The 129469-nt window shown below is 36.1% G+C and overlaps 4 protein-coding genes and 1 long non-coding RNA gene across 7 annotated transcripts; 1 reads left to right on the top strand and 4 right to left on the bottom strand.

Moving 5' to 3' along the window:
• Nucleotides 1-11556: 11556 nt before the first annotated feature.
• Nucleotides 11557-17620, bottom strand: LOC129281478 (uncharacterized). Its single transcript, XR_010296484.1, has 3 exons — nucleotides 17564-17620; nucleotides 13330-14677; nucleotides 11557-11605 (listed from the first exon to the last, which is right to left on the bottom strand). It is a non-coding gene; the product is annotated as an uncharacterized LOC129281478 (long non-coding RNA).
• Nucleotides 17621-28411: 10791 nt separating this feature from the next.
• LOC135153079 (probable serine/threonine-protein kinase samkC) lies at nucleotides 28412-28825 on the bottom strand. The gene has a single exon (XM_064113458.1). It carries the CDS (start codon nucleotides 28823-28825, stop codon nucleotides 28412-28414), a length of 414 nt encoding a protein of 137 aa, XP_063969528.1.
• Nucleotides 28826-33314: 4489 nt separating this feature from the next.
• Nucleotides 33315-65657, bottom strand: LOC129281479 (glutamate dehydrogenase, mitochondrial-like). Of its 2 annotated transcripts, none has more exons than XM_064113283.1 (12): nucleotides 65347-65648; nucleotides 59371-59495; nucleotides 58577-58718; nucleotides 57514-57714; nucleotides 55890-56029; nucleotides 55223-55357; nucleotides 54667-54804; nucleotides 52134-52271; nucleotides 51326-51406; nucleotides 50229-50352; nucleotides 49023-49177; nucleotides 33315-35890 (listed from the first exon to the last, which is right to left on the bottom strand). In XM_064113283.1, the coding sequence occupies exons 1-12, from the start codon at nucleotides 65480-65482 to the stop codon at nucleotides 35771-35773; spliced, it is 1635 nt and encodes a 544-aa protein (XP_063969353.1). In that variant the 5' UTR covers nucleotides 65483-65648; the 3' UTR covers nucleotides 33315-35770. The 2 variants fall into 2 exon arrangements, with proteins under 2 accessions (XP_063969353.1, XP_063969354.1); XM_064113284.1 differs by lacking the exon at nucleotides 33315-35890 and adding an exon at nucleotides 39489-41118 and having other exon boundaries at nucleotides 65347-65657.
• A 3770-nt stretch (nucleotides 65658-69427) lies between these two features.
• On the top strand, nucleotides 69428-103325 carry LOC129281936 (microsomal triglyceride transfer protein large subunit-like). 2 transcript variants are annotated; one of them, XM_064113603.1, is made up of 18 exons: nucleotides 69467-69578; nucleotides 75194-75290; nucleotides 83062-83258; nucleotides 83971-84201; nucleotides 85266-85534; nucleotides 87296-87446; nucleotides 87748-87908; nucleotides 88551-88719; nucleotides 89484-89600; nucleotides 90631-90843; nucleotides 91357-91571; nucleotides 92747-92844; nucleotides 93955-94076; nucleotides 95049-95279; nucleotides 97021-97145; nucleotides 97740-97910; nucleotides 98314-98536; nucleotides 99674-103325. In XM_064113603.1, exons 2-17 carry the CDS (start codon nucleotides 75239-75241, stop codon nucleotides 98486-98488), a joined length of 2697 nt encoding a protein of 898 aa, XP_063969673.1. In that variant the 5' UTR covers nucleotides 69467-69578; nucleotides 75194-75238; the 3' UTR covers nucleotides 98489-98536; nucleotides 99674-103325. The 2 variants fall into 2 exon arrangements, with proteins under 2 accessions (XP_063969672.1, XP_063969673.1); XM_064113602.1 differs by having other exon boundaries at nucleotides 69428-69578; nucleotides 98314-103325.
• Nucleotides 103326-104281: 956 nt separating this feature from the next.
• Nucleotides 104282-118948, bottom strand: LOC129282302 (isovaleryl-CoA dehydrogenase, mitochondrial-like). The gene is made up of 11 exons (XM_064112887.1): nucleotides 118686-118948; nucleotides 113997-114086; nucleotides 113482-113533; nucleotides 111807-111976; nucleotides 111192-111285; nucleotides 109838-109971; nucleotides 109303-109399; nucleotides 108727-108820; nucleotides 107493-107574; nucleotides 106600-106777; nucleotides 104282-106316 (listed from the first exon to the last, which is right to left on the bottom strand). The coding sequence occupies exons 1-11, from the start codon at nucleotides 118863-118865 to the stop codon at nucleotides 106174-106176; spliced, it is 1314 nt and encodes a 437-aa protein (XP_063968957.1). The 5' UTR covers nucleotides 118866-118948; the 3' UTR covers nucleotides 104282-106173.
• Between the last annotated feature and the right edge of the window lie 10521 nt (nucleotides 118949-129469).

Genomic DNA, 129469 nt, shown 5'->3' with positions numbered 1-129469 from the left:
ATAAAGAGCATCATACTGTACCATATTCCATAGAAACTGCTATTATAACACCACGCAAGGATCAAATTCATGCAATCACGCAAGCTAGTCTCATTCACACACAGAAATAAGTATGATTAGAAGAACGGTTCTAAAATCTATTTCTAGTACTTGTCTGCATTCATACCTGAGGAAATTACTACCGGTAATAAGATTTGATTTGTTTTTCAATTAAATATCAACAAATTTTATTGACCATTAAAAACAGCATTAAACCAACAACAAAAAACACACATACCGGTATACAAAATACAAAAAAAATATTTTTTAATCAAATGCAAGTTACAAGCTACATATACATATTTTTTCATAATGGAAAATTAGACAAAATTGTATCAAGACTGAAAATTGTTGTTTATATGTATATTTGCAGCAAAGGCAAGAATTTGACTGACGTCCAAATTCCGCAACAGCAAAACACCTATTGGGAAAATTTGTGGAATCCACAGGCTTAAAGGTCAAGTCCACCTCAGAAAAATGTTGATTTGAATCAATAGAGAAAAATCAGACGAGCACAATGCTGAAAATTTCATCAAAATCGGATGTAAAATAAGAAAGTTATGACATTTCAAAGTTTCGCCTATTTTTAACAAAATAGTTATATGAACGAGCCAGTTACATCCAAATGAGAGAGTCGATGATGTCACTCACTCACTATTTCTTTTGTTTTTTATTGTTTAAATTATACAATATTTCAATTTTACAAATTTGACGATTAAGACCTCCTTGCCTAAACCACAAAATGTTAAAATAATGGAATTCCACGTGTTCAGGGAGGAATGAAACTTCATTTCACATGACAATGACAAGAAAATCAAAATATTTCATATTTCATATAATAAAATACAAAAGAAATAGTGAGTGAGTGATGTCATCAGTTCCCTCATTTGCATACCGTCCGAGATGTGCATATAACTGTTTTGTGAAATGAAGCGAAACTTTAAAATGTCATAGCTTTCTCATTTTACATCCGATTTTGATGAAATTTTCAGTGTTATGCTTGTTGAATTTTTCTCTTTTTATTAAAATCAAGTTTTTGTTGGGGTGGACTTGTCCTTTTAATACAAAGGTATCACAGCCCATGCAGGATGCAATATATTCAATGATTCCTATGTACAGTGTGTTGTATTAAGAGAGTTTATAATAAAAATTTGAGTGCAATCCATAAAATAGCATTGTTGCGATCTGACAGCATTTACACATGATCACAATAAATATATTGATATTTTTTCCTACATTCCCACTTTGATACCAACTTGAAAGCAATTAACACTTTATTTCACTGAACCCCTGAATTAATCCAGACATCTGCCCTCTGAATCTCAGATGCCACTTTAACGAAAGCTCTTACTGCCAATTGATGTTCATTTTCTGGCAGCTTTGCGAAAGCTCTCTCCTAATCTGCGCCAAAAAGAATTATTCAGTAGGTCGATAGGTTCATAACCTCATATTTCTCTTTGCTACTAAATTTTGCAAACCAGTCAAACTTTCAAAACACTATATGGTAGGTGTAACGATTTCCATCAGCCTGCCCTCTCCTCCCTTCCCTCCTGTTCAAACACTCTCATTCTCTTAGACATTGCGTCCCACAAAAAACAAAACTAAGATTTAGTGATGATTTATCATAACCTAATCACAAGTACAATATAAAGACAAATGACCTATCATTGTAAAGTTTAGAGACTCCCCTTTCATCTGGTACAATATAGAAGACTTATCATTCATGCCTGAGTGAGTTAAAACTTGAAGAAAGGATACCAAAAAGTAATTTGGTAGGGGGAGTGGGTATCTGAATTTCAAAAATAAAATAACATGCCTAAAAAGTTCCATGTTTGCTCTTTAATCTCAATTACCTCAATTACAGAACATATAAGTTCTGTTCCTTTGAATTAATGCTTGTATTTCCATAATTTCATTAAACAAATGTATTTTCACCGTTTTCCCACTGAAGCTATCGTACTGTTTAAGAGTTTATGCATGGCTGATCCTCTACAAAATGGAAATCAAGCAAAAGCAGGCCTGTATAAAATTAAAACCTCTTCATATTATGAAATTATTGAATTCAAGTCTTATATCAAATAAACATAACTTTTTTTTTATTTCTTGACCATTTTCTGCAATTGAGGTATTAAATTGATGAGCAGATATTGAACTTTTCTGAAAATATGATTTTCTTTTTGAAACCTGGATACTACCTGCCAAGTGATTTTTTGCATCCTTTCTTCCAATTTTTTTTGTTCACTCATGCCTGCATGAGGAATAATGTAAATTAATTCAGATGAAAGAGGAGACTCTTTTTATGGCTTTACAATGATAGGTCATTTGTCTACTGTATTGGTGATTAAATTGTGATTTAGTTGTGATTAAGTTATGATAAATCATTGATAAATCTCGGTTTTGTTTTTTCATGGATCCTACTATAGTATGATCCATGGCTTTTTGTGGGATGCACTCTATACATGTACACATATGGTAGAGGTGTTTAATCGCTCAGTGGAAAGTCTCCTGACTTTGAACTACAAGGCCCGGGGTTCAAATTCCACAACATCACTCGCATCCTTTGGCGAGGCATTTATCTGCATTTTCCACTCACCACCCAGGTGCAGTAAATGGGTAGCCAGTAGGAAGGAATTCCTTGAATGCTCCCGCGTCCAATTAGGGTAGCCGTGCTAAAGCCGGGGTAATAGTATGCAGCACGTAAAAGCATTTTTATTATTAAAGCACTATATAAATGTTGCATATACATGTACATTGTACATGAAGGCCTATATCTTTCTTTCCCCATATCTGTTTTTGAAATATATCATGTTGGGAGAATGCATGATGAACAGAATGGTCATTTGAATGAATATATTTCAAAGAACAGAAGTATAAAACAATTCTTTGAGAATTTGTGAAATGTAAATGCATTTACCACAGAAATTGAAACCACTACCCTCGCCCTCCCACTTAAACTATAAAGCATTCAAGCTGATAGAACATTTACATTTTCATAACAATACAATATACATAACTCAAGAGCATTTCACTAGACAGCTTCAAGTTTCTCAAAAGATGATTGCCAGCTGAAATAAAAGAGTATAAACATCATAATTTGTTGCTTTATTTTTAATTTGTATTTTGTACATATATTTAATGTTATATAAAATCTGATATTCACAAGTCGCACACCTTTAACAATTATGATTGGGTCACGAATGTTTGCATAAAATGTCTTTTTTCCTATCACTTTTTTTTTTTTTTTCTTTTTTTTTCTTTTTTTTTTTCCGGTAATTTAGTTGATAGGCAGAAAACTGAGCGCTTAGAAACACCTGTATTAAGCGCCCTACAAATGTTATAATTATTATTATTATTATTAACATGGAATGGGATGAAAATTTCAGGATGCATTTCATTGTGTACATGTAGTATGCATGTACACGTTGCTTTATATCTAGAGTTCTAACTTCAAAGTACTATAAATAAACCATGAATTGGGCAACATCACAAAGAATCAATTAGAAATTAATGAATAAGTGAGAGCATCAATTTTCTCATTTGCATATGTACATGTATGTGTATATAACTGTTTTGTGAAAAATAAGCGAAAACTTTAAAATGTCATAACTTTCTTGTTCTACATGTACAGTACTTCCGATTCTGATGAAATTTTCAGTGTTATGCATGTTGGATATTTTCTCTTTTAATGTTGGGGACTTGGGGTGGACTTGTCCTTTCAAAATTGAATTTATTATTGAAATGTTATTGTTACTTAGGCCGTGTTTATGCTTCCACTCTCAGGCCAGAATCAGCGTTTCCATACGTGATTAGTCCAAAACACGGTTGCGTCCATGCTTACTTTCATTTAAACGCTGTTTCAAAACGCCGATCGTAAACTCTCAAAAAGGTGCGTTTGTAAACGTCGTTTGACCAGAATCAGGCTTTCTGGGGAAGTATAAACAGAACCTCGATCGTAAACGTGTTTAAATGACGTCATTTGGTACATGCTTCTGGTGAGATGAAAATCCGCGGGCAAATACAGTCGCATTGCTCCATGGTCGCATGTTACCTCCACGGAATTACCTCTCATCTCCCTCGTTTTGCATGTGTAGTACTATTACTAGTATTACTCTTCCAATTTGTCATCACGATGAACGTTCAGGGATTTACCCAAAAAAAACCCGGAACATGAGTTATAATGAGGAGACATCGCCAGATGCCCTAGTAGCATAAACAAATTGATATTTTATTATGTTGTATACTTATTATTCTTTATTTTTTCTTACAATTATCCTCACCATGGTGGAAATTATATGGCTATATCAAGAAGCTCCATGCAATGACTAAAATATCAGAAATTGTTCGATGTTTATATAACAGTCGACGTACTTTCCCCATAACAACACTCGGAAAAAAAACTTTCGAAAAAGGGCGAGCCCAATTTGACCTCGCTTTCCTGCTCAACGAAAATTACGATGCGAAGCCAGCTGGAGATCGTGATTTCGCCTCTGAAAAGTTAAGCATAAACAGCACTCCCAGAACCACGTTTACGATCGGCGTTTTGAATCGGCGTTTGAAAACGCTGATTCTGTCCTCGCAATGGAAGCATAAACACACCCTTAGAGAAATAGTCCAATACCATCCAGATTATCAAACATTTATTAAACCTTTTAATGGGCTCTTTCAATCTCCAAGGACAATATATATGTACAATCAGTTGTTTTTAATGACAGCACAGGTGAAAGTGAGACTGAAATCAAAACCTTTATGGAGTGGTAGAGAAAGAAAGTAATCAAACACCTAAAACCACAACTGACTTTATTCATTGAAGAAAAGTTGACATGAGATCCAAGGACGGATTAATCTCTTTAGGTGGTGCTGCACCATCCCGAGTTTGCTCAATCTCGAGATTTTAGCCCGATCGGCCCACTTCGCGATTAATCTCGAGATTCAAGAAACCCCGTCTGCACCATCGCAAGACAGCGATTCCTGCTCGAGCGAGGCAACAAACCCGATATTTCGAGCATGCGCACTTTCGGATCTTGGAGTTTCAACGGCCCGCGCTTTTGAATAACTTCCCGCGATATGCAAGCAATGTACTCCTTTCACTAGCACTTTCGCCGAATTCGACCGGTGTTATGCAACAATCCTCTCAGCTCAGCGAGTAAAGAAGTGATGTATTCTTCGTTAAATATGATGGCGGAGTAGGAGGCAACGACAGAGAGAGAGAGAGAGGGAGAGAAGGAGGAAAGAAATGCTATTTGCTCACATTTTGCGAAGGAATAAGAAAACACTGCTGTCAGTGTTGTTATTGAATATGACCATCGTCGATGAGCGCCTCCCCCTTCGGTCTGGTCTCTCCCAAAATCCATTCACTGGTGGGACACCATCGTTGCTTATTAGGCAATTGATGAACGCTATTCGCATGTATAAAGTTGACTTTCGCACGTGTTTATGTTTTGACCAAGGCGGAAGTGGAACGTGAATTGCATTATGGACTGACGTCATGAATAAATTACCCCGAGTCCAATCTCGAGTGCGTCTGCACCGACGAATTAGCGGGATAATTCGTAAAATAGCGCGCTATTTTGCAAATAAACCCGAGTTGACTTGGGATTGCAATCTCGAGATTAATCCTACGAACTAGCGCGATAATTGCGTCTCCACCGCCAACTATCTCGAGATTTTTCAGATCGGGATAATTTGCCGGATCAGAAATAGCGCGCTAATTTGAAAACTCGGGATGGTGCAGACGGCCCTTTTGACACAGTTTGTGCACTATTGGTGGGGGTTTTTTGTCAAACAAATTGGAACTCAACTTCGTACTGCTAAAATCGGAACTGAGTATAGGACAGTTTATTGGCAAGTATTATATTGGGTCCATTTTGAAAGCCAGTCCATGAGAGAGCCCCCCCCCCGAACTGTGAAACGTTGTAACCCAATGAAAGCGAATTGGAACAACCACCATCTATTAAAAACGGGCGATGTGTGATCCCCCCTCAAGTTGCCTTTGCACATATCTTGAGATATATAAATAAATTTAGATAGCCCATGTAGCCTCCTACATGTTAAAAGTGCATCTCCATAATTTATATAAATTTCAACATTTTCTTCATATCTCCATAATCTAAATATTTTTTCTGATTGAGACGGCATGGCGGTTCAAAACTTCAAATACAGCGGAAAATTTGAAAGGTTACACTGATGCAAACGAGCCTACAGTATATCTCCCCATCGGTAATTATGCATCAATGTCATTTTGTCATCTTATGTGATAAGATGAACATCAGTGCATGACCTCACATCGAAGGAAAATTATTTCTTTGCTTTGTCCTTGGGCTAGTTCATACAATGAACGCAACATGTCCATGTATGTTTCATGTTCTCACTTTGAAATGCCTTTTCAAGAAAAGCACATGAATTCATATCATTTTGGGCTCAAGATTGATTGCTAATTATTAAAGTCTACAATACATTATTATTCAATTCTTAATTTTCTTTTGGAAAGTCAGATTGGTCATGTGGATGATGTTCTGCAGATGGTTAACAAGAAATCCACTGCATTAAACATGATTGATAGCCCTGTATTCAAGCAATATTTTACGGCTTCCTCCCCCCAAAAAGAAAAAATAATAATAATAAAAATTAAAGTTCCACAACCAAGAACAAGACAATGAGAACAGAAAAAAGGTCAAATCTGAAATCACTTTTAAAATACTAAATCAATATACATGTTGATCTATATCATAAAAGTAGGTTTTTATTTTACAAAGGTCAAATTTTCTGCTAAAAGTGCATTTAGCTAGCTCACAGATTTTTTTTTTGTCCCAACATTTTTGGCTCATAAGGAAACTGCCAGCAAACAAGATTACACTACACATTATGAAAATATTCCTTAATTGATGTTTTATATTTGTGCCTTGTGCAAATGTTACTTTAACATGTTTAAAGAGTTCAAAAACTAAAATCAATCAAATCATTTTTTCCAATTCAATTCAATCATGCTTGGTTTATTTCATATAAAAAAACACTGCATGCCTCGCCTGTAGCCAATAGGCTGAAGTTGGCATGCAGTTCAATATACATGTAAAGTCAGTTATGGCTAAAAGCAACATTTACCATTTACATATAATTTGTAGCTTTAACACAAGTGTGACTGAGTAGATTTAATGCCTATCTAATCCTGTTTAATCCACATGACTCACACTATTTTCACAAATGCAGGCTTTCCACGTGTGAAGTATGCTACATTTAGTCATTTCTGTACAATGTATCCAACTAGAACACGAGTCAACTCAGATTGGTTCTAAAAAGAGTTTTAGGGTGAATTTCGGTAGGCAAAATATACAAGATCATCTTTGAAAAATATCATCCTAATTATATCTGGGACCGGTATAGCTGTGGATTATTTGACCCCTTGGAAACGCCAGGCTTGTTGCCCCTTCCTGCTCCCCTTATCACATCTGACAGGGAACGATCTCCAGAGTGAGATGTTAATTCAATATCTGAACCAGCGCGACCCGTTCACACTGCCTGTATAGGCCTACTGTAATATTTGGCAGGGATTTTTCTAATGTATTTGTCTGTAAATTGTGGCAGTATGAACAGGTTTCCAGGTATTACACTACAGTCAGGGGAGGTCCTGCAAAATTTAACATGAACTTGCACAACACAGTAGGCTGGGTTGGATCTCACAAGAATGGATCAATATTTATGCAATCCTGTAAAAATGCCCACATGTACACTGTAAAAAAATATTGGGTAAAATTTTACCACCATGAGGGTAATTATGTGTCCAACCAATTTAGGGCCCTATTTTACCCAATGCGGGGAGCATATTGTCCAGCAAGGTTAAAAAATAAGCAGCAATTACTTTAGAATGGACAAAATTTTCATCACACTGGTAAAAAAAATGCCCCAAAGAAATGCCCTACATGTATGTTTGTTGGACACATACACGTATTTACCCTCATGGAGCACTTTTACCCAATATTTTAGAGTGAATGCAAGGAGTAACTCTGCTCTCTCGAGCACAGTGCATTGTCAGTTTGGGATACGATAGATAGATCTGCAAAAAGCTCAAAATTGATTTTTCACCAAAATTGATTGATACGACGGTTCGGATGAACGCCGACGAATTATGAAAGAGTATGAACACGACATTGTATAGATAATTTCTATTTTGATGTACATTGAACAAAAATTTTGTTTATTTTTAATGAATTATTCTAATCAATAAAGTCATGTGATCTTTACTTACGCCTGTCCGGCATGCTTTGCGCACACCTTATATTACATGCAACTGTAAATTTCATTGGCCACACTAAGGGGGGGGGGCCACATTGACGAGTAGATACCATGCGCGACCCAAAAAACACGTAAAAAGGATGTCTTTTTCAAGATAGGGCACGTTACGTACGTAACGTGATAAGGGTGTCAAAAACACAAAAATAATGAAAAAAGGGTATCTATTTCGCTAAGAAAGCTACTTGTTTAGGGTCAAATTTGCGGGGATGATAAAACAAAATTAAAATGCATGTTTTGTAAAGGATGTCCTTTTTGCCCCAACACTACGTGTTTAGAGTCCGATTTGCTTCAGGTGTGGAAGGTGGGGCCGTACTAAACCAAAAGGTGTGTAAAGGTAAAAACCGACGACCGACGGACCCGTGACATATTAACAATAAAACATCGCTGTACTTGTTTAGGGGTTCATTTCAGGGAGTACTTGCCAAGAGTATCGTTTTGTTTCCAATACTTGTTAAGGGTAGGGTTTCACACGCCCATACTTGTTAAGGGGTGCATTTTCAGAATATGGAAAATACGTGTTTAGGGTGCTTTTCGAGACCCCATGGTCGCGCATGGTATCCACTCGTCAATGGAAGTGGCCCCCCAGGGTGGCCACTGCAATTTTTGCGATTGATTGCATCTTTCGTGTTTGCAGGCTCTCACCTTTACCTTTAAATTCAATCAGCCAAGGTGCTTTCACTTTTATTTTTAGTTTTTCACATTTTTTTTTTACACTGCACTGTCTCTGACGAAAGGACAGCATTTCCATAATGAAAGCAATTTCCCAAATTCTGGAACATCCAGATTTTTTCTGGCTAATTTTCACAGAAATTCAGGATATTGGAGAGAGGTCACAGTATACTCTGACAGAAAATTAATTTGTTAAGGGGTTTAAATTTCACTTTGGCTTTAACAATGTTTTTAAAAAAAATTTTCATTTGATATACCCCCCCCCCCCCCCACTGCCTCATTCGCTCACATAATTTGAAATTAGAAACTTACAATAATTTGGGTAACAATCAAACTGTGAGGTTTTTCTTTTTTTGGGTAATACAAATACTTTGCAATGAAATTGGCAATTTTAAAGAAAAGGAAATTTGTTCTAAAATATGCATGTATAGTATACATGTACAATAAAGATTTCAAATAATGAAAACTGTCCATGGTGAACCTCCTAAAAATAAGCCGTATGTACCTCTAAGACTTTTTTGTTTGTTTGATTGATTCAGTTAAAATGTCAAAATAGTGTATACAGGTCTTTTTGTATAGTTTGATACACCAATTTCTTTTTCAAGCTTTCATTATCAATTATTTCTCTTTTGTATCAATTAGAATTTATCCTTTATATTTTATGTGCAGATTTTAGGTATTGAGGATGATAAAATTCTATGAGGGGTAATTTGAAAAGAATGAATAAGCTCTCACTAATTCACATCAAATTGGAACAGCCCTGAATTGGAACATGAGCATATCACCAACTCACAAACAGGATATTGGTTATGCACGTGTACAATGTACACGTTCCTTCTTTTTCATCATCACTTTCTGCATTTAAAGGCCAGGTCCACCCCAAACAAAAAAAATGATTTTCTAATCACATTTCTTAACTTTATATAAGTGCAATAGGGACATGCGTAAATATGTTTGTGCTATAAAAGAAAGAAAAAAAAAAGAAGTAATCTTTTTTTTACCCAACAACCACATGTACCATGGGCGGAAATCCCAGGGGGGACAGGACGCTTCCCCCCTACCAAAAATAGTAGGGGGGACACAATAGCAAATGTCCCCCCTACTATTTTTGGTCTTTTATGATGGAGGAAAAAAAATCACTTTACAATCGAAATAATACATGTATTTTGGACTAAATGACCTTTATACATATTTGGTGAAAACTTTTCTTTTTTTTCTTTTTTGCCTGTGAAATTTTTTTGGGTTGAAATTAACTAACATTTTGATTTCCGCCCATGACATCATGTACCATACATGTACATAAATTTCAGTACAGTACTTCAACTCTTGAAATTTCAATAGTATGTCAATCATACTATTTAAAAGCACCATAATGGGCAAATATAAACCATTATCAGTATACACAGTATAATGTCAAGTAGGCCTGTATCAGTAGGTGCAAAGTACAGAGTATATTTGTTTTCTGTGTATTGTCAATATTGGCCTTCTTCAATCATCTGTGCATGTCTGTGTCACTGTACATGTACGTCTGTGTCATTACTGCGATAATGTACATGTACGTGTGTAGGTTTTAAAGTTCAAGTTTTTTAAATAAAAAAAAACTTGCTATTGTGCAAGATCACACACGCTGACCGCATTGGCGTACACTGTCAACTCTGAAACCTCGTCAGAGGGGGCGAAATCTATAAATGTAAACTATTAAATGTCAAATTATCTTCAACTCTCCACCACAGCCTTTATCATTATTGGTATCAGTACTATTGGTCTGTTATTATTATTATCATTATTATTATTATTATTATCATCATTATTGTTATCATCAATATCATTATGTTATTGGTACATGTACATGTGTTGTCTTGTAGTATTGTGAATAGTTTTTAGTGATCGTTTTTATTTGTTTGTTATTACGTTGACGGTTGATCATGCTGTGCAATCAATAAAACACTTTAAAAATAACATGATGCTCAAACTTCCCTCTTCATCTTTACCATGGAGGCCCTAGAGTGAAACCTTGTGGTATTCTTATATTGTACTAATGACAGGAAAATATATTAAAACAAACTGTGTTTATAAACTTTCTTAGATTATAATGTAAACAAATCCATGTAAACCTACATGTACCCTGGATGCACTTGATCTGTAATCATTATCAATCTGAAAATATTCATATATGTATTTATCAATGAGAACTTCCCCTTCCATTTCTGCTGGGGCAGACTCAATTAGCATTGCTTTTATAGTCCAGCCATGTATTAAATAGATATGTTTTGTTGTTGTTGCATTGTTGTGCATTATATCTTGTAATTATCAGATTTTCTCTTTGTTTGTAAAAACGTACAAGCAAAGTCTGTGGTATTTGGGCTCAGTACAGTGTATCCTTTCTAGATTATTATATTTTCCTAGGTCATATCCTTTGCCTGAGGAGTAGTGAAAGATTGGTTAAAAAGCCTGACTAACATCTGAGCTGGGTTGGGCTACCGTAGCATTATAAAAACTGTACATGTACATGTAGTAGGAAAGTTCCCTTTGTTTAAAAGTTGTTAACTTGCTTCTTTACACTGTACATGTACATGTACAAATCAATGAAAAACAAATCAATATCAATTTACTGCAGGGTTGGGGAGGGGTGATTTTCAAGAAAGTTCTGTTCTTTTTTTTTTTGTGGGTGTGATTACAAGTGCTGTATATTCACAGAATGCATAATAAGTTTTGGACAATTGTTTCCCTGCACTGTAATGTTCAGTATAAAACCTCAGATGTACAACATGTACATGTAGGACTGAATGTAAAATGGTACCAGAATGAACATGACAACATGTTATACCCCAATGTCTGCACTTAAAAGATACTCAATTTCATGTAAAAACAAAAAGATCAAGTAACATTACAAACACGGAAATGGGGTAGAAAGGGAAAGAGGTGGGTGGGGACGAGAAGGACTAAAATAACTCAAGAATAGGATGACACTTACATGTACCATGCCATGCAAATCTTCAACTGAAAAACATTTAACATGGACCATTTTCATTCATTTGCATTTTCTAACATAATTTGTGCAAATGAGCATTCATACAATTTTTTTTAACTCCAGGGGTAATTCCCACAAACAAAATTCTGTCTTTCCTTTGGCAAGGTTGTTAAATTTTAGAATAAGTTTGCAAGAACTGCAACCAAGTCCATTGATCATGTGTGCCCATGGCCCATACACATGTACAATATTGATTAAAGGAGAATGAAACCCTTGAAACCAGCTGAATCCATATCAAAGAGAAAAATCAAAGAAACATATTGTTGAAAGTTTGAGGAAGATTGAATGAATAATAAGAAAGTTATGAGCATTTGAATATTGAGATCACTAATGCCATGTAGATCCTCCCATTGGCAATGTGACCAAGATCTGTGATGTCACACACGTACAACTCCCTCATTACTTAAAGGGGAATCCAACCCAAATAAAAACTTGTTTTTATAAGGAAAAGAAAAATCAGACAAGTTGATAGGTGAAAGTTTGAACAATATTGGACAAACAACAAGAAAGTTATGAATTTTTAAAACTTGTAAATATTGGTAATCACTATACCTATGGAGACTTCAAATTGGCCGCATATGGGATGTCATAGTGATGTAAGGCAAGGACTACTCTTCCATGTACTCCAATACATATTATGGCTAAAATGTCATTTTATCCAAAAGTTTTATTTCAAATTATATTTTTCTTTCATGAGGACATAAAACAATATACTACATGGGTTATATTTGGATTACTGCCCCTGGGGAATGGGTACTTAGGAGAAAACCACAAATCCCTGATAATAAAGTACATGGCCTATGGGAAAGTTGTCCTTGCCCCTTGTCATAATTTACTTACCCAGTTGCCAATTTGAAATCTACATAGTATTAGTGATCTCAATTTTAAAGCAGCTATAACTTTTGTATTGCTTGTCCGATTTCTGCCAAAGTTTCACCATTCTGTTTCATTTATTTTTCTCCTTCCCCACACAGCATTTTATGGCCAAGGCTGGATTCCCCTTTAAGTACTTATTTCACTTATATTCTCACTTTTATAGAGTCTATCACAAGGTGAGGTGTTCTCTTTATGAGAGGACAAGTACAGAGGTTTCACAACATGATATCATTGATGAATCGTTTGTCATATAATTAGAATGAGCAAAAAGAGATGTTTTGGGGTATATTTTCAGTGTCCAAAAGGGGAGAGTTGTTCATCTGTGACATCATAGATCTTGGTCGCATTGCCAATTGGAGGATCTCCATAGCATTAGTGATCTCGACATTCAAATGCTCATAACTCTTCTATTGCTAGTCCTATTTTACTCAAACTTTTGTTGATCTTATTCTTTGATTTTTCTGCTTTCACAAAAGCGAACTTGCTCCAAGAGTTTCATTCTCCTTTAATAATAAATAATAATTGGCATTTTTATAGCGCCATCTATCTAGAAATAATCATTTCAGAGGTGCATTATTATTAATATTGTCACCCCAGCTTTATCTCGAGCTGCCTTCCACTTCCAGCGCTCAGGGTATTAAAGGAACTGATCCAACTGGGTACCCATTCCACTGAGTGCAGCACAATGTGGGTAAATTTCTTGCTGAAAGAAAACATGCCACGGCTGGGATTCTAACCCATGTCCCTCTGATTGAAAGACAAGAGTCATAACCGCTACACCACGACACCCCCAGAACTGACAGCCCCTGAAAAAATACAATCCTTTCAACTTGAGAAGATGTCAAGTATGAATGTGAAAACAAGTGCACGATATCCTATGTGTAGATTTTGATAGGACAGTACATGTAGGATAATCACATTAACATCTGACGGGTGAAGATCCCCAACATTTTTTACCATCTTAAGATATGGCGAGACAACTCGATCAATGCATTATGAGCGTCAAGGCACACTGAAGGGTCCAGAGTTGTGAAAAATCTCATGACGACATAATAATTGTCATAATGTCAGGACGTGTGTCATACAAACATCTGAGCCCTGTGTTGATTGTAGGGCTGTTTTCTATGACTGATTGCATTGCTTTATTGTGTGTGATCAATCGTAATAAGCAGTCCCAAAATTAATCACTATGCTTTATTAAGATACAGTGCTTTATCAATGGGAGAGTGCCATAATCCCTCAAAACAACAAAAGCAATCACGTCATATGATTTTCCTTGCAACTCTGGGCAGAGTAATTTGCACTAGCCTGTCTAAATTTTCCCATTATTTTTTTGTACTGAATTCGATTCGGCTTTGCTGCTTGTTGCCTAGCAACAATAGAAAAGTCCCTTGCCTCTATGGAGGCAATCACACTTTAGATTTCGTCATGTCGGTGCAGGTAGACCCTTAGCATCACACTTTCGCGCACCCTATCAGTGCAGGAACGCCCTTGCGCAATGCCTTTATGCATGCAACTATAAAAGGGTGTTTCTGCACACATACAATGCGCGAAAGTATGGTGCTAAGGGCGTTCCTGCAGCAACATGACAATTTATTCATGTTTGAACTCAACATATTTTTTTCTTACCGTTTTTAGAAGGCAAATATTTTCTCTGAGTGCACCTATGCAACCAAACGTTGCCATGAAGAAGATGATGACACCGACAAGGGCAAACCATAATACAGGATCCAGGTACCATGATGTGACAAATGTGCCTACATTACCAAAGAATCCCTGTATTATAAAACAAAATACAACAGAGCATATTAAAGGTTTATTTCTATGATCCAAACATTTAGCAGCATACATGTAATGATAATAATAATAATTATAACATTTGTAAAGCGCTTAATACATCTACATGTAAATGTAGGTGATTCTAAGCACTCGAATTTCTGACAATCAACTATATACACTACCAGGAGAAAATAAAAATGTAATTTTTTTTTTCAAATATGTATACTGTATTTGGTAATATGGTGGTGATAATTGCTTAGAAAGCATGAATGCTTGTAAGGAAGCAACCAGAAGATCGACAGCTTAAGGTCCTCTCCGAGGGACCTGGTAATGAGGAATAGGCTAATGCCTTTACCAAAGGGTACAAGTGCACCAAGTGGGAATCGAACCCGGGTCACCGGAATCCAAAACCCCCGCTTTACCGACTGAGTTATCGCACCTCATCCTCTTCCCTACTCACCCTCTCTCTTACCCTCCTCTCTTCTTCTTTCTTCTTCTCCTCACTCTCCTCCTTCTTCTCCCCACTCTCCTCATCCCCACTCTCCTCCTTCTTCTCCCCACTCTCCTCCTTCTTCTCCCCACTCTCCTCCTTCTTCTCCTCACTCTCCTCCTTCTCCCCGCACTCCTTCTTCTCCCCATCTCCTCCTTCTCCCCACTCTCCTCCTTCTCCTAACTCTCCTTCTTCTCCCTACTCTCCTCCTTCTTCTCCCCACTCTCCTCCTTCTTCTCCCCATTCTCCTCCCCCACTCCCCTCCTTCTCCCCACTTTCCTCCTTCTTCTCCCAACTCTCCTCCTTCTCCCCACTCTTCTCCCTCTTCTGCCCACTCTCCTCCTTCTTCTCCCCACTCTCCTCCTCCTTCTCCCCACTCTCCTCCCTCTTCTCCACACTCTCCTCCTTCTCCTCACTCTCCTCCCCACTTTCATCCTTCTTTTCCCCACTCTCCTCCTTCTTCTCCCCACTCTCCTCCTTCTTCTTCCCACTCTCCTCCTTCTTCTACCCACTCTCCTCCTTCTTCTACCCACTCTCCTCCTTCTCCCCACTCTCCTCCTCCTTCTCCCCACTCTCCTCCTTCTCCCCACTTTCCTCCTTCTTCTCCCCACTCTCCTCCTCCTTCTCCCCACTCTTCTCCCTCTTCTCCCCACTCTCCTCCTTCTCCCCACTTTCCTCCTTCTTCTCCCCACTCTCCTCCTCCTTCTCCCCACTCTTCTCCCTCTTCTCCCCACTCTCCTCCTTCTCACTCTCCTTCTCCCCACTTTCCTCCTTCTTCTCCCCACTCTCCTCCTTCTTCTCCCCACTCTCCTCCTTCTACCCACTCATCCTTCTCCCCACTCTCCTCCTACCCACTTTCCTCCTTCTTCCCCCACTCTCCTCCTTCTACTCCCCACTCTCCTCCTTCTCTCCACTTTCCTCCTTCTTCTCCCCACTCTCTTCCTTCTTCTCCCCACTCTCTTCCTTCTTCTCCCCACTCTCCTCCTTCTCCCCACTATCCTCCTTCTCCCCACTCTCCTCCTTCTCCCCACTCTTCTCCCTCTTCTCCCCACTTTCCTCCTTCTCCCCACTTTCCTCCTTCTTCTCCCCACTCTCCTCATTCTTCTCCCCACTCTCCTCCTTCTCTCCACTTTCCTCCTCCTTCTCCCCACTCTCTTCCTTCTTCTCCCCACTCTCCTCCTTTTTCTCCCCACTCTCCTCCTTCTCCCTCTTCTCCCCACTTTCCTCCTTCTCCCCACTTTCCTCCTTCTTCTCCCCACTCTCCTCCTTCTACCCACTCTCCTTCTTCTACCCACTCTCCTCCTCCCCACTCTCCTCCTTCTCCCCACTCTTCTTCTCCCCACTCTCCTTCTTCTACCCACTGTGACTCTCCTCCTTCTTTTCCCCACTCTCCTCCTTCTTCTCCCTACTCTCTTCCTTCTCCTCACTCTCCTCCTCCCCACTTTCCTCCATCTCCCCACTCTCCTCCTTCTCCCCACTCTCCTCCTTCTTCTACCCACTCTCCTCCTTCTCCCCACTTTCCTCCTTCTCCCCACTCTCCTACTTCTCCCCACTCTCCTCCTTCTACCCACTCTCCTCCTTCTCCCCGCACTCCTTCTTCTCCCCATCTCCTCCTTCTTCTCCCCACTCTCCTCCTTCTTCTCCCCTATCTCATTTTGTTTACAATTAAGTGATTCTACAAATTTGAAATTTTATTTATCATGCTCTTGAATTGCATGTAGACCATTTCCTACAGGTAGTATGCTGTGCAAACCCTTTAGGGTCTGAATGTGCAGCCTATGATGCCTCGTGTACTGAAGGCCCTCTCGCTCACAACAAGTTTTCAATGTGCTGGTCTTTGGGTGGAGACCCACTTGCTTGCTGATCAAAGTTTCAATCAGGGTCTGTACCTGCAGACCAACCTTTTCCTGGTTCTGAGGTTTTTTAAAGCAAAATGAACACCATCTCTTGCCATTCTGGTACACTGGTAAGCATTCCTCTTGGTTTATTTCCTCTAAGTACTGCATGTATTCCCGCCAACATATCTATTAACATTGCCAAAGTTACTCTAGCTGCTACAGTGTAGCATATTTTGTACACTGCCACATGCGTTTTACCATTTCTTTATTAAAAGTTTTTCGTTCATTTTCAATAAATGAACAGTACATATATATACGTTTTGTCACCATTCTTGATAAAAATGTTGTTTGCACAGCATGTTTCTGATCATCAAAAAGGAAAAACTGTTCTAATCTACATGTGTAGGTACATGTAATGGCTCCAATGATTTATTATAGGCCTAAATTGATTTTCAAAAATAGACCTACACCATGTGTACATGCATAATCATTGACATGTAATGTTATTTTTACTATAACATTATTTAAATAATATTTCAAGCTAAAAGAACCTACCTTATCTAGCCATGCCCATACTCCGATTGCTATAAGCCCAACACCAGCAAGCTAAAGAGGAGAAAACACAAAGAATTTCAATTTGAGAGAGCTGTAATGTACACATGAGCTTACAATAAAAACACATAAATTTCTCAAAGTAACAATACATATATTAAAATAACATTGTGTAACAAGTAGTAAATGATTATCACGAAAATGATGACCAAAGCCAATGAAAATATCAATAATAATAAAAACAACAAATTTAATAAATAACCTCAGAATAAAATATAGGAAAAATAAAGAGCAAGGAGGAGGGGTGAGAAAAAATAAAAATAACTTATGTGGGCATACATTTAATCAAGCTGTAAGCCTATACATTCATACATGTAGGTGTACATGCACATTTACAAGGGGGTGTCTGAAGTAATGATAAAGTATAACTTAAAGCAAGGGATAATTGTTTTAAACAATACATAATTGTTTTAAACAATACATAATTGTTTTAAACAATTTATACATAATTTTGTGACATATTCTAAACTTATACATGTACAATTGTACAACATGTACATTACTACACTGAAGAAGTTGAACCCTGATGAAAATAATTTCATATTTCACCCTTTTCCCTTTCATTTTTCTTTTGTGTGTGTGTGTGTTTCTCCCCCCCCCCCCCTTGGTCATGCAACTTTCAGGGGAAAATGTCCCCCATCCCCCCCCCCCCCCCTTCTATATGCCAATGTGTACGTGCATACAGTACATGTAGGTCCTACATGTACAAAAGAAAAAGAGATTTGTCATGTGTAGGCCTACTCTTCAAATTCTGAAAGTTCATTTCAAACCAGTTTGTAAACTGAAACATTGAATCAAAGGGCATTAGTCATCATCATCACCACAATAGTCTCTATACAGATTGGTAAATGTGAGAGACATACAGCTTCCCTGTGCGTGATAAATGAGCATAATCAAACAATGCAGGGCGTGTGCTGTGTATAGGAAGTTGAGGTTAGTAAACAATCTCAATTTCAAAGTATATTTTTACTCTAGGTCCATATGCACATGGATGTACTTATATGTTGCTGTGTGTAAACAAATATCAAAACTGAACATACTGTACATACATGTACATGTAGAGTAAATATGCATAAAGGCTATGTACATGTAATGTACAGTACAGTACACTGTACATGTACATTGTAGGCCTATACATGTACATTTCATGGGATCATACATTGTATCCATGGAGATGCATGTACATGTACATATTTCCATGATGGATTTCATCTAATAGAAGATTCTAAGAGTAGCTATGTAAAGCCGGAGAAATAATATGAAGCGCTTAGAAACATACAGGTATTAAAGTGCTATGTTTCATATTTTTCTTGTTAATGTTTTCATTTAGGGCTACACTGTCAACCAGACTCGACCTACTGTATACATGTACATGAATGTGTCCTGTACACGTTTATTTGAGTTGGCTCCCACACTCCTCAACCCACGATTGTTACTGCACATACAGCATTACAGGTCCATTACAGTGTACAGTGTCAGTGTAGGCGGATATTACTGACGAAAACAAAATGCATATCCTGACACAGCCCATTAACCCGAAGGTTTGAGCCATTCCTGGAAGGTGATGAGGGATATTCATCAAAACAGGATTTCAATCATATCATCATTCAGAGGAAAAACACATCCCACAACATAACCCAGATCAATTTCATAATGGAGGAGTAGTGCTTCCAGCATTTTGCATTTAAAGCACAGATACAATACATGTATGATTTAGTAGCCTACAGTTATGTACAATGTACAGAATTAATGAATTCTCCACCCCTTGTGCATATATGTAGCCTGCATGTATAATTTCATCAGAATCAAAGGCCTTTGTGTTTATAACACATAAATGTGTACACTGTAGGCTGTACAATCATTAATTCAATTGAATTCCCATGCCAACCACACAGTAGGCTACATGTACAATGTACAGTACATGTATTATTCAATTCAAATAAAAATGACCCCCCCCCCCCCCCCCCCCCGGCACTATACCTAGCCTTTACCTGCAATGTATGTACATGTAGGCCTACATCATCATTTTTTTTTTTTTTTATTAAAAAAATTTCTCTCCATTACATTTGAACATCATGATTCCATTTATATCTCTGTATGTACAGTATACAAGTATACACGTACATGTAGGACCTACATTTTTGTACATGTACACGTATGAGTACATTCATGTACAATGTACAGATGGTGAATTGATATTGTACAATGTACTGTCTGATAGCTTAGATTTGTCGGGCAGTCTCCATCTGTTGCCACTATTAAATTATTCCATTCTTCTTTAATATGAATGATCATTCTCTTGCACAGATATACTGTACATGTACTGTAAAGCCATATGGATGCTGTACATTGTACATGACTGTAGTACATTGTACATGACTGTAACTAGTATTTTAACAAAATGCAGAAATTAAAAATGAATGCCATAGCAGTCTTTCAAATAACGAATACTGCACCATGTACACTGTAATTTCTGTACTGCATGTATTGTGAGGCCATTAGAGACAGATTCATTATTGTACCTGTACTTAGGCCCTTTAATATCAGAGAAAGAATCAATCATGTCAATAATATTGGACCTTATGGCATGACACTTTTGTCTAGAACTAGAAGAAAGTCATTGTACATGAATAGAATATTGATTACCATGAACAAACAATAAATCACCTTCACCTTATACAGCTGTTACCAACATTTCCAACGATGCATTAATTACATGTACATGTACATGAATATGTCCAGTGCATGTACAGTATGATGTAGGCATGCATAGTAGTTCTTTATTCCGACTTCCAAATTCACCCTAAAAACACTTGAATGCAGGAATGTAGTTTGTCTTTTCACTTTACTTCTGACACTGCTTCTCAGCCCAATATCAAATTGTTATTATCATTGGTCCTGTACTACTAATTTTTGCTATTTTAAAGCCAATTACTTTTAAATGATTAACCAAAACTTCCCACTTTTCACATTCAAGTCCAACAATGTACAAATGTAATGCTCTATCCCAATATGAATAATGCATGATTTTTAATTCATTTTCTGATGCAACATGTATGTGTGCAACTCCTTTTAATAAACAGTACACTGTATGTAAATTTTTCACTGAAACTGAAAGCAATTTTACCCTTGAGTGTTGAGTTATTTCAATTTTAATATGGAATGCGTAACACATGACAGGGGATGCTTGCATGTGCCATCACAAAAATAAAACTTTACAAAGATTCCATGAATATAAACATTCAAATTCTTTAAAAAATTATCATAAAACCTCTAACTGCCACACCCCTTCCCCATCCACTCATCTCTATCAATTTCCCTGGGTCTAACCAAATTTTGCCCATGTTGTATGAAAAACACAAATTCATGTTCCCTTTCTCCCTCAGAAACTTGGAAAAAGAAACAAGATAAAAAAGACAAGTAGAACGCCTGCCCTGTTGTATCATTTTTTTTTTTTTTAAAGAGAATATTTCATAACAGGAAGTCAATGGAATATTTACTGTTTCGATAGGATGCTCAATTATTTCCTAATACACAGTTCCTGTTTGAACAATAACAATTTTTGTCAGTTTATTCTGGAATTCCTGTAATAACAATATACATTACAATATAAAAAACTACAAAAACAGTTAACAATTTAATGTACACATTCTATTTTGTTATTTTGCTGTTCACGAATAAATGCATAAAAATGCAAATTCTTACAAAGGCTAGAATTCAATAAGTGGGGGTCGCAGGACTACACATGTATGACATAAAATATAGTGATAGCCAAATGCTTTGGTCTGGGATGATACATGTACATGTAATTGACTACAGTTCACATTAATTGCTTTCAAATAAAAGCTAATTTCTTGATTAGTAATTAATCCTATAAATTTTATTACATTTAAAAAGCTGCATTTACATGTACATGTAAAGTATGTTGTTTAATGTTTTATCAAACCACATGACATTTACATTGTAAGTTTAACCTGTACTTTTACATGTACATGCAGAAACACAATACAGCACAATAATTAACTAACATCTTAACCCTTATACTGAACTGATTCAACTGAATGGAAACAACGTTCTCGCCAGGTTCAGTTTCACGGTTGTCGGAGCGAAGCTCCGACGTGCCGCGCAGCGGCCTCGATGCGTGCGAAGCACGCATAGGGGGGTGGGTGCGGGAGGGGGGATGTGCCCCCCTCCCTTGCGAAGCGCGGTTAGCTTTTGACATTATCCGTATCGAAGAGCTTATATTGCAGCTAAATGCATCACATTAACCACTTTGCTGCGGCGGATAAATGATTTTTTTCGGCGGCTTCGGCATTGAATTCTATCAGCTAATTACACACAGGTCACAGCGCAATGTTGAACTGACAAACGAGCCGAGATTCTCGGCGAGTGGCGAGAGTTCGTGCCCCAACGTCTACCGAGCCTTGCCGTGGAATCCTGACCATGTGGCCGTCTATTCGATTGCGTTGGTGGAATATTTGTCAATTATTAAAATTGTAGGCTTATTACTGTTCCATGTCTCGTAATCTGCATCAATGAAGAATTAAAAAGTTATTCCTTGTTTGTAACCTTGTCCGTATTAGATGTAGATTTATCTCTCTAGTACTAAGTTAGTAGTAGCCCCTTTCCTTGCAAACCGCACAAGAACCCTGCCGTTATCGTCAAAGACTTAGTGATAATCCTTCGATCGATCAAAAGGCGCAGCTAGCGCACAGGCGAAGGCTTCAAGATCTTTTTCATTAGCTATTATTTTGCGTCTTTCGATTCAACTTTACAGTTGGATTGGACGCAGTTAATTTATAACAAATGGAATAATTATATGTATTACGAAATCGCATTTTAATGATATCACTCGTTATTAAAAGAAAATGGGAAATTCAAGAATCTACACCTTTGGTTTTCATGTTAAAACTGAGGAAGAAAGACTGAAAGAGAGTGAGAGCAAGAGAGACACTGAAAGGTCCGAACTTGATTAAAATGAGATCAACTTGATACTCACTCTGTCATGGGTCTTTCATAATCACAAAACACGATGCATACTCATTTATTTTATGGGAAAGACTTACTGAATCGTATTTTTTGTCAAACATCTAGGTCTAACTTTTAACAAGAATACAAATCACAATTTGAGAAAAAGTAACGACTAAATATGACCATAAATAGGTCTATGATATGACATAATCATGATCGAATACACCTCTCTTTTCCAAGTACCGCTGTTCATTCTGTGTGTCCTAAAAAGGCACTGACTGACAATAAATCCCTTATTCCCAAGGGCCTCATGAGCTTGACCACAGCCAAGGATTTTCACTGCGTAATCATGATTCGGATCATTCATACCGTGTTTACACTTAATCGGCAATTGGTTCTGAACCAAATGCCGATGCAGAATCGGCATTTGGATTGCGTTTACACGTTGTTACAGCTCGCGGTTCAGAACCGCGAGCCGATGCAAAAACCTGAAATTATACGCATACCTACAATATACGTCATAATAAAGACAACGCTGGATCAGTGCGCTTACAATTACGTCACAATGGTAAAGTAATTGAAATGCGCACAAATTGCCGGTGCAGAATCGGCTTTCTGTTTACACGTAGTAAAAAAGCCGATTCTGCATCGGCTCGCGGTTCAGAACCTACTACTTTGGTGGTGCAAATTGCCGGTTCTGAACCGCGAGCCGATTCAAGTTGCTCGCGTTTACACGCTATGAAAAAGCCGATGCTGAATCGGCTCGCGGTTCAGAACCGCGAGCCGATTCAAATGCCGATTAAGTGTAAACACGGTATCAATTAAGTAGGGCACGCGCCTTTGTTTACAAAACATGCCAAACATGATGCTTGTCTGCAAGTCTGCATATTCAGACTCTATTTTGCTTTGAATTTTCTCTAAATCCGCGATTACAAGTTTTCTCAGGTTCTCATCTTTGAATCGAATCATTAGCGATATGTTGATTTAGATATACAAGTAAATTCAATATTACAGTTACAGGTTATTGGTTAACAGTACAGTGCAGCCGAATTGAAGATTAAAATTAAAGCAATTGCAAGTGTGCGTTATAGAGAAAGACTAATCACCAATTGAACGTGGTTACCAACCAAGGAAAGAAGAAGTGGTCCGATTTCTCCCCACGTGGACATCGTGGCAAATCCACATTCATGGCGAGTCTGCCCTTAGTTACGATGCCGGTGGCGCATGGATGGTCAGTACCTATTCATACTTATTATCATCAACGGACCCATTTATCCCTATTTATTGACATGTTCATGATGTGATTCTATTTTGTATTTCTATTTTGTGGTAGTGCGGTATTTCTCATCGAAATCATCTTCAGGATTATATTACCGACCAAGGCAATGTATTTCATCGAACGAGCGAATTTCGAGAAATTGCATTCTAACAACATTCCCTATTATGCGCGGGAATATGTCCTTAGAGAAGGGTAGGGGTTGCCTTCTGATTTTCCGAGTGAAAATTGGGAAGGAGGGAGAAAGAGAAAGAATTGTAAGAAAAGTAGGAAAAACAGGAGAGGTTCGGGCGGGTCGTATTATTCTGATATCTCTATAATTCACAAAATACATTACAGAAAATCACATTGTCTTACGGCTATTGCCCCCTCCGCATTTCAAGTCAAATATCCTGGCACTCAATGCTCCTGCCCTGCCCCATTGAATTTCAATCAGAATATGGCAAAAACGGGAATTTATCTTTTTTTTCTCAGAGTGATAAAACGGCTTATTATTGATTTTGTATTTGTTGTTTTTTTAACTGCAACTTTCGAGGATTTAATATTAACCAAGAACGACTGGTTTAATAATAGTGTCCATCTGAAAACTAGATAAAGACTCAAGCATTGTTTTTGGCAGATGATGACATATCCCCACTTGTTCTTATGTATTTTATTAAGGCGGCAATTGCCCTCACGAATACAATTTTTGAGCGAAGAGGAGAGAGGCCACTGCCGCCAAACACGAAGTCTCGTTAGAAAAAAAAGAAAAGGGGGAGAGACGGAGAGATATCCGCTCTGGGCGATATGCATGCAGCGCATGCTACACAGTACAGTCATGACAGTGGGCCTTTCGAGCGAGTTGCACGCACGCTAAATAGTAAGGGCACTGATCGAGCGAAAAGCCAGTGAATGGAGAGAAGACGGAATTTAGGAGGGTTCTCTGCTCGAAACCGAAGCAGACTCAGTGGCGAGGCTCAAATTTCTGACAAGTATGTCTTAAAAACAAAACTTTCATGATGAATCTCGTTCATTTCAAAACTTAGTAATGACAATATCTAGCGTGTTTCACGGTTGTCGGTCAGGGTTGTCGGGGACATTCACGGTTGTCGGCCAAGGCTCACAAAACTTTCACGGTTGTCGGCGGCCGACAAAGGTGACGCGTGTTGGCGAGAACGTTGAATGGAAATATGCACTGTCAGCATGTAGTCATCTCCCAAATTGTAAAGCTTGGTTTGAAACAATTCGGAATCACTACAGTGTGCTCAATATTGATTTTCAAATTTAAACAGCAACATGAATCATGATTGAAAACTACCGTAAAAAACACAGAAGACAAACACGATCAGCGGTGCACTGTTCAGTGTTGAAAATATAAAGCTGATTATTTGTTGATCGTCTTTAAATATGGGAGTTTGATGATCGTGATTGATGGTTAACCATAAAAGGGAATCTACATGTACAAGTACATGAACATTGTATTTAAAACCAAACAGAATTTTTGTTAAAGAAAAAAATCAGTGGAGCAGATATATTAAAGTGAAATTTGAACAAAATCAGACTAATATTACTTTATTTACTTAAAGGGATGGTCGGGGCTGAAAATATTTATATCTTAATACATAGAGTAGAATTCACTGAGCAAAATGCCGAAAATTTCATCAAAATCGGATAACAAATAATAAAGTTATTGAAGTTTAAAGTATAGAAATATTTTGTGAAAACAGTCGTCATGAATATTCATTAGGTGGGCTGATGATGTCACATCTCCACTTTCCGTTTTCTTATGTTATTACATAAAATCATAATTTTTTCATTATTTCATACTTGTGTGAATAATATGTCTCCCTTATAATGAAATAAGTTGCAGCAATAAATATCTAATGCACTATTTCAGTTGTCAATCCAATTTTTCTAGTTCTTGGAGGAAAAAATTTGAATAAACCTAATTTCATATAATAAAATACAAGAGAACAAGTGGAGATGTGACATCATCAGCCCACCTAATGAATATTCATGACGACTGTTTTCACAAAATATTGCTAAACTTTAAAATTCAATAACTTTGTTATTTGTTATCAAATTTTGATGAAATTTTTGGCATTTTGCTCAGTGAATTCTACTCTATTTATTACGCTATGTACATACTTTAAGCCCGGACCACCTCTTTAAGGAATGCCGCCCACTGGCACTTTCATAGCCCTCGCCTGCATTATGCAATCATAAGAGTTGACTTTGTAACAATGAAAAAAAATCAAAATTTTTCTCATTTTCATTGCCCCCTTGATGTACAGTGCGTCTCAGAAAAAAACAAAACTGAGATTCAGTGTAAATTTTATTTTCTGCTATCTTGATCATAAGTTTGCTTCATGAAATGTAGATGACAGAAAGATACATGTATGCTTCTCTTCTTTCATTTGAAGCCCATCTTAACGTTTATACATGTGATGAATTCATGACTGACTTTAATAGAACAATGGAAAGTGGTGAATACCAAATTTCATTTGCACATTAAGTGAATTGTGATCTTTAGTTAGTTTTTCTGGTTTTAATGCTGTCTATTCAGTAAAAAAGTTCATAACTTTAATATCCATCTTTTCTTCTTTTTCTTCTTTCATATGAGACATCATGTGATGATAACAAGCTCCTCCAACTGACAATGTTATTGTTGATTTTATATTTTTCATGAAAAATCAAAGCATACATGTATGTATTCCCCTTTTCTCTCTTTCTTCCCCTTTTTCTTTCTTCCTTCACTTTATCTTTTTAAATTTTTTTTTTTTCTTCCTTCTTTTTCTTTCTTTCTTTCTTTATTTTATTCATTCTTTCTTTTCTACCTTTTTTCTTTTTTTGTCTTTCTTTCATTCTTCTTTTTACCAGTATATTTTTTTTTATTCTTTTCCCCTTCTTTGCCTTTTATTTGCCCTTTTCATTCTTTATTTCTTTAGTCTTTTGGTGTTTTTTCTTTCCCCTTTTCTCTCTTCTTTCTTTCCTTTTCTTTCTTTCATTTTCCCCTTTTCTTTCTTCCTTCACTTTATCTTTTTAATTTTTTTTTTAATTTTTTTTTTTTCTAGATCTAGTTTAAACACTCCTAGTTCAATGGTTAAACTGCCAATATAGACTTTAAAGTGCATTTTGATTGTTAATATCTACATGTAGATCTAATTGTTTATAGGTAGGCCTAGATCTACTTCATAAAGTACCAAGGTTAGATTGCACAATTTCTTAAAGGGATGGTCCAGGCTGAAAATATTTATATCTCAATAAATAGAGTAAAATTCACAGAGCAAAATGATCAAAATCGGATAACAAATAACAAAGTTATTGAATTTTAAAGATTTGCATTATTCCGGTGAAACAGTTCTAGGCATGTCTTTATGAATATTTATTACATGTAGGTGGGCTGATGATGTCATATCCCGGCTTAGTACTTGTTCTTTTGTATTTTATTATATGAAATTAGGTTTATTCAAAATTTTTCTACCAAGAACTTAAACAATTAGATTGACAACTGATTATTAAAGTACATTAGTTATTTATTGCCGCAAATTATATTGGAGACACATCATTTACACATGTATGAGGAAATGAAACATTTATGATTTCATATAATAACTTAAGAAAAGGAAAGTGGTGATGTGACATCATCAGCCCACCTAATAATGAATATTCATGATGATGTGCATATAGGCCTAGACCCTGTTTTCACAAAATATTATTGATAAACTTTAAATAGGGTGTCTGGAGAAAAAAATTATTTTTCTTTTTTCAAGAAAATATCACATTTTCTTTGTGAATTTGGATAGAAATGACCTTCAGACTGACAGAAATGTAACATTTTTTTTAAATCCAATTATTGGCTGCAAAAAAGAAGAATGAAATTAGGTCAATTTTCAGCTTTTCTCTGCCATAGACTGTGTAGTTAAGAAATGGACACACACAAATCCAAATTTTTAGCTTCCGAGAGCTGTTATAAATTTATTATTAATGCCAAAAACTTGTCCAGAAAGAGTCCAATAGGATTTTTTATGCTCTTTCTGATGGTATGATTTTTATAAATATTTGGAAACCAGATCACAATGAAAAATTGCGACAAAGTGAAAAAAATTGTACAAAACAGAAATTTCATTTTCCCATAGAAAATGCAATCTCAACACACACACACAAATAAGGGTTTGCAATCTATCTCTAAATCCTTATTTCAAATAGGGCCTAATCCTATTATAAACTTGTCCTTACTGTCAAAAGAAGCCCCTGAATTTTCTCTTTCCATACATGCCAAACACAAGTTAATAATCAATTCAGATCACATTTTTCTAGCAGCTTGAATTTCTCGAAAATATGTGCCATATTTCCCCCTAATTCAGCCTGTTTTATGCTGACACTTTTCAGTGTGGCTTCAGACACCCTACTTTAAAATTCAATAACTTAGCTATTTCTTAATATCCGATTTTGATGAAATTTTCAGCATTTTGCTCTGTGAATTTTACTCTATTCATTTATATATAAATATTTTCAGCCTGGACCATCCTTTAATCAGAGTTAATCTTACTTGGAATATCAAATTAAGAAACAAAAATACTCACCCAAAATATAAAATTTGCGAAGAACAGTGAATATTTTGTGCACAGACTAATTTCCGATGGTGCACTGGGTTGTCGTTGCATTTTCGGCCTGGCCTGCTGTTGCTGCTGCTGTTGTTGAAGAAGTTGTTGTTGTTGCTGCTGTTGCTTTTTCTTCTTTTGCATCCTACTCCTGTTTGGTTGTGGCTGTGGCACTCCAGAGTTTCTCTGAGGCTGAGTGGAAGGCTGTGGTGAAATCGGTGGAGCATTTGCGGCTGCCTGAGGAGGAGGAGCACTGTACGCGTTCGGGTAGTCAGCGGCGTACCCTCCACCGCCGGGTCCCGGTGAATAATAAGCCTGATCTGAAGGTGGCGGATTTGTGCTGTAAGGCGGTGGGTTTCCGTAATATTCACCCATGATGAAGAGATAAAAATACACAGAATCCGAAAATGTTAATTGATAAAATCAGATTTGCCCTTCTAAATCACCAGGAAACGATCGTATTTCCCCTAAAAATTCTCTCGAGATACGGCGCTGGATTAGCCGTCGAAACGTAGAATTATTCCGGAATCAACATTGTATTGTCAAAATGTCAGTCAGTGCCGAAAGACCGAAGTTAAGTCGGTGCGCTGGAGCTTTATGTTTGACAAGAAATATCCGTAGAAAGTGTATTCCTGTGTCACACAGATTTTCAGAGATCTCAACAGAAAACATCAATGATGTCAGGATTTAACGTAAACCTGTATATTTTATGACTGAAAATGAGTCACTGATAGCAATTTCGTTGAGCAGCAGCAATTGACGCATATCATACGGCCGGCCGGTAGTGGATGTGCTAGGTACGGCTAGTTATCGTACCCCGCGCTAGCGCTGCACACTTCAAGTGTACTTAATATTCGCATGCCAAAGCTTGATGGGAGATACCGGTACCAGTACATGTTTTATCGACGAGGAAATTGTTTTTAATAGCCTATCCAAAAATTATTTTTCTTTGCACTGACCATGGACCTAGGTCCATGCATTGACTAAATAGATATCGTATAAAGCGAAAAGTTATTATTATCACCTGATCTTATCTGGCATGATGAATTTTAAAAAGACTGATTATACAAGTAAAATGTATACATGAAACCATCACGGTCTTGCCATCAAGGTAAAATATTAAAGTAGATTGATGATAAGATAATAGCTAAGAGCCAGTAATTTGTTATAAAGAACAAAAATTAAAGAGAGAGAGAGAGATGCAACATAATGAAAAGTCGTTTATTCAGTATGTATATGCTATACCTTTTTCTTCCTTTAACTGTTTCTTGAATTGAAAAAAAAACTCGTTTCTTACAGTAACCTAACCTGAACTTCCCAAATAAGTGAAGCAAGAAAAATGCATGGCCGATGGCGCATCTCCATACACGAACTCTCTCAAGGGCCTCCATCAACAGCCCCCCCCCCGCCACATGCATGCACCCCCTTACTCAACTGGTGTTTCCCCCTTCCAGACCTGTCATTATATGATCAAGATGGTCTTTCAGAATTGACACTTGTGCCGATCATCAATTAACCATTCCAACTTTATAGTTTTGCAGACTAGCGTATATAGGCCTATAATTGCCCCTTATTAATAGGTCCCACTAATTGATGCCTATATATGCCCCAGCCCGCAATACGTCTCTCACGAATGTTTATGTAACCCAAGTTTAGCACTGTTTTTCGCTTTTAATTTATTTTACTTCTCTTGAAGTTATTTTTTAAGTAATATAATTTCCTCTTTTTCTTTTCGGGGGAGTGTGGAGTATTATCATGGCAGAATATAACATTATTGTGTATTGCCCATAAAAAGTATACAAAAATGAGTCTAGAATAATAGACAATGCAAACTTTTACATCCTGGTACATGACGTCATCGGGGCAGAGGCGAACTCAACTTGTATTCGATTTCAGGCACGCCCATTTAAAAAAAAAAAAAAAAAAAAAAAAAAAAAACCGGTAGAGGTTTCATGAGCCGTGTTCCGTGTACTTATTACTTTCAAGCAACAAATAATTTGCAAGTATTTCATTGGCTTTTAACATAAGTCAACGGAAAACACTAACCTATTGATTTCATGAATATGCCACCCTGGTCCCGTGTGGCGCACAATGAGCCAGAAGAAAGAGGGTGCACAACACGGCATTTGGGGTCAAACTTCCCTTCTTAAATAATGATTTAAAATAACAACAACATTAAAGTGAAATTTTTATCAAGGATGCATACACAATTAATATTAGAAATGTTGGGCATGAATAATGAACATGCGTTTAAACATTTTGCGTGAGCTGATGATACCTAACTTTTTTCGTGATGTTTGTATTCATGGTATTGGGTTGGTAGGCCTATATGGGGTTGAAATTCCAAATATAGCTTCAATATAATGCATTTTAAAATGTGTTCCTCTTAACATGGAAATTGAAAGAGTTACTTTATTTGGTGTCTCACGAAAAAAAATTATCTATCTTAAATAATGAAACAAATTTATAAGTAAAAGAATAAGTTTATAAGAAAATTCAGTTCCCTCATACTACCCATAAACTTGGATTAAAAAAAAACTAAACCCGGGACTCAGACTGGATTAAATTCTCAGATGCTTGCTCGATGTTTCCTATTTATTCAAATTGATAAAATTATGTGAAGTTATAATCAATCTCGTCGGTCGGTTTAGTGAAAAATCACTATTGCTCAACATAATTTTACCGCATTATACAACATATAAAAAATGGGTGATATTCTTAGAATTATAGGCCCATGAACCCCATACGTTTTTTCATCGTTTTTTCAGTTTTTTAACCAACATTTAAATATTAAACCTTCGCTAACCAAATGGATTGGCTGAAATTTCTCTCTAAAAGTCAAAACCAATGATGCCTATAGTTTCTGCAGCACCAAAGATTGTTGGTCCGACATTGCAACAAGAATCTGTTACCCTGGCCCAAGAGCCCAATGTACATGGTAACTTGTTAAAGTATGGATATAATTTGGATGGTAACTTCAACATGGCGCTCAATGCAGACCAACTAGTTTCCATGGTAGTAAAATGGAGAATTATTAATATATTTTTGTTGAAGTAAAAGCCATTTATGAAGCGGTTTCCAGATTGATTAACATGAGATCTAAAGTACAATGTACAAGAAGCCAAAAATAAAATTGGAAACAAACCAACATACCTTGAAATAGAGACTCAAAGAATATTATAGGCCAGTTATACAATGTGCGACTCGTCACTGGCGTTCATGGTATATACACCATTTTGACCAATCTAACTGCGTTTTCTATATAATATTTTGTTATCAACAACTCTGAATTGTTGTTCACGAGTCCTCATTTTGTTCTCTCATATCAAGCTTGATTGCACACTTTGAATAGCAATTTCATTATTTTTTAACAAAATAATTGAGGCGGAACTAGTCAAAATTAATAAAGTGCAATACAAAATACAATGATTATTTACAAAGACAGGGGCGGGACCAGTGTATTTAGATGGAGAAGGGGGGGGGGGCTGCAGGCCTTTTATTTTAAATTTCAGACTATTACAAGGGTAATGCTCTATCCAACAAGCCTTTTTTAATGCGCCCCTTTTTCTTTTCCCTTTTGTTCCACTTTTTTTATAAAAAACTCACATATTTTCTTTTTTTAGCGCGAGTGCGAAGAAAAGAGGCACTATCAATTTCGAACCAAGGGCATTTTTTCCTATGGGGAATGGGGGGGGGGGGGCAAGTGCCCCCTGCCCCTGCTTGCAAAATAATACTTCTCAATTGAACGTGACAAAAATATTAATGAATTATTTCATCCCTCCCACATGGGCCTACTCCTATTACCTCTTATTCATTCTAACACTATATCTAGCATCTCCTTTAGCCCCCCCTTAATTGAGGGGTGGGGGTGTATTTCCAAAATCAAATTTTCTATCTTCTCCTCTCATTCAAATCCTCCCCCCACATGTGACCTTTCTTCTTTCGCATCACTTTATATTCCCTACTTCAAATTTTCTTTTAACCTTGCTTGTTCTTCTTCCCCTCTTCTCATTTTTTTCTCTCTCGAAACCAACCATTGTCTCATATCATTGTGTCTGAATTGTTCTATTCCCCTCCAATCTCTTCTCATGTACTCCTTCCCCAGTCTCTTATACTTCCAGCATCAATATCCCATTCCATCTAGTTTTCTCCTGTGAGGTTTCATACAGTCACATCAGGAACATGACTCTACTTAAAAAAAAAAAACTTCATAATTAGGTCCCAAATCATCTGACAATTATTTCACTCATTCACATACACCTGTATCTCCGTGGTGTCAAATTTGACTATGAATTGTATCAGCTGGGAGTCAACCACGCCCTGAGTCAAAGTGACTAACTTTCTGCATAATTCTGACTCACAAATTGCATTATTCTCAGATGATGCCACATCATTCAGAGTTAAATTAATTCAAAATCTGAGTCACTTGAACACAAATGCAATTGACTCCCAGCTGACCCCATTCAGAGTCAAATTTGACCCATTTAAATAAAATAGTGTGTACTCGAACCAAGTGAATCAAAAGCAACAATGAGAGGTTCACAGACAAACCTGAGCCAAGTAGGGTTGTTAAAGCCACTGGCGGATCCAGGGGGGGGGGGACCTTTGAGAGGCACAATTAAAATTTGTAATGTAAAAATGCTGCTAAAACAGAAGTGTGCCCCCCCCCCCCCGGCCCTTTGAAAGTGAAGATTTTTTTTTTTTTTTCTTTTGCTTGTCAAATTTTTCCTCGGAAAATGTGCCCCCCTTCGAAAAATCCTGGATCCGCCCCTGGTTAAAGCCGACATTGGCTTTAAAACTTCAATCCTGCATGCATGATAAGTATCTTATCTCATCACAATAATATCAAATAAGACAACAATCATCTTTTTATCATTTTTAATAGGTATTTCCATCATATCTTAACACACACACACACTAGTGCACGTTTCATTACCAAAGAACATGTTACTATGAGGGCAGCATTTTGTTACTGACAAAAAAGGGAAATTGATGCAAAGAGTTAGGCAAACTTGAGGGTGTTTCAAAAAGCTGTTGTAAACTTCTGAACAACTTTATGAATGACCTGTCTCATTCCTGTGACAAAATAAGGATCATCTTATAAAAATTCTGTGAATGGTAATAAACATAAAATACACAAAAAAAATAAATCTAAGCAGCTCAAAACAAACCAATCAAGATAAAATAGTTCAAATATTATAAACTATATATTTCATTGACATATGCTAAAAGTATACTAAATTGAATTTTATCTATAAGTATATAAGCAACTGAGGAATAGCAGATCAGGTTTTATGTACTATTCAGTTAAGAAAATAAATATGCTGGTAAATGAAAGAGAAACTTGGAACTTATAGATATTTTCTTCTTAGAACAAAAGGAAAAAGGCAAAGCAACAGGTTTAAAGTTTCAAAATCCTTTGATAGAACTCTGGATATTGTGAACACAAAAGAATAAACTAAGGACCTTGTTTATTGTCTACCAATACTACCACTGGTCTAAAATGTATATAAATAGGCCTGCTGTATGCATTTGCCATGCACATATACCCTAAGTCTATATAAAGGAAAACAATATTAGATTAGAATCTGTGTGCATGTATACACAGAAACAATCCCAAAATAGGGGTTAAAACAACTGAATTCTGTAATGTTTTCATAAGCTTTTGTCAAGCAACTATCCAGTTCATGCAGTAGGCATTGGATTGACCTGCTGACCACATTCTATAATTTCTATAAACTTTTGTCTAATAACCGCCCAGTTCCAGGATGTAATGTGTTAACCTGCTGACTAAACTCTATAACTTAATGTAAGCTTTTGTCCAATAACCACTTAGTTCCAGGAGATAATGTGTTAACCTGTTGACTACTAAATTCTGTGATGCTCATAGGCTTTGTACAGAGATCACTCAGTTCCAGAAGAAAATAGGTTAACCACTCTGCTGAAGGTGTTGGTAGGCATGATATTAAATACATGTATGCAATATGATACAGGTTCATATTGCACACAACTTCACATCTTTAAACAATAAAAATTGTACATACAGAAATACCCTAATCCCTTCTTGCTAAATTTTGCTAAAAGTAATTAAGCAGTAGTACATGTCTTTCAACTTTTACGTCATGAAGAACATTAATTCAATCATGAAAACAAAAATAATTAGGAAGAAACCTTTGTATATATTCACTTCAATTCAATTCAATTCAATTGTATTATTCAAATCATACAATAAATCTTTTTCCCCATAAAAGACATTAATCTTATGCGGATGACACAAACTCAAACTAAATAAGACACAAGTTAAAAGTTATATTCTTTGGGGTAGTTTTGTACTGTTTGTAAAGGCTGCTTCACACACAATACACACATTACAGAGGCGATAATATTATAATTCAAAACAAATACTGCAATATTTTTCATACTCCATATAACAAAAGAAAAGCAATATTGGAAATAGAGATTCAGTTTCTTTTTTATTGCTTCTTTCAAGGGTTCAAATCATATATTCTGTGTGCACCGTTCCACCACATTAATTGTTGTAGTAATATTTCATTTTAGCTGATAAACCACACATCATCAATACATTATTTGGATTATTCATGTTCCATGATGATATTGTATACAACCATTAAGATTACTTGGTAACAGAGTTATGTAATTGCATTTTTATTTTTATCTTGTCTCTGTTATTCTTTTCATTTTTTAAAAATATTTATTTAATATTCTAATCACTTTTTACACCATACATAGCAATACACTCTGACAGGTAGAATTAGGAAACAATGACGTTCTCACCGTCTCCCAGAAATCAAATCTACTAATTTCCCAAAAATTATGACAGCTCACACAGCTGCTCATGTATCTTGGAAGTTAATATTTCATCAAGCTAAGGTATTAAGTTATGAATATAATACAGCACCAAATAACCTACCATACAATATTAAAAACACATTATATTTATTATGCAATAACATTAAACAAATCTTCCTTCACAATTGTATACTTTAAATAGTGAAATGAAAAGATTTTCGAACTCACTGCATTGTGTATCAAGGATATATGGTATTTCAACTAATTTAGACTATGATTACTCCTTAAAACATTGTTACAATTTCATAATATATTTAGGTATTTTAGGCAATGCCAGTTTATGTAAAAGGAGAGAACGACTAGATAGTGGGCTGTTGTTGATGTTGTAAAGTGAAAGATAACTCGATGGCAAAATTTTTCAATACATGGCCGTTTAAACTATGATTACTCCTTTGACATTATTACTATTTAATAATATATTTATGGTTTGAGGTTTCGTGAGGGACGAGTTTATGTAAAGGAAAGACCGGCTTGATAATGGGTAGTGAAGATCTTCTCAATGGATGAAACATAGGCAGCCGTTCGGATGTCGAGACCAAGGTTGTATGTCATCGCTGCCCTCATGATTTGCTGCACAGAAAAGAGAATAAGAAGAAATACAAAATGTTAGGATGCAATCCACAACCTAAAACAAATACAGGTAATTTTGTCAAATTCAAATCTTTTGGGCCCCTGGAAATCTGTTCTACTTGGGAGAAAATTAAATTGGAAGAGGTTTACAACACGGTTGTCATAATTTGGTATTAAAAAAATTGACTTGGATGAATTTTACCTGGTCCCCCATAAAGGTACATGGTTCAAATCTGTAGTAAACTCTGGGAAGTGGCTGCCAGTCTTACAAAGAGTTACGATCGATCAAATCAACCATAATTACATGGAAAGCAAGCAATATGAACATCTAAAATGAATGTTTGTTCAAAATATTTTCTATCATACACTGTATATTCATACATTCATAATTTTCTTTAAAATAGTGTACTTCTCTTTGTTTTCAAAGGGCTTTGTGCAGATTTCCTGTAGAAAAACAGTATGACATCAATGGATTTCCATCCAGTTGGGGATGATCGGATCGATCGTTACTATATTAAAGATGGGGACCTTTTATACTAAAATAATCCATTTTAGTGCCATGCTTTCATGATCATGAATACTGTACTATCATACTAAAATTTCAAGACTGAGATTTCTTGTAGGAGGGCACAAATTATCAAAATAATTGTTACGGAGTGTAGTCTAGTGGTTACAGCATTGGACTCATAATCCCAAGGTTGTGAGTTCAAATCCCCGCTCTGCCATTGTCTCCACTTTAATAAAAAAGACCTGAAAGTACTCTATGTCCGGCTGAAAATATTTATATCTTAATACATAGAGTAGAATCCACTGAGCAAAATGCCGAAAATTTCATCAAAATCGGATAACAAATAATAAAGTTATTGAAGTTTTAAGTTAAGCAATATTTTGTGAAAACAGTCGTCATGAATATTCATTAGGTGGGCTGATGTCACATCCCCACTTTCCGTTTTATGTTATTACATAAAATCATAATTTTTTCATTATTTCATACTTGTGTGAATAATGTCTCCCTTATATAATGAAATAAGTTGCAGCAATAAATATCTAATGCACTAAATCAGTTGTCAATCCAATTTTTCTAGTTCTTGGAGGAAAAATTTGAATAAACCTAATTTCATATAATAAAATACAAAAGAACAAGTGGAGATGTGACATCATCAGCCCACCTAATGAATATTCATGATGACTGTTTTCACAAAATATTGCTAAATTTTAAAATTCCATTACTTTGTTATTTGTTATCTGATTTTGATGAAATTGTTTGCATTTTGCTCAGTGAATACTACTACTCTATTTATTAATTTATAGATACTTTCGGCCCGGACCATCCCTTTAAATAAGGTAAAATTTTTAACAATGAATTGATTATATACCAGCTTGGCGTTTACCAGCAAGAAGCTGTCATGCAGAGTTCCTACGGGAGTTACCATAAACAGAAACAGAGTTGTGTTATATGTGGCTACGCGGATGGCACCGTATGGAAAGGTTTAAAGGTAAATGCTAGTTTTGGTAACGATATCAAAATGAGTTCGTACAGAATCCAATGAAATGACCACAAAAGTGTCTGTTTGTATAAATAAAACGCATGTGCCAAAGGATTCTGGAAGAAATTGTGTAATTGCTGAGAAATCAGCAATTAAGCACAGGATTCAGGTAGAGCGTCGGGCCCGACGCTCAAAGCAATAATTATACACAGTCCCACGTGCGCTTATCTGTGTTGGGGAAGTTCAGTCTGAACATTTTTTAGCGTAGATTTCAAGATTTCACAAAGTTCAGTTTATGTAACTGTACCAGATCTAGATCCTCGATGATATACTGACGATTAAGCCTGGTTTTACAGACTTTCTCATGAAATCAGTGTTTACTGCAACTACTGGAATATCTCTTTAAGAGTAGTCTGCAGGCAAAGACCCTTGTTTTCGCAATTCGCACAGTGCATAATGCAGAGTCTGAACATGGAGGTAGGAAAGAAACTTTGCCTCCTCCCTGGTCTGAGGTAGTGAGACTATATATTCCTATGGCTGACAGAGAGAGAGAGCTTGACATCTAGTCTTCACTCAAGACATTGGTATATAGGCTAAAGTGTCGAATAGGAGTCTGTGCTTGATAACTAGTGCAAGAGTGAGACCGTCCATGAATTTTAAGTCATAAAAAGAGAAGGAAAAGAAAAAAAATATATATATAAAAAAAAAAAAAAAATGAAATCCAATAGAAAGGAAAATGAGGATACAAAAGGGACGACTACAGTACGTCACAGAATTGTAATTATAATTCCAACATATCTTAATTGACTAAAATATGAAATAACATTGGTATTTTCTCAACCTAAAAATACCCTGGCATTGCCGCTATTTGGCTAAGCTTGTGATTACTGATTATACACTTTGATGATGGGCCAATGGGTTAACAATAAATATTTATAATTACAAAGAAAAAAAAAGAATGGCCCCTCAGAAATGACCTAAAGCCATCAGTCCTCTGGTTGCTTACTACAAGCATTCATACTTTACTTAAATTACAGTAAAGTAAAATAGCACCAGCACTAGAATAGTCCAAGGAGTATTCAGAATTCACAGGTAACAATAAAAAAATCATTTACACACATTTTTTTTCTTTGTAAATCTTTTATTTCTATGATCATTAATAGTCATGATAAGATTTGTTTCTATGCCTCCAGCCAAATGGTTTTCAAAAGTATGAAACATAAATAAAACATAAAATCTACATGCCCTTTAACCACATTGATAAAATATTTCATGATTGTGAATACACTCACCAGGAAAAACATTTCATATTGCCTTCTATTTCATTCTAATCCACACAAGAATATACTTTTGTATAGAATCCTTTCAAAATACATACATAAATAAACATAGATTTATATTATTGATAATTTTGAAGACATTATGCAGTTGTTTTGGTTCGATACAAGACGCAAGACATATTACAGCATGATCGGATATTCTAGGCATTTGTACACTTTTAAAAATAGACAGCAAATATTCAGATACACATTATCTAAATATAATCTAATTCTGCAATATTATAATAGGCTCAAGAGCAATCAGCAAAAAGTAATTTTTTTTAGTGAATGAAACTAAAACTATTTAATTAAATCTTGCATGTATTTCATGGTGCAGCAGATCTCAACATTGGTAAACATTCTTTGCAGCATATATGGAAAAAGTGGAATTTTCTTTTTCCACTGGCAAAACAAGAATATCAAAGTTGTTAAAAGCATGTACTTTCAATTCTTACTGGAAAGTGAAAATTAGGCATGTCATTTAATTAAACCCCCGGGAAAAAAATTCTGAACTACAAATAATTAAAAAAAATCTAGCATGATTTGCACTGGTAAGACCGTATTTTTTTGTATGAAAAGCAGTAACAAGTTTACTTTCAATCCTTTGTAGATATACGAAGAATATAATCATAGTTTCTTCATTTAATATCCATTTTTCTTTTGATAGCATTGTACTGTCAGTCTGTCAACGTACAATTTAATCAAATTACTAACAATTGTATATTCATTATTGTCATTGACATTCTATCACACTTCCATACAGGGATGCTTAAATCACAGAACTAATGGTCATAACTATTTTTTAGTATAATTTCCCATTTAATACCCATTTGACATTTTATATAGGCACATTTCTTTATAAGTAGTCGGTGAAAATAGGCTAATACATAGAAATCAAAGTTGCAGATTTGGGCTAAAATTCATTACAGCAATCTCATAGGGTAAGTATAGGAACATGTCAGCTTTAGCACACACACAAAAACGGGGTTACAACAAAGAAGAAAATAACACTCCTACAAATAGGAATACAATTAAAAGCAAATGCAATATTGGTATACTTTTATGCAATTTGTGCTGCTTGGCTAGGTGGATTAAATACATCCGATGTTAACAATTTTTTTTTTCCTCACCGATTTCAGGCTAAGGTAATAGGAATCCCATCCGAAACACCTCTATAATATTATTTGAATATACTCATTGCATTCCCTCTTTAGGGCCTTGTGTTACAAAGAGTTGCAAATGATTCATATCAAATTCAAATTGTGATCGATCTTAAATTCCTAAATCGTAATTTGAGATTGATTTTAACCTATTACAACTCTGTGAGACTGGTCCCATACAAGATAATCATTAAATACATTATAAGAGAAAGTACAGAATAATTTGACATTATACTGAGCAATATTCACAAACTTGAAATACAAAGTGAGACTTCAATTATTCAACACCTAATTTTAATAGTAAATTGGTAATTAATATTCATGATAGCACTATACATTATAATTTCCCAAATATCAAAATAACTACTGAAATACACAAGCATTTAAAGTATGCCAAGCCTTCATACAAGAACAACAACAAAATACCTGAAGAAATCCATATTATTATCAAGCTAGGGTAGATATGATGTAGAAAACCATGATAATTTGCCTTTTTTATTTCACAGATTTTCAATTTCCAGTATCGAAATGAGATTAGACTCTTTTAACCAGTGCTCTGTGATCTGCATTCTCTACAGTATATCAAGTAACATGCTAGTGCTCTGTCTAATGCTTTGTGTCTAAATACAGTTAATAAATAAACCACATAAAGCAGCCTGGAAGTAAGTACTTTTTCACAAAATACATCTCTGAGATTAATTTGACAGGCCATGTTGAGTGTTAGAGTGTTAATAACCCCCCCCCCAAAAAAAAAAAAACAAGGGAGCAGAAGAATAAAATCATAATATATGTATAAGAATCGAAATAAAACAAAAAATAAAAAGCATTTAAAAAAATCAAATGAAATGAATAAATACATTAATTAATAAACAAATGAAATAAATAAAAAAATAAAATGAATGAACAAAGAAAAAAGAAATAACTAAAGCAGGAGAAAAAATATCTTAAAAGTAGCACCTAGATATCGTTCCAATGTATTAAGTGTTATAATAAAGCGAAATATTATCATTGTTTTGAGAAAAACTCCATGGTATAACTGTGGCTCAAGCTCAGATTCCAGTATACTTCACAAACTAGGGTATTTCAAGAAATTAAAACAAGCTCCAGGCAACGGTCAAATTGATGTAAAAGGTCAAAGTTTCTCAGTTAAAGGTCAGGCCGGCATCGTGGTATGTAAGGAAGATCTTCTCGATTGAGTTGACGTAAGCCGCCGTCCTGATGTCGAGACCAAGGTTGTACTTCATTGCCGTCCTCATTAGTTGCTGAAAGATAGAACATAAAATATATGATAATTCTGAAGAATTTAATCAGTGTAAAATTTAACCCGTTACATTCTGGTATCCTAAATATAATGGTTATAATAACAGGGATTTATATCATGCCATCTCAGAAATGTCAATTCCAAAGCGCACTATTACACGTACATGTATTATTACCCTGGCTTATTAGCTTGAGCTGCCGTTTCCAGCGCTAAGCATTCAAAGAGTTAATCCTGCCGGGTACCCATTCACCACACCTGGGTCGAGTGCAGCACAACATTGAGCAATTTCTTGCTGAAGAAAATTACACGATGGCTGGGATTTGAACCCACAACCCTCTCTTTAAAATTCTGGAGACTGATCCACTTGGTCACAGCGCTCCACATATAAAGTAGAAAATTAATAGAAATCCAATGGTGACATGATATATTTTTTAAACATAAGCCAAAGCTTTGATGATTTTGATTTTTTTTTTAAACCGGCTTTTGATAAACCCAATCACATTTAGTCAAAGCCAGTGGTTGTATTACTTTAAGGGGTTTACTCATCACAACTTTTCCTTTTTCTTTTTTAATTCACTTCATATTACTCTCATTACATCCCAACTATTTTCTTATTATGGTATTTAAAAAGTTTATAAGAATGCATGTAAATAATGAGGTTTAAAAATCACTGCAAAAATGAAAATATGAAAACATTCTTGCATTCATTGTAGTGGTTATACATGTATGGATGTCACTGATCATAAAATGATAAAATATCAAACATATTTAAGGAATAAACACACACAAAAAACAGTAAATAAAAAACCTCCAACAATTCATGAACTGCTATATGCATAATGAAAACACAGCATGTTTGAATAAAGCAAGTACATACAAATACTAGCAGAGCAAAATAGCACCAGCAAGTTTGAACATATCAACTTGGCTTTAAAAACAGTTAACAATTAAAGAGAAAAAGGCGAAGAGGAGAAAAGGGTTAAAATAGAGATTCATAAGACAGTGTTTGAAAAAAACTTTTACAAAAAGGTTGAGATCAGCAAAATATTACCTTGAAGGCTTGAATGTGCAAAAAAATCAGCTAAAATATTCACCAGTTATTTGAAAAAAATGTTGCTGGTATGTTTGTATTTTCTCAATGATGTCAACGCACAATACACAAAAATATGTACAAGTATGTGTAAATGCAACATATTTGGAATCAAATATACTCTACAATACATCATATACATGTACATCAACTTTAATGACCAATTATAAATCAAATGAAAAAAAAATCACTAAATGTAAGAAATTCAAACAAGTGCTCAGTTACTACATTGCACTCAACTCTTAAATAGCAATGTCATTCTTTGTCATCGTACACATCTTTAGTGGAGGTCCCTGATGATTGAGTTTTGAATGATGTAAATAGTTTTGGTGGTGCAGATTCTATGGCCAGTCCAGATTGATAATTCCCTCTTTGATAAAGAATTTACTGTACACCAAAATGGAAAGGCAATTTCTGACTAAAAAGCAATCACCCTTCCCATACCATGATAAATTGCATGAATAAAAAATAGACTGACTACCAGTTTGAGAAAATTTAGATTAAAATTAAGAAAATAGCAGTTGATTTCAAGTTTGATATTGAAAGGTGGAGGTGTGAAGTAGAAATTAGCACCATGCTTAACACCAAATGAGAGTGAAGCTAAGACTGAAATCACTCAGTGTTGAGCTATCCCTGATGGTGATATTTTAAATTTGGTGTTGAAAAATCCTATTGGTTGGTGTTAAGTCTATATTGGCATCATCCTTAACACCAAAATGAGACTGGTGCTATTAAAGATCAATGTCACTCAGTGTTAGGCTGTCACCGATGTAATGTTTAAGTCTGATGTTTAATGTTGAAAGTTGGTGTAAAGTCCAAATTAGCACCAGCCATAACACCAAATTAGAAATGAGGCTGGTGCTAGGACTGATGTCACTCAGTGTTTTTTAAGTTTAGTGTTTAATGTTGCAAGTTGAATGGATTTATGTCCAAACTAGCAACAGACATGACACCGACTTCGAAAATACACTAAATTGTAGGGTGGTGTTAAGATTGACATTATTCATTGTTGAGCTACACGTATCACTATGTGATTGGTATCTACATGTATTTTAATAAACCCACATTTGGTACCAGTTGGAGCTCCAGGTTTAGCCAAATTAACACTTTCAACACGAACACCAAACTTGAAGTCACCCAATGGTGAATATCTGTACAGTTTTTTCTCTGACACCTCTACAACACTAAAGACATGAAAATGCACAATGGTCGTAATTAAGATCTACGATGCCCCCGAAATCACCCAAAATCATAAGGATAATATAATCTTATATCCCCATTTTCTGGATAATATTCTATGAAAGCTAAAATGCTGCATGGATTTATTTTGCATATATGAATAATGATATTGCCATATTAAAGAAATTTATTTTCACTTTCTCAAACTCTATGTACAACACAAATTCATTGATTTGTAAATTCATAATGAACTAGCAAATGATAATAATGAAATCTGAAAATGAATTTAGCATAGTGATATATATGCATTTCAAGGTTGAATATAAAAAAAAAAATCTCTAAAATGAAAGCAACTTTTATGAAAAATGGCTAAAATGATGCTATGAAATATATTAAATGGGATACCAATGTTCATAACAGAAAAGTATTTCTTATATTCTTACTGTCATTCTTTTGTGATATTATATGGAAATATATCCCATTATTTGAAGCTGGATTTTAAATCAACAAAAGCTTTCTCATCTCCCCAATACAAAAATCCACATCAACTCAACATCAAACTGCACCAAATACTTATAAATTGATTATAGAATTTAACACAGTGTACACGAAAAAAACCTGAGATACCACCTTGCTTTTATTTACATATACATGTACTTCTAAAATGTTTATTACATGTAGATATAAATGAAACTAAAAAAAAGTGTTGCTTGGTTTAGGCTAGACTTGTTTTAAGATAATTACCTATTTTCATTACAACTTTGTTTTATTCTTTAGGATTTGTATCTCGATCGATAATCGATAATCGATGTATTTTTATCATACATACAGCTTTGTGTCAATATCTAGTTATCCAATCAAAAGAGCTCTAATAAGGCTAACTCACCTCCTCCCCCCCCCCCCCAAAAAAAAAGTATGTCCCTGCTTCTAACTAGAAAAGTTAGGGCTCAGAATAAAATCAATGGAAAAGATTTTCATCTGAGCTTGTGATATCTTCATTCTGTACATGTATTTCCTTAGGGGGAGATACAACAACTACAATTACATTCTTACGATTCAAATAAAAAGCTGGAACATAAATATGTCTCATATTAAGTTCAAAAGGTGTACAGCAGATAATAGTCAAGAATACATGAAATAGGTAGAAACTTGCAATGCACATTGTAAACAGCGATAAAATATGCATGTATGAAGTTAGATATGGGCACAAGACATGGTGATAAAACTAAAATTCAAGAAACCAACATAAAAACTTTGATATATATCAAAAAACTTTATCAAAGCATAAGATTATTGTCATGTTAATTACTTTTTTACCTATTGTAATGATACATTGTACTGGAATGACTAGCCACTTACATTGTCTTTGTCAGTAACTTTATTAATGAAAAAAAAAATTCAAATCCTTATAGATATTCTGTAGTTTAAAGATTGGATGATTTTACCCAACTGAATCAATCTTAAGAAATTTGGGCATAATCGGATAAAAACTGTTTAAGGCAGTATTAATACCAGTAGTCCCTATTTCTTGGCGTTTCATATTTTTAAACAATTCTAATGTTATTTGTTCTTAGTCCCATATATGTATAGATGTACAATTGTTAAATATGAATGCATGGATACTTGCTCTGGTTTATGAAAACAAGGGTTAAATGGAAAAGGAAAATCAAAACGAAAGAGATGAACTAAAACATAGTGAGATGGAAAAAGAATTTTAAAAATGATAAAACACTCCCAAAAGAGGTTGACAACCAAAATGAAAGAATATTCAAACAATTTGAAAAAAAACTGCATCAATGAAATGAAATGTTAGTGGAAAAACAGATATGATGATTATTCATGTATGTTGCTTGTGGTTTGATTTATAATAAAAACAAATTTGATCTAGTGCTTACCCACTGTCTTTGAGCTTGCGTGGAATAACAATTTGTACGCTCCGCTTTGAGATGACCGTTTTCTGCTGAATTTGATGACTTTTCCCTGGCGAACCCTCCTTGATATTTCCGTACCCTTCCCCCAACCCCCTTGGAACACGAGAAGCCGGGCGAGTGCGCAAGTTCCAACCCAATCTTTTTCCTTGTTTGTTTGTTGAAATGTATGTTTTTGGTGTAACTAAGCAATGTGGCCGGAAAATGTCACTGGTACTCCATTCTGATTCCCGTGAAAAGAAAACTCTTTATTTGCTCAAGAATCATGTATGAGGTGAACGAAAACTGCTCTTTTCTTGATATAAACACTATATTTTTAAGAATAGTCAGCTAACATTAAAGAAAAAAAAGAGTAATTGCAGCAAACATTAATTTCATGAGAAAGCTTTTAAAATCAAGGTTAATTACCACCATATTATCATAGATCTAGATCTGGTACATTGAAATCAACTCATGTTTGTGAAGTAATGAAATCTTAGCTGAAAACCAATAATTCTGATGGTAACTAACACAAAAAAGCATATGTGGGACAGTGCATTAATATTGCTTGGAAAAATGCCAGACATTTCACGGAATTCCGTGCTTATTTTGCTCATTTCTCAGCAATCACACATTTTTTCCAGAGCCTGTTGGCACATATTTATTATTCATACATATACAAACACTTGGGTGGTCATTTTATTGGATTCTATTCGAACACATGTTGAGAATGTTACGACAACTGGTATTTATACTTAAAGTTCAAATCAGCTGTTTTATGTATATCACCTAGAGAGGGAGGGATTGGATAAGTATACTTTAAGGGCATTCGTACATATAATCTACCCCCCCGGGGTTTAGTACGGCCCCGGCCCATGCACCTCCCACACCTCGCGCAAATCGGACTCTAAACACGTAATATTGACTGTTGGGGCAAAAAGTACATCCCTTATAAAACATTTTAGTATTTTTATACCCTCGCAAATTTGACCCTAAACACGTAGCTTTCCTAGCGAAATAGATACCCTTTTTTCATTATTTTAGTGTTTTTGACACCCTTATTACGTTACATACATGTACGTAACTTGCCCTATCTTGAAAAAGACATCCTTTTTACGTGTTTTTTTTGTCGTGCATGGTATCCACTCGTCAATGCAAGTGCCCCCACCCCCTTTTGTCATGTTTTATGTGAAACAAGCATACCAGTCAATATGCTCAATTTGAATATAACAAGAATATGAATTGATAGATCTACATGTAGTTTGCAACAATAAGTGTGGGCTTTGAAGGTTATGTAACACTTTGCACCTGCATTTCATTTTTACAAAGTGGTAATAAATAATTGCATGAATCTGGGTAAAATTGAATTATGAATTGGTTGTTACATATACATAACATATGTACAATTTGTATTTTTGGTAGATAAATTTACACCTAACAACTTCAGACTTCTGTTGACATTTCAAGTCTTTAACAAAAGAAATCATTTTATGAATAAAAAATAATGAAAAAAACACACACATGATTAAAGAAATATACTAACACAATTTTAAAAAAGAACGTAGAGTTCACATAATTATCGAAATGTACATTTACATGTAGAGTCTATGTAATACCATTGCTCCTGAATGGGGATAGTTTTAGACACCAACAATCTCCTTGCTAATGATCATTTTGCAACAAGCTTCTATGCTATTCGGTATTATTATTTAAAGGAATATCACAAATCTTACAGGGTGCCAAGTGTGTGATGTTTTTTAAACTAATCAAATTCAGGTGACATACCAACAAATTTGAAAAAAAAAACACTTAAAAATGATGTTAAATGATGAAAGAGTTAAAGAATAGGAGAGAGGGGGAGAGAAAATGCATATATGGGATTTACAGAGACAGAAAGAAAGAAAAAGTAGTATGGATTACACACTATAACACAAGTTACTTGAAGCTCGTTCACTCTGCTTTTTTTTCAACTTTGATTAGCCCTCAACACAACACCAACACAAAGTAAATACCACAAGCTGAAGCAACCACAAACTCACCACCAAATATATTGAATAGCTTTAGATAAAAGAATTAGTAGCTATTTTTTCCTCTCCTTCTTAATTTTTTTTTCTTGTGGGGGGGGGGGGGTCTGGGTGGTGCCACAGAAGATTCTGGTAATTTTATTCTTCTGCCAGCCTTTATTAGCCCCCTCCTTCCATTCCTACCAAAAAATTGCATATCCCTGCGGAAAATGCTACTGAAATTTTCAAGGTATGCCCAATGGCAGTACTGTGACAGTAAACAGACAAAGGACAGACATAGAATAGAGTACAGTACATTAGAAAGAAACACATGAAAGTGAACAAAATCGTTGAGGTACATTAACTCACAAACTATAAAAGAGTGAAAAAAAAAACTTCTTTTGGAAAAGATTTCCTTGTATTGAGGATATCAAATCCTTGATGAAGACTAAATAAAAACCCACAAACCTTAGCACGGTAACATTTATCAATGGGCTAAGTAATAAAATATCATTGGAAGTGGATCCCATTGAAATAATTGATTGCAAGTGCACAGGTTACCTGGCATTTATTTATTTATTTTGCAAGATGCTTCATTTAACTTTTGACAGGTAAATGACTATTTCTTCTGACCAGGTGGGTGTTTCATAAAGCTATCTGTAGGTTATGATTGACTTAGTATGGCATGATAGCTTAGTCGGCAGAGTGGGGGTTTCAGATAAAGGTGACCCTGGTTTGATTCCCGCTTGGTGCGCTACTGCCCTTTGGTAAGGCATTAATCCTCATTACCAGGTCCCTCAGAGAGGACCTTAGGCCGTTGGTCCTCTGGTTGCTTACTTACAAGCATCCATGCTTTCTTAGTAATCAGGTAAGAAAATGACCAACTTTTACCATTTTATAGCATGACTAGTGACCCTTTCGTATAATCAATGAGCTACCCCCTTGTAGCTGACTTAGCATCCAAGAACATGTTCCAATCGTGTGTAAAGTCATACATAACTTTACGAACAGCTTTATGAAACACCCAACAGTCATGGTTTCTGGGTTAGGATTGAATAGCAAAGATCCAGATCATGATATGAAACATATAAGAAACACCATTTCACTTGTGCATTAGAATGATGACATACACTTGTTACATTTGAAACAGTCCTGGGAGCCATTTTGTAAAGCTGTTCGTAAGTGAAGAGTGACTTTAAGAACGACTGGTGAGCCTTTCTTACACGCTAAACCATCGCCAATGAACATATTGGTGTATACCATTTTCCACAAGAAAGGATCACCAGTCGTTCTTAAAGTCACTCTTAACTTACAAACAGCTTTGTGAAACGTACCCCAGCAGTAAATGCCCTAGGCTATACATCAGGCATGTAAGGACTGTTCCGGACAAACCTTGTGCATGTTATTCTTACTAACCCCCTTGATGATGGGTATAATGTGGATGTTACCAATCCCATTTTGTTTTTGTTTTGCATAAGTTTAAACCAAGATGACCAATGCATGGCTCTGCCATTCATAAGACCATACAATCCTTTTACTTCTTTCAATATCAATAGATGAAACCCTTCATCGCACTTCATGGTACCGAGGGCTCTCTTCACTTACCCTTGCAGACCTCTCCCGCCCTTTTGCTTAGATACCATCCCCCCCTCCTCATATCCCTCAAACATTCCCTATCCTTTCCCTCCATGGCACTCATGCACAGAAGAGGGCGCTCTTCACTTACCCTAGCAGACCTCTCCATGGTGTATGAAAGACCACTGTGGACGATGTCCTTCTCGCTGGCGCCAGCAATGCGATCCTTGTATTGATCTGAAGGGGTGATGGGGATGCCGCTACCATGGCGACCAAACTTCCTTTCCAAGCTCTCCTGTACACTCTCTGCAGGAGGTTTTTTTTTGGAAAAGAAAGAGAAATTTGTTTTTATAATGCACACTTACTAATTTTATTCAAGCAACATTCAGTTTGATATATCCATATGTACACGATGGTGACATTTGTAATGGAAACATTTAAAAGAGTCTTGAATGTGATAGAAAATATATACTGACTCTAAACATCACATAAATCACTGAACCCCCATGCAATCATTCTAAATCAATCTATTGAAGAACCATAAAAGCCAATCTTATTTGTAACTTTCACAAGGCATGATACCTGAATGATACCCGACCACCAGACGAAAACGATTCTGTTTCGATTCCCAATTACCTTTTGAACTGACCCAGTAGTAAGGTACAGGGGCGAATTTTTTTTTTTTTTTGGGGGGGGAGGTTTCAGCCCCTTTGTATTTCTCTAAGGCCAATCACACTCAGAAGGGCAGATTTTGAGAAGAAACTAATTTAAAAAAGACAGATTTTCACAACAGATTTGGTTCTGAAGGGTGTTTCATCAATCTATTTGACAGATATCCATGGTATACATGGTGGTTTTCAATTAGTCTAATGCCAATTCGTCCAATTACAAACTTGTCTACTATCATTTGGGATATCATTAATTTCGTCCACTATCCACATGGTCTAATTGCCATTTGGTACACATACCATTTGGTCCATATACCATTTGGTCTAATCGGACTGAGTGTTAATTGGGTGACAAGAATTAAAATGGGTATTAGACCAACTGGTTATGAGACGAAATGGTCATAGACGAACTGGTGATGGACGGAATAGCAAATGAAGGTAGACCATGTGATGAGTGGATGAGTAGGCAATAGACGAATTGGCAGTTTAAATCCATGGTTTTGATTGGCGCAAATGCCTGACTGGTACTCCAGCTGTCAGATAATAATTATTTTTCAGTATCAACAAACTTTCATGGCATGGTTACTGGATCTGACCATGTTTAATACAGAATTTTGACAAATTGGTTGAGAAAGAGAGAGAGAGAAAGAGGGAGAAAAGACGGATCAAATAACAATGATTTTACGCACGAAGGAGGTGTGTGTTGGAATCTCTCTCGTATTTGAAGGTTAGACGACCGTAGCTAACATGGTTGAGGTTCTTGAGCCATTCAAAGTATGATACGGTCACACCACCGGCATTGATGAACATGTCCTATGAAAAGAAAGCAAGGCAGAGTAATACACGATAATTCATACACAATTTTCATATCGTAGGGTGGATTTCATTTATCATGAACGAGGAAATTTGTGGAATTTATTTCACATTACGTATGGGCGGCGGTTGCTCGCATATGATGTCACAAAGTAAAAAGTTTTTTAAAATTCAGTTCTCTATTCTTCTTTGATGGATTTTCATTGATAAAACCTTCGCAAATATATTTCTTAAAACTTATGATCGGGGTGAACTTCCCCTTTTAAAAAATCAATAGATTATGACATCCATGAATCATCCATCTGAAGAAAATTTTCTAATTACAGAATCATGAATAAAAATGGATCTGAATTATATTCTGAACTTAACTTGGAATATTCAACACTTATCTAACAAAAAATTATGAAGTTAATTAACCATTGTAGTATTGTAGTGTCCCATTATGTTAATGCTTATACATATCAGTATCCATTTTCTATTCATTCCATGTTTGTATGGATGAAATTTAACAGAACCAAAAACTGCCAAACACTTACCCTTTGAAAAGACACTGCTATACAAGCCATTTCATAATAAAAATTTGCAAATGAGCAGATAAAAGTCATTAGCTATCACTGGAATAGTGCTGTTTAAGTCACTGATATAAGCGTAATGATTCATGCAATTGGAAATATATGCTTGTTATCCCATAGAAGAAATAACAAAAAAGAATTCAGTCTGGTATTTGGGCATGGGTCAAATGATAGCCAATAAGCTCAAAGTGGACAATGCAAGCTTTCCCAATTGTAAATTAATGTAACCCAAGTCATAATACATTTAACTGAGTAACTAATCCATTGAAAAAAAACACCCAAATAACGAAAGATCGTTTGTGAAAAGTTGCTCTAAAGCTAATTACAAAATGTCATATCATCTGCATATCTCACTCCCTAATACTTGGTCTCATAAGATAAGTATGACCTGTACTACTCACCGGTATAACTAAGACTTTCTTTTCCAAAAGGATTTTATCTGCAGCAGGGGTAGTAGGGCCATTGGCACCCTCGGCAATGATCTGAAGAAAAAAACAAACACAAAATAATGGTCAAAACCGGGGTGGGTGGGGGGGGGGGGGAGGGGTTTCTAAAATTTCAACAACACATCATTCTGTTATGTTTATGTTATGTTAATGTTTTCTTTCGTATATTTGTTTGTTTTGATGATGATCCTTCAATGTCAGGATGTTATATCAATAAACTTTTGAATTTGAATTTCATTCTCGCTGTATCCTATCTTCCAACATTGAATCCAGGGCCACATATATCAATGCCTCTATTATAGTTGGTTCTTTAAAAACAAGTTCAAGATACGGAACTATCAGAACAATATTAATTTTCAATGAATCCAAATTAAGTTCAACATTTCAAGATACCATATTTTTCCACAGATACCACAGGTTAACGTTATACCACTCATATATATTTTTATTCAGTAAGAAATTCCATATCACTCAAGACAGGTGCTTCATTTCAGTACTTGATATAAGAATGGTCGACTGCCTGCTTAATGGTGTCCTGTATTTGCTCCTACACAAACCGACTCATATACGGTTGGAGATGTAATACAGGCTTCGGTTCGAATACGGTAAGGATATTAAAGTTCCACGCAGGTATAATGTGCAGATTTTTCATGGAAGGGGTTGTAAATGAAGCAAATGGAAAGGAATCCTGTGCTTACTGGAACCACGGTCCCTGAACAAAACTTAATGAAAGTACATGAGTAATGAATGTGTTATTAAATACCTTGGCCTTGATGTCCCTGGCATTGTCAGCTGTGATCTGTTTCTCTCCCGCGCAAGGTACCAGGATGTCACACTGTTCCGTCAGGAGGTTCCCTTCATAGGGCTCTGCTCCAGGAAAGCCTACGATGGTACCATGCTCCTGAATATCATCACAAAGCATAAACAACAGATGAAGATGAGAATAAAAGTACGACTAATAATACAACAATATTCATTTCCTTATAGTGCATGTCACATACCATTTAACGTCTCTATTTGCTCAAGGGGACTTGGATATTATTACCATGGCATTACCCTGGCAGGCTGGTTGCAGCACACCAGCATTTAAAGTTATACATTTCTGCCAGGTATCCATTTACCTCACCGTTGCATAAAAGTAACCATTACGGTAACTTTGCTATCCAATGGTAACTTGCATGGAATCCTTGACTTAGATTGGCTGTTACCATGGGTATATACAATAAACAACCAAAAAATTACTTTTTTTCTTTCCAGGGCTCTTTTTGGAGAAACTTAAAAATTTTCCAGGGCTACTTTTTCATTTTCCAGGGCTCTTTTTCCACTTTCCAGGGCTACAATTTCTGGAGCTATTTCGCGGCTTTTTTGCGTTTGTGTGTGTGTGTGTGTGTGGGTGTGTGTGTGTGCCACATTGAAGGGATGCTGGTCAGCAGTGCAGGGCTGCTCTGCTGCAGGCTCTGCTTTAACAAGATGTACTGTACATGCGGTGCGTTCAACGCCAGCGGGCATGTATATTTTGCTTATTACATGACGTCATCCAGCCACTGCCGAGAGCCAATTTATGAATGAAAATATAGTAAGCATGCGCAGTGCAAGCCTTCCATAGCCCCACACAGTATTCCACCAAAACAAGTGTGCAATACTCTATCACCTCGTACCAAAATCGACCTAGAATTTCACTTTCCTACAATTTATATGAATTATGAAAGGTATTCTCGGAGGATCTATTTTCTCACCGATACCGAACAGGTAAGCGAATTTCGATTACTTCTTGATTTTCGGTCAAAATCTTACGAATTAGCGTTGATATAGCATCGTGTTCGTTAGAGTTTGTAGAGTCTATCGCAACGTGTACAAAGTCAATTGATTTCCGGGTTTCGGAGCGTCGCGTGAATATGCATGAAATTGCCGAGTCTCGATAATTTTCGATCGATACTGGAGCGATCCGATCACGAACCAAGACCATTTCCCGCGTAGACAATGTGACCGGATATTGTTATCGCTATCGATACTTTCGCACGCAGTCCGAAGGAATTATTTTGGCGACCACGTAGTCATGACGTGATCTGCGCGACTGGCCAATCAGCGGTCTCCGATTCGCTGAGCCGAGACGGTCTATTCGTTGTACACAGTCTATGGACAATTTGCCACTGTGAAATATACAGTGTTGACGGGGGCGATTATGAGTTTTGCAGTCGCCCTCGTGTGAATGTTTTTAGCCCTTTTCCGGGGCTCTTTTTGGACTTTCCGGGGCGAATTCGCCCGCCGCCCCCGTGTAATTTTTTGGTTGACAATAAATAGTACCATTGGATGGCAAAGTTACCATAATATTAACTATTATGCAATGAGGCAATAGGTCATAAATGAATTGTTAATGAGTGAGAAAGCTATTAAACCTGGAATGCATTGATGAGTTGTTATCGGGGGTGTTTCCAACTTTATATTCATGTGCACCAAATTAGATTCTCTATCTTTTTTGCAAGCATGGCAAATATGATGAAGGCCTGCTGCCCTGCTGTATTAAATATGATTTCACACAGGGTTTTCACAGTGTGAATACATTAGTTCACAAGGCTTTTTTTTCATACTATGTCTTCATAGCATGATCTGACCAACGCGGTTGTGCAAGATACATGTACATGTATGCCGGATATACAGTAACTGGGAATTTAAGCGTGATATAAGTCATAATAACTATTTATGAAACATGACCTATGACTTTTATCCACACTGGCAGTGTATATTTCACAGATATTGCCTACCTAGAGGATGAATATCAAAATTTCATTTCCAAAATGGAGTTATAATGTTCCCAAGGGATTATATTTTGCCTGGAGTATGTAGTGCTGATAGAACATATTCTAAAGAGGGGAAAATATAGATTTGGAGTGGAGATGAAACGTTATTTATCAAAAGGATAGACCTGGCAATATATGCTATGCACTTAGGCTTTATGATAAACTCACAATCCTTGATGCACCTACATCTATCTCATGATAGAAATACACAGCTAGCTTATGCTTAATAATGCAGTCTTAACGTACACACTTGCACATACATGTACATCATGCAAACCACCTGATTACACAGCTTATAAGTAGCTAGCAATGTCACCTCAGTGAATATAATGCCGTCGTTTACAATACTACATAGTTATAGTCACTGAGATGGCATCAAAACCTAGAATAAAACAAATGTGATCCTTGCAGCTATGATCACAAGATGGCGTATTGATCTATCACTGATTTGAATCTACATAACCTATTTAATATCAAAGGGTAATGACTAATTCTCACCAGCTTGTAGTCTTCAAGTTCCTTCGGATGGATGCCATTGGGGTTATAGATGCTACCGTCTATCTCCATCACTCCTACGCACCGAGCTCCATATCTATGAAGATATCTGGTGGAATGAAGACCCACATTACCGAAACCCTGGGGAGGAGGGGGGGGGGGGGGAAGGAACACAAGAAGAAAAATATTGAAGGGAAAATGACTGAAAACAATTAAGGTGATGTGATGATGAGAACCAAGCCAAGCACGCTTCCTCAAAGGACCTAAGAAAAGTCCCCAGTTATTGGTGGTTCAGAAAACTTTAACGGATTCAGGAAGCACACATATTAGACAGAATTTCACAGTAAACATGATGATCACACCAAAAATCTAAATGATGATAAATACCTAGTGAAAATCATGAAAATTACAGAATGTCCAATAAAACAAAACTATGGATCAGTAAAAATATGCTAATAATCAATCTCGTTGGCACTATTTCAAATACACGTAGGAATCTACCTATTTTGGAGTTTGACTTTCCCTTAAGCATATTAAAACCATGTATTTTGTATTTTACCTGTACGATGAATGTTTTGTCACCGAAGCCTGGAGTGAGACCGATAAGGCTCATATAGGAAGCCTCGTTAACAAAGTTCTCTACACCGTGGTACACACCACGCCCCGTAGCTGAGATACGACCATGTATACCACCCTGCATCAAGAAGAAAATAAATAAGCTCAAGAGTCAAGAAAGAATCATAACTCTTAAAAGGAAAACATTTCAATCGGACATTTGCTTCTGTAGCTTCAGAAGGTATTCATTTATTTTTTTAAATACACATTTATGAGTGTGTTGGCGATGCAGCTTACACACTTGAGACTATTTGCAATGTCCAGCAAACAAAGTGTTTGCATAAAGTACTTAGGCATAATATTGTGAATACAGGAGATGCCTGCAATGTCACTAACATCCGAAATGTAAAATGTGCAATATTTGTTTTATAAAAGGGTTGGTAGAATGAATCTGTAGTGGAAAGTTTGTTCGAATCCCTCCAAATTTTCTGGGATCAAAGATGAAGAGGTCACATCAACTAATGTCTATCATTACATCAATGGCATGATGTATGTAGACATTTTTTCTACCTTTTGATACATTTTATGAGAAAGAAGAGGGGGGGGGGGTGTTGTTAAACACAAAATATTGGGTTAAAGAATTATCACTTTGACCTGAATGAGGAGCCTACCTGTGTGATTGGTTTTCCTGTAACACAAGCATGTGCATTGATGTCTTGATAACCGATGGTCATAGCATAGGTATCAGCCATCCAGCTCATCTCCCTCTCGCCTGTACCCATGTCGGGAGCAGGTACGTCAATACCAGGTCCTACAGAAATCATCAAAAACATTAGTAATAACAATAGTTAAAACGTATACTTGGTAGAGTAGATAAGGATGCTAGTGCTAGGTAATGATATATATGACATATAATAATAAGAAAAATGGTAATAAACTTACAGAATGCAAAAACTATCCTACATCATTCTACAGTAATACAATGAATAAAGCCATTCTTGGGTCTGTCACGGTTCACTTTCAACTTATCTTCTACATTTTTCTAATCTTTAACTCTTTGCCCGCCACGGACGACTCGCGGCACATACAGCGGACTGCCAACGACGACTCAAGTCACAGTGCACACAATGCATACGGAACGCATTTAATTGTAATTGTGTGCACACACATACAATAGCGACGCGTGTATTGCATTGTTTACGAATCTAGCTTTCATGTTATAGCTATCGCCGACGTTGTTTACATAGAGATTTTTCGCATAAAATTGATTTTTTTTAAAACTGCTTTAGGATATATTTCGATGAGCTTTCAATAGCTTGCACTGCTTTCCTTGTAATAAAAGAATGATACAAATTGCCACCTTCCTATAACAATAAGGGGATCAAAGTATCAATAGACGGGAAGTCTCCCAGGACGGGGAAATCTATTGAGAAGTAGCCAGGGTCAATTTCAATAGAAGAGTTTAGTTCATTGTCAGTTTACTCTTTTTGAATGCCCCATTTCAATCCTAAACTGCTTAGTAAAAAGTTATTGCGAGTTGAATATGACAGTGCACGCAAACCCCCTCTGAATGTGGCACCCCAAAATTAATGTGGCGCAGGGGGGATAGTGTTTGTGGCGGGCAAAGAGTTAATAGATTAAAGATTAGTGGTCCAGTCACGGGTCGTGTGGTCCAGTGGTTAGAGCATTGGACTCATAATCGCAAGGTTGTGAGTTCGAATCCCCACTCTGCCATTGTCTCCACTTTGATAAAAAGGCCCGTGAGTAATATCTGTCGTCTATAAGGTCAGCCATTATGACTGATTAACCTAGACGTAAAATGTTTCTTAGGTTATTGGTTATACACCAGCTTAGCGTTTACTAGCAAAATGCTATCCTGCCGAGTTCCTACAGGAGTCACCATAAACAGGAACAATAGACCTATTAATAAAAACTTTCTTGCTCATATCACAAATTTTCCTCACAGCTCAAAAACCTCCCTTCAGCATTTGTCTTATCACATATCAAAGGGGTCTCACTCTTATAAACAAAACAATTTTTATACTATTTCATCATATCTAAAACATGATTGGCCCCATGACATTTGCTCCAATGACAATTGCTCCGCTGCATATTCCACAAATTAATGGAATGACCAACTTCAACCCTAGATTTTACACTATATCCTATCCTAAACCTAACCCTTAACGTTACAAAAAACCCTATTGCATTTATACAACCCCATATCTTAGACTGAATAAAGCCTGGAGCAATTGTCACCAGAGCAATTGTGGTGTCACCACATATTGGACCTACCAATGAAGCCCTTCTTGGCTAGTTCCATGCAGAACCTCCTTGTGATCTTCTCTAGTTCTCTCTCAGAGAACTTTCTCGGGTCGATCTTGATCCCGCCCTTAGCGCCGCCGAAGGGGACATCCACCACGGCACACTTGTACGTCATCAGAGATGCCAACGCCTTGACCTCGTCCTCACTCACGTCCTCACTGTATCTTATACCTGAATCATATAACAGTTTAGGTGTTTCTTATACCCGAGTCAGAACACAGTTTAGGTGTTTCTTATACCTGAATCATAAGACAGTTAGGTATTGCTTATCCCGGAATCAGAAGACAGTTTAGGTGTTTCTTATACCTGAATCATAAGACAATTTGTGGTATTGCTTATACCTGAATCCCTGAATCATAAGACAATTTGTGGTATTGCTTATACCTGAATCAGAAGACAGTTTAGGTGTTTCTTATACCTGAATCATAAGACAGTTAAAGTGTTTCTTACACCTGAATCAAAAGACAGTTTAGGTATTGCTTATACCTGAATCAGAAGACAGTTAGGTGTTTCTTATACCTGAATCATAAGAGGGTTTAGGTGTTTCTTATACCTGAATCATAAGACAGATTAAGAGTTTCTTATACCTGAATCATAAGACAATTTGTGGTATTGCTTATACCTGAATCAGAAGACAGCTTAGGTGTTTCTTATACCTGAATCATAAGACAGTTTAAGTGTTTCTTACACCTGAATCAAAAGACAGTTTAGGTATTGCTTATACCTGAATCAGAAGACAGTTTAGGTGTTTCTAATACCTGAATGGTGTATTGCTTATACCTGAATCAGAAGACAGTTTAGGTGTTTCTTATACCTGAATCATAAGAGGGTTTAGGTGTTTCTTATACCAGAATCATAAGACATATTAAGAGTTTCTTGTACCTGAATCAGAAGAAAGTTAAGGTGTTTCTTATACCTGAATCATACAACAGTTTAGGTGACTTGGCAAGGTCTAAATCATGTGCAACTCATGTGTAACTTTACAAACAGCTTTACAAAACACCATCCAAGTTTTATATGTACATGTACATACCTCCTTTGCATGGTGTTCGATGTTGGCTGTGCTGAGCCCTGTAAGCTTGAATCATTTTAAAAGAACCGTCGTCTCTTAGCAGAGGGAAGTTGATACTGAGTACATGGTTGCATGGTTTGAGCAGTCTCAAGATTCCTTGAACCTGTGAACATGTACAATAATGTAGAAATAAAAATTTGTTGTCAAAATTTAACTTTAATACACTAATTAACAATTGTCCCGAAGCAGGAAAATTGATGGTTGCATGGTTTCTACAGACTAAGATTAACATACCGGTAAACATGTTTAAAAACCCAAAACATTAGAATTAGGCAATTTTGCAATTTTTGTGTAAGCAGAATAAGCACCTGGTATGGCAAACACCAGTTGTGCCAGAATTTTTTACTCAAACAAATTTTACTCCCAAGTCTTCTGTCTAAATGCTCCAGTACCAATGTGAAAAACAAATTTAAGTGGCTTATTGATACACTGTGACTTTTATACATGTACAATTAGACAAAGGATCTCTTTAACCTACAGACAAAATTATTTAAAAAAAGAAAAAAGTTTTATTATTATACATAAAGCCTAGATCGCTTTGAATGAACTACCGTCCATAAACAGAGGGAAGTTGAAACTGTGTACCTGGTTTTAGAAGTCTCCAAAATATATTTTGACAATAAATTATAAAGAAAGAGTAACCTTTTCAAAGCTCTCAATAAAATTTCTCAAATAATTGATATATATTTTAGGCCAAATAATTTCAGCTAAATATTACCAAAACTGTCCTGGCGACAAACTGTAGGTTTACTTACTTTTAGTCTTTTCTCATTTTCCGATCCTGGTCCCTTGAGTGTGTCTACGAGTCTGTCTTCAACCAGGGCAGCCCCTCGGTCGTAAAATAGTTCCACCATCTCAAAGAAGTTTGGGTCATCATGTGCTGGAAAGGATGAAAATATAGGAATGCTCTAATATTAGACTCTCGGGTAAACGCTAGAGGGCACCCCATCCCAATGATATTTCTGGTAATAAAAACGAATTATGATTTTTTTTTGGAGAGAAAATAAGAAAGTACTGTAGATACAGTACATTTTGAATATTGTTATTTCTCATCTTAAAATGAGATCAAACTATTAAAAGTTTAAAACGTAGAGTCATGTCATCCTGCCCCCCCCCCTCCATTACAAATAATTTGAAAATTGATAAAATCATTTAAAATTCATGTTTTAATTACAGAACAGAAAGCAACATGTTCATGTAGCTTTCATCTGATTGAATGATATAAGTGATAACAAGAATAATACTTATACAAGATATTGTATGAAAGGCTCCACTTCCAATCATGCCCTGTGTTGAGAAAAAATAAATGCGCAGCCAGGCAAACAGTCTGATCAAAATACTTATAATAACCCTCATACATGTACATTGTACATGTACATGTAATTGCATTCATTTATTTAATTTAAAAAATGAGTCATGTATGGAACAAAAAATAAGAAAAATAATATTCCTCCCCTGCCTAGATGTTTAATAGCATGCCTTCTCATCCATACTTTATGTCTCAATTTACATGAACTAGCTACCCTGAAATTACTTTGCACTATACTTTTCAAGGAGCATGTACACTACTTTATAAAGTGTCCAATTGACATAACTCATTTATACTGGTACATACATGTACATAAAAGTGCATACTGTACATGTAATATCTGTCTGGATTCAGAAACGTACATAAATTGGGACAAATTTAATATTTTAGTTTGGATCAAAACGACTCTTTGTGCAACAGACCCCTGGGCAATGACTGTACAATGTACATGGAATGAATGCCCAGGTGACACTTAAAGGTCAAGTCCACCTCAGAAAAATGTTGATTTGAATAAACAGAGAAAAATCAAACAAGCATTATGCTGAAAATTTCATCAACATTGGATGTGAAATAAGAAAGTTATGACATTTTAAAGGTTCGCTTATTTTTCACAAAACAGTGATATGCACAACTCAGTGACATGCAAATGAGACAGTCGATGATGTCTCTCACTCACTATTTCTTTTGTTTTTTATTATTTGAATTATACAATATTTCATTTTTTACAGATTTGACAAGGACCAACTTGATTGAACCATATATGGTATTAAACAATGCTAATTGCACATGTTCGGGGAGGAATTAATCGTTGTTTCACATGACAACAGGAAGAAAGTTGGAATATTTCACATAATAAAATACAAAGGAAATAGTGAGTGAGTGATGTCATCAGTCTCATCATTTGCATACGGACAAGGATGTGAATATAACTGTTTTGTGAAATTTAGCGAAACTTTAAAATGTCATAACTTTCTTATTTTACATCCGATTTTGATGAAATTTTCAGTGTAATGCTTGTTTGATTTTTCTCTTTTTGTTGGGGTGGACTTGTCCTTTAATGATTCTTTTTTTTTTAAATCAAACACAACTCGTTCTGTAACAGACTCCTGGCTGTACATGTACTGAACCCTAGTGAATATATATCTGACTGACTAGTAGTAGTACTGTATGTACAGTTGTCTGGCTATGGCATTCTGCCAGAGTGCAAAGGTGCCTCTAAAGGTTACTAGCGTAAGCCTCATGTATACTGATATGACTGGACAATGAGTTGTCTTTTAATCACACCAGTCATATCATTTGTTTTGTATCCGTAAGGAAAGGAAGTGTATTAAAGCATAACATGTACAGTAGTTCTATTTTTTATTGTGGGGCTTGTTTTGTATCTGTTAGGAAAGGAGTGCATTATAATTTGTTAGGTTTTATATGACATATGTTCATAATCCAGGTCTGTGTTGTTAAAATCAAGGATACATGTATGCCCCCCCCCCCACCCGCTGCTCCCTTTTCTGAGCCATCTACCGTGTAATTAACATTTGCTACAATGTATTCCCAGGTATACATGTACATTGGACCCTACATACATGCATGTACAGTATATATAGACTTTTAGGGCTCTTTTTCCAGGGTTTTTGGAGGCATTCAGGCATGAGCCTTTGGTTCTTGACATGTTTTATTAGGGTTTGCAATTGTAGAAATGACATGGACATATTTGAATTTACGGTTCTTTGTTACCGGTATATAGAAATTAAAAGTGTGTGTTTAAGGGATGGCAAAACATGCATTCGTGTACATGGTATCAAACCTGAGGCTGAGGTTATGTGTTTACAGTGCTACACAGTGTGCCCGCACATTCCCATACTTTGTCATTTGTGGTATTATGGATCATGCATGTAAACTCACACACAATGGTGTGCCTACCAAGTTTGATTGCATTTCATTTCTTGAAGTGACCTCTGTCAACAGATGCTGTAAAATAAATGAATTCTGTGACCGTATTTCATATTTGATAGCATAAATTTATATACCGTATGGGCACTAGTATTCAACCCGGCATAATTCAAAGATTTGGACGAATTCCGCCAAATATTTAGAAATAGGGAATTCATCTTAATTTCATACCTTTGTTATTTCCAGTGTAATCTGTTGTCGGTATTTTTTTTATCAGTCTGTCGACTGTATGCGCCGAGGATCGAATTATGCGGCGATGACCTTTTGCACTGAAATGCACTAGTATTCAACCTAGTGATGATAGATGGCTAATTTCAAAATGGTTTAGATTGCTAAATTAGATCTAGATTTATGTAAGTCTCTGGCTTTGATTAATTCCCTGTTTGGTCTCATCTCAATTGGTCTAGTCCATAGTCGGATGGGACAAGGGCAGATTGAAAGACAGGGCCATCTTTCATCGCTAGGTTGAATACTAGTGCCGACGGATTGAATACTAGTGCCAAAAACCATCGCCGTATAATTCGATCACCCGCGCACACAGTCGACGGGTTGAAGAAAAAAATAACGGAAAAAGAATAACCAGCATTTGCTCTTGGAAATAAGATGGGTCTGAAATTCAGGTTTATTCTATATTTCTATATATTTGAGGAAACTCTCCAAACGGGTTGAATACTAGTGCCCTTACGGTACATGTATAAAAAAAATGAAGCAATGAACGTGCACCCTCTCAGTCAGTTATAAATCTACATGAATGACAAACTGGTGCAAGAGGTACATGTACATGTATCACTTGATCTTTGATGACTACTTGTGTCACGAATAAACAGCTGGGTTTTTTTTAGTGACCCAGTGCATTCATTAATAAGGTGGGCGAAGTGTCTAGCCCAATAACCATGATCTGCTTGTCATCCGGACTGCACCCACCATCCAGACCTTTAAAACTGCACTTAAAACGTACCTGTTTAACAATTGATTATAGTGTTTTATTTGCAATGTAATAATAAAAGTCACAATTTGGAATATGTCAAGAGTAAAGTTATTGTATTGTTAGATATGCTTTACCATAAATTGCATGGTTTTATGCCATGGTGTATAATTATTGAATATTTAATCCTAATTTGTAATATATTCTTTTCAATGCCAATGTTGTATAAGTTGAGATATCTAATTCATGTATATATGTGAAGCGCATAGAGACTTCGTGTATTATGCGCTATAGAATTATTATTATTATCTGTGGACACTAGAAGGAGCAGTTACATTTAAATCTTTACCAGTATTTGAATAATAACTGTAATCAAGATTATCTATTATTAGAATGACTGAAAATTCATGCACACACAGTGACTCAGAAACTTAAATTTGAATGTAAAGTAGACCTAACTACATGTAAATGATGTCAAGTTTCATGTTCCTTCACTGCTTTCGCAAGACGAGTGTGTATAAATTTACCACATGATGAAGTGAATCTATGTCTGACAATTGTAAGCAATGTGATACCTTTGTGTATATAGCGCATATAAATAACCATTACTAGCAATTGCAATTCCAGCGCATGCGCATCGGTCATGTAAAGAGGGAACCCAAACAGTTTGGCCATTTTCTACATGTACATGTATAGAAGAGATCGAACACTGATCTATTCATCATTTTTAATTTCATTCAGGGACAAGCTTTTTCATTTACCATTTTAATGAAACAGACCATGAGGACAAACATCAATAGAATTGAGGTGGGTGCATAAATTCCATTTTTCTAAATAATTTGGGGGTGTTTTGAGCACTTGTTCACGGCAACCACCCTACCTGTGTGGAATCCTGTATGATGGAGATCGATGCAGTACATATAGTATTATATACAACACACATTTTAAAAATTCATAGAGTATGATGGTGGGCCCCAAGTCTGCGCACCTAACAATTTGAGTTAAGATTTGACATGAATTTCTTCTTATTTCACAAAATCTTTCAGTTAATAATGTTCCTTATATTATTATGAGTAAGTGTACCAAATTTCTCATTGCAAAATGAAAGAAAATATAGGATTTTCTTGAAAAAGCCTCGGGCAGTCTTTTTCAGATTGAAAAAAAAATGGTACCCCATGTCTGCGCACTCATTCACTTTGCACACGATTTGGGGATTTTGATGAGAAAGGCTGCATTTTGAGGCCGTCACATGAAATGCCCTAAATTCATTATTTTTCCACCATTTTGAGTCAGATTTTTTATGGATACATGTATAAACTTCGTGCTCGTTACGTATCTTCTTTTACTAGAATCGCGCAGATACGCGTGTGCGCAGACAAGGGGGACTGCGCAGACTTGGGGGAATTTGCCATACTATGGCAGGCCCTACACTTTCCTAACCAAAAATTATGGCAAGAGTTCCATATGTACCCCCCACTAAAATTGAAAATATGGATAAGGTTCAGAATAATATATCTATCCCTAATAGAACATATATGATGGGGGAGTGGAAATACATACATGGGGGGACCTAAAGCTACGCACTTTGTTTACAAACGATAAAAACTGTGCCAATTTTAATATTTTAATAAATTATCTGTCACCAATTTGTGGCAAACATTCTAAAGACCATAAACCAAGAAGAAAATATCACAAAACTCACAAATACGAAAATCCCGCCGTGTTTTCCGAACACCTCTTAATTTCGCCGTCCGATGTAGAAGGGGTCCTAAAGCTACGCACTCGATTTGTCATGCAAAAAAATTGTATTTCCTGTGCCTCAAATACTAAAATAAGTTCATATTATTATAGGAAAAAATGAAATTAAAGTGAATGCAACTCCAAAATTCCAAAGAGTTGTGGGTTTTCTCTACATTTAGAGATTAACTGCAGCCTATGTATAAAAAAATGAATATGAATCGTTCGTCACTCAGCAGTCACACTTTCACATAGAGAGTGCGCATTTGCCATTGAAAACTGCATGCGCAATGGGTGGTGCGTAGCTTTAGGACCCGCGTAGCTTTAGGACCCCCTACCATACCAACATGACCAAAATATGGCTTTATTCCGTCAAATTTCGAGCAGGATCTAGTGGCACTACTACTACTTTAGTACTAGTGCGTGTAATTGTCCATTGTGAAGTGAACGAGCCAGAAGTCTAAACAATCTTTTGTTATTTTTGGTGGGGGTGCATATGGAACTCTTTCAAAAAATACTCATTTCCAATTCCATACAGCTGCAAGTTGGGGGTCTTTTTTTTTTTCGTATTCACTGTCTCAATCTGTGCAATTTCTCATTTTCTGTTCTTTCTTTTTGTTTACGGCTACGCAATTGAGCCTGCAACAGTGCAAGTAACAAACAATGTCAAATTCATTGAGGAGCTTTTACTTGGCTTGCCTGCCTCAATATCTCGGGCCATTCATGATCATCACTCACTCAGTCTCACTTTCTCAGCTGGAGCTCAGCTAATTAAGGCGCCTCACTCAGCTCCGCGGCCTCGCGAGAACTTACCTTCCTCCCCGGCGCCGCTACTGCATGATGCCCCATGTTGCGATGTGGCGACTTGTGGACGAACTCTCAAAAACGAAGCTGTTCCAACTCCTTTTGAGCATTCCCTATAAAGGCCTGCAGCAAAATTCCTCAACATATTGGTAGGTGTATTACCTCTCAAGGTCTCTACAGTGTCTGTTACGGCTAATTTTGAAGAATATCCAGTTTTTTTGCGATTATTCTAGGTCTCTTTTGCTTCCCTGAAAACAGATATATGCCGGATGTGACGCGAGATCGATCGATCGGAGTTCATATGCAAATATGGGTATGGCGGAGGTGTGTCACCACGCCAACCAATGAAACTGCGTCTCTTTAGATGAACTTTGTGACGTAACAATCTGATGGCTTGTGACTCAAATGTGGATTGTTGGATTATTGGCAAATAAAAGTGCAATGTACATTTTTCGAAGATTGAACGAAAAAAAATATTTTTATAGGCGTGCAGATGGAAGGGTGTGTGTGAGGTGGCGGGGGGGGGGGGGTCTTGGGGCAGTGTACCAAAAAAAATCCACGACCAAGAAAAAAGGGGGAAAAGGAATGAAAGAAAAGGAAAAGGGGTGAAATATAACATTGCATGTATTTCCGAATTTGTATAGGCCTATATATCATCAAAATTAGCCGTGTTTAGCGGTTGACCCCTATAAAACCCAAACGTACGCGACAACCAGATGCAGCTGATTGTAGGTCACGGACAGACGCATATATATAGGCCTAAATACTCAAAAAAATTCCTCGCACCCAGCCTTTTAGAAATTTTACCCACAAGCCATGACTGGACCCTAAAAAAATTTGGCTCACTATGCTACAACAAGATGAAATATTTCAGTTAAAAAATACTCTTTATTCTTATTCTTTTATAGGCAAGATATGATCAAGCAATTGTTGACGAGTGATAAAGGAAAGAAGCTGCCTTTAAGTGAATCTCCCATTTCCACATTTTTTCTATTTAAATTATACATATATTATAATTTGTCTACAAAATGTACCAAATTAATGTAAACATCATTATGAACATTATCATTGATGTTATTGAATTATAATGACAATATGGTTCGTACTAATGTTTGCTATAAATGTTTGAAAATATATTCTTTATGTTCTGTTGGAAATAATATCTAAATCTGAATCTGAAAAAGGAGATAAAGAAAATTGGGAAAGTGGTCTAGAGGAAACAAATTATGGAACATTTACTTATTTTATAGCAGATGAAGGGAAAGACTATAATGAGGCAAATTTTTATATCTGTTCTGTGAAATGCTCAGAATGAAAGAACACCTTGTAATGATGTTAAGAAAACAATACTAGGAAACAAGACACTCCTTATTGTGCACGGCCGTTTGCAGCAGATAGGGGCTGGGGCATGCAGTTGCTCAGACCTCACCCAGAAACTTTGAAAACTTACATTTTTACTGAAAACTTTCAAAAATTCACCCAAAGTGTGCACGAAATTGTTAAACTTCATTTTATAAAAGGCAAAAGAGCCCCTAGACAAGCTACCTCACTTTTAAGTTTTGAGTTTCTTAAAAAGAATATGTGCGTCTTGCCCTAACTCCCCGAGGAAAAAAATTCCGTAGGCCTACGGCCATGCCTTTGTGGCAGATGAACAGGGTATTATTCCAGATAAGCCTTTTAATTTCTATTATCAAACTGAAAAGTGACACATTATTTTATTTGCAAGCTAGCGCTTAACTGCATTTACAAAAGGATTGCTCAATTTCCCCCAAACCGTGCACAACAACAACAAAACACACTTACACACATGGAGGATGGTAAAGTCACTATTTCAATTCAGATGATGTTAGATTTTTTCTTTTTTTTTCTTGATGAAAAATAAAATATTCAACAGTCTCTTGTTTTTCTCGATTCACTCGGCACTCCCAACAGAATTAAGGTTTGTTTGGGAGTAACGCGAATAAAAGAACTACGTTTCTAAAATAGGATCATCTTATTGCAGGCCTTGCTGGCAAATGCTGACCAAAATATTCCATGTTTAGTTTCATGTAATAATCTTTTTTAAAGTCGACTCGCTTGCTTCCTTGCTTACGTGTAAGATAAAGGTATTTTTTTATATTCATATAAAACTTTCACATTAAAAACAAAAAGTTGGCCCTTAACAGTGGCATCCTAACTATTTTGTAAGTAGGAGGGGGTTGAACCCCTCCAAAAAAGTAGGAACTGAAAAGTAGGAGGCTAAAATGACAATGTGATGGTCGTTTTCATGCCTTTTTTTAAACACATTTTTTGAAAAAAAGTTGGGACTTTCGCCCACCCCTCCCCGTCTCTGAAAGTGGGCTCAGCAAGACGTCTTATACATTGAATTCAGGCACATTGTTTTGTAATAAGAATGATTTGAACTGTTTCATTTCACGATCAGATTATTTGCAGTTTTAAATCGCCAATTAAGGACAAAAGCAAAGCATGCTCCCTTCCGAATAAATCAAAATATCCATATTAATCAATCTCGCAAAATTCTTTCTTCTGCCCTGAAAGCGTTTGATCAACCTATAATGTTTTTAACTGAGATGGCGTATGTCGAATACGGGACTTTAACAAAGAGTTGCATTTTGCAGACAATTTTAAAAGTTAAACCAATAATATTGATATCAATCAATCAATCAATCAATCAATCAATCAATCAATCAATCAATCAATCAATCAATCAATCAATCAATCAATCAACCAATCAATCAACCAACCAACTAACCAACCAATCAATTATCAACTAAATTTATTCATTTATTGATCTATTTATTGATTAATTCATGTTTTTATTCTTTTTTATTTATTGATATATTCATTGATTCATGCATGTTTTATTCATTCATCTATTAAAATTTTTACATAAATTATTCATCTATATCTATCTATATATCTCTCTATCTATCTCTCTATTTATCTATCTATCTATCTTTTTTATTCTATTTGTTAAATACTATTACTTCTTAATTTATTTGCATATATTCATTTATATATTTCTTGATTTGCTTTTTCATTATTCATCACATTCATTTATTTATACATGAATTTTCTCTTTTTATTATTTTCTAAAATAACATTCATCTACAAATATTTGTTCTCGAATTATAAACATAAACAATGTCTTGGTTCCCCACTGCAAGACAAGTGGAATTTATATATATTTGAAACAATTATACAACCAAGAGCTACTGAAAGGTAGGCTCGGTAAGAGCCTAAATTTGTGTTTGAGCTAGGGGAAAGGACTCTCCGGAGATAGGCCCTATGTGATTAAAAAAAACACACATCAAAATGTCAGTTATGCACTTTGGGGGACAGTATATGGGAGAGGGAGGGTGAGAAAAGGTAAAAATAAAACAAATAGGTCTACAATATCAACGAAAAATAAAACATAATAAAGAAAGGGGGAAAATAACGTTGTACTTCAAACAACGTTCAAATGATTTCGATCTGTTATGCTAATTTATTGCTATTTTCTCGTCATATATGAAGGAGGGCAGGGGCAGATCCAATACAATTTTTTTTATTTTGCTTCTCAAAAGGTCAAAAGGACCGGCTGTACCCCCCCTTGAATTCGCCAGTGGGGGCCGGGGGGGGGGGGGTGGTATACTCATTTGTTGAATTCTAAGATTTACTCTCACGTGTTTAATATGACTGTAAACAATGCCCTTTCCATTTTCGCTGAAAACTACTCTATTTATCTCGCTGCTCAGTGATTGGTCAAAAGAACTGACAACAACCAAGGTCAGCCCACAATATTTTACGCCCCGCCCATTTTCCAGTTTTCAAGACTTCGTTGCCAATTTTTATTCAAAATCTTATCCAAACTCGATTTAAAATTTATGTTATTTATTTGTTGATATCAAAATACAAAATTTATTTAATAAAAACACTTAAAAGCATTAATATTGTAGCTAGAACGTTTTTTTAACCTATACATTACAAAAATGATACGAAGTAAAGTTCAGCAATTAGATTGGCAGCTTGTACTCTATTTGCATACAATCACCCGCGTTGCTGGTTATTTGGCGAACAGCTGATCGCAATAGCTCTATGGTTTAGCTGTACAACAAGTACATGTATTGCAATGCAATGTGTACACTTTATTGGCAAGAGATCCATTGACCAGTTGCTGTACAGTGCTGTGACTGTGTTCCCGAGTGAAACTGCTTCTGAGATTCTTGAAAAATTGATCTTGAGTTGTCATCTATCTCAAGGTATGGTATGGTAATGTAGATCTTATTCTATTGAAACGTGGGCAGCAGCAGTAAAAAACTGGTCAAAGAAGTACCGGTACCGTAATGAACTAAATCAGCTGAGCTGAGGCAGCTGACTTAAAAAAAAAGTGACTTGAAGAAGTTGAAGTTGAACTGAGTTGTACGTTGTCGAGATTGGTGCACTCAGCATGCTCAGCTCACTGCTCAGCTCACTGCTCAGCTCAGCTAGTAGCTCAGTATTAACGTTAGACCAGGGGCTTACGTCCCTGGGAAATACCAAATTAATTATATGACGAACATTCAGGATCAGTTTCTTTGATCGTTTGCTGCAGCTGAGCGTATGAACGCGCCAGGCAATCACGTTCGTGTTACCATTTTCAGTTCATGGTAGCATGAACACGATTGGCTGGCGCGTTCGTACGATCAGCTGGATTACAGACATGATGGCGAACGATCGAAAATTGGAGTTAGGAGTAGGGTCTACAGGATTAGGAGTTCTTCTTCTTCTCTATAAGTACAGGCCACCGTCTGGCGTATTGTCGTACTGTGGAGTTAGCGATATCGCGACCGATAAAGATGTCTATAAGTATAAGGATGATGATGTCATAAGTTAACTTGTTTCTGCTTGTTTTAGAATAAGAATCTCTCTTCTTATTCCTTGTAATTTAGTGGAGCCTACATGTATGCTATGCTCTCTAAATATAAAAAAAAGAGCGATTTGGAAATGAAGGGAGAAAAAAAGGGAAAAATGGAATTAAGAAACCCAAAATGTATGAGGCTAGTATTATTGTGATGGGACTGAGTCTGAGTGAAATTTTACTAGAGAGCAGTCAACATTGGAGCTGTATTTGTTTTTATAGTTGAGCTCGTCGTATGCCAAGGAAAAATATCTTTCCCAAGACCAAGCTACATGTAGGCAGTATTCATTATAAATTGAAAATTTGCTTCGTGGAATGGATTTCCAATCAATACCATAGAATTAGGCCTCCTCAGCAATTCTTGTCTTTTCTACAAATTTGACAAATTTAATTTTCCCCAAAACTGATTATGGCTTTATGATTTTACCTGTGCTATTCAATCATTATATTAACCATTAAAAATTGGCAATTGACATAATTGATATGGGGATCTGCTCTCATGTGAGGTCACAAATCTGAAAAATATACTCAAGGGATGGACTTTTTCTGACCCTTTTAATAGAGATATGTTTCTTTTTATCTTTTTGCTTTTATCAGAAAATTGAAGATTGATTTTCTTCTGCTTTTTCTACATTCATTGATGATGATGATGATGCACAGCATTTGTATAGCGCTAATTATCTGTGAAAGACATTCAAAGGCGCTTTGGTCAATTTGGTCACATTTCACTTCCTAATCCTACATGTTTAGATCTACTAACCATTTGGTCTCATCACCATTTTAGCCTTGGTCCCTTTTGTCTTATTTCCTGTTGGGCGATACCCATTTCATTTATCCACTTGGTCTAACACCACATGTAGTAGTCTGTACATGTATGGTAATCTCTCTCTTAGCTGATCCCTCCACTATTTGGAGATTCCTAGGGTCCAAGGAAAACAGATTTGTTCCATGTACACTGTTATTCTGGCTTAGGAGGTTTGAACCATATCAGAACGGAATACGTCAATTTTGTGGAGGAAAAAGAGAGATGACAAAAGTAGACTATTGTGTACTTCCTTGGGTACGGTAGTTGAACTGCAAGAAATCTTCAATTTTGAAGGAGGCAGATCAACACCTTAGAAGGAGGAGAACTGTTTATGAACCAAAGTTTCATTATTGTACAAAATAAAACAGACCAACTACATGTACATGTAGGCATTAGACTAAATAAGAATTTAATAGACCAAGTGTGTATTAAAGTGTAGTATTCCAATTAGACACATTGTTAGTAGACCAAATTGGGTTTTCCCATGTGGTCGTATTAGACTATATGATATATATTATGTGAAGTAGACCAACTGCTTGTAGACCAGCAGAAAACAAACTGGGCTGACCTGGCCCCTCTGGCCCGTATTCTGAAGTCGGGTTTAACTTAAACTCAGGTTTAAAGTTGTGGTTTAAGTATGGATAGCCACGTGTTACATAAATCACTAACGGTAGAGATATCATATTTCAGCTCATTTGGCTCTCAAATCATTCATAATTGTCTAGGAAGTATGAATTGATGATTTTCTTCACCATCGATGAATCAGGAAAGAGCACAGTAAACATAAGAAACATACAACTTGATAAAAATTTTGACACTTATGGCTTCCCATAATTTTAGTACAGAGTTAGGCCATGGTCTAAGTTAAACCTGACTTCAGAATACGGGCCTCTATGCCTATATATCTCCATCTCTGGCATACAGAGGGGGAGGTGGAGGGGGTGCTTGGGGTATTTCCCCAGACAATTTTTTATGACCAAGAAAGAAAGGGAGAAAACAAAAGAAAACGGTTAAAGTATGGGGGGGGGGGGTTGCTTGGGACATTTCCCCAGACAATTTTCATGACCAAGAAAGAAAGGGAGCAAACAAAAGAAAAGGGTTGAAGTATTGGGGGGGGGGGGGTGCTTGGGGCATTTCCCCAGACAATTTTCATGACCAAGAAAGAAAGGGAGCAAACAAAAGAAAAGTGTTGAAGTATGGGGGGGGGGGAGGGTGCTTGGTGCATTTCCCCAGACAATTTTCATGACCAAGAAAGAAAGGGAGCAAACAAAAGAAAAGGGTTGAAGTATGTTACCCTTTTCTGAATATTCTTCAAAATCTATGTCACAAAATTACATTTTTATATTATTCAATAAGGTTAAAATTTTTGCTCTCTTACAGCTTGTTTTGCATATTTTACCCCATTCGCCAAGCCTGCATGGCCCCCTAAATTTGTTTGGCTCATTATGCTTTAAGATCTCCATACAGTAATAGGTCTGCATTCACTTAAAATAAAAATTATATGATAGTTATTGCAATTGAAACAAAGTGACCTTCACTCTGTGGCAAGTACCAATACAAAACTGTGTACCACTGGCGTAAATCCCGGGGGGGATGGGGGGGATATATCCCCCCCACTTTTCGAGGAGGGGGGGATGGCCTGTACAATCATCCCCCCCACTTTTTACGAAAGAAATAAAAAAAAATCACAAGAGATAATTGTTTTATTGGTGAAAATTCTTCCTAAAATACCGCTTAACAAATAAAACAATATTATTGAATCATAAAATGCAAATAAAGAGCTAGTTCACCATTTCCAAACGAAATACTTATGTCCTTATTATAACATTGAAGAGAAACCCCCGTTTCTTCCAATTCATCAATGTTGGGGTCTTTGGGAGGGGATTAAGATGGAATGTCAAAAAAATTTGAATGTAATCTCTAATAAAACCATTAAACCATCATGGGGTAAAAAAATAATAATATTGGAGGGGTATTTGCCATATGGACATACAGTGGCGTAACTACGGGGGGGGGGGGGGGGGGGGGGCATGGGAGGCACATGCTCACCCCATCGGCTGACAAAAAAAACCCCGGGGAAATGGGGAAAAAGAGAAAAGAGGGAGAAAGGAAAAGAAACGTAGTGGGAAAGAAGAAAGTATTATTCATTATAATGTTATATTATATTATAATTATGTTATGTTACATTACATAAGAAACATTTTTATCATAACTTTATGAAACATAATTTGCCCAGGGCCTACGTCTTCATTGTTCCTGGTGCTCGCATTGTCTGTTCAACGATAATCCTGTTGTACTAAAACATCCCGTTTTCAAGTCAATATAAACCAAATATATTTCCTAGCACTTGAGTTATCATTGTTTTATGTAGTGACATAGGCCTATGCTTCTTTTACATGACTCAAAAAGTGATTGCCCCATGTTAAGGTCTTCGTATATATAAAAACATTTCCTGTCCGTGATTACGTTCGCATTAGTGGATTGGTGAGATATGTCTGCTCTTCATGAATTCCTAAAATCAGTCCTTAAACTGTCCCTTTTTCTGATCTGAATATCAAAAATTTTCAGCTCGCGCTTCGCACTCGCATCATTTGGTTAATGAAATACGTATGGTCCGAGTTAATTCCTACAAAGAAACCTTAGAATGCCCCACTTCAGGTCTGAATTATCTAACTTATCTAAATTTTCTGCTCGCGCCTCACGCTCGCAATATTTGATTAGTGAGATGCGTATGATAATCATGATTGCAATGACTACAAAAAGTGTTTCATGTGTTCAGATGTAATTCTACTAAAATCAGCAAGCGCTTGGCACTCGCATTAGATGATGGTGAGATATGCATACTCTTAATGGATTCCTAAAATATATTCCTTAAAATCTCGCTGTTTGGGGTCAAAATATACGAAAATTTCAGCTCGCGCTTCGCGCTCGCATTGTTTAGCGAGACAGGTAACTATCATGATTACGCAAATTTGATTATAATGTCCCTTTTTAGGTGTGAATATTAAAAAAATTCAGCTCGCGCTTCGCGCTCGCATAATTTGATCAGTGAGATACATATCCGTTTAATGACATTGTCCTTAAAATGTCTCTATTAGGTCAGAATAACTAGCAACTGAGCGCGCTTCGCGCGCTCATTCAAAGATTTTGCTGGTGCCCCCACAATGCCGTGACCCACGGTACGCCACTTCGGACATATCAATTACAATTCCTTGCATATCTAAAAACATGATTGCAAAAAAAAATGCCAAAATAATGCCAAAATATTTCAGTCATCCCCCCCACCCCTCATCACGGATTTACGCCAGTGCTGTGTACATTAATCATACTGTATTTCAATTACTATCGCATATAGTTCACATTTCTGTTACAAAGTATCTGTGCAGGCCAGGATTGCTGGTGTAATTTGATAAGGAGGACATATTGGTACGTGTACTTCTCTGATTTGCAAACTTAAGGCCTTTGTTATCACTATAGAGGCTGTGTGTGAGTTTACTTATCTGATTAAATCTCAGTCCTACTGCACATTATAGAGTACATAGTAAAAAAACTCACTACATAGTACATACAGTAGTTTGGGACAGTGTTCCTACATGTTAAGAACTGGCAATTTCTAATTTGGTAAGTTTCTTAAGGTGTGAATTTATAATGCATGTTTTACACGTTTCTTCTTTTTTTATTTTGGGTGATGGAACTCTTCCATTAATTGGCAACCACATTTACCGTGGTAATTATAAATGGCTACACTGTATTTTAGCAGCTCATTGCCCAAGAATTCATCGCACAGGAATCACACTTGGTATGCTTGCTTGCAATGTTTTAATTGATTGCATTTGTAGTATATTAATTGGCATACTTTACAATGTTTTATAGGCTTTTAGAGTTTACTACTTTGTTTAAATATTAGGGTAATATTTATTTTTCTGTGGAAACGGAATGGCAGTCAGTATGGATGTTCCCTTACAGATGACCAGTACATGTGGGACACACATATACTGTACACACTTCATGTGTTTTTAATTGATATATCATTTGCAATTTATGTTTGTAATCCATACATGTATCTTCCCCCTTTTCTCCATTTTTTCTTCCATTTCTCAATATTGTCTAATTCTTCTTGTATCATGTTTAATCCTCATCCTATCCCTTTTCCTTGTATTATTTTCACTCAGTTATCAGTTGATTGTTGGCACATTGGAAGAAGTTCGTAAGCCAGGATGAAGTTTGTTCATTTGCTGCCAGTACTGACAACCCTTGCTCTTTCTCCGGGTAAGTTTCGATTTGATTCTATTCCACATTTCAATAACAAAAGTACAGGGTGTATACAAAATTAATGATCATTATTGAACATAACATAATAATGTGCAAACACTTTCCATCATAATGATAAAGATAAAGAATTATGATTTAGATATAAATTAAACTCAGAATTTTTAAAAGAAATTGTACATCAATAGAAATGTGGGAGACCACAACCTTATTAAAGCTAGGAGCTTGAATTGTATGGCAGTCTGGAAAAGAAAGGATGAGAAAGCTAGACTACGATGCAATCGAGTTATGGATATATTAGCTCCAGTAATCCTCAAAATTGGCAAGAATCCCTGGGATATTGAACAAATATAGAGCAAAGAGGAGGTATAGAATTTCTATAGACTGGAGTTATACCGTAAACATTTTAGAACACTCAATTCTGGTGTCAATTGCTAATGTAGTCTAGTGGTAATCCCAATTCAAAACTCCACGCTGCACTGATGTGATGACGCGGATTTGAATCTCACAGTAAAAAATTGGCTAATGACTTTTTCACAATTTCATTTTTTTTTTAATAGGAGACAATAAGTGTAAAAATTGGACCTGAAAATAGTATATTTTGACAATGAAAAAAATCATTTTTTTTGTGAATAGGAGATATTAGTGTAAAATTGGACCTGAAAATGGTATATTTTTACAATGAAAAAAAAAGCAATAAAATTTACTGAATATTCACTTGATGGAAGCTAAGCATAATAAAAAGTTTGGCTTAATTATCTTCAGCATATCTTCACCTATAATCTTGATATTCGACAAAATCCAAAGGAAATAAGAAGTCAAAGTATTGATTCACATGGTAATTTACACACTGTAAAAAATGTGGTAATTGTTTGAATCTTGCCATTAAATGTTCCATGATTGGATCAGGGAAAAGATTTTCCCTGATTGAAAATTTATGTTTTTCAAATACATCTTTATGTTTTGTAAATGTTTCTTGTCATTAAATACTCCTACATTATAATTGATGTGAAGGTTTCATCACTTGGAACTTGTCATGTAGCCATGTAGCCAGGTCATCGATGAAGTGATATCCCACCCTCTTGTCTTCCATTCATAATCCATTGAAAGAGAACAAGGAAAGCCCAAAGTTCAAGATAGCTTTAGATAGACAATATCACTCAAGCATTGAGCGTTGAGTAATTATTTGCCTGTAGAGAGATTTTGATCAAACAAGTTCAGTTGCCCTTGAGATGTATTTCAGATTAAAATTGTATTACCTCCAAATGTATGCTGTATTGTATTAGGTGGTTTCAGACCGCCTCGAAGTCCGCCAGTTCCAGGTATTCTCTGATCGGGAAATTTACCCCGATCAGAAAATACCAGGTATTTTGGCGGTGTGAAAGCAAACTACGCGTAATATCCCCGAAAGAAAATACCCGATAAATAGTAGGTACTTGGCGAAATTACGAGAACTTTCGCGGGGATTTTTCCAAGGTCGTGGGTATTTTGGCGGTCTGAAAGCAAATTACGGGAACTTTTAGCCCAGCGTGTCGTTGGGTGTGGCGCCGTGCATGGTTTGCTGCTGGGCTAGTGATTTCGCGCCTTGCTGCTTATCAGACCATACTGCGCATGCTCGTAACTTCAGGAACTTATCCCGAAGGGTATGTTTCAGGGCGGTGTGAATGCAGGAATAATTAATGGGTATTTTTCAGCCTAAAAAAGTTCTCGTAATTTAACGGGGATTCTTGTGATCGAGGCGGTTTGAAACCACCTAGAGATGCATATTTTTGTCATGTTAGGTACCATTCTGTAGTAGCATCTTTAATTCTAAAAGACAGAGTGCCTTGGACACCATGAATAATATCAGATCAAACGGCCGGTTTTATAGAGACTTACACAACTACATGAGGATCGATGGGCAATTTTCCTATAGTAATGCATTTAAAGCATCAGTTTTATATACTTTTGTTTATAATTTACATTTTGATTTGCAATGTATAGTGTATTGTATGTTGTTTAATGTTTAGACCTCTTAGAAAACCACCCACCTTGGCTTAAAAGGGCATGTCCAGCCAATATGTATTAAAAGAATATACAAAATTCAAAAATAAATAAAAGAAGCACAATTGGGAATGTTGGTAGCGTACTGTACACGTGTAGGTTTAAGTTGCGGACTATTAAGGAAAAAACGGAGGTACATATACCTGTACACGTGTACATGTACTTCCCATTTTCATTGATTAGTATGCCTTGAATATAGATTGTTTTTTCTTAGAGTGATAGTATTACAAGTATTTCCTTTGTGAACAGGAAGGAAATCATGTGATGTGCTCAATCAAAATCACACAATACACAGCACCTCATGGAAAAGAAATACGGAATGATCAAGTTTGAAATTATATAGGTAGTCCAAAGGCTTTCATTGAAGTTCACTTTTCTGAGCTCATATGCAATACTAGCAAAGAGCTTGATTGTATTGAATACCCAACGTTTAATGCAATCATTGTTGGATTGGGGGGGGGGGGGGGGTTGAGGAGGCATAAAACAAAAATATGACGTTTTGTATATAATATATATATATATAATTATTTAATGAATAGAGGTACATGTAGGACTATATAATCTGTTGAATCACAAGAAAAATTGAAGAGGATACTTTAAAGGAAAATTAAACCTTTGGAACAAGATAGCTGCCTTATGTAAAAACACAAAAATCAAAGAAACATATCAACAAAAATTTTATAAAAATCAGACAAATAATGAGAAAGTTATGAGCATTTGAATATTACGATCACTAATGCTATGGGGATCCTTCAGTTGGCAATGTGACAAAGATGTGTGATGTCACTTGTGAACAACTCTCCCATTACTATATATTTCACATAATCTGCCTCTTCTATCACATCTATCAGTAGATCATGTATTCTTTCTATAGAAGGGCATGTAATATATTCAAAGAATACATTATGGTTAAAGAGTTTGAATCACCATATGAAAGAGCAAAAAGAGACATTTAGGGGATATTTTATAGTCCATCAAAGGGAAAGTTGTTCACATGTGACATCACATATCTTTGTCTCATTGCCAATAGGAGGATCTCCATAGCATTAGTGATTGCAATATATTCAAATGCTCATAACTTTCTCATTATTTGTCCGATCTTTCTCAAATTTTTTTTTTTTTTATTCTTTGATTTTTCTGTTTCCACACAAGCCCACTTGTTCCAAAGGTTTAATTCCCCTTTAAAAATGTTATTCATCAGTTGATTTTTCTGATTCCAAGATTTCGCCAATACAGAGTTTCAACCCATTGATAAACTTCCCAATGATTTTACAATAACTATACACACAGTCATGTGACAATGTGATTGGGAAGCTGTTTGCGGTAGTGGACTAGTTTGCGGTGACTAATTGTTGGCTGTCCTTGTCAGGTTTGAAGATTAAATGAACAATGTAGGTCATTACCTACACATACAGTGTAAAAACTGGAGTTACGCATCAAGGCATTGTTATTTGAGCTGGCACGTGGAGAATAAACATGAGAGAAATATAAAATTGAAGGAATATAGATATCTTGACACTTCTTTAAGTGTAATGGGTCAGTAGAGTCCCTGAACTGTAAACCACAAGGTCCAGGGTTCAAATTATACATGAGTGGACAAGTCTCTTAATTGTTAATAGTCACAAGTGCTAGGGTTCACTTCTTATAATAGTTTTGATGAGAGAGATGTACACAATTACATTGTATGAGGTTACAGGTTTGTATGAAAGTGATCTTCACTTGTTTCACAAGTGTAGTGGGTCAGTGGTCAAGTCCCTGAACTGTAAACCACAAGGTCCAGGGTTCAAATATATAATGGACAGTTTGCATTTTCCATACTCTAGCAGTTCACTTACATTTATACTGCCTACATGTATGTATGGAAATTAAATCTAGATTTTATTTTTAACTAAAAGTCAATGAGCAAAATTGACTTGCTAATGCAGAATTTTCGAGGGCCTCCCAATTTCTTTTTTAGGGAGAAAGATGATAATAACTTTTACTTGGCAACCGTAAAAATCAATCAGTCAGTTTTTCTCATTAACTTCTTCTTGGTTATCTTATTCCAATCCATGGAATACTTCAAGATGTTTATTTTAAGTACTGAATACATTTCTTTTTGGTAAGTTTGATTGACTACAGTATGTTATGAAAAGTTGTTAGCTGTTCGAGTTATGGTACTATAGCATCAAATATGATTATTTCCTTGAAACTATATTTCTCACAGATATAAACAATTCTTGAAGAAAAAGAGAATTTTGCATGAAAATAGGTTTCTAGTAAACGTCTTTCTGGTAAGAAACATGATTTTTAGACTAAATTTTGGATTTGTTAATGAGTGGTTTTACAGGCTTTAATGAGGTCAGCTTTGTTATTGATTTATTGGTGCAACTTTATGTCAACTTGTTGCTTTTAAAATATTAATTTATTGCTGTTTGTTTTAAAACTACATGTGGCATACTTGGAATAGGTGCAAAGTTTGTTGCGGGAACATGGTGGTATGTATGCAGGGATACTAACAATGATTTCTACCTGACTTTCTCTATTCTTTTCTTCGCATTTTTTTTTTTTTTTTTTTCGGGGGGTAATTTTTGTCTATTGCTGTATTCATTCCACACTTCTTTCTTCTTTTCTTTCTTTTCTGGGCTCATTTTATCTTTCCTATTTTCATTCCCTTTTATTGTTTTAGAACTTTCTTTCATTTTTTTTCTAGCTTTTACTTTGCATGATTTGTTATATGTGCAAGATTTCAAAAATGGGATTGAGTATATTATAGGTGATTTGTAGAATTATTTGAACTGTCTTTATCAATATTGAACACCAACAGTCACCAACATGCAATTGACATAGAGAAAGTTTACCCATACTGGGAATAAAACTAGCTACTATTTGCATCCTTTCCTCTCTTGCTCTTTCCAAATAATTTTTGCATTTTTTTTAAATCGATATCCGATCTATAGCCTAGGTTGCTGTTGTTTTCAATAGTGCCACATTTTTTTTTTGCAGTACTAAGCTTTGATTGTATTATGTGTCGTGGTTATGGTGCACTTCCTAGACAGTTTGTTGACCTTTTGTAATGAGTTCAATTTACTGTGTCAGGAAAATTGGATTGCTTTTCTATGTTGCCTGGCTGTAGGAAATAATGTAAATTTTCCACGGGCTATTTTTCATATTGGGACAATTGCTGAAATTTGGGGGGGCTATTTCTTTTCATTTGAATAGCAACTTTTTGCGCAACAAATAATTACGCAGTAAATGCAAGTATTATGATTTTGCTGAATGTAGAGTATTTGATAATGTTCTCGAATAATGTTTGTGGTAGATTTGGGCCAACCGCGTAGCCAGGATTTCGTTTCGGAGGGGGCGGTAAATGCACGCAAAGCGCGCTACCCTAGGGGGTGGGTGCAGGGAGGGGAGCTTTCGGTGTTTCATAAATTAAAATGAAAAGGAGCCGTCTCTCTTGTCTATAGTACCTATATCAGCCCCAATACAGTTGACTATATTGTGATTTTGAACCTTGTTTTCAAAAGTGATTGTGAATGCACAAAAAAGGGATAAAATGGAGGAAGTTAAAATAATATTAACCCGCGCGAAGCGCGGAAGCTAAAGCGTTTATCAATTTTTTTGCAAAGAAAAGGGTCCCGAGAAAAGGGTATCCTCTAATATGCTTTTCACATTGCATTTCCTTAACCCCATACTTTCTTTTTTTTGATTCACACTGTCTTTCTTAACCCCATACTATCTGCTTAGCCGGGGTTAACGTCTTAACCCCGGACTATCCCACAGCTCGTGAATATTGATGATTTACCATACAGAGCGTGATTAACGTGCAATTTCTACTTCTGTGATTGGCTATTGCTTAGCCCCACTTTTCCTTAGCCCAATTTCGTTTCACACTGCATCTCTTATCACCGCAATTGTGGTGCTAGCACCACAATAAGCCGGCTAACCCTGCTTTTTTGCAGGGCCAGATAGTACCGTACTATTTACCGTGCTAGCCCACTTTGCTAAAACGTAGTGTGAAAACGAAGTGGGCTAAGCCCCGGGAAATTGGTGGGGCTAAGGCCCCCCTTAGCCCCACCAATTTCCCGGGGTTAAGGAAAAAAAGTACAGTGTGAAAAACATATTAGTTATATTGAATACTTCCCTTGGAAAGATCAGATTTGATTACAAACAATTTAGCGACAGCTAGTGCATATCTTAACTCGCAAAACAGAGGAGAAGAAGGATATATGCCGGGAGGAAGATATTCCTCCCCGTGCAGAGCAATGAAACTCTGAAATTACAAAGGGAGGAAGTTTCATCAAATGCAGATATCTCTAATACCACCATCGGCTCTACTTCAATTGATTTTCTTCTAAGATTATTGAACTTCATTACAAGGAAAATAGTGCGCAAAAAGTTTAAACTTCTGTGATTTATTGAAATTATATAAAACAGGAGAATGTATAATTTCTTTGACTTATCCGGATGCGCTTCATTTTGAATGATAAAGAAACTTAAGTGTCAAAATTTCAAACTGAGGGCGCAAAACAGGACAGGAGATGAATGTGCAGAGACATGAAGTTTAGTAGAATTTGATAAAAAATATTGTACTTTTTTTTATTTAATACGACACAAATTTTATACCTTCCTCTTTTTAAATTAGGAACCTGTTTGCCCCCAAATTATGGCTGTTTAGTAATGAGCTGAAAAGCGGGAGAAGTTGCCTATGTGGAGGTGACGGCAGAAATTGATATAAAGATTTTACCTGCCAGGAGCCGACCCGACCAGAAGTTGCGTGATCAATTGAAAAAAGATAACTTCATATACTTCGGCCTATCCTTACTCTAATTTCATGCCCTAATGTATTATTTGAACTTTGACTGGCAAGAAACACACATAGCTGAGGTGGAAAAACAGGGTTAGAGAAAGGGTGAGGGAAACAAAGGAGAACTGCAATATTGTCATTTAACCGTGTGCAGCGCGGAAGCAAAATTCATATAAAATTTAGAGCAAGAGTGAAGGAGTTTCTTTTTTTAGAAAAAAAAAAAGAATAAAAAGAAAAACCCACAAAGCTACCTTTCTTCCCTTTCCTTCCTTAGCTTTTCCTTTTCTCCTCTCTTTTTCCCCTTCTTTTTTTCTTTTTGGGGACTGCCCCCACCGCCCCCCCTGGCTACGCGCCTGGAACTTCAGACAAGGTAGTCTTCCTTCATATGAGGAATTTTAGGGGGGATTCGGGTTGTGATGTTGGCGATATTGCCTGTCACCCTCTTTTATTTCCTATGCTGTTGCATGTCATAGACAAGTATAAAAGTTGTATAAGAATGCAGTTCATTTATATATGTTTTTAAAGAATCTGTTACATGTTAAAGAAATCGGTTAAAAGAAAATCTGTGAAAACATCATAAAATGACATTGGAAAAGTGTATGAAGCTTGGCTTGAAAAAAAAAACCCAGCATGTACATATACATGTATGATGCAGTTATTGACTATTTTATGTTTAAATGGTTCAATCATGATAAAACAAAATAAAAGGATATTGTATGAAGGAGAAGTAAAACAAAATTCAACAATGCAAATTATGCAACATTACTTACAGGTGAACACATCAATTTGAATTTTAAAGTTGTACTTTATGATTGATGCTTACACCATACTTTAGATTTGGTGATAAGGTAAACAGCTTTCAGAGTGATAGTAACATTTTCTATTTTGTCAAAGAAATTCAGTAATAGTGCACCCTTTTCTGTTTTCAATCTTTCATAGGAGGAGCATTGTCGTATGAAGCGGGAAAGACATACCGCTATGACTATGCTACCGATTTAGAAATCAGCGACCCAAGCTCGGGAGATGACTGGATTAGCGATGGATCCAACGTCGGCTTCAAACTTTCCTCGGTCATTGACCTTGCTGTTGTCTGGCAGAACCCACAAGATGCCTATGAAAAGATCTGGAAACTTACAGTAAGTCAAGTAGAGAATATTAATGATAGAATTGCATGGTTGTACAGTCTACTTTCAATTAATACTTAGTCTTACAGTCGTTCAGTACTAGCAGATGTTAGGCAATGTCTTCTGTCAAGCAATCTGGGCATAAACTAGCACAGTTATTTTTGATGTTCTTGTTAGCTTTAATCAAGAAGGCGGATAAAGCTTTGTGAATGATTGTTGGTATCTTTAAGATACTTAAACATTATGACTTTGTTTATGATAGCCACTACATGGCCCAAGTTATATTATTCCAACCCCTAAGCCGTAGTTGAGTCAGGGTTTTGATGACTAGCTACACCACAGCACCTTCTCATTTGTCATGATTCCCTCTTCTGATTTGTTAGTTTGCAGATACTAAGCTTCAGAACCCAGGAGGGAGAACCGATGAGACTGATACCTTCAAAGTAGCACTCGGTATCTTTTTCTTTTCATTATTTCCTTTTATGATTTGTCAGTTTGCAGATACCAAGCTTCAGAACCCAGGAGGGAGAACCAACGAGACAGATACCTTCAAAGTAGTCTCCAATATATCTTTTTCTTTTTCATTATTTCCTTTTATGATTTGTTAGTTTGCAGATACCAAGCTTCAGAACCCAGGAGTGAGAACCTACGAGACTGATACATGTACCTTTAAAGTAGCCTCCAATATCTTTTTCTTTTTATTATTTCCTTTTCTGATTTTTAGTTTGCAGATACCAAGCTTCAGAACCCAGGAAGGAGAACAGATGAGACGGATACCTTCAAAGCAGCACCTAACCTCCAGATCATCAGCGGCCAGCCACTCTATGTCATCACCAAAGCTGGGAAGGTGGAGTCTGTCTACGGCTCAACGAGTGACACGCCCACTTCCCTGAACATGAAGAAGGGCGCGGCTAGCCTGTTCCAGTTCCAGTCTACAGAGGGCAGTGTCTCAGAGGTGAGGCAAGAGCTACTGATAGAGAGTGTTTGGCCGACCTAGTTTGAATGGGTACCATCATGGTGCAATTTCTTTTGAATTGGGATTGCGTAACCAGGCATTATTCGCCATGTGGGTAACCCATTGAAACTGGGTCGGCGAAACTCTTTCTATAATGGCCCTGGGTGAGGGAAGGGCTGTATTGGGCGTGAAATCGCCCTTAGCTCCAGTCAGAAACCCAATATTCTGAAGTCTGTGTTGGTGAAATAATATACAAATAATACACATGATCAAGGGCATTTAAGTAAGAATTATATTCACAAGGTACCATTGGAAAAGTTCTAAGACAATGCTCCTGGCATGACTGCTTGCATAGGCCTATTTCACCCAAATGTGTTCAAGTAGAGTACCAAAGTGTGACATCAATTTTTCAATTTTTGCTTGTCAGTGTTTTTGATTTCATAATTTGGTAGAGCATAATGAAGTACACCCACAACCCAAATATGGTGGGAATGTGTTCATGGGGGCCTTAGATATGACTTCATAGGAACCAGGCCAATAATACATCGACTTCAATTACATGTATTCAAGAGGTCATATATATATAAAGCCCCCTTGGATAGATTCCCACCAATATTTGGTGATGGGTGTTTTTCATTATGCCCTGCTACGGTTTAGTATAAATATGCTGAAATGAAAAAAAAAAAAAAGTTTTTAATGACGTCATCACTTGGGTACTTTATAGATTAAATAAATCACCCAAACATATGTGATTGCTTTACCATTGTCATGTTTGCATAATGTTCACACATACAATATTACTAGAGCAGTATTTTATTTTTTGAGATGATGTGGAATAATATATGCCTGTACATAAACAATGTGGAGATTTCATATGATAGTAGGATTCTGTAGCTGTGATATATATCAGGTGGGGGGGCTTCCAAAAATTATTTAATACATTACTCTTTATTGGGTGCATTTTAGAAGCCCCCAATTTGCTTAAAACAAAGCACCCAAATCAAACATGTCTTTTCATCTTCAGTCATAAGTTCATTACAGTATGATTCGGTTTTCAATAATAGGTTGATGCATCAGGTCAGTGCCAGGTCAGGTATTCCTCAAACAATGGCAAGGTCACCAAGTCGAAGGATATAGCCAGCTGCACCAGCCCCACCTCAGCCAGCGACTTCCAGCACCCTAGGCGTATCCTTGGTGTGAACGTCCAATCAGAATGCTCGACAGTCTACACCTTGTCGGGTGATGGCTCTGTTATCCAATCAGCAGAGGGAACAGAAAGCTATGCACTCAGCGTCAGTATCAGGGATACGATAGCATCATCTATAAATTCAAGGTACGTCAGATCAGGCATACAGAGGTTGCCCTGTAGTAGTACTAATCCTCTGGGCCAATTCATAGATCTGTTCATCGTTACACATGACTTTATGCTTGACTGCTGACCCGTTTCTTGGGCTAAATGATATATCCATATGGAAGTGACTTGACACACAAAACATATTCTAGTCATGCATAAAATCACGGGTATAAATCTTACAACTTTATGAAACACAACCCTTGTGTCAATTTCATGAATCTGTTCATAAGTCACACATGACTTATGCACAACTGATGACCCTTTCTTGTACGTGATATATATGTAGCTGACTATAATATTATCTAAGAACATGTTCTAGTTGTGCGTAAAGTCGTGTGTACGTTTACGACAGCTTTATGAAATACCACCCAGGAATTAAATCTGGTTTAGTTCCTAATTACGGATGCCTCGCCCCCCCTCCACTTCACTCTATTTGGTGTATCCTCCTCCCTTAATCCACCTTCACAAGATCTCCTACTGCTTGCTCGAGGCAGAGCTGAGGGCATTTAGATGGTTTCTAGACAGTAGCGGACCGTGACCCGGAGGAGACAAAGCATTGGAGGGGCACTGTATTGTTTGTGAACAATGCTGTGCCCCCCCCCCCAATGCTTTGTCTCCTCCGGGTCACGGTCCGCCACTGTTTCTAGAACAAGTGTGCGTAATCATTGTAATCAAATAATGTTCATATATATGTTTCAGAGAGAGAAACGAGGTTGAAACTTGTGTGCTTTTTTCATCGAAATTAATCAAGCGGCTTCAAGCCCACACAAATATTGATCACGGTTACATACCGCCTTTTCCAATTGAGATTTGATTAGATTTTGTTTGAAAAAGCATTGAAGTTTCAACCTGGTTTCTCTTAATATTACCGTATTCCCAACACATGGATCACTTACCAAATATGTTTTGTAAGATAGTTATGTGGAGTTTTGTTACTTGATGAAATATCCTCATCTCAAAACCATGAATGGTCAGTAGAACTACCATAATCATTAGTACCAGTCAGCATATTTGCCTGTTACCTTAATTAAATGACTGGTCATGTGATGTATTTCAGCCTATCATGTGATTAGGATCCATGTCACTGTTTTATGGAGCGTTGTGGCCCAGTGGATTAGTCTTCGGACTTTGAAACAGAGGGTCGTGGGTTCGAATCCCAGCCATGGCGTAATTTCCTTCAGCAAGAAACTGATCCACAGTGTGCTGCACTCAACCCAGGTGATGTAAATGGGTACCGGTAGGAAGTAATTCCTTAAAAAGCTGTGTGCGCTATGAACGCCTAGCTTAGCCGGGTAATATAGGAGCGCCTTGAGCACCTAACAAGGTGGATATGTGCGCAATATAAATACCCTATATTATTATTATTATTTTATGATAATGATCTTTATTCCCCGTCTCCTAGACAATCGTTGGTACTTCAGGGTACTAGCGATGGTGCAGACTCTCTTCAAGGTGCCTCTGTAGATGTTGCCATTCAGGCTGCAGGAAGCTACCTTTTTATCCAAATATGTTTAGATAGTATTGTGTATCGTTATTTTATAAACCATCCTCATCACAAAACCTTGACCGGGCAATCGAACTACATGTAGTCACTAATACAAGTCATAAGCACATTTGCCTGTTAACTAATATGACTAAAATGAGTAAAAGAGGATTAAAAGGACTGGTCACATGACATATTTCAGCCAATAATTTGATTATCTCTGTTATATAGTAATAATATTTTTTCCAATTTCATAGACAATCTTTGGTACTTCAGGGTACTAGTGATGGTGCAGGCTCTCTTCAAGGTGCTAGTGTAGATGCTGCTATTCAGGCTGCAGGAAGCTTCCTACCACAGTCTCTAGCCCAGGATATAGTGGATCAACAGTGCACAGATAACTGTCAATCAGTAAGTTATCATAGAGATGAGTATAGTGGTAGTAGTAGTGGTAGTAGTGGTAGTAGTAGTGGAAGTAGTAGTGGTGGTGGTGGTAGTGGTGGTGGTGGTAGTAGTCGTAGTAGTAGTAGAATGCCGATCTGAGGATCTGAGATTTGGAGGTAGTTTATGCTTATTCAATTGTGACTCTTCCATGGACCAGTGATTGCCTGGTGGTAGAATCGCTGACAAGCAGTCAGTAGATGACAGGTCCAAATTCCACTGGTTTCAAGATTTTTTCTGACTTAATTTATTTTATTTTTAATTTTACTAGGCTGCAGATGTCGTAGACAAGTATAGAAACTCTATCAAATCAGAGTTCTTGGCCAATACTAAATCTTCTTCAGCATTTTTGAAAATCCTTGAAGCTTTCCGCCAGGCTGGTAAAGAGACCATTGTTGACATCGTCAGGAGTGGCGCCAATGATGAAATCAGGTAAGGATGGGTTTAAAATTAATACACCACCGTCAATCGTTACAGCATTAGCCCTAACTAGTTCTAGTTTTTGATCATGCCATCATGATCTGTGATTGCTGTAATGACATCGAGATATATTACCCGGCATACATCAGAAATATTAGCCGATCCCTTTTCCAGTTAAGCTTTCTTGCAAAATTGCCATTTTCACAGCTAACTGTGAGTATGAGTATTCATGCTGATCAAACAAAGTCATTTGTTTATTATTATTGCCATTTTATGGCCTCCTACATGTATTCCTTAGAAAAAACCCTAGTTGTTTTTTTTACACCTGAAAATGCATGGAAAATGCTCTACGATAGGCATGTAATCGATCGTAATTGTAATCGGTTATCAAACAGGCAATAAATAATGTCCTTTATTCTCTGTTCATAAAATTGTGCAGATGGTTTGCCTTGCATGTTGAGGAAAATGAATTGCAGCATTAGAAATTAGTTACATTTTGTCTTTTGTGAAAAATTAATTGGAGGAAAGAAATATGAACCACAGGATCAACAAAGAAAATATGATTACAGTTTAAAATGTTAATATACGTGTTTGAAAAGCACACTAAAGGTCTTTATACTTGATATCATATTTTGATGCAATTTTTGTATCTAGGGCCCAACTGCTAGACATCGTAGCTGCTACTCAGACAAGTGCATCCTGGGAAGCCGCCTTAGATCTTCTAGACTTTAGCCAAGATGACCAAGAAGAGACTATAGAGAAATTCTTGGTCAATGCAGCTTTTAACAGCCATCCATCAGAAACACAGATACAAAAGATTTTCGTAAGTCTCTGCTTTCAAGAAGGAAAAAAAATAATTTCAGCAAATTATTGATAGCCTATTTTGACTGTTTCAACAGCTGTAAAGACCCAAGGAGGCAGGGGGGGGGGGTTGATATAAAGTATACACTATTAATCAGGATATGCCGCCAAAATCGGTTCATATTTTAAATAAACTGCCTTATTGATTGGTACATTCATTTATCCCTGAATCGTGACTGATCAATTTCTTTGTAGTCCCTTTGCATGCCTTTATGTGTATTGCATGTGACCTCTGGCACATTTGTTACCATATAGTGATTGCAATGCCTTACAGCAAACACCAAGTTACAGATGCATTAAGAACATTTCACACTGATTTGTGACACTTTCATCTTCAGTTTGACATTACAGACATTACAGATTATTTTATCTATAATCTTAGCCTTTGTCCCTAACATTAATTCCGTTGTCAATCCTGTTTTTTTTCTCATTACAGCAACAAATTTGAATAAATATAATTTCATAAAATAAAACACAAAAACATCATCAGTATACTCATTCATGAGGGCATGCATAGAATTGTTTCACAGAATCATACAAAACTGTGAAATGTCAAATCTGCAGTATTCCATATTTGTTGTTTATGAATCTTAGTGTTTTGTTTGTCTGATATCATTTTTAAGTGCACAAATCATGATATTTTCAGCCTAGAGTACTTCTTTAAGCTATTAAGTTATTTTATGAATGATTTTCAATATATATATGTTTTTTTTAATTTATCAACAGGAGCTAATTCAGAGTGGTCAGGTGTCCAGTGAAAATATTCAGAAAACGATGGCCTTGTCCTTGGGGTCTACAGTCAAGATCTATTGCTCTATCAGTGAGGAAAAGTGTAGCTCACAAGTATGTTTAGTTCTTCCTTCCTCTTTCCATTCTGCATGATCATTGTTTGAATCCACAAAATTGACTTCTTTTGAAAACTTTGTTGTTTAGCGGTTGGCCGTATGCCTCTTCTATCTTATGTAAATCTTGTTTTATTTAAAACATGTTTATAATGCCTCATCATTTGTCTTGTCCATGTGTGCAATTCTTATGTTAATTTCTTGTATGTAAGAGCCAGTGGAGAAACATGTATACAATGTATATCATTGATTTATAGAGTGAAATCAAATGGAATTGAATTGACTTTTACCAGGGCCCTGTCTTACAAATAGTTACGATTGATCATTGATCCAATTAGCTCAAGTGTATGGAAATACATTCATTCCATAATTTTTTTCTACAGGAAATTTGCTTAATCTTCTTAGTAAACACAGAGAATCACACTGAATCTTCAAGAGAATGATAAATGTATGAATATACATTATATATAGAAAATATTTTGAACAAAATTGCTTTTTAGATGTTAACATTGCTGGCCGTCCATCGTTGTGATCGATTGGATCAATCGCAACTCTTTGTGAGACGGGTCCCTGATCTGTGTCCATTTGAATCTAAGACAGACATATACTTAGCATCTCTGAACTGCCTGTTTTTGCCTAAATGTTCATGAAATTTTTCTCATTGTGATGGCAACCAGCAATATTTCATTCTTTCCTGACTATGAAAGATCAATTTCTGGACTTAAAATTTTAGTTGATGTTAGACTAATAACATCAATGTATACATGTGGGACAGGGACATGTTCTGGCGAAACCAACAAAAAGTTATTATTCTTGTAGATATAAAAACAATTTATGCAAATGTATAATCAAAGAATAAGTTATAAAACTATTTATTTTGAATTTTTGGCTCCTTTTCTTGACTAAAAAAAAAGAAGATCAAATCAGATCTAAAGTCGTAGAGCAAGTCAATGGACTCTTGCTTTATCCACAAGACCACAACAAAGTGTTATGTATTTGTATTTCTCCCTTTTTGCTGTTCATTTGTTCAGATTGTCAAAAGTGTATTGGACCATTTCATGCGTGGGCTTCTTGCTGACGAGCGCGAGACGCGTCTGGTGTCCCTCTACGCTCTCAAGAACGTTGCCCGACCCTCAGCGATGCCAGCGATCTTGGCCTTGGCAAAAGATGATGAAGACATGGATCTGATTGAAATTGCAGTGGACGCCATGTCTCAATTTGATGAGCAATGCTTTACCCCAGAAGTATGTATAAGATAGGAAGAAAAAAATGTTATTCATTGCCATATGTAGCAGAAATGGCGAAACTCATTTCTGATATAGAATTGAGGCCTCATTTGATGAGCTTATTCTTTAAGAATAAAATAGAAATTTTATTTACATGTACCTATCATTACTAGAGTTTTCTTTTTAGAATTTATGTTTGACATAATAGGAAATTACTGATGAGGTTAAACCAATTTCTGACAATAAAAAAATGGAGTCCTATTTGGCTAGCTCTTCTATAAATAGGTCTGTTTCATTTTTAAAGTTTATGTATTTAAAGTAGTAAAAGATTGATTACACAATAAGTTATGAAATGAAAATGTACAAATTTATAGTGAAAAACATTGAGCTTGATCGATCAATGGTGTTGCCAAATGAAGGATGGATTAATGATTTTCTCCATGTAAACGTGTTATAGCATTGAATGAATTATACTTCCACATAGGGATAACATTGCCATATCTATTATCATCTTATCTCTGTCCATTGTAGATAAACAAAGGCCTAAACTCAATTTATCACCAAAATGACCGGCGGTATTCCAACGTCGTGAGGGTAGCGGCGGTGACTCTGATTCTTGGAAAGAACCCCTCTATACAAGACGTCGTCAATGTAGCCCTGTCTTTGAACTGTCAGGATTCTCATGAATTTGCCAAGTTTGTCTATTCTAAGATGATGCTTCTGAGTAGAGAGGATACACAAGCAGCGTAAGTACCAAGATCACATGATCAATCACATGATCATTTTGACTTTAAAGTTTAAAGTTGCATATGAAGGCTACCGCACACCTTACGATTGGTCTGCGACTCAATTTTGGAATAAAACGTAGTAGAATTCGATGCTAATATTGAGACTTGGAATATCTTACTGTGTAATGTTCAAAATCATCGTTCGAATACCTATGTTTAAATCTGTGACTATGCTATCATCCTTCTTAGAATAAAAGTAAATTTAATGTCTAGTCGTACGGACGTCATAGCAGTCGTACGATTGGCTACGATTTGAAACTAATTTGGCCTTTACTCCAAAATAAAGGTTTGCAATCTTTCAAAATGATTATATAAGTATTCTTTAAATTGATTATAACCTCAAATAAAATGATATGTTCCATTCACATTTTCAAAAAATGAGCAAAATGCGATTTGTTCCAAAATCGGATCGCGAACAGTCGTAAGGTGTGTGGTGGCCTTCAGTTCTTGGGAGCATTTCATGAAGAATTTGACACATGTTAACTTATAATCTATCAAAAATCAGATTGGGCAACTTTCCTTGAGTTTGATTGGCTTAGAAGCACAGTGCCTATGGTAACTGTCGGATAAAACAGGACTTGTCACATGAAATGCCCACCAAGTCCTTTCTTGAAATGCTCCCCTGGACACAAGATGGAAATGTGGTAGCAATCATCTCAAAGAGATTCAGAAATGTTGATCATAATGACTTATGACTTTTGGCTTATTGTAAAGAAAGGCTTTGTGTGTACACAGTACAATGCAATGCACACATCACTATTGTGTATGTGTGTATAGACGATAGACTTAATGCACTCTGTGTGTATTGTAAATAGAATGTGACTTGAGTTGAACTTGGCAGACTGCTGTGTGTGACTCTAGTCGAACAAAGCGGGCAAAGAGTTAATTGGTTGAGCTTTGAAGATAAAGAAACAAGCTTGAATTATAGTGGAAACTTCTCAAAGCATTTAGGAAATGTTGATAAAAAAAGCGCCAATAATTAGATTGCACTCAGATTTTGACACCAAATGATCAGAAATGTACTCTATTATGCCGTAAGTTACATACAACTTCATTGATTAATTAGTTAACACAAAAATATTTATTAGATTCATAAAACCATGACTGTTATGACTGGGATTTAATTTATGCAGTGCTGTGATAAAAGAGGCCCTCTCTGACATGATGGTGTACAACTATGCGATGGTTCGATCTGGTGGATTCTCCAATGCTTACAGAAGTTTCCTGGCTGGTGAGTACAAACAAAGAATATGATCATTTTAACTAATAAGGACAAAAGTCTTTTAGGAGAAAATTTTCAGTTAAAAAAAAAAAAAAAAATGCAGAGCTGTCAACCAGTACGTTTTTGGCGTATTTACAGTAGTACATTTTTGCAACCAAAATATGACAGTAAGTTTTTTTTTTTTTCAAAATCATGATTTAATGAGAAAAATCATCTCTAAATAAAACTTACAAAAATATGGTTATTGGATCAATGTAATTTCATGTTTCAATGTTTTTTTTTTTTCATCTGCAAGAGCAGTGTGCATTTTAGCGTGCATGCAGCTTGAGTGCCGCGATGAGCGTGCGCGCCACGCAATTTATTATGAAATACAGTTTCTTGGGGAAAAATACATTTTTCTTTAATCACAGAATATAATTTTTCATTCCCAGAGGTTGGCAGGTCTGCAAATGCTAAGAATCTCTCATGGAATATGATAAGAAAGAGAAAAATGCACTGAAAATATTGATACCATTTTCAGTGTAGTATGTGGTGCTGTATAGAATAAAGGTATAATCCAATTTGTTTATTGGAAATTTAATCAATTTTTCCTCCCAATAAAACTGTATCACTATGCACATACTTCTCCTTGACAACCAGAGAGCGTGACAAGGGTGAGGCTGTGATCATTCTATGATCAGTGTACATAATTTATTTCATTTTCAGTGCTTTGGGCTTTATGGGAAAAGTATGGTACATTAGGTTGTTATGATGATAAATAATGATAATACTCTTTTTACTCTCTTTTCTTTAAAAATGGATGTCAATACTGCACCTTTTGAAGTTAAAATGCAGATGTCTAATGTAATTCATTATTAGGTACTTAATTGGACCTTATGTGAAAAGCGTGATATAAGTAGCAATGACAATAACGATAATAAAAGTTGGATTTATATAGCGCTTTTTGCCATAGGATACGGAGTGCAACTATTATTACCTGGCTTAAGCTCGAGCTACAACTCTTTCATCAGCGCTCATGGGGGTGCATTCAAGGAAATTAATCCTGCCAGGTACCCATTCGCCGCCTCACCTGGGTTGAGTGCAGCACAATAATGATAATGTTCTTCCCACCCACTGTAGAAATGGATGCCACTTCTGCGCCCTTTGAGCTTGATATGCAGATGACCAGTGCTGGTCTGCTAAGGAAGAGTACCTTTGATGTAGGCCTTGATGCTTCTAATGATTCTCTCACATTGATGGAGGTATGTAAAACTATTCTTGCTATTAAGTTAAGTTTCACTTATGCTCATTAAAAAAAAAATCAGATCAAACCCAACTAAACAAATGTTTGATTGTGAACAATGAAGTGTGATGATTGTGATCAACACTATTCAACTTCTTTTTTGAAAAAGGAAAAGCACTACAGGACCCTACCTTACAAAGACTTGCAATAGACTTAAATCAAACTCAGACTGCGATTGATCTGTAGTTGGAGAAAGACAGTAGAGTATAATCAAAACTGTTCAAAATCTTTTCTGGAAAAGCAAAAGCGCTTCTTTGTTACCACTCTTTCTCTCAAATTAAGATAATGTGAATATTGTCACAGAGTTCATATAATTGTTTACACTACCCATTAGAAAAATGTATTTTTGCAGCCTGTTATTGATCAGTTTACAGAAAAACAGAATAAAATCAATACTATTCAACATTTGTTTATTTATTTTTTGTTGAAAAAAGAAATGCACTACTTTTACAACTCTTGTTACCACATAATGATAATATGTCTCTTGTAACATTGTTTAAGCAATTGTTCTCACTTTCAAGTAGAGAAAGGTCTTTTTGACATCCTGTTTTTAATTTGTGACTGGTAATTAATGCAAGAGTGTAATCTGCATTATTCAACATTAAAAAAAAAAAACACACTAAGTTTTATATGATTCTATCACTAGAACCAGATAATCTCTCTATTGTCACAAAGCTTAAAGAACGATTCTCACTTCCAAGTAGAGAAACAATTTTTTTTAACATTCTGTTGTTAATCCATTGACTGGTGAACAAAAGAGTGTGGTCATCACTATTCAACATCTTATTTGCAAAAGTAAAAGAGTTAGACCATGCTCTAAGATAAACTGGATTTCAGAATACTGTCATAACGGTTTGAATGGAACATTAAAAAGCAAATTATGTAAAAGTTTTGTTGTCTAAAAATTGTACATTTAACGTTCTTTAACCAGGTCCTAATCTTCTCCCGTGGTCTTGAAAGTTTCTTTGGTGAGGACACCGGTGACGAAGGAGAATCAACGGCTGGCATCGCCGTTCAGCTCCTCGGTGTTACCCTCCGTCCAATCGTCTTCTTCTCTGGGTCAGGTGACCTGATGAGCATGGCTTGGAGCTTAGGCTCCGCCTCCTCTGACTCCTCCTACTCGGCCGTCGCTGGTCTTCTCCTGCTTCAGGATCATTCTCAGGTACAGTATGGATGCTGTAGAGTTTGCTCTTCTTTGTTTGTTCATCCTCCCCCAATTTTGTTAATCGTGGGAAAATTAGTTTCTAATTACTTCATTATGTCATTGATAATTTCTTAAATTACTTTTAGGGGAAGATATCTTGACCAACTCATCATTTGTATTATCTAACGTCACTTTTTCCTGTTTTGTTGGATGGTAAACCATGGGCGTAAGTACCTGATTTCACGCTATTCAAGGGGGGGATGACACTATAGTTGATCCCTCCCCCCTGAACAATAGTGAACAATAGGTTTGCTGCTTGAATTGTGGTAAACACATGTTTCTTGTGAAAGACTGAAAAAAATATTTAAAATGTTGTGTACTTTGCACTTATATCATATATCCATGAATTATTATAATATGATTTTTTAATGGAAATTAAAGGAGAATGAAACCCTTGAAACCAGCTGAATCCATATCAAAGAGAAAAATCAAAGAAACATATTGTTGAAAGTTTGAGGAAAATTGAATGAATAATAAGAAAGTTATGAGCATTCGAATATTGAGATCACTAGTGCCATGTAGATCCTCCCAACGGCAATGCGACCAAGATCTGTGATATCACACACGTACAACTCCCTCATTACTTTAGTACTTATTTCACTTATATTCTCACTTTTATAGAGTCTATCACAAGGTGAGGTGTTCTCTTTATGAGATGACAAGTACAGAGGTTTCACAACATTATATCATTGATGAATCGTTTGTCATATGATTAGAATGAGCAAAAAGAGATGTTTTGGGGTATATTTTCAGTGTCCAAATGGGAGAGTTGTACGTGTGTGACATCACAGATCTTGGTCGCATTGCCAATGGGAGGATCTCCATAGCATTAGTGATCTCGACATTCAAATGCTCAACTCTTTTATTGCTAGTCCTATTTTTCTCAAAGTTTTGTTGATCTTATTCTTTGATTTTTCTGCTTTCACAAAAGCTAACTTGCTCCAAGAGTTTCATTCTCCTTTAATGAATTTAACCGATGTGAAATGATATATGAAGACTTTGATTCTGAGGTTCTTTAGTCTTTATTCATCTCTGTTGCTTCAGAGAAAAATGTATTTGCGTACCATATTTTGTAAGGTCATTTTATTACAAAATGCATTTTCTATTAAATTATGAGGATTTCCATGGTGGAGAAAGAAACAGTGTAGAAGTTTCGCAGTACACCTTGTATCTTTCATGGGCATTTGTTTAGTCAACAAAAGGACCACCCTACACTTAAATATATTCGGATGGGTGATCCCTTTCTGGACATATTCAGGTGTACATGGAGTATTGTGAAGTTTTTACACTGCTGCATTAAATATTAACCTAATAATACTTTGGTCAGAGATGTTTGCAGGATTCTTGAGTGAAAGACTAGGCACAGTAATGTCTTTGTTATGGTTCCTTTAATAGATACTGCATTAGATTAAAATTCTAATGTAATTTCATTTCACAAAGAATGAAGTTACACTTTAAGTTGCACTATTCAACATAGAATTCATTGTGACTCAAAGTCATGCTCAAGTACCAATCCACACATTATAATTAATGCATAATACTAATCTCATTGATTAATATGCAGTAGAGTCGGTCGATAACATGAACCAATGCGGTGATGCATTATTACAATTTACTGCACACACAATTAGGAATTCAAGTTTGATTTTTAATCACATCTTTGTTAAACCACCTAATCTTTTAATCACATTGTTAACAGAGGATATCTCTTCAATCTGGGCTAGAAGTTGAAGCAAATCTTCAGGGTGGTCTGTCAATTGACGTTGGTGGGGCCCTTGACTTCAGCCTGTGGCATAGAACATCAACGACAACAGTGTATAATAGGTCAGTGTTAGTGTTTTCACTCTCATGTGATTGGCAACATGTCATTCAAAACTATCTCACTTGTTTTACGCTGATATATTTTACAGATGTGCATTTAGGTTACTAAATATTGTGCATTTTGGGGCATTGTAACAATACACCATGCAAATTGTCAACAGTGATGTATATATGATACATGGCAATGTACATGTATTTATAATGCTTTATGTTTTACTATGCATTGTGCATTAAGCTTTGCTCTTTAATCAGAGACTGATAACACATACTTTCTCTTGTTATCAATAATGTGGTATGGGGCCTGATGCATGGAGAGTTATGTTTACCAAGGTGCACGGGTGTCAATTAATACTAAGGTTTTGGTATGAACTAAAAATGTGACCAATGTTATATCCATATTTGATATGTTCAAAGTATGAAAATTATTGATTGCTGCCAAAGTAGGGAGCAAACACAGATTAAACTTAAACTTGACATTATGAATGCTGTTTAATGCAATCAAATATGATAAGATGGAAAGCTTCATTCAGAGAGTTTGGCATTCAGATAACTTAATGATAATTCTTTTTTTTTTTCATTTCTTCCTCCCCCCTGCAGTGGTGCCATGTCGATACGAGGCTCAACACGCTTAGCTAGTCCATTCCTGAATGCAGGTATAAGCTACGGTGCCGACGCTTCGGGTCACATCGATTTCATCACAACCGTCAAGTTTTCTTCCCTACCTCCATCATTCTGTTTGCAGATGACACAAGAACCTCTAGCATATAAGTGAGTAAAAACTGATTGTAAATTTCAGACATATCAACTTCCAGAATATTTCCTGTTTTAAAGGAAATCATTCAGAAAATATAGTAAAGAGTTTTGTAAATGAAAGCTTATTATATTGCATATACAAGTAAGTGAGGAAAAAAAATTGAATATTTCAGGGGTATCAATTTGCAGAATATTTCTTGCTTTCAAGGAAATTATCCAGAAAATACAATCTTTTTCTCCCATCTCTCTTATCCCTTCTTTCTTTCTCTACTTACTCTGATTATATCTTCTTTATTTTTATTTACATATTTTCTCTCCTTTTCCAATCTCCTCCCACCATTGCCCCCTCTCCATTTTGATTCTAACTCTCCGAATCATCTTCTTTCCTCCTGCCTTCCTCACCCCCCCTCCATCACAGACAATTTGTCAAGAAATTTGAGCAGCTAGATAATTCACCAAAGAAGTTTGACGTCTCGTATTCCCGGAAGACGAAAGTCCTCCCGTCGTCTTTCAAGCTTTTCAAGGAGAACTCGCCGATGTGTCATGAAATGTTCGGCAAAGAAGAAGAGGAGGCTTCCTCAAGCTGGTGGTAACTAAGTGAAGAGTTTCGCTGCTGGGCAATTCTGTAAACTTATATTCATGTACGTGCGACCTCCTATACATATGTGTTAGACCGTCCTGAAATGATTTGTCTGCTATTTGATTGTTCTTATGAAAGTTTGTAATGGTCCTGAATAATTGGTGTTGATTCGTTTACATGGTTGTGCTAAGAAAGCATGAATGCTTGTGGGAGATTCCATGCTTTTGTTGTTTTTCTCTTTTTTTTTCTTTTTTTTATGTCCCATACGACACAGTTCTATTTTTCATTTCATTTGTAAAGGATATGTAATCCAGTAAAGTCTTTGTTCTTGCTCCCCTTCTGAAGCTACTTGAGGATCACCATCAATCAAGAAAATATCTTTTTATTTTCATGTCGAAAAGACATAAAATGTTGTCGAAATGCCCTGTAAGACACAGCATGGAATCGCCCTTCCAGAGCTGCCAACCATTAGGAAAAATGCATAATTTTTATGTTTTTCATACCAAATTACGCCTTTATGCTTTTGACCTTTATTACTATGCTTTTCAGCGCCAATAGCTATGTACAAAATTTTAATACACAGATAATACATTGCGCAGCGGCGAACTCCTCTGAAGGCAGAAAATACTGCCATTGCATGCATGATTGTGTCGCTTTGTTTACATTGCCGTGCATGTGGTGATTGCCTAGGTCGGGCAGCATATCGTATTTGTGCATGCATTGCCATGGTGCATTGCATTGTCTATGGAAAATATGGCATTGGGTTCAAAGATAAAACAGACTTTCAGGCATCCAAATGATTAATGTCAGTGATGTTGAAGAATTAAAAGAAAACTTCTTTGAGGTAAGATTAAGAAATGATGTGAATACCTTTATTCTTTAAATATGACCAAGCCCAAGGACTAGAATATGTAGATCTAAAATTTATTTAGCAAAAGTAGGCCTAAAACCTCTTTTAAAATTAAATATCTGTTCATTTACATCCTTTGTGCACCATTTATATTTACATGTATTTGCAAATATGCGCCATTGTTCATCTGTTCTATACTACTGCAAAGAAATATACTGTGTGGCGCGTATGAAATTAGTCTTACTTTTCTCAAAGAAATTTATGATGCCGCATGGCGCGTATGAAATTACTCTTTATCTCAAAATTATGACTTTTGAGCATCTGGATTACTACTTTTTACTTTCAAAGGTTGGCAGCTCTCTTTGCTTTAGGGGACTGAAGGTCTTAAGGTCCTCTCTGAGGGACTAATGAAGATACATGTAGATACCTTACCAAAGGGCACTAGCACACTGAGTGGGAATTTGAACCTGGATCAGCGGAATCCAAAAGCCCCTCAACTGAGCCATCACGCTTCCTCCCAATCATGGCTTGAAAAGTTCTTGGAGTGGAGTAAGAAAAGAGAAAAATGGGAGTTGGACGTACAAAAATGTTGATAATTTTACAGAATTGCCCTTTTGCCAAACTTCATACATTTGTACTAGAATTTATTATCATAAATGCTATGCTTATCAGATTTGAATTGTGAAAATATGCAATGACAATTATTTAAAATTTGTGCAACATAAAACCATGGTTTAAATTGCAGGTTTAATGTATGGAAAGCCAAATGTGACTTTTCTGTCAACACTTTTAAAAGTCTTATGTTCATCAACTTCTGGGCCCCATCTTACAACGAGTTGCGATTGATCCAATCAACCATAACTATGGAAAGCCAGTAACATCAACATCTATAATACATGTTGACAATATTTTCTAATTGTGATGCATATTCATACATTCATTGTTTTCTAAAAAACTCAGTTTGCTTCTCTTTGTTTGCAAAGGACATTGTTCAAATTTCTTGTAGAAAATATTATGAGTGATGGATTTCCATAGAATTGAGGTTGATTGGATTGTAAGACGAGACCGAGGATCCATCCTTCAAGGATGTCACATGCCAGACTCGTCTTTTTATGTCGACTGTGAATAGAACCTGGTGGCAAAAAGGTTTGTGATGGATAGGAAATATGAAAGAATGACACTGATTGGTTCATGATCAGTATCATGAACAAAACAGGGCCCCGTCTTACAAAGAGTTATGATTGATCCAATAAATGGAAATCTATGGAAATCCATCAGTGCCATAATTTTTCTACAGGAAATTTGGAAAGTGTCCTTTGTAAACAAAGGAGAACAAACCAAATTGTCAAGAAATCAATGAATTCATGGACATACATTCATATCTAGAAAATATTTTGAACAAACATGCAGTTTATATGTTGACTTTGCTGGCTTTCCATAGTTGCGATTGATCGGATCAATTGCAACTCTTTGTAGGACGGGCCCCAGCAGGTATGCAACAATGCTCTCGACTGGCCATTGCTATTTAGCGGTTAATCGCAAATCTTTGTATCATGGAGCCCAGGTTACAAATAACCTGCTACCAAAATTCATCAATGTTGATTAGAAAAAATCAATATATTTCCAAACTTATTGTTTTTGGAACTCAATTCTAAATCATGTATGTCTAATATCTTCTTTTCTATTGAAAAAAATGGAGATAAAAAGAGAAACTGATTACAGCAAGGTGACCCTACCAACAGTGAGGACTTTTAAGTGAAAAGGATAAGACTTACATGTCGAGAAAAACAGTGCAAATTTGAGCAAATTTCAATACGAACTGTTTTTACATGCTTCCTGATGGATTTTTTGTGACATTTTCTCTTTACCATATCAGAGTGTCATGGTAATATTTGTTTTCCAGTTAATGGACACCAAAGATTTGTGTGTATGGGTTCATACAGTATACATAGGTGCTTGAATTTCAATAATTGTTGATTTGTCATCATTTATGATCTCTTATGTTTGTGTTACAATTCTACCTTTGGATTAGCCAACACATTTGCTGCAATATCATAGTACAAAATTGTGGATAAATCTTGATTCTTCCCTAGATTTGTTGAAGTTGATGGCAATTAATGTGATGTGAAAATGAGGTAAGACCAATGTATGTAGTGATTTCGTTTTTGTATAAGAAATGAGTTGTTTATGTTGCAGTCATGAGTAAATTATATTTAAATGTATTATATGAAATCATGTACATGGAAATGCACATGCAAATATAAATGAAGTTACACTATGTAAAAGTTATATATTAAAGAATAGATTATAATGAAATGCACCAAAATGTATTTATCTGATCATAAAATAAGATGTCAAACTGGGCAAGATTTCAATATTGTAATTTTAATAATTGGACATTAAAGAAAGTGTGTGGATGATTTATCACAAATGATACAAGTGCCTGTATAATTCTGCCCAACTTTGGCAAAAGGAAGCAAGTGACACTCATCAGTCAAATTTGAGTAATTGTTGTTTCTGAAAGACCCTTTGTATGTTGGACGTTCAGGCAAAATTTTGGGGAAGAAATTATCATTCTATGGAAAGATATTGAAGAAACTATGCTGTTAAATTGCATTGATGCCTATGTAAATGACGAACACACATTGCTGATTTACAACAAATGATACTTAGGTAAATTGCTTCCTTTTGCCAAAGTACGGCATAATTGTTCTGATGAATATTATGTACATGTATATTGTTTTTCGTATGATAACAGATTCGAAGGTGTATACATTTACAATATGGACAAATTTTTGTGTGTGGATTATATAGTCTGTCTTGTAAACCTGCAAACAGATTTAATACAGTTCATTCATTGTTCGCCATTAGAGTAAAAGGATGATAAACTGTGTTGAAAATAAATCTGAAAATTTCTAATAATTTCTAATAATTTCTTCAAAAGTAAAACATTCCATTTGAAACAAGGTACCAGTATTTATAAGAGGAAAGTTCGATAATTGAAGTGACATTTTTGTATTATTTTGCAAGGTTTTTTTTCTTTCAATTATGCGATTCCTATAACATGTAGTGCTGCATAGAGATTTATTAACGATTCTTTTAAACTCTCCAGCATACATTTTTTTTTAACAGAAATTTTCACAGTATTGGACTATAATCATTTGTAAATTGTAAATACATTTAAAACTAGCAAGTCAGTCTTCCAGAAGTCAAATATTTGCCTATAAAACACCAAAGTAATTTTTTAAGACCAGATTATTAAAAAAATGTGTTATATACCGTTTCTATGTGGTCCCAATAATAAGCCAATTTACCTGTTATCAGACCCAGGCAAATTTTCTCTTAAATATAGTTTGGTTCTTGTACTGCAGAGCTCTCTCTAAAGGGGTGTTGTACGCAAATATTTGGAATCAGTTGCAATTTTCAGATGCCAATTTTCAAGTGATTGATCAATTAACTATTAAAAGCAAATTAATTTGAGGAGTGTCCAGAAGAAGGCCCAGAACCGCCAGGAGTGGAGATCCTTCGTTGGTGCCCTACATGCCAAGAGCCATAATGGGCAATAGTTTTGTTGATGTAAGAAACAGTCCATCGATCAATTGCAAATTTGCAATTGAATTCACGACCTATGATTGATTTTGGACCTAAAATTTAGTTTCTTGCAACATCCCATAAGACTCGAGCTAGTAGGAATCTATTTCTTCAAACCAAAGTGTTTTTCGTGTTATGCACACAATTTGCTCAATGTAAGCTGTTGTCAAGGTAACAAGAATGATGTATTTGTCTACAGTAGAGAGTGAACTATGCACAGTAATTCAGCTATGGGTATTAATTTAATTAATGTAATGGTGCGAAGTAATTTAATGATAACCCTCCGAATTGAACATCTCACATAGCTATATGAATTTTGATATTTTTCTAATTTTGATACACTTTTGTAATAAGTTTATATTTGATGAGAAATGCCAAGATTAATAGAAATATATATTATGAAATTTAAGATATCCTTTGCATTGTGTCTTCTGTTGAGCTGTATATCATATATTTATGAAACATTCTTCCACTTAACTTGTAGAAATGGCATGAAGTGCATTAGCTGGGTGATTCTCTGTGTTTCTCAAAGAAGCTAGAGATTTAGATTTAACCAACTGCCTTGAAAATCATATTGGCTAAAATTATAACCGACTTGCATATCAATATACAACACAGGCTGGGAAAGTGCTTATATCGCCGGGCTGTCCTTTGAGATTTCATAATTTTTCATAATGGAAAATTTGATTGGATCAATATTACCACAGGGATCACCGGAAGTCTGCAGTCCAACCCTTCACTTGAGTTAAGGGGTCTGAATGTGCAGCCTACAATGCCTGGTGTACAGAAGGCCCTCTTGCTAGTTTTATGTGAAGACCCACTTTTTTATGAAAGTTTCAATCGGGGTCTGTGCCTATAGACTAGTCTGCCGGTATAAAAATGGAACTAATATTGCTTTCACTCCAAGGTATCAATGGTCTCTGCGACCGTACCTTGGTGTTGAAGCGGTTTAGTCAGGGGTCTACATCGCATAAAGATTGATTGGCTACTTGACCTTGCCCCTTTCTAGACTGGGAATACGTAAAGATCACTTGTGACATATTAAGACTTTCCAATCATAAATGCTATTCTCAATCTACTGGCAACTAAACAGCTATACATCACAAAAGGACCAAGATGAAATACAGTTTTTAAAGTTGGGAGCTTTTCATGATAGGTCTTGTCGGACGTTTTATCCGACAAGTCATTTTTTATCTGACAGTTACCGTAGTAACAGTGCTTCTCAGCCAATCAAAATCAAGGAAAGTTGTCAAATCTGACAACTTGTTGGACAGAATTGTTGATGAAATGCTCCCCTGATCTTGTTATTCTTAATAACTATGTTCAAATAATTAAATATAAAAACAATGTGTACACAAGCTAGTCACATTATATTCTCATTTTAATAGATATCTGTTAATACAATCATGGATTGTTCTGTAGCCTCTGTTGGCTACATAGCATAAATTACTGTAAACAAGAATACAGTTCAGCAAAACATATTTCAGGACAAAGCCGCACGATTCTCCTTCCGTCACAGCAGGGAGATACGAGGTCAATATATGATAAAGGTAATAATTATAATACAGATATTCATGGGATTGTACACAAGTGTATGTGCGGCCTGGAAATCTCATCAAATTGATAATTTCTGAAGATTGTGGTGCCAAAAATATTGATACATTTCATACTATTTCTCAAGTACATTTATTAACATACTGCAAATCATTTTGGTACATGACATACATAATTCAACCTCATTACCAGAATATCATACATTTATAAGCCAAGTCACTTTGGACATTGGAGATAAAATCATCTCTCTGCAATGATTTAGTCTTTTATGATGTTTTCCCCAGGAATAATTTCTCATGTAGAACTTCTGCATATTATTTTCAAGCCAATCATATAACTTAATTACACACCCAACCCTAATACCTGTCCTCATATTTTTCAGAACCACATTCCCAACCATAAAATCCCAATCCTCATCCTTTATTTTCAGATGGATAGGATTAAATTCTCTTGGGAGAAATATTGTTTCATCCCAGAGTATTCAGACACCTACATAATGTTTTGGGAAAAGTTGATTGGTTTCCAAGGAAAACAAAGCAACAAAATCCCAAAGTAGGCATTGTAGCATTACATGTACATTATATTCATGGTATCTGTGAAATGATGATGAAGACGGTGGTGAGGATGATGATGAAGATGATGGTGATAATGATGACGATGGTGATGATGAAGATGATGGTGATGAAGATGATGGTGATGAAGATAATTGTGATGATGGTGATGACGACGATGATAATGGTGATGATCATGATGATGATTGTGATGATCATGATCATGATCATTGTCATGGTAATGATGTTGACCCTAACTTCATGTACAACATACATGTAGGTTAAATCTGTTTTATTGCTTTCTTGAAAGCTCACTCTGCAAGTGATATATACATGTAAGAACATTCAGCATGCCAATATGCAATGTACATGTATATGTAAGAAATTCAAAAATATTGACAATTTACCATGACATTACACATCTTCATTACTTATCTGTACACTATAGCACATCTTCAAACTGAAAAATATAAATATATAGCTCAAAATACCACAGAAAAAATCCCATAATCTCATCTCTTCATTTTCCGTGGGGTGCTTTATATTATAAAGCTTTAAAAGCTGAACATAGATTTCTGCACAAATTCATGAAGGACTTTAATTGTTTGAAAAGCCGATTCCTATCGCATCATGGAATACAACCAAATGTAATCTTTTGACAAGAATAAATAATTACTAAAAACCTCTGTAACATGATACTTGGGTAATAATGTTCCTCCCCCAATGTGTATGTCAACTTCAGCTTACAATGAAATTGTGAAAAAGTCGAAAAGTCCCTATTGATACCTCATATTGTGAACCGGTAATTGTTGAGAAATTGACAAAACAAGCATGACATTCAAGTCAGATGTAAGGTCTTTTTCCAAGCAGTAATAAAACAATGCCCCACATATGCTCATTTGTGTTGGTAATTTTCGGTGCGGGCATTTTCATCATAGATTTTCATGATTTCACAGAGTTAGGTTAGTGTAAAGTAACAAGATCTAGATATACCATGATATGGAGATGAGAAACCTTATTTTCAAAGGCTTTCTTATGAAATCATTGTCTGGTATTCAATTTTTCAAATGCTAGATTACTGATAAGACCTCTGGGCGATTGAATGCGGCATGAAGATGACATATCTCAACAAAACAGGAGCGCATTATCCTTTCAGAGAAGAGATTTGAATTCTTCATTGAATGATCTCCCGATGATGAGTCGTCTAACTTCGCTGGTTCCCGCTCCTATCTCATAGAGCTTGGCATCGCGGAGCAGCCGACCCGTAGGATAGTCATTGATGTACCCGTTACCACCTAAACAGACAGACAAGCGAAAACCATTATGGGGTATTATGGAAAAACAAAAATAAATAAACAAATTTGAAGTGTTGAAGTTCTGCCATTTTTAGATATTTAATTGTGAAGTCAGGTGATAAGATATTACATTCAATAAAGTTTGTTTCTCTGGGCGCGCCGAACATTGTACTGTTGTTTACATTCAACACTCAGCATGAAGGAGTGCATTTTGTGGTGGGGCTCACTAACTTTTGAGCACAACTGTATGTCCCAAATGGGTTTACATATTTACGTCGCTCACCTAAGCATTGAATGGCATCTAAGCAGACCTGTGTAGCAGTCTCGGCAGCAACAAGAATCACAGCCGCACAATCTCTGGCACTGACGTGGCCGTTGTCCGCAGCACGAGCAACGTTGTAGACGTATGACCTGATTGAGTTCAGCCTTGTAAACATGTCAGCCATCTTTCCTTGCATTAACTGGAAATGAAACAGTATTTTCTGTGTGAATTACCAGTTCTTACAACTTCACATTTCTCATAAATAGATCTTACATTGTACAACATGATTCACATACCATTGCTTTTTAAGTGATGACAAGACTGAAACTCATACTTTTGGTAAATCATGTTTTGCTTTAATGACTAGATAATTTCCAAAGCACAGCTTTCTAATATAGTTACTACACGATATTAAAGGGAAGATTTTCTGATATAAGTAAGTGATAAGACCTACCGGTATATAAGCAACGCTGACACTGGCACTGGTCTGACGGTCTCAGACCGATAAAAATTGCTGTCGGGCCAGTACTTTTAAGAAATAGCCATATTTACTGGTCCGACATGACCAGTAAAAATATATCAAACTGATACAAGTGATATTTTCTCCTCTATTGTAAATTATAAAAAGGGCTCTGGCATCTTTGAAAATGGCTCTCATGAATTATTTTGTTTGTGTGTTTACTGTTTAGGTTTCTTTTGGGGGAGGGGGGCAATGAAAGACAGCAGAATAAACTCAATCTTTTATATGTTGTTCTTTATTGTTGGTACCAATAAATTTTAGGTTCGGACCAGTAAACAATGGAAAAACTGGTCCGACATTAACAGGTTGGACTAGTGGAAAAAAATGGTTAGTGTGGAGCCCTGCAAATTATCCTAATGATTTGGGAGTTAGTTGTTAATATAAACCGGCTAACCTGAAACTCTCCAATAGGTCGCCCAAACTGTTTTCTTTGGTGAAGGTAGGGGAATGCTGCATCGCAAGCTGCTTGCATTAAACTGTGATAGAACAAATTAATAACATTATAACATCTCATTGTATCCACGATGCAGAATGATAGAATGTGGAGTCTTCACGTTACACCATTTATCTTTCGTGGGCACATGTTTTGGTCCTGAAAGGGACCACCCAAACTTCACATATAAAAAAGAATGCTATTAGCATCTTCAGGAGAAAGGCAGTTGTTCTTGCGGTTTCCATTCTCCTACAGACAATAAGAACATACTTGCAGAAACGCCAGATTTGAATGATCCCTTTCAGGACGAATCATATACCCACAAAAGATACATGTACATGGTACACTGTGAAGCCTCTACATTAATATCAATATAAAACCTCCAAATACATGTATCCTCAAATAATGCGTCAGATGCATAAAAAGTAGCAATTACTTTTGCTAGGCTTTTGCTTGATTCCTTTGCATTAAAAAGGAACTAGCAAATGGTTTTGCTAGTGAGATCAAGCAATTGCTAACTGTCCGGTAGCATTTGCTTGACGAATAAGCTATTGGTAAAAAGCGTATGCATAAAGTAACCATTTTGCTTGTGCGTTAAGCACTGCTTGGGTTTTTTCAAGCTCCTTCAGAGCTGCTTGAGCATGTGCTTGATGATCACGGCGTTTGTGTTTTATAATCATTTTTTTACGCACCTGAGAGAGAATCCAAAGGTGTATAGTAGCCTACATGAACATATTTTCTTCCTAGAAAGTGCATATCGAATGCAAACCATATTAATTTATGAATTAGAAACAAGTTAAAAGGAATAGTTTGACACCATGTCAAAGGAAAAGATGTTACATGAGAGAAGCTTTATTTTGCACTGCCACACCTATACATTTGAGTCCAGCCTTTGCTCTGTGAGTCGTATTAGCACCAGCATGACGTCGCTATTGTTCAAACCACTAGCAATTGCTTTCTGAAGGCAAGAAAAGCATTTAAGCACAAGCAAAGGTAATGCATACCAAATAAAGCAATTGCTAAAGCATGATCTTTTGCTTGGCTAGCAATTGCTTGTGCTTTGCTTTCCAGCAATTGCTACTTTTTATGCATCTGACCCATTGGGTTTATGAATAGAATATACAACAGACATATGCATATAAATTTCAAAGGAAAGATGCTGCATGAAACAAAATTTTAGCTAGCTCAAACTTACCCTATTGGTCCAGCAGCTAATACTAATCTTTCTAGATCGAGACCACTCATCAAGACGTAGACTCCTTTATTCAACGAACCCATCACATTCTCAACTGCTCAAAACAAAAGAAAAATGTTAGTGAGTGTTCCTCTGGATTGCTATTGATAAAGGTAGATGTCATAGTGTATTACCTTGATGCAAAGTCATTCTGTGATACTCCCCTCTACAAAGCATTTTACTAAAAATCAAGTGTTTACTTCAACAATGTTATATAGAAAAATATATAACAACATTCTTGTCCCCACTAATTAAAAAAACCCAGATATTATGGTCAAGTTCTTATTCAATTCAATTAAATCCATTGGTCAGTCCACTTCTGAAAGTGATGTTATACCTAGACCTTTACATTTCTTCACAAAAAAGCCTGATGATAAAGATATATTTCTTCTAGAAATGTTGTGATATTACATTTACAGAAAACAAATAAATAATATAGAAGCCTTCCACCAATTCAACCTTTTAGTCTTCCCTTGAACTATTCAAATTTCTAAAGATCAGTTCATATGTGAATGGTACTGTCATGAAATCAATTACCTGGCACTTTGCAATCTTCAAAGACCAGTTCACATGTGTTTGATCCTCTCATGCCTAGCTTGTCCAGTTTCTGTGCTGTGCTGAAGCCATCCATGCCCTATAGAAAGCAGAATATACAGATTACTTATTCAATTTTAAAATGATAGGGATTTCTTTCATGAAGGGGTGGGGTAGAAATTATTCCCCTTTCCTATTCTTTAGAAATTCTGACCTTTCCCTATTTAAAATTTTCACCCCCCCAAAAAAAAAAATCCACCAAAATTGATCATGGTACCCTTTTATTTCATTATTAATAATGTAAAAAATGCCAATGTTATTGTCTCTTTACATTTTTAAAAACAATTGTGCTTCGAGTGAGGCTTTTAGATGAAAGGGATGAGGAATGCAGATTACAGGTAAAAGCTGACAAAGAGATAATGTTTTCTTTTCTTGCAAAGTTTTTGCCCCTCAACAAGTTTTCCTGACTGGAATCTCGTCCCTAGCTTTTTCTGGATGATAGAGAGCAAAGGCACTCGAAGAATGCCATGCGTTGTACCTTTTCAATGAGGAACGTTGTGATGCCATGACTTGGTTGCGCACCAAGGTCTGTTTTGGCGTAGACTACCAGAACATCAGCATCAGGCCCGTTGGTAATCCAGAACTTGTTGCCATTCAATACGTAGTGATCATCTATAAATCAAAAAAGAAAAAAGAAAAGGTTAAGACACACAGAAAGCCAAGTCAGAATGAGGTTTATTCACTTGTGCACTCATCCCTGTAACTCCTCATCAGCACTTGGTGCATTCAGATTATTCCTGCCGGGCACCCATACACCTCACCTGGGTTGAGTGCAGCACAATGTGAGCAAATTTCTTGCTGAGGGAAAACATGCCATAGCTGGGATTTGAACCAATCCAGCTGGGTACCCATTCACCTCACCTGGGTTGAGTGCAGCACAATGTTGGCTGATTCATTAAATTTCATCGACACTTCGTGTCATCTCTACTGAGTTGATATGAAAAGATTTCAATCCTCTGAAATTATCATGGCCCTAGACATACAAAATGCCAGTCAGTTTAACTCACAGAGCTTTAGAAGAATACAGAATATGTAAAAGCCCCATGTATAAGCCAGTTCGTAGTTCCACTCTGCGCATGATCAGAGGAAGGTCATTAGTACTAAAGTGACATGGTGGTTTAAAATTTAATGAGATACGCACCAAATTCGATGTCTTGATTATTCATATATTCTTTTGAATTGTGTTTTTCATTCACATCCACAAAAAAATGCGTCCACGAAAGACTGGTATATTTCACAGTTTGCCAAGTACATTGTACAACATCCTCTAGTATGCATTCAAAGTAGAAATGCAACAAATAACTTCATAGAGTGTTCATTGATGTGCTATTCTAGTCACCTGGTCTATTCAATTTCTTCATCCCGCTATGTAAGGCATGCATACGTAATATCTTGCTTTGAAATCTACCTATCTTAATGAAAGAAATGAAAGGTCATTTGACCAAAATTGTTTCAGAAGTAACTACGAACTGGTCTATATGTGCTGCACAATAAAAAGCCTGAAGAAACTTAAAATGGGAATTTGTCAGGGCAACTGAGAACTTGTCTGGCGAGATCTTACAAATCTTGACTTTTTCTGACTTTCCTTGATTCTCAGTGGCTGATAAGCACTGTTACTATGGTAACTGTCAGATAAAATGTCCAACAAGTCCTTTCATGAAACCTCACTGCATATCTGGGTCCTATTTCAAACAGACTTGTTACAATAGCAAATGCGCAATTTCTTTAACAAATTTACCATCAGCCAATCAAATTGAGTGCTTTCTGTAGGTTGAAACAGTAATCACAATTTTTTCAAAGTTTATGAAATGGGGATCCTGATATTTATTTACCTTTTCGTTCTGCTTTGAGCTTCATAGAAACAACATCTGATCCACTATTTGGTTCACTCATAGCTAGAGCTCCGATGTACTCACCGCTGATAAGCTAGATAAAGGACAGAGTATCAAATGAAGTTGAGCTACATTTAATCGTCATATTGAGAATTGTCATTCATTAACAATTTCCTAATACTAAATATCAAATAACTAACAAATTCCTGAACCGGAATGGAATGTTTTGGCTTTGCACTTTCTAACATGCAAGTTTTTATTATCTATGGTAATATGCATTAAATATAATGATAAAGCAATAGTAAATAGAGAAAATCTCAGCAAACATTGTAAGTTACACCACTGCTGAATGCAGTTAAGCTTGGCCAACACATACTAAACAATACGGGCAGGTTTGGTCAGCAGATTTTTTTCTCTGATGTTTAGTTTTGTTTATTGGATTTTGTTTTGGTAATGATAGGGTTTTCACTGCATTTTTCTTAATTCGATTTTTTGGGGGCCTGAAAAATGATTTTCCTGGGAAATTATGTGAATTCTGTGATTTTGGGTTGTTTTCTGTAACATGTAAAACTGAGGACTTTAGTATACATTCTACAGCTGTTTACAAACACATACCTTGGGTAAATATTTTTCCTTCTGCTTCTCATTTCCATTCCTCACAATCTGATTCACACAGAGGTTGGAATGAGCTCCATAGCTGAGACCGATACCTCCAGATGCTCTTGATAGCTCCTCCATTATGATCACATGATCTAGATAACTTCCTGCCAAACCCCCATATTTTTCTGCAAAATAATAATAAAAAGGGATTTTCATGTATATGTATGTATATTATTTCTGAATGGGATACAAAAAATATTCTGGAAAATAGGGCCAATAATTTAATGCAGGAATCGCAGATGAGTGCAATATTGGCCCTAACAAGTGGAATATTTCTGGTATCCCTTTGAGAAAAGCAATCAAATATAATTATCATAATCTTTAATGATCATATCATCATTCAATAGCCAGTGCAATACACAGACCTGCCAACCTCAGGGAATGAAAAATTGTATTCTGTGATAAAAAAAACTGTATTTTCCCCCCAAAAAGTGTATTTCATAATAAAATGCGTGGCGCACTCGCTCATCGTGGCGCTCAAGCTGCATGCAAGCTAAAATGTGCACTGCTCTTGCAGATGAAAAAAAAAATTGAAACATGTGTATATCTCACCCTGGGCTTAACAAAATGATTGATCTAATAACCATATTTGTGTAGGTTTTATGAAATAGAGACATATAGAGATGATTTTTCTCAATAACTTACGATTTTGTAAAAAAAAAAAATAATAAATAATTTTTTTAACAAAAACAAATTTTTAAAAGAAAAAACGTACTGCCGTATTTTGGTTGCAAAAACGTAATAAATATGCCAAAAACGTACTGGCTGGCAGGTCTGAATACAGCACATTATTGCAAAGCATTGATCATTGGCATGTGGGAAATTTAAACATTTTTGCACACAACGCAATCTGATATTTGCTTCTATTAAAAAATGCACTGCAAAAAGGCCCCATATAGATGGTAATACATATTATTCACGAACATTCAAACTTCAAAGGAATTTGATTGTATTGCTTTTTGTTATGACCTTACACTTCCAACTACCAGTAGATTAGTGTCAATACCACAACATGTGTCTCAAACACTCTGTGTGTGTGTGTGTGCATTGTACATAGAAATGAAGACGCATCATTCAAATGTACTGTATTTTTCACGTGACTGTAAAAGCCATAAAAGAATATGAGCTGGCCCTACCAGTGATTTTGATCCAGTCATTCATTATCAATTAAATTGTTTGTTTTAAAAAAGAAAATCATTCACACTCATATCCCAGCGTAATAAGTTGGTAAGATCTTGAGAAGTGATTATAAATGAAATATCAATATACCACTGGATAGGCAGGATATTAAAAATTTGGCATGCTAAAAAAACAGCTGTGATCCTGAAAGTCTACCAGCAACAACTAATTGAATGAGAGTGGTAAACTCTTTCACTTGCACATCTGGATCTCCTTAACCACATACATATTAGGAGAAGAGGGAAGAGAGAGAGGAGGAGAATGAGGGGAACGAGATGAAGAAGAAGAAATAAGAGAAGGTGGAAGATGAAAGTACGATTTGAATCACTTTACTGAAATCAATACACCATGCATATCCATTTGAGGACAAAATCCAGATACTTTCAACTGCTAACTTGTCTATGGCTTATCACCTTATGAAGATAAATACAGAAGCTCAGTAATTTCATACCTGGTGCAGTTATACCAAGGAAACCCATACTGCCCATCTTCTGGAAGAATTCCTGAAAGAGGATAATAAGCAAAAATGAAACCAAAATATATTTGTTAAGTAACAGGGTTATAGACTAATCAATAATAACCAAAAACCTACCTCAAAGAAACCGTGTAATTAAGAAAGAGATTAAATAAAGAGAAAATAGCTTTGTAATTTATCAGTCTCAATCATTTTTACATGTTTATAAAGATATATCTACTTGTACCTTATCAGAATGAATCATAATACATTACGCGTGTCTGTACAATAAACCGGAAAAGGTCACTACTGACAGGGTTTAGTTACAAACATACAGTATGTAAATATTCACATTGAATGGTATCCTCCTTCAAAGTCAGAACAGCAATATTTATCATATTGTCTTCCAAGCATTCTAAACGGTGAAATTCATTCTCCCTCCTATCAATCAAGCTCATGGAAACATAAACCAAAGATTCTGATGATCTGTGAAAATGCTTCTCTTAACTTACCCTCAGGTTATCGAATGTATTTTTGGCATCGATTTCAGCTGCATAGGGTGCCAACTCCTGCTGGGCAAACTTGAATACAGTTTCTCGGAGCTACATCAAGAGAAATATGTAGTGAAAATGTGCATTGGAGGAAATATCTATTTAAATAGCATACAGTTACATTACTATATTTGCTTGCCTTTTTTTTATCATTCCATCATTGGATCTCTAGGAAAAAGAGAATCATCTAATATATTAATGGCACTAGATAGAGTGATTGATCCCTATCCAACTAAGATTTTTTTAGATTTTTTAGATTTTTTAGATTTTTTGGGGGGGCCTGATGTTGCAATCATAAAACGGTGATGAGTGGCCCATGACTGCCACGTAATAAACCACAATTATCAGAGGTACAGGGTTTTACATCAAGCTACATGTAATACAGAGCAATGTTATACCGAGAAATGTCTTCCCAGCTTTTTAAATAAAATGCAAATATTTGCAGTTACTCTTCATTTTTGTAAGCAGTAGGGGAAGGCGGGGTAAGTTGTGACACTTTTTGCATGATAAAATTGATATGACTAATAATATTGTAGAAATAAGTACCTTGCCTTTAAATATGACTTTCTACCCCCACACTGAAAGTCGTTGTGACCTTTGAAAAAAACGATGTCAAGTGGCACAACTTGCCCCATCTATGGGGTAAGTTGTGCCAAAATGTATGCGGGAAGAACCAGCATGTTAATTTTTTATTTAAAGTCTTTTCACTTGCTAATTCTCTAAAAATACCAACATTCTCTAAAAGTAAAAGAACTGTCATGTGAATTTGCTCTTTTCTGCCTGCATATCGATGGCTTTTTAAGGTTTGATTGTGTTTTTATTTACATTACCATAAGAATTACCATGGCTCAACTTGCCCCATGTTTGCTGGCTCAACTTACCCCAGTCCGAACTTAATGCGATAATTTCGCATCCACACATTTCTTATGTATCCATCATGTAAAAGACTGTGACAAGAATGAAGATCCATACCTGGACTGACAATGTTGTTCTTATGCTTTATTATATGTAAAGAAGTGTGTGTGTAAAAAACACTTATCTATTTCACACCCTTTTTTACTTTTTTGGCTGAATTTGTATTTTCCCCTCTAAAAATATACTTTTTGTTTCAAAGTTGAAAACAATGTGGTGGGGTTAATGGTTATGTAATGGGTCATCAATACATGACACCACCATAATGTCTGACTCATTCATTATTGGCCTGGGGGCGGTGGCTCAAATTGCCCCTATGCTCAACTTACCCTGCCTTCCCCTACATTGTTTTGATATGGCAAATAAAACCAGACCAAACCAAACCACTAACTGCAAGACATGTAACTCATGGATGTGCTCTAGCCTAGATCCTTTCAACTAAAAGATCCAACCAACTACTAAAGTAACTGTACATCTGTATTAAAGGAGAAGGTCACCCTGATAATAAGTTGGCTTTTAATAAAAGAAAAATAAGTAGAGAAAGATATTGGTGAAGGTTTAATGAAAATCCATCACAGAATGACAGTTATAAAATGTTTTCATTTTTATTTTGTGATATCACAGTCTAGCAGCTCCTCCATATATCATGTAACATAAATTTCCCATAATGCAATTTTCTCAAACATTTGAAAGTGATTTGATGTGTGCAGTGGATATATCATCAGGCATATATCATTTCATACCCCTTAACATATTAAATATGTTCGTTCGTTTGACAGCCCTAGCACAGGTCGCTAATGATGTAAGCTTTTTTACTTCACGTCTTTCCTACTTTTTAAGCAAACTTACTTGAAATAGTTTGTGCAACATTGTGATGTGAATGTGACTGATGCCAGATTCAAGTCTAAATAGATCTAACTTAGAAGTACAATTGTTAGATTGTCTCTCACTCAACTTATTTACTGTGTCTTCTAGATCTAGATCTACACACTCATTCAATGAACAAGGTTATGATATAACCTTGTTCTCTGTTACTACTCCATGTGTGGCAAAATAAGGTTGGCAATGTTTGGCTTATTTTCTCTTTTTCTTTGGGACAAATGCTTGATTTTTTTGACACTGTCAGTTTCAATTACAGCTATTCATCATATAACTTGGCTCCTAAGTAAATTTGATTCTTTTAATTATTTTTTCTAAATTAAAAACAGAGATTGAAAAATTACAATTTTCTTGCCATATTACTTTTAACCAGTAGAGGGCGTACACAAAAAAGCCCAAAATTCAAGTTCGGGCTAGCTGCATGCACTTATGCCCGTTCCATAGGGATGCATATGCACTCACACACAGGCGACCGGTTCCAAGGACCATCGTTTTCACAAACATTTGTAGTTCCAAAGCCCATTCCAAGGACCCTCCTTTTAAAATAAGCCCACTCCAAAGCCCCCATTTTTTGTCTCGCCAATGGCACATTCCTACCACTTTTTTGGTCAAGTTGCAAGTACCCCCCCCCCCCCCGGTAGATTCCCCACAGGCAGGATGATTTAAGTGAGCAAGTGGATCTACAGTAGTCCTAGAGGCGCTGGTCCAAAAATTGGGATTGTCCCAGAAAACAAGGATATCCTCGTAAACCAAGACAAATCATGTCTTTAAAAATTGATATTGTCCTTGTTTATAAAAATATAAGGACAGTTTTCCTTCACTTACCCCTGCGGGACATGGACAGCAATTACAAAGATTGAGAGTGCTAACGTTAAAAATAGATTCTTCAGTGAACTTGCTCAATTCCCCCAACGACACTGTTCACAGTCTAATATTTTTCATGACTTGCCATCTTCCAATATTCTTGTTATGAAACCTGATATGTTTACATTGACTAGCGCACTCGATTAATGTCAGGACTTGACAGACAATAACTTTCCTAGATTTCTTGCGTGGATAAATCTCTGAAAACTGAGACAGTCCCTGTAAGTGTAAACAGTGAGATGATCCCAATTGATTTGAATTTGCTGACTGGCACCTCAGATCTATATTCCCTCTAATCTATTATAATTTCTTTGGCTTTGCATTCATTTCGTACATAGTACCGTACTGTATTTCTATAACTAAATGACAAGGAGCTCCGCCAACTTCGGCGGCGGGGCTGAGCAGAGCTGATCACACTCACACTCTGCTCACACGTCAATGACAATGGCATCCCAACTCCCTCACGTCACCCCACTTGTTCACTGCAACCACCCAGCCTGTGGGGAATCTACAGGTTGGACTATGGCATGCCAATGCTGTACAGAGCACACACTTTAAAAAATGATTAAAATGTCACTTTTTTGACCAAAATTACTAATTTCCGTACAGTTGCAATTTATTTTTCATTAGTAACTTGGGAATAATTTTGTATTCACTAAAGCGCTGAAAAACTTTAATTTTTGGCATATTTTGTGTACGCCCTCTATTGGTGGAAAATAGTATGGCAAGATAATTTTCATTTTTTATCTCTATTTTTAATTAAGAAAAAATTAATTTTAATAATCAAATTTACTTAAAGTTAAGCCTGTTAAGTGTTAGTGTTAAGGGCCAAGTTGTATGACGAATAGGTGTAATGGAAACTGTCAGTGTAAAAAAATCAAGCATTTGTCCCAAAGAAAAAGAGAAAATAAGCCAAACATTGCCATCCTTATTTTGCCACATATGGAGATATAACTGGGAACAAGGTTATATCCACTCTAGGCGACACCCCAATACTTACCCTTGTTAATAAACTGGGACTCCACTCACGCACATTTGGGCCGCCCTAGCTTGGAACTAAGCATCAATATCAATTTAAAATATATATCTACAAGTTATGTATAACCTATTTACTACTTTGATAATGTTTAATCGGTACTCACCAGTTCTTTTGATGTATTTTCTCAAGAATTCCCACGGATTTGTCCCAAATCTTGCGACAAACCACGTCGCGGTAGACAGCTGTACATTCTTTTTTATTTATAAATAGAGCGCCCCTTACGATAGTTTGTAACAACGCGGCCAAATCGTTAGGTTTTTTGCACTGTGTCCAAGGCGTTTTTATTTTGTTTTATTTTTTATTTATTAATAAATATTTTGTTGAATAGCGATTTTTACGTCAAATATTAAATTTATATCACAAAATATTTTTAATTGTAGAGATATATATAATATAATGCAATTATTTATTCTATATATATTTTATAATAAAATTTATAATTGTTGCGGTCTTTAAAAAAGGATAGTCGATAGATCAGGTGATGACTACACGTATCACGTGATCTGAAAATCAGCTTCATACCGCTTTGATCGCACTCGACGGTGACTGGACTGACTGCCAAGAAAAGATCGAAAAAAGGACTCAAATGTAAGTTTCCCTTTATTTTATTATATTCTAAGTAGAAATAAGATGATATTTAATGGGCAATCTTTTAATAAATGATAAACAAACGAGAAAAAAAAATCGTATTTAGATTTTAGGGAGTAATATCATACTTTGTCTTTGGTGCAGGAAACAGTAACGGTTCTACTTCTAACCTGTTTTTAACGCATTGTCGTCTATGAGGTCCATACATGCTAATGTTTGGACCTCATTGGTACTAGGAGTGGTTATATCATAACCTTGTTCATTGAATGAGTGCGTCACCCTTGACTTGTCCGATTCAGAAGACCAACACAAATTTACATACATGGGACCGGAGTCTGAACTACGTCCTAAGAAAAACGTCACCTAACCTGTTGTTGTTCCTCTGTAAGTCCTGATACAACATCATCAACTGAGACATAGTGCCCTTGGTTCCTAAATGGTTGCCTTGATGAATTCAATGCTGGAACGCTGCAAATCCTTGGGAAAATCCCTGAAAAGCAACGGCGTAGCCTTCCAGTTCCAGCAACGCACGAAGATGAGAGTGCCATGTTTCACAAAAACTTGCCTAATGGAGCGCCTACGAACAAATTTCGTCATGATGTCATTATTTTTATCGTACCCATTTTTCTGCGAGGATCGACTGCCAGCATGATGGAGGCAGGGGCGGATCTAGCTTTCGCCAATAAAGGGGGCCCGGGAAAGGGGGGGGGGGGTGACTTTTGTTTGTTTCTTTCTGCAAGAATCTTCAGGATTGAAGGAAGCAGACTACACAGAAGAAGAAGAAAAATTAAGGGGTAGTCTATAATTTAGACACAGTATAGCACTGATTCAGCTGATGCGGCCCAGTGTTCCCAAATTTAAAAAGTCTGTTATTGTGTTGACTCCCTTCTGCTGTGTGTATCTCCAATGCACACACTATTATTAGCTGCAGTGTGCATTCAGTGTCATGGAGAACGGGGAGAATTGGGACAAGAACTCTGATGTTTCCATCTCTATGTAGCTTTTTAATAATTCAGAATTACAGTTCCATTTGATCATGCCTAAACAGTAAAAATACTAAGCTGCATAACAAACATAGCCAGGTATCACTCCTAAACTTTAAGATTTTGGTAAAAATATGATTTTGGAACACCTCATGCGCGGGGTAAAGTGGACCACCCTTGGGGTTAAAATAGGACTGTGTGGGTAACGTGGGACAGGCAAAAGTGCTGCGCAAACATAATGGTAATTACACAGAAATACACATATCATCAAGGGTTAAATGTGTAACACCACAAAGATGATAATTTTAATCATAAACATCCAACAGTGCATGGAAACAACAAACTCTAACTTATAATGTCTTGGAATGCTTGTAAAGATAAGACAATCATTTTGGCCTTTAAAAGGCACATATTGCTTTTTGGAGTCTGTGTAGCCCCTTTCAATAAACACCAAAGTAAATAAAGAGAAAACGGGTCAACAAGGCTTAAATCAGCATTCCGATGTGCAGTCGACACAAGCTCTGTAAGTTCTTTGTGCTAAATATTAGCACTTCGTTTTTTAGAGTGCGCATGAAAATGAGGTTAAATAGACTAAACCCATGTTCATCGAGAGTGAATTATACGGATATCACTGATTCCTGACTATTTTAGTGATTTTTTTGAATTGCCAACTTTCTGAACAAATGGAATAATCTGAAAAATTACAGATCAAAATTATTCGCAGAGCAGTAATTTAATAATGATTTAGGTCAAAAGGATTTGTCGGCCATGTTTCAAAACAATCATTTTTATACGTTTAGTATAATTTGCTTGGTGTGTTTGCAGCATAAAAAAATAATGAGCCATATCAAAACTGTTCAAGGAATAGACTCCAAACAAAAGTTGTGACGTTATTAAAATCAGTTTTAAATAGTTGTTGTTGTTGAATCAAAATATTATTGGTCTATTGGCCTGAGCCTTGGACCGGGGGGGGGGGGCACTCAGTATATAATGCATAGTGGGTTTGTGCCGCGGAGGGGACCCCCATTTTTACACTAAAATTTCCGTTCCATAGCATTTTTGTCTTATTGAGAAAAAGAACAAAGAAAGCCGCTCCAAAGCATTGAATTTTCTTCTTATCGAGAAAAAAGAAGAAAGAAATCCGCTCCAAAGCTTCGCATATTTTTCGTTACGCCGTTCCGGTCGCATTGATCTGTTCAGGGGCGGAAATCTCTCCCAAAAGGTAGGGGGACACAGGGGCGGATACAGCCTTCGCCAATAGGGGGGGGGGGGCGGAAATTTGTTTCAGCCATATTTTCCCCGATCGGCAGCTCGAAGATGATTTTTGTTTGTTCTTTGAAGGGATAGTCCTCATTAGTCACTTCTTAGCTTTATTCTTATAAATTAATATGTAATATCATAATCCTTATTTATATGATGCAAGAGCGAAGCGCGAGCTAATTTTTTGTAAATTTTATGTATTTTTTCCTAAAATTTGAACATTCTGGGCAATGTTTGTTATCCTGAAAAAGCTGTGTATGCAACTTAATAATTACTACAAACGCAAAGCGCGAGCAGAAATGAACTGATGGAAAAGATACCTGTTAAAGTAGCATTTAACAATCAAATAATGCGAGCGCGAAGCGCGAGCTAATTTTTTTTTGACATTTTCACCCAAAGAATGGAAATTGTGATCTGAAACTGGATAATGATTTAAATAGAGAACTGAATAAATATGCGCGCGCGTGTTTCATATTTAGACCTAGAATCTAGGCATTCTAAATACATCTTTAATCATGAAAATCATGAAACTTTGATATTCCGATCTGAAAAAAAAAGTCAATTTCAGCTTTATATTTCAAACACTTTGTAAAAAAATTGTAAGGTGGATATGGATCGCACTTAAAAAAGAGCTGATATTTTCATTATTATTACTCTGAGTTTTGACACAGGACCGAGACATCCTTACGACATGTCATCATATGAAAATGATGACTATCTTCCTATTCCTCTTGCTAAGCGAGATGAAACAAAAGGGACAATTTGATTATTAAATTGATATCATATTTATTAATGCCTAATGAGGGCGTGAAATCTGATGATATTATGGCATAAAAACTGGACATATCACTTTTGTAATTATGAATAGGATGCATCAGTTAAAGTATTTTAACCAGAGCTAAATTTTTGGATAAACTGTCATGAAAAGGGGATTTTAAGTAGTTTGTTGTATAAAATATTGAAACATATATAACTCGCCAATCAAAATGCGAGCGTGCAGCGCGCTAGCTGATACGTCTTAACAATCAGACCTGAAAAGGGATATTTTGACAACTTTATGAAATACACGAAAATAATAGGTACCTGATAAATCAAAAATTTGCGAGCGCGCAGCGCAAGCAGCAAATGTTAATATTCAGACCATAAAACTGACATTTTTACAGAGCACTTTTTAAAAATCAATTTGTAAATCACACAAAATAATGAAAGTTCGATTTCCGAGGTGAAATATGTTTTGTACATTGACTTCCAAACTTGACATTCGAGCTCCATATTGAACAAGATATGTAAATCAGCTAACAGGCAATGCGAGCGCGAAGCGCTAACGAAAATTTTATATAGTGGCACGAAAGATTCTTTTTATTTTCCAAGTCTTCCCCTCATTTTATTTTATGCACTCGTCGTTCTTCTCTTCTTTTTCTCCTCTCTTTTCCCTCCTTTATTCCTTCTTTCTTTCCCTTTTTTTCTTTTTTTGCTCCGCCAAGAGGGGGGGGGGCCCCTCGGCCCCCTGGTCCGCCTACGGGGTCAAGGGGCGGGAAAATTTGACAAGCAAAAAAAAGGTTATCATCCCAAAAGTAAGGTCATCTCGTCCCAACTTGTCCCAAAATACATGTTTTATTTCGATTTAGAATGATGTATTTCTTACCATCATAAAAGACCCAAAATAGTATATAGGGGGACATTTGATATTGTGTCCCCCCTGGGATTTCCGCCCATGGATCTGCTAAAGGAGCTGCAATTTTGGTGAAAAGCGGCCGCAGAGCGCTGTCCGACCATCGCCGCCTCTAGTCTGTGCGAGCGCACCCGGCGGAGGCCGCGCTATAGCTGCATCATGCACGCATGCCCGTTCCATGCATACGCACTCATCACACGCTGGCGATCCGTTCCAAGGACCCCCTTTTTCACAAACATTTGTAGTTCCGAAGCCCGTTCCGAGGACCCTCCTTTTTACAATTAGCCCGCTCCAAGGACCCCGTTTTTTGTCTCGCCCGCGGTACACCCCTACCACTTTTTTGGTCGAGTGCCCCCCCCCCCGGGGCCTTGGATAAATAGTTTCATGTACTTTCATAAGGGATGAAGATAATGAAGAATCAGAGTAAAAATATATGGAGGTCAACATGATTAGCTCTGAAGCAGAATGCAGGTAATTTTTTTAAATTCTTTAATATTGGAGCTCCCATTTAGTATACTTGAACATGGACATAGTTTGTTTAATATCCGCCCGGGGAATATGATTTGGTGTCTGCAACGTGATTTCAATGGTCAGGATGTACACTGGGACAAACTTAAGCTACAAGGACTGTCAGAGATCATATGTAAACAAAAATCCAAAATGGCTTCCGAAAATGGGGTCTGAAATAATTGATGTTACTTAAAAAGTGACATAGTTCATTAAAATCAAAACCTGTGAGATTTGATTTTGTTGTCTAAACTATTATGGTCTTAAGCATCAAGTAATACACAGGGACTAATTGAAAGGACAGTCAATTATCCGATTTGTCCAAAAAGGCTTCCAAAACTTGGGTCTAAAATGACTGTTGTTACTTTAAAAAAAATGACACATTTCATTAAAATTAAACCTGGGAGATTTGATTTTGTTGTCTAAACTATGGTTTAAAGGGTCAGGTTATATATTGGGACTATTTGAATGGACAGTCAGGTAACAAATTCCAAATGGCTTCCAAAAATGGAATCTAAATGGCAGTTGATACTTAAAAACCTACATAGTTTGTTTAATTACGCCTGGGGCATATGAAGTTATGGTTTATGAGATTAGTGATAATATTTATAATAATAATGCATTGGGATAAGTAAGGACAGGCAGTGGTCCAGTATATCCAAATATCCAAGATGGCTTGAAATGGAATTAAATTTTACCCCTCGATCATGGAGTATTCACCAAATTATGATGTCTATAGGGTGGATAATGAGTGAATCACGTCCATTTTCAGTGAATGGCGGCCATCCCAGACGCCATCTTGAAAATACTGCACTTTCCCGGATTAGGATTTTGGTAAAATTTTTGTATGTTAATCCTGAGGACAAATAACAGTTCAGAAAAAATTGTTGCAATTTGTTTGGGGTCAACCCATATTTTATTGATTCGATTATTAGTAAAGTTCTTAACAGAACAGACTGATATCATAGTTCAACGAAATTTTCCAACAAAGTCAGTATGGATTTGGAAAGGGGAACTCCACATCTTCTACAATATTATTTTTTTTAGAGCATAAATGAATCATTCAACCAAAACCACCAATTTCTTTAACATAAACTTAACTCGAGCTGGTTGACTATAAATGTACTTGAATGAAAACTCTCATAATGTAACTTTTTTTTTCATTGTAGTGGTTCACTGAATATTTATCCAATAGACAGCTGTATGTAAACAGCATTTGACATATTTATACGGGGCAAATAGCCATTTTAGAAACGACAGAAGTTCATCCGTGTGTTATTTGAGGTAATATCCCTCTTTTATCTGCCCCTCTCTCCCTCCCTCCCTCTCCATCCCTCTCTCCCTCCCTCCCTCTTTCTCCATCTCTCTCTCCTTCTCTCTCGATCTCTCGTTGTTAGTCAGATTTTCTGGGAAGAAAATATAGACGGTTTTTGGCGAACGTTATAGTCAGATAAAAACAAAACAAGCATATCAGCTTTTATTTTCTATATTTGGTCTATATAATTATTGGTATCAAAGTAACTACATGAAAAGTTTTGTTAAAACAATATTGATTTAATTTTAACTGTGTCACGTCCTTAAAGGTAGGATTTAGTAATTATATAAGGCCTATACAGTGCGTATCAAAAAAAAGTTTACACTTTGAAAAAGCCCTGGGAATTAAAAAATATACAACATGTGGGTATTTTTTCACATATATTCTTGGGTTGGGTCTCATCTATCAAATGAAAGTAAAAGTTATGACAATGTTACACTTGAGTGAGCACTCTCCATTTTGTAAAGCTCGCAGAAATCTGTTTGCGCAGAAATGCTCGTTTTCTCGCTGTGTCAAGGGGAAAGGGCGAAATCAAACTTACCCTGCGAAACATTTCTCATACATTTTCCTTGCACATTTAGTCAATTGAAATAAAGCAGATACATTCAAACATTTTTGTAACAATTTTGCCACCCAAATTGAAATTTCCACACTCAGCAAGCACAACCTTTACCCTATTTGTGCCAGCTGGATCTGAGGACATAACTGAATCTGAACAAAAGTTTATATCAGACATATCCAGCATTTGTATCATTTAAAGTTGGTTTACATTTCATTTTTCATGTAATACTTGTTTCTCCACACTTTTCCCAAGCTTGACAATGATTAACAAAATAAAAATCAAGCCTAAGCCATTTCATGTAAATCACAGCTCAGTGTAAAGCAATTGTGTGGGGGAGTGGGGTGGGGCGCAATGCACTCTTCGAAGTGTTTTGGGCAAGGAAAAAAAGTTAAAAAAGGTAAAAGATATCTTCAAATCAATTTTACAAGCCGAATTCCACGTGTTCTTCATGATTAAGGTCTACTTTTATTCGCATAACTATTTCAAAGTTTTGCGCAAATCATTTTTCACTAACTTTTCAAAAGAAAGTGGTGCTCACTCAAGCGGATTTTTTTTCGACAGTTATATCGTCATTTGCTTAAATGGATCTGTACCAATGTTAAAACGTGGAAAAATCTTCAGGATATTACAAATGTATAATTTTTGTATAAAGTGTAAACTTTTTTTGATACGCACTGTATAACGCACTTTTACAGATGAGAGTACACAGTGATGAAATTATCACGCTCGTTTCGATTCTATAGATCAAAACTGTTATAGATCAGCGAAAAGCAGGACGCTATATAGTTAAACTGGATTCAGAATACGGGCCCATTTGATTTAGTTTTCACCCATAGGACAGCAACATTCTACGTATAATATATAATACATTAGAGGTAGTGATTCACGAAAAAAAAAATTAAGTACAAAGAAATAAACGTCAAATACTAATCGTTTTTTTAAACCTTTTCTGCAGCAGTTTCTGCAATTTACAACATATAAACATTAAATATGACATTATAAAATGCATTGCCACATGACAATCTTACAATAGAAGAATGGTAACAGAATTAAGAAATACTTCACAAGTAAAGCACGAGATATTTTAGTGAAAAAATGACAGAGGTAAATATTATAAAATGTCTGAATGTCAAAGAAAACCTAACAAAAATTTTCAGTCTTACTTTAATTTGAAGTTTGCAACTATAATATGATTCTCATCACAATTATTCTTTGATGTTTACTTTATCAACAGTGAAATACCAATGGAAATCACAGAAATTATATAAAAAAGATCAAAATCTTTATTCCATATAAATTATGTATTTGAAAATGCTTCGGATACTTTTCGATGGGATACACCCACCACCATAGCTCATCATCATCATCTGACTCTCTTCATAGAACATGTAGAATGATTACGAGATCAGACTGTCGGGTTGTTGGTGATGCCTGTATAGCCCAAGGTAAAAAAATGTTCAGAACATGGTTGGTGGTATTCTGGTATCACTTTATACGCCGGATCGCACATTTCTTTTTTTAATATATATTTAAGTTTTTATCAAAATAAATCATTAAAAATATCACAATATTTACATATGATTTACAAGATTAAAGCATATCGTCGTGGGACATACAATATATAAAGAAGGGCAGATTAAATGTCAACAAAATAAAGCTTACAAGGATGAGACCAAGACGGCCGACTTTCAAGAAGAGTAAAAAAAAAAAACCACACCCAACCAGACCACATGGTCATTAGAAAATCGGAGTAGATGATACACTGAGGGACCCCCTCCCTCCCTCTTTCTCTTACTAATCCTTCTCTTGCACACACACACACACACAAACGATCACATATTTCTGCTCTAAATCATCGAATATGTTGCCAATTTCATGAAGTGTCATGTTCCCGACTGCACAGACCACAATGTGCGTGTTCGAATCTCACTCCAGCACCAATGTCCTTTGACAAGACATATTGGTCTATTTCATATTTGCCACACTCGATCCAACTGAAGAAAGGGGTACAAGACAGAAATATATGGCAGCTACGCGAGAGTCAGGGTAGTTTTGGAGCACAAGGCGTGTCATCTGACCATGACTTATATAGGAGGAAACAGAGTTGTTGTTATGTACATAAAATACTACTATCATCATAACTATTACTATTTTTATTGTTATCAGTATCATCATCATCAATACTGTATTCATCATCATCAACATCGTTTTTATATTACATCAGTAGAGATATCGAAAACTTAACTCCCCCTTCCATTTTACTCTCCCCCTAGGGAGCAGGAGCACGCTTCGCATGCATTAATTAGCACCCCGTAAAAGTCTAACTGTGGATCCGCGCCAGAATAAGGCTCCTAAGATTTCTTTTCTTTCAGATCGATCATTTTTTTGGTCTCCTTTGGTAGAATTGTTGATAATTGTAAAAAAAAGTTTACGATTTTTATATACAATTTTGAACGACTATAAAGGAGAAGATGGATAAAGATTAAACCCAAAGACACAACAAATAAACACAGACATAACAAACCGATGTCAAAACATGACAATTGGATGATATTGACCGGTTCGTTACAATTTCTATACTTTCATGCTTCGGTAATGGTCGACTGGTCACGGGGGCAGAATGGTGAATTGCAGTGTATACTACTCCTGGCCCATTTGGTAAAGGCACTGTAGACTTTAGGCAGGGGTCTGCTGGCGGGGCATTCCCAGTAAGTGGATCCCATACCCATTGCTTGCATTCGCAAATGTCTGGTGTCTTTGAAAACTCAGAAGAACAACAGTAAACAGGATTTTTGCCCTTTTTGCCCAATATTACCTGACTTAATGTTTTGGCATTTTCTTTCGGTTTAGTAAACGGGGGCATTATCGCCCCTTTTTGAAAACATTCAACCTTTCCGCGTATACTCCCAATCGGAGCTATACAGTACAGTTTGACCCATCCTGTGTGGTACTCCGTTGGATTACATGTAACAAAGCCTGGCGGGTATTCGACCTCTAACCAAATCCTGGTAAAACGATGCATGTTACCATCTATGTATGTAGTTAGAATGAACGTACCCATATCATCCTTCTTGACAGATTTTATTGTAAGGCGCAGGACACATTTTTCACCGACGGTATCGTTCATGATATTTTTTATTTCGTAATGTGGGTCTGGACTCAAACTTGAATCAACTGAACTGTAAAATGGCATTCGGTTACTGAGTCGAAGTGTTATCTCTGTACTTTCGCATAAATAACAGAAAGTAAGTACCACTCTTTCCCCTTCTGTGACTTTCAATGCTTGACATAGGCATGGGACAAATAGTATAAGAATCATGAAAATACTCATTTTTTTTTATTATGTTTCAATCTCAATCTGTTCAAACCTTCAAGTCTATAAAGGTCTGTTACCAAGTTAACTAGAAAAACATTACTTGAATTCTCAACCAAAATATTACTCATATACGTTAAAACTGCTGATGATATGAGCAAGGCATCTCTAAGAGCTTTGAGCCAATTTTGTTAAAGGAAATATTCGATGTAAAACTAAGATGCGATACTATTTGGTTAAACATTTAAAGCAGTAGATAATTAGTACTAGATGCTGATGATGGTCATTGGAATTATGCAGGAAAAACACAGACATCCCCAGAATTAAAGAAGGGGAGATGTTTATTAGAAATTATCGGACGTATACAGTCTTCAGGAAGTGACAGACCTTCTTAGCATTTATCTCACATCAGGGTAAACATTTAGTACTTCCAGTTCATATGGGTGCTAATTCCCTTTACTTCGTGGTCCAAGGTGAGTTGATCATTACTCTATTATCTGAGATGAATCCAGTCGATGTAGGCATCATAGTTCTCTGCAGGGGGAATAAGAGGAAAATTTCAACTATTCGCAATATTATTATTTTGGTTCAGTTTAGACTTGTAATCAAGATCAAGTAAAGGGAGAGTATTCCCCCTTTTCCGGGCCCTTTTCTCGGAAAAGAATTGTGAAATTATGCCGGGCATCCATATAAAATAAACGAACATCAGTACTGGTAAAGTTGGGGGAGACTCCAAATAGCAGTTGAAAATGGTTGACTCGAGATGGTTGATCCTAGTGATGTGAGGTTTTATTCTTGAATGAGTCCTTCATTTCCGCATGATGAAATCAACTGTGGTTTATACGATAGACCTACTGCTAATGCTATACTCACTTGTTTATTTGGTGCTTCAAAAATTAATGGATTAATGCAAATCTCGATACCTTGGTTTCGCATTACTTTTATACTCCATCAGTGTCGAGAATGACTTCCATATCAGTGATATTAAACCATGCAAGTGGGCGTATACCTTAAACCATTAGGGTTAACGGCTATCGATTAAATTTAATACATCAAAATGCTATCAAAGTTCAGGCATTGACTACTTGGAATATGCTACATTTAATATTTGGATAACATGAGATTTATGATACCATAATCATGCACAATGCAAAGTCCAAGTGATATTTGAAATAAGTTTATTCTACAGACTGTTAGGTGCGTATAAAAAGTTTACACTTTGAAATGATATCTATTTAATGAAATACCAATACATTCCCGAATCTTTGTTCAAACTTAATTGCTACAAGGCCTCTTAGAGCGATGAATGTCGACAAACATTTCTGATTGTGTGTGAACCACATACTTTATAATAGTTCATGAATATAAGTTACGAAAGAATTGGAATTTAGGCGTAAATCATTAAAGGGATGGTTCAAGTTGGAGATATTTCTATCTTAATAAATAGAGTAAAATTCACAAAGCAATTTGCTGAAAATTTGATCAAATTCGGATGATAAATAACAAAGTTATTGAATTTTAAAGATTTGCACTATTCCGG

This window comes from Lytechinus pictus, chromosome 18 (assembly GCF_037042905.1).
Source record: "Lytechinus pictus isolate F3 Inbred chromosome 18, Lp3.0, whole genome shotgun sequence".
Taxonomy (NCBI): Eukaryota; Metazoa; Echinodermata; class Echinoidea; order Temnopleuroida; family Toxopneustidae; genus Lytechinus; species Lytechinus pictus.
The sequence above is the reverse complement of the archived record's forward strand: the minus strand, read 5'-3'. Positions and strand labels throughout refer to the sequence as shown.

What these genes read in the sequence shown, in the direction of transcription:
- LOC135153079 (XM_064113458.1), bottom strand. Translation starts at nt 28,825, where the DNA reads ATGGGTGAATATTACGGAAACCCACCGCCTTACAGCACAAATCCGCCA.
- LOC129281479 (XM_064113284.1), bottom strand. Translation starts at nt 65,482, where the DNA reads ATGTTGAGGAATTTTGCTGCAGGCCTTTATAGGGAATGCTCAAAAGGA. An exon ending in TCGAACACCATGCAAAGGAG is followed by an intron (nt 57,715 to 58,576) that starts GTATGTACATGT and finishes TATATGATTCAG; the next exon opens with GTATAAGATACAGTGAGGAC. An exon ending in AGAAAGTCTTAGTTATACCG is followed by an intron (nt 50,353 to 51,325) that starts GTGAGTAGTACA and finishes TTCTTTTCATAG; the next exon opens with GACATGTTCATCAATGCCGG.
- LOC129281936 (XM_064113602.1), top strand. Translation starts at nt 75,239, where the DNA reads ATGAAGTTTGTTCATTTGCTGCCAGTACTGACAACCCTTGCTCTTTCT. An exon ending in GCACAGATAACTGTCAATCA is followed by an intron (nt 87,447 to 87,747) that starts GTAAGTTATCAT and finishes TAATTTTACTAG; the next exon opens with GCTGCAGATGTCGTAGACAA. An exon ending in ATTCTCTCACATTGATGGAG is followed by an intron (nt 94,077 to 95,048) that starts GTATGTAAAACT and finishes TTCTTTAACCAG; the next exon opens with GTCCTAATCTTCTCCCGTGG.
- LOC129282302 (XM_064112887.1), bottom strand. Translation starts at nt 118,865, where the DNA reads ATGGCACTCTCATCTTCGTGCGTTGCTGGAACTGGAAGGCTACGCCGT. An exon ending in AGGAAAAATATTTACCCAAG is followed by an intron (nt 111,286 to 111,806) that starts GTATGTGTTTGT and finishes TCCTTTATCTAG; the next exon opens with CTTATCAGCGGTGAGTACAT. An exon ending in GCTCAAAGCAGAACGAAAAG is followed by an intron (nt 109,972 to 111,191) that starts GTAAATAAATAT and finishes TTTGATTTATAG; the next exon opens with ATGATCACTACGTATTGAAT.